Source organism: Melanostigma gelatinosum (assembly GCF_949748355.1).
Source record: "Melanostigma gelatinosum genome assembly, chromosome: 8".
In the NCBI taxonomy this organism is placed as follows: Eukaryota; Metazoa; Chordata; class Actinopteri; order Perciformes; family Zoarcidae; genus Melanostigma; species Melanostigma gelatinosum.
This window is the reverse complement of record NC_136641.1, coordinates 22,677,081-22,821,259: the sequence shown is the minus strand read 5'-3', so window position 1 is coordinate 22,821,259 and position 144,179 is coordinate 22,677,081. Positions and strand designations below refer to the sequence as shown.

Below are 144,179 nucleotides of genomic sequence, written 5' to 3'. Positions count from 1 at the left end.
CCTGTGTGTGTGTGTGTGTGTGTGTTTTGGTGCAGCTGGCCTGACAGCAGCATGATGGCTGTGTGTGATGGAGTGTTCACAGCAGGCCGACCAGAGTAATGAGAAGTGCATGGCTGCAGCTGATACTCCAGGGCCTGGCTCACCTGAAATTGATAAGCACTCATGCACCCACACAGCCTCAGCCTCGCCCTAATACAATAAACTTAAAACGTTTTCGAGGACGCTCGTATCACTTCATTTATCAAGCCTTTTTTTTTTTTACCTCCATGTCCACTGTGAGGAGGATTTATGTGTGATGCTATCAAGGCTTTAATGGCATAAGCCCTTCTTCACTTTGTCAGGGATATTGACCGATGTTTCATAAATGTTGCCGTGGAAAATTGAACAGTTTAAGAGGATTGCACAGCAAGGAGATGAATTCTTCCTCTATTCGTCATGTCTGTTGCTGTGTCGACGCTTGCATGTCGTTCCCGTGGTCACGGACACGGCGGTTCAGACTTCAGGCTGGCCACTTAGGTTTGATCTCACTGTCAGATCAATAAGATGTTCGGAGCTGTCTCCTGAGTGTTGGCCTCGAGAAGCCCTTTGGTACAGAAGGACAGATAGTGAGAGTGGTTAGTGTGGAAGAGTGACCAAGTGGTGGGAGAGTCCGTCCAGTAATTGTTGCTTCATAGTGGCTTGATGGAGCCAGTATGACCGAAAACGGTCAGTTAGTGCGGAGTGTTGCTTCAGGCCCCAGCGAAACCAAGAAATTCTCCCTCACACTCATCAAACACCGACACTTGATCAGTAGCCCTGAGCAACAAAACCACTTCGTTAGATTTAGGAAAAGACGTTAATTAAGTTGAGTAACGACTCACGTGACTACCGAGTCACGTGACTAGCGACTCACCTGACCAACGACTGACATGAGAAGGTGTTTGCTTTTCGTTTCACGCGGGACACGAACAGCAGTTTCCTCCAAAAAAGTCCTGCGTTTGTTTGACCCACCTCTCCAGGCACCCGTCCTGTCTGGACTATCTCGCTCTTTATACTACGCAGTCGCTCTGACCTTCTGGGTAATCTGGTTACTGACCAACCGGCGGTATTTTACAAGTTGGGAGTGAGACCAGGGTTGGCGAAACGTAGAATATGATTCAGGATAAAAGGTGGAGACAGCAGAAGCTGGAGAAATATTTTTGATAGATTTACTGCTCTTTTTGCTCCCACTGCTTTTGTTCATACATCCGTGGCCTTTCCCCTGTCTTGTCCACGAGCACGAATGCCCCCTGTTGCTGATTCGCTGGAACAGTGTTGTCTGGCTTGGTTTCAGCCACTTTATTTGTTTTCCATTTACAGAGTCAGTGCTGTGTAAGAACACCGGATTTCTTTTCAGCGATCACAAAGAACGGACAGCTAGCGGACCGTATTGGATTAAAGTAGCTGCCTGCACCTTTAATGTGTTTAAAGGCGTATCAGCCGCTAAGGCTGCGTTCACATTACCGGGCTTAATGCTCAGTTACGATTTGATTTTTTTCCCCCAAGATCTGATTTTTCTGCACAGACTGTTCACATTGGTGTTTGAAGTGACCCATATCTGACATCAGAGTGAATGGCTCTCTGCCCTGAAACACCTCACATGCAACCAATAACATCACACACACTGGTGAATGAAAATACACACTGGAGTTGCATGGCCAGTTATCAGATATGTATTGGATTTAGGACCACATATGAAAGTGGACCAGATCTGATTTGAAACTTCCGTCATGACAAAGTGCGCCAGGTTATAGTTAGATAGTTGGTATAGGAGTTTGGAACAAAGTGGTGGACCGACATCACCTTCCTGAGAGCCATGTGTGGCTAAAAACTCTTTACATTCACACATTGCAATGCATTGAAAACACACAATTTGTTTTAATTTGATCTTATTGGGTAGTACTGCCAAATGGGCAGATTTTGCCAGTATGGTCTCGGGCTGTGGACTAAACGTGACAGCACAGCCAACATTACAAATAACCATTTTCAGGGTAATGGAGAAGTGACTTGGCAGAGTAGTGAGAGACATCCATATAATTTCCTCATCCAAATATATGAGCTGCAGCTTTAAGATGATGACCAGCACTTTGTGGTACATTTGAGCTGTTGCTTACAACAGGGTGTAATTGTTTGGGTTGTACGAATTCTGTCTCACCTGCAGACGACAACAGTCCGTCTTTACGTCTGTCCACGTACTGATGGATGACGCGATGTGACACACTCAACCAATGATGTCGCTCAACTTTAATGTGCTAAGTGGATGGCTTTCATATCAGGTGCTGCAGCCCCCAGGGGGCTCATGCTGGAGTTTGCTCCAGCATGAGAAAAAAAAATACACACAACCAAAATGACAAATGTCTACACTATGTCTGAGCACCTTCAGAGAGCCGGCGCTGGTTTCCCTGACAACATTAGAGGCAAAATCGATTGTGCTCAGCTCCTCCGAGAGTGGAGATCGTACTCGGTTCAATCACCAAAGCACCTGCTGTACAGTATTTATTCGCGACTTCACGGCATGCGGAAGTTTCTCCCAATCCAAGCATGCCTGCAGGAAATCATTAAGGCTCGTTATGCAGGCCGTAAACGTCTACAAGCATCACACGCTGCAGGCGTGTGGAACGATGCTGCATCGTTTGAGAGCGCTGCCATTTCCTCACCGTGTCCTCGTCCTTTCTGAGTGATCTCGGTGGTTCTTTGTGGTTCATGCTGTTACACTTTTACAATCGGAAAATGTGCTGAAACTTGTTTTGTTAAAAAGATCCAAATGCTTTTCCATCTCTGCTCGTAACCGCCCGCAGTGCTTAGGCTCATCGGTGTGTGTTGCTGCGTCCTGTTCCTTGTACTCCACAGAAGTTGGTGCCATATATTTGTGTTCATGATGTAACTGACCAGCATGATGCCTGTGCAGCGCCTTGATTTTGCTCAGCTGTTTGCAGTCTGCTGTCATGTCCCCCAGTGTCATGTGCCTTGTCATTGCAGTCTCTCTCTCGATCTCTCAGAGAAGATAAGAATCACCTGACTTTGTTGTGCTGACACGGTTAACGTATCTAAATTACAATGAAGAGACTCGAAATGACATTACTGCACACACATGCATGCTCGCATCTGACAAACAAATTGTGCTTTACACCCTGTATACCTATTCTATGGAGATAAAGTCTCGGGAGGACGGTGCCTATTAGTGCATGATTGACATTAGTGGAATTTCTTATGTAACCCGTGGAGGGACAAGGACATTGTTATTGCTCGTTTTCCCCGTCATCTGAGTTTAGCGGCGGCTGTGAGTTTTTTCCCCCTTTTGGTTCAGCTCCCAGGGCCAAATGATTCAGAGATGCTGTCACAGGACACAAGTTAATGAGTAGACCGCACTACTGCAGCATGACAGCATGGAGGTCTGCTCAAATACATTGCGGCAAAGCGCGCCTGAGCATCCAAGGACAAAGCTTTGTGACTTACACCGGATGTATGTATTGTGTGTCATTGTGTGCGTGTGTGAGTGTGTTTGTTGAAGGGGGGATGGGTGCTTGTTTTGACTAATATATACAGTCTGTGTGGTATGTCTGAGTCTGAGAGTGTGTTCAAAGAAAGTACGTCCTGGCCTTCATCCCAAATGCACTTTATTATCCTACCAAGACAGTGCAGCTTCAACTTGACAGTCAGTGTCCTACATGCACATGGAATGCAGGTTGGATGCAAGTTTTGCTGTGTTTGATCCACCGGGCGGCAACCTCCGGTTCTGAATAGTGAAGCTTATGCAGAAGTTCCTTAAACCTGCATTCTTTCTAATAGCCATCATGGGGCGGCTCCTCTGGCTACAAAAATAAGTCTGATTGTCTTTGATGAGAAAATTACCTGGCTTTTCATTACCTCAGTTAACGTTTTAAATATGCGTTTCAGGTCTGTGACTTTTTTCTCAGGTAGGACCCAAATGGGACAGTCAATCATGGCCCTTTTATGAAGACTTCCTGTTTTCAACAGACAAACGAGTCAGAGGAAGGCTTTCATTGATGGAGAGGTAGTTTGATGAAGCAGACAACAGAAGACAGCTGATTCTTAAAGGAGTAACCCAGCGATTGATCACCCCCGTCAAAAAAGGATCAAAATGGATGCCGCAGACCTTAATATATCCTCTTTCTGGACCTACACCTCCCATAATGCAACTCAATAGCCCAGATGTGACATCATAACTCATATAATCACTCTATAAATGTGTGGTCTCCAAGCCTAAACTGCAGACACAAATATACAGGGAAACACATTCTGTTTCTAACGTGGGGAAGGACAACTAAATTGGAATGTAGCACCAACCTTTTTTTGTGTTGTGTTGTAAATCTCAAAAGGTCTTGATGGGTAAATTTCACATACACAGTGCAAACATTTTCAAAATTCATAGAATTTAACTTAAACAGATAAATAGAAGTGTGTATATTACTCTCGTATGAAGAGTTGTGAGATTAGACTCCTGAATGCAGTATTATTTTGCAGTATTATTTTATTCATTTTTGTATTATTTTATTATTACTTACTGATTATTACAAAGCCCCAGACGACAGGCTGAGCATTCCCTGAGACATTAAATTTACTTTAAAGTGAAAAATCGGTGGAGTGCCCCTTTAATTTAGTTCTTCGTCACCTGGGCTTCATTTACAAAGATTTTAAATTGACATTGTCACCATCTAATTTCATGCAGCTCAAGTTATTTTGTATTATGCAACACCCTTTTTAATTTTTAAAATGCCTGCCTATTTTCAGCTCATTACTTTTGGGAAATAATGGCCTAAATATAGCAACAGAAATAATCACAAAACGTACATTGAACTGAGGCTAATATCTACAGTCGAGTAAAGTACTGGCCCGGCAGTACTTTACTCGTCACGGTGTTTTTTTTCTGTCTGTCTTTGCTGACGCTCCACTGAACCTTCAGACAGACTATCGGCCCATGTTCTCATAAATATAATATACATGTCTGTGTTCAGCGTCTCAGTCTTTTTCGCACAGAAAGAGCAGGGAAAAGATCAGTGTGGCCACTCATGTGTATTCAGGCAGAAGGAACAACAGCCGGGTGCATTCTCTATGGTGACTAGAGCGGCTTCTATCTTTCCCTCCCCATTTAGAAAGACCATGCAGAATTAACCTGCCTGCTCCGGAGGAGAACAAATCTTCTGTTCTCTCATTCCCGTGCAAGCACCACCGCTCACATATACAAAGAGTATACACACACACACAAACACACACACGTTGATGGCACATAAATGCACACACACTCATAAGCCCCCATCATGAATATAGATAGTAATGAGCTTTTCCTCTGTATCTGGGTTCATGCTGCTGAGAAGGGATTGTCCCTCATGGCCGCGGTGGCACTGTCACCAAATGAAGATATGCAGTTCATCTAAAATTGAATATCACCCTGGCTGGGATCCATAATTCATTATCTAAGTGAAGACGTGACTCTCATGAAGTGGATGAGATTTAAAGGCTCAGTGGGAGGGGTTGATAGAACAACGGCCCACACCAGGTGCCCTCATTCAGACGGCAGCTGAGATCCCTCCCTGTCGCTCCCGTATCCCTTTGAGAGGTAAAGTTCAAGGCTCGTCATTCCAGGAGGTTATCTCTGTCTTCCAACTGTGGCAGCTCTTTAGCTGCCACAGTCCCTGCCATTCAGTACTTATGCTAATGAGCACGAGGAAGCACTTAAAAGCTTTTAATTTCCGCTGTTTGACACCGTGCCATAGGTGATATGTCTAATATATAAGCAGTCCAGGAGTAAGCAAAAGAGACACGCAGGGGTGTCATAGTTTGCTTTTATTTGCATTTATTAAGGCACTGGATCAAATTAAAGTGTCTCCTCGTGTTTTTCATCGTATTTGTAGTGCTAGTGAATACAAGATAATGTAGATGTATTCTGCCACATTATGTAAGAAGAGTTACATGCTGCAGGCTCTGTGAAGCTGTGCTGAGGCACGCTGGTGCTTTGAGTGGAATTCTAACGTGAGCACACACGCACAGTGGCAATGCTAACATGCTGATAATTAGCAGGTACAATGTTTACCATATTCACCAGCTTAGTTTAGCGTGCTAGCGTGCTAATTAGAGCTAAACACAAAGTAAAGCTGAGGCTGATGGGAATATCATTTCAGGTATTTGGTCATAAACCAATGTATCAGACAGAAATTATGAGCTGATGATGCCGCGAGAGGAAAGTCAGGATCATCAGAGTGCTTACGGTTCAACCCGAGGAGAACGTCTGGAACTAATTTCAGCGCAATCCATTCAATAGTTGTCAAGACATTTCCCTTCAAACCACCAGTGTCCATCTCTTGGTGGCACATCAAGAATACAATCATGAATCCATCCATCCAATCCATCACATAGACGTTGAGACATTTCACTGGATAAGTGAAAACTTTGACCTGTTGTTGGTGCTGGATGAACAGTCAGGAGATCACCAAAGATGGTATAGGATTCTTCCTATAGGGACTATAAATAAATGTGAAATTGAAGGAAAATCCATCCAAAGATATTTCAATCTGGACCAACACACTGAAGAAAAAGTGTTTCAGGATTGCTTTTAACCGTACAAGATTTTGATTTAATATTCTTTCAAACGCCACTGTGGCCCATATATCTGAAAGTCCTTGAGGTGGCAGTATCAAAAATGAATTCACAAATAGCGAGCTTGTCCTTTACAGTTTAGAGTTTTATCGCAATAAATCAGATTCACATTTGCGAATGTGAATCTCCCAGTTGGCTGACAAGAGCGAGAGAGACTGACTGAAGTTCAGATGAGGAACACACGTTCACCCTTGGCGGGTGTCCTGACACACACGTGTCTTGTCAGTAAATTCATGATCTCATGTGCAGACTACTTCTTTCTGCCTCTGTCTGTTGGGAATTAATAGTTGAAGGCTTAACTTCATGACTTTGCTTCTGACAGCACTGGCTGTGAATCTGAAGCTGAATTCCACGGCTTGAGATAGGCTTGAGATGGGCCTCGTATAAGACAGTATGATGTCAGTATGATGACATTGAAGTATATCAGTGTTGTAGGCTGGATAACAATAAAATCTCTGAATACTTTTATAGGACCAAAGATCATTCATTCAATTCTTAAGCACTCTCGATGGCGTAATCTACCCGACTGTAACTGTAACTCAGGAGTTTTCTTTAGCAGCAGCTGCATCCAGTTTGCTCTTACCAGTCATTTAAACGATACACGAGCCCCCCTTTTTAATTTAGATATTCACAGCAGCTATGTTTACTGCGTCATCCCTGCCACTGTCAGCACTTTTTTTTTTCATTTTGTGTTACGCTGTAAGAGCGGGGAGGGATGCGAGGATAACAATGAGATGAAAGAGGAGGAGAACATGAGGAAGCATTTATTCTGCAGCACAGTAGAGAGCACAGTGTGCGAGCGAACCCAGTGAGCATTTTTTGGTTCAAAAGACGTTTAAAAGACGTCTAAAGTGAAAGTTTTTTCACCGACTATTTGTAGACGTTGATTCAACGCTCACGTTTAGACCAGATATCAACGTGATGTCCAATACTGGCTTTCAACTGATAAATGTGGATGTGGTTTCTTAGTAAGCCTCTAAATCATGATATATTAGTATTAGCACAATGTAGAGGACGAACAATTATAGTATTGCAAATCACGTTTAAATCTGGTCTAAGCGTGAACATCTTTTCAACGTCTACAAAAACCTTTCACTTTTGAACCAATTCTGACCTTCTTTTCAGCGTCGGGCGTAGACGTCTTTTAGACGTCTATTCAACCGAAAAATGCTCACTGGGAAGGATGAAGTAAACACAGCGGCCCTTTTTTTTATTGCCTTTTATCCTCAGAGAACGTTTGTAAAAACTGTCCAGTTTGATTTTTCAGCAGGCCTAAAGAAAGCCCAGATGACTCATGTGCAGACTGTTTGCACTTAGAGTAAAAACGTAATGGTCCCGGGCGTACTTTCCCTGTTCTGAATCAGCCCTTTTATCAGGGAATATTTTGGAGTGTCATTATTTTGGGAGACAGAAAGAAAAGCCTGTCCTGTGAATAATTGATAACTAACCAGAGATGGAACCCAGTCTATTTGTTTCAAAGTTCACTTGCTGAATATTTTAGCAGTCAAGTGTTGTCCACGTCAAAGTCATTTTTTCTACAGAACAAAACTGCCACAGGACAGTTTTTGCAGTGGAAAAATACTTTATCACATTTTTCACATCCTGTGTGGGAGTTGAAAGTTTCTCAATGTCTGCCCTCTTTGTGGGGGATCATACATTTCTAAATAAATAAATAAAAAACCCTGTCAGAGCTCTCATCATGACAATTAGTCTTGGCAAAGCCTTTGGCCCCGTAATTAACACCAGTCCAATGAGGAGCCGTCTCCACCAACGACCTGACAGCCCTGTGTCCTTCTTGGCCTCACACATCAGGGCCAGTGTGTCGCAGCAGATCTCCGTTCGCACCCATTTCTGCACTTAAAACTCTCGTCTCTGCTGCCTGCAGACGCTCCCCCGGGTGTTGCCAGACCAACGCTTTCCACCAACCTTCATGAACTGTTAAATCAGTACGGTTACAATCATTGCTTGCACTCCCCCAAAATAGGTTGAAATCATAACATGCATTTATAGGCAGTATTTTCGTTTTCCAAACCAAAAAAAAAGCCACCATGTTGCTGTTAAATCAGCCATGTCCTCCACCATGACAGAGTGCCTCTTTAGTATGGAGGTGGGAATGGACAAAGGGGACATGGGAACTGAGGGCTCAGCAAGATTTGTCACATCTTGACACTCGCTTTGCTCCAGTAACCCGTGTCACACTAGGTCAACGTGATCCACCCCATTTCTGCAGAGAGATATTTCCTGGAGCAGATAGGATGATGGAGGTCGATGTGCAGCTGGTGTCTTTATGTGGGAACCAGAGCTACGCAGGTAACAGGATCTGGCACTCGGGGTGAAGTCACACGGTGTGGACTAGCTCTTACGCGTTAGGAAAAGTCAAAACAGGTGGGTTTGATTCATGCATCGCATCGTATTCAGTGCTATCGCCGAGATAACCCTATCGATCAATGTCTGAACTGGTCGTTTACTCTCACAACTACTCACCTCTCTCATCAGCATCCATTCCTGACTTTACCTTTCACCAGCTCCTACCTCCACACCTGGACCGCAACACACAGTGAGCTGCAAAACCGAAAAAAAACAGTAACTTTGAGAAGCTGACTCAACTGCAAACTCTGTGGCATTATCACCTCCCCTTGGGATGCTCTGATTAACTCTTCCTAACCACAGAGATTTATGTGCTGCTTCTTTTACTTAATTCCTTATCTCCGCTGCCATGAATAATTCATGTGAAACTGGAGAAGTGAGAAGACATTGAGCTCGGGAAGGCTGGGAGATGATCGAGGACATCTTGCCTTGTCTTTGCTGTAAGTGTGTGACCTGAAGTATATACTGGGTTTGTAATTGGAAAAACAACAGAAGTCTGGTTCAGTCTGGAAATATGAAGGTTAGTGACATAACACAACTGTCCTTAAAAAATGGTTTATTCCAAAAAGTTTAAAATGAGTTCAAACTCTCTGAAGCAAAGAGGAAAAACTCAGGACAGCTTGTTGTGTTTTTAAAATGTTCACATGTCAATACAATTTCAGATATATCAATTTTGAAAGTAACATGCAAGTAATGAAGACTTTCCACACATATACCTCCCTCCAAAATATGACATTACACATTAACCAACATCATTTCTATTTAATCAGATTTGAAAAAAACAACTATTAAACTGTTTTATTCAGTATAAGTTACTTTCCGATTGAATTTAGAATGTTTAATGTAATTCTGCGACAACAGAACTGTGACACAGAATTTTGTTCTTCAAAATCACCCAGCAGAAGACTTCCGTGAGCTCTGTTTAGATGTCTGACTATAGAAACATCAGATAATGAAGAAGACACAGCTCAAAGCCATTTTACTGAAAAGACAACCGACGTTATTTTCAATAGAGTGCTGCAGGGATGATGTATTTCTGTAGGCCCAGCCGGAAGCTTCGCACCGGGACCCTCGACAAAAAGCCAATCGGATTTTTCTCTTGGATTTTAGATTATTGCTTAAAGTATAAGCTCTGTGCCAAACAAACATTTATGATACTTGCAAGTTTTCTACAGCAAGATAATCTTCCCAGATGACCACCACTTTTTAAATTATTCATGCCGCCTTCCAGTCTCCTGGTCGATGTTACCGACAGTTGTTGCATGCGGCGTTATACTCTCCCTCAGGTTTGTCCTGTCTTTAAGGAGTTAGTCGTAGATGAGGTGCAGTTGAAAGCACTGGAGAAAGTGAGTAAAATGAGTGAGTGGACCTTGAGTTAGGAATCTTTCGTGTCGTCTAACTGATGGGAATAAATTCCTGTGACAGAGTTGCTTTTGTCTGCTGGGTAAACTAGTAACTGTCACATCAAATTGTTTCACGTCACAGACGCAAGAGGTGGTCCTGTGTCTCCCGAGACATTTTTTCATTTAAATCTGCTTACTTACTTTGTGCAATGTATTCAAAGGAGTTTTGGTGAAGGCTTCTTTTGAATGAATTGAAAATCTCAGCTGTCAGAAAAATAGCCAAATGATTTTGGGTTGGAGCTCAGCCTTTTTTTTATTTTTTTTGCCTTTATGCATTTTCAATCTCAACTTCAAAATCTTTCACACGAACTCCTTTTCTCTCTGTCAGCTTGCCTCACTCTTCTCTGCCTGCTTCATTTTCCTTTTTTATCCATTCTTCTTCTGCCTTGAAAGTTATTGATTCAGCCATCTACCAGAGAAAACGTCTCTGAAAAAAAGACAGGAAGGGCTGGTAGAGACCTTGAGGGCCTATTCGTACATGTACAATGACAGAAGGTTCGCTAAGGTCTCCTGGGTTTAATGTGTTTGTATTTAATCCCCTCAATTTATGCAGACCATGAATAGCTTTCAAAGTAAACTGCTTTTTGTGCCTGTTGTTCGCTATTTGGTTCGCTATTAAAGATGTAAAGTGCTTGCCTCATTCTCCCAGTTTTTACACACGTCAGAAAAACAGTTCAAAAGGAGGTGTTTGTCATTCGCCACACTTGACATTTACTTACTGACGATTTGTCACAGATAAACATTTTTATCAGGTTTAAAGATGTTATGTGCAATCAACTGTTCTGTTTTATATAAAATCCTGGACGAGGACTGATACGTTTAGTAAATGTTGAGCTGTAACTCATTAATTGAAATTCCGTAATCGTTCATTAAGAGACTCTGCCTCATCTGTTGTACGTAAAGAGCCTAAATCTCCAAATAAGAATCAAAGCTGAGCTGAATTGGTTTTAGTTCTGTTTAGGGTTTAGTTTAGGAGGGACAAACGTCTTGGACTGTATCCATCTTAACGTATTCATCAAGCTTTCTGTTTTTTCTTGTATGCATAAGAGATTTTAATATTTGTGATGCAACTTTGATGGCATCTGATTAAAGTTTCACACCCTGTACTGAATTCTAACTAATTTAAATGATTTCATATCAAACAGAATTGCTTTTGTGCAATGAAGTGAGGCCGAGTTTCTGTTGACTGTTCTCTCCTAGAATAGAGGGAATATTATTACACCAAAGTCACACTAGATGTAGATACTCTGCTGAAGCTAAGCTTGTTAGATGTGTACATTATTGGGTCCAGTGTACTCTTCATGTAGTGGTATTAATGTCAAATTTAAATTAGTGCTTAAAGAGGAAGTTAAACATTTTGGTAAATATGCTTATTCACTTTCTGGCTTTGGGGTGTTGTTAGGCAGATTTAGTTCCCTTTGGTTCGAGCCACGCTAGCTGTTTTCAGTCTTTATGCTCAGCTAAGTTAGCCGGCTGCTGGCGGTAGCTTCATACGTAGCATTCAGTCATTTGGTATCAGTCATCTTGACTTCTTTTTATCAGCTCAGAAATGTGTCTGTGTGTTATCTCGAGTAACTGGGACAGAGTATCCAGAAAAACAAATATGTTGTTGTTGATTTTCCACTTGAAACATTTTGTTTTGTTTGTTGTTTAGTTCTACCACTTCATGGATTTCCGCATTTCTGAATACAGATGTCAACATGTTATGAGTAAAGTGAGAGACGTGGTTTTGTTGAATGGTAAAACACAGTTTATATAGAATAACAGATATCAGAAGCATGCGATAAAGTGTGATGAATGAGCTGCTGCATGAGCTCTCCGGATGAGTCCAGATGACACATCTCTGGTGGAGGAGGAACTTTATTTGATGAAGCAAAATCTATAAGAATGTGTTTATGTATTCGTGAATCTATGTGAATAGATAATGGACTGTTAACTGGACATAGTATACTTCCTTCAGTCACATTGTGCACAAATCTCTCTAATTGCTGACGGTTGTCATTCTGTTGTTATTTTTTTGCACTGCCCTCCGTTAAAATCAAGTATAAATAGTGACAAAGCGAGTGCAGGCTTTAATTCGGATGAAATTCATCCCGGGGAGATTAAAGTGAAGGCCGCTATCTCCGGATCTCAGTGTCATCCTAAGTGTGGTGAAAAGACAAAGCAGCGTGACCTTTGACCCATCAACCCAAAGTCACAAATGAGATACAGCTGGAAAAGATGTGACACATCCTGTGGCTATACGTATAAGCTGAGATGTAGGCACCACAGAGGGTTAGAGATCTTACTGATTTAAAAGCTAAACTCCAAAGCCGACATATGGTTTTCCTTGAGCTGATTGGCGGAGAGGCTCGGGGTTGATGGAGCTGTCCAGGGTCCTGACCTTTGGTGCTGGAGCGGAGTGGAGCGTCTCTGAGCTCTCCTCAAAGTCTTTATGAGCTGAGAGGCACAAAGTACACGGCTATTTCAATGATTTAATACAAGTGGATATCCCAAATATTTATTCAATTTATAAGTGGCACAACTCTTCTCCAGAACACCATTTTGTTTTGCTGCCTTGTCCTCATCAAGGTGATGTCTGATGACGTTACAGTGTCCTTATCTGCAGTCAGTTGAGTAGTCTTGTGACTGATACATCACCATAAATGGCAAGCATACAAACAACAGTATTATCATACTTAAAGGGAATCATCAGCCATGTTACACACAATAAGTCTGTTTACAGGTTGTAGGGAGTACTGCTTGGGTTGAAAAAGGTTTTTTAAAGCCCTTTGTGGCTCTCGAGCAGTGATTCTCAACTGGTGGGTCACGGACACCCTTCTCTCAAACATAAACCTGTTGAGTACTTTCGAAGATGACTTCAAGACCCGAGGACATCACGAAAGTGAATCACTTCTTCGTGCTCGAAGCAAGAACATGCACTCCGTGCATCTTACCAGGTGGCACATCGTATTACTAAGTTGAAGAAGCCCCACACCATTGCCGAGGACCTTATCTTTCCTGCAGCCATGGACATGGTGAGAGAGGTGCTGGATCAATCAGCAGGGGATGAACTGAAAAATATACCTCTGCACAAGAGAGCTCCCTACTACGACGACTGCAGAGGACATTTTCAGCTCAGGTTCAAACTGCACCATCTTTTCATGCAATCAATTTGAGAAGTTGAACATTTTCCTCGATTTGGGTCATTAAGGGGTGATGGTGGGTCCTGCAGCCAGACCAGTTGAGAACCACTGAGCTCGAGGGTCAATTTGTCGCTCGAGTCAGCGTCACTTGTGGCAGATTATTACAAGTTTAAAGATGAAAAATATCTGGAGGCGAAGAGTTAGAAAGAGTTTACCAGACCTCTGCGGCCCGCTACTCTGCCTGAGGCTAACGGCTCGAGGCAACATTAGCAGGTGTTGCATTCTGGGTAATGTATGCGCTAGGTTTTGACATGGAAAAAGAATGCCTTGAGAAGAATATAAATGCATGGAATAAATGTTGTAGGAGTACATGGTGAAAATTCTAAAAATCATACCTGCTTAACAATCCATTGTCTTTGTGAGCATGTTAGCATTTTGCTTAGCTTACCTCTGATTCAAAGCCCAGGGGGAATTTTGAGATATGGCTTGAACCCGGCATGATGAGTCTAGGAGCAAAGCAGTGGTCCGTACTCCATACTTGGTTCATACGGCGACTTGAACCGGCATTTCCCAAACGAAGTCCCTACGGCCGAGCTACTGCCGCCCGCAGCGCCATTTTTAAATTTGTGGACAGACAACAAAGAGGGGTATTCCTGCCACAGCAGCAGCGCCACAGATCTCGTAAGAGCGGCCTCTGTGTTGTTGCCTCCTTGGAGCATTGTTCCTATTAATCAGAAAGCCATTTGTGATGCCGCATTAAACCCTCGGATGTCTAAAATGTGACAAATGATGATTACCTGGGGGAAATCGATGATGATCACCACACTATTAATGGTCCCTCTGCAGGAACAGCATCCATCGACGTACAATTCTAGCGAGATTCACCGGCAGAGGAGCTCTAATTTAGAACTAGCATTGTGTCAGGTGATTTAATCACTATGGTAGAGAAAGGGATCCTGGTAAAAAACAAAACAAAAAACAACGAAAAGAAACGCTTGCATCTGCTACCTCTTGCCTCTTTTGATATCAAACAGATGAAACAAAAAGAAAACAAAACCTGCATTGTCTTATCCAGCCAGCGTGAATACAACCGCTCTGTTCTGAGAGCAGCCGGTGAGTCAGACTGTGTGGCATCCAACGAGAGAGAGAGAGAGAAAAAACGGGAGGGGACTAAAATAAAATAGTGTATGGAGGCTGTGTTATAGTTTCTTCATGGTCAAAAGCATACTCACTGAACACTTACTGCCCTCGGCCTCTCTCAGGTCAAGGAGGGACAATGAGCTCGGTGGCATTGACTGCCACGTCTGTGCAGCCATGTGTCACCTCTCTCCAGGGGATAAAATCCATATGTCACCTGCAATTTATGGTCTGCTTCTTGCATGTTCCCACACATGAATAAGTTATCATACGAGTGTGACTAGCGCTTTGAGTTGGTTAGATAAGGGCTTTAATGTTCCTGTGTGTGTGTGTGTGTGTGTGTGTGTGTGTAAGTTCAGGTGTGTACAGCGCACCAGGGCCAGGGGGTGGCCTTTACTTTTGCATGATACAGCGGTTTTCCAGCTGATCACTGACTTGATTTGTCATGTGAGATTGCCCCTGAGAACCGTCTGACTGCAAAGGTCGTGTTTTTTGTTTGTCAAAATGCATTAAATGCAATAAAATGGTCTTTAAAAAAGGTGCAAATTGTGCACCTTTTTTAAAGACCATTTTCAAAAAATGTAGTATTATTGCTGATGACTGTTTGTGTCTTTTCTTTTTGGTTCATTTTGATCGTCACTGATATCTGTGGACATCAACTTCTTCAGTTTATGTTACAGTAGATGTGGAGATGGAAATGCAATGCTGATTGGAAAATCTCTGTGGGTTTGTTACTATGAGAAACCTCTTTCACATCACATCAGCGGTACTCACCAACATGAATTGTATATTGTATGATATGAGGATTGAGTCTACTTTTTTTTTACCATTTTGAAACCTGCATTGTTTACATCCATGTTTTTACTTGTTAGCAATTTTCTCCTTCCTTCTCGTTGCTGCTGCATTGTTGTATTTCTTGATGCATTTCCACCACCTGTACATCAGTGGAATAATATGAAACCACTGCATCACCCACGACCACTAGTGCTGCTTTATAGCACAACTAGTGGTCGAAAATGTTCATGGAAATCATTGTTAGTCGCAAATTGTAGTCCGAATTAAAAAGATGAGTGTGATGGTTAAAATGCAGTCTAAATAGCTTATAGCATCTGTGTGTGTGTGCGTGTGTGTGTGTGTGTCTTTCTTGTTTTGTCGCTGAATAAAACTGACTGGCTGAACACCAATGAGGTGGTGGTGGAGGTGTTAAAGAGGTTAGGAGAGAATCTCATTGTCCTTTCGGAAAGCAATCACAGGGACAGAAGAAGATTGTGTAAATGTGTGTGTGCGTGTGTGTGTGTGTGTGTGTGTGTGTGTGTGTGTGTGTGTGTGTGTGTGTGTGTGTGTGGAGGAGACAGAGAGAGAGGAGAGTGTGTGTGAATTTACAGTATGTTTGTGTGTGTGTGACAAAGCAAAAGAGCTGGAGAGAGGAGGAGATAAAGAGAGAAATATAGGTATAAGAGAGAGGGAGGAGACGAGGGGATGGTGAGAAAGAGGGAAGAAAGGGTGGCAGGCAATAAAGCGCCCCATCAATCTGGTAAATGAGTGTCCTTCCACCAGAGGGTACTCCGTGGAAATGCAGCTTGGTGTTCATCAGTCACAGGTTTAGCACTCGTCCGCGCTATCTCACCCTCCGCTCCAACACTTCCTTATCGAAAGAAAGTAGCAACATGACAAGTGCTTTGTGTACGGGTCACTCTGCTAATTAGACCTCATAAAATGACATAGTATGTACTTGTCCATGTGCCACCTTCAACGAGGGTACCAGCATTCGTTAGTGAGGTGTTTGTTTCAAATATCACCCCATGCAAATTAGACTTTTAGTCAATTATGTCTTTATCTTGCAAATTGTTTTTGTTGCCAGTCTTAAAAACATGGTAGTTGACATTGTTTTTGTGAAAGTATAGGATGTATAAAACTTAGAAGAATATTGGCAATTGTTTTTAAAGTGTCTCTGTCAAATGTTCCTTTATGAGTAACATTAAATCTCTGGTAAAGGTCTTAATCAGATCAAACTGCTGATAATTAACCTGCGTTACTGTAATCAATATTTTTGATTAAAAATGGATTAAATTGCTATGTGTAATGGGAAATGCAGGTCGCTTGCAGTGATGAACCCACGGAGAATTATCGCCTGACTGCACTTCCTCTCAGTTTACACCTATCATCTCATTGTTTTGGTTTCAAAGTCTGAGACTGCTGTTTTGGTTCACTCTTAACCCAAAGTTTGACGAGCCGATGAGCATTTAGCAGCTAAAGACAGATATTTCCCGAAGTAGTTGGCGGAGGAGTTAAAAATGAGCGAATAGAAATCTTAAATTCATCATGTGGCCAGAAACAAGACTCTAAATGAGGGACAGTGTTGCTCTGGACTTGTACTCTTTGCTACATTGGACACTTCCTTTTTTTGCTCTGTTTTTGTTCTCCACCTACTCCTGACAGAAACGTTTGGCTCTTTAGCTGCTAAGTACCTCACTATGTTCACCACCTAGAGTAGACGCGAACTTTTGCTGTGATGTTTGGCGCCGAGCAGGTATACTGTACAGTGAGTTTTTACATTTTTTTTTTCTAAAACCGTTTCCTGTTGTGGTGAGAGTAAATACAAACAGTAAAGTTGAGAGGCAGAAAAACGAAAACATTTTTGAAAGTTGCAATAAAGTTCTGTAGAGTTTGAGAAGAACTGCAGAGTCAGTCTGTAGGTCCGTAAGTACAAGCGACCCCTTTCACATGCATGTAGTCAAGTGATCCATTGTTAATATAAGTACATTGACAACAGCAACTTTAAGGAAATAAATGGTAATGCAGTAGTACTGGGTACTATTTTCCGCCATGATTTTGGTGGACGTCATCATGTAAGCCGTGGATCTTCACCATCCAGCACTCAGACTATGAACTTATCCAGGAAGAGTTTTGATTGTTCTGTGTGTCAACATTAATCAGCTAGGAAGGGAACAGAAGGCACACAAATGTGGCCGCAGATGGACAACTTTCATGAAAACTGAAATCTCTGAGGAGCTTCAGATGCACGTTTGGAGAGATTTTTTGTGTGCATTATTTGCTAAATGAAATGTTATGCATATTTGGAAGCTTTTGTCATTTATTTCTGTTCAGAACTAAAAAGAAGGCTGTTGTCAAGGCTGAGCTTTGATGGTGGAATTGCTTTGTGGTGATCTGATGCTCGGAGCGTAAAGCGAGTCAAGCGTTTGTCATTGTTCTCACGAGTATTGTGACGCGACCACAGAATCCCATGGCTGTTAGTGGTGGTGACAATGTGAGAATCAGTTATACACTTCTGAGAATAATGTTAAGACTCTATTCTGTGCTCACACAATGATGCGAACGTTTGATATCGCTGTCAGCGATGGAGAAAGAAACCATACGCAGATTGGAGTTTGTTGAATGGGGGATGCTGCTATTCAAATCTGCATGTTTTTGTGTTTTAATATCGGCTTTCTGTAAATATTATCTGTTTACTGGAGGTTATTGTTGTGTGGTATTGTTTATTGTGCTCCGTCTCTACAATTTCAACCACAGTGTTTTCTCTTTTTTTCTTTTCCCAATGATTCAGTGTGCTTATCAGTGCACAAAACCCGAATGAATGCTTGAAAAATCTCTTTTCCTGGAATAATGTCTCTTCCTGGAAAAATAGTACACGTCCCTCAGTTTACAGTGAATAATAAGATATTTGTTTACATGATACAGCTTTCTTTCTGTCCAAAAATAAGTTGGAATATTTTAAGTCAGAGAAACATGTTTTCTCTGACATGTTTTCTAATTTGTTTATTGAATTAGACATCTTTAAAAAATAAAACAAATGACATTAACACGAGTAAGCACTTAACAGTAAGCACCTTGAAGAAAAAAATATAACAAGTGAAAAATAAAATCAAACCACCACCAAGAGTTCACTGCTTTTATTTAACACCATATACACACTTATCAAGTCCTATAAACAGACTCTAATCATCAGGATCCATCTTAGTGAACCTCCACCAGCAGCTTTAACTGTAGAGAAACGTGAAACTGCAGCAGCAGCAACTTACTCTGACCTACAAAGGTCACACTAATGCGAGTTCAACGAGGATCAAAGAAAACTTCTTCAGTCATTTGGTGACGTCAGCGCATGCAGATGTCCGGGCTTGTTTGAAGCGTTTCACTGATAACAGTAATTTACTGGATGCTGTGATTGCTTTTAACAATTGCTGTGATCCTGTGACCCACACATCTAACCACAGCCCACAGTGTGTCTGTGTCTGTGCAGTGCAGCAGGCTCATGGAGACATGAGACACCCAGGAGACGGGCCAAGCTCAAAGCTCCGTCCTGAAGCGTTAAAACGTCCCACGGGGATGGACCCTCACTTCCCCTCTGCTTTTCTTTTTAAAGCTGCCGGACCATCTGGCTGCAGATGAAGCAAGAGAAACCTGCCCTCGGCTTTTGTCCCTTCGGCTTCTGTTGTATCTCAAAGTCAGAGTAATGAAATTGCTTTTTTTGCTACAGAACACGTCCCTGTAAATCACCTTTCCTGTGTTCAACTTTAAGGAAAAAATCCAAAATGGATCAAAAGAGAGGGATTCCTATTTGAACAATTTTGGTTTGATGATGGTGCCCCCAATTTTTTGCATTCATTTGCCGGAATACCGTTTTCTGTCTGTCCACGTAGTTGGAGAACTTGTTTCCATACAGCCAATCAAATCTTTGCATAGAGCAGTTAGGTCAGTGTTCTAGCATCGGCAGACGGTCACACTGAGCAACAGCCAGACAGCAGCCTGCTACACAGCACAAGAGATACAGACTTGGCAACAACCACCCATATAAGCCTTTCCTGCTAGTGTCCCGAACTAACTCACAAACATGAAGCGCAGGCTAGATATAGTTAGCTGGTCAGCTGCATGAAAACATACCTCCAAATGGCACTACGGTCCATTTCCATGCAGGTGTGGTCCTTACGCTTCAATAACTCTGCTAACAGTGTCTGCCCACGGCTTGTAAACTACAGCACAAGTTTGTTTTCTTTTTTTCTGCTGCTCAGCCTGCCAGCTGCAATCAAACAGACACCGACTCGCCTCTCCGGACGGCTGAGACGAAAGGAGCATTACTAATATTTCCGCAAAGACTTTTTAAATTTATTTTCTTTTAATAATAATAAAAAAACTATGTACTGTACATTTAAAAAACATGATGACAGCAGGACTCAACAACAAAGATTACCTTGGGCAAGCGGTAAAAATTGAATTAAACACATCGTTATCTGGAGCTGATAATAGAAGTAGCTAAGGAGTGAGCTGTCTTGCTTCCTTCTCATCTACTTGCACTTGGGCAGTACAGATCGGGCATTTCATTGCACCGATACTCAAAGCTCATCTGGGTTTAGCTAGCTCACCAACACTATGTAACTCTTGTCCCTCATGCTGGCCCTGACAGCTTCAGTGAGCTGACCCTCAGTTAATCTGCACTGACGTCTCCCTTTCGAGAACTATTTTCTGTTGTCTTTTTCAATATTAGCCTCGCCACACTCTTTAAATGAATGCTTTTATTTCTTCTATTCTATTCCAAAGCTTTGATCTTAAAAGGCGTCGTTCTTTCATAATGATAGCGCTCTGCCCTTCATCACTGGGGAAGTAAAATATGTAGATGCTCTGCTGTACTATAATCCCAGTGTGTTACACATTTGCAGGCTCATTATTCTGCTGTTCCCAAGTGCCGTGTCTATCCACTGAAATCTACAATGCTGCAGGAAAAACAACGCGACCGTGGGTACATTTATGTGGATATGGTGATATACCTGGTTCTTTCAAGTAGCAGGAAAGAACCAAGAAATGTATAAATAAATAAAAAAAACTCTAGCTGCTTGTAACTCAAAATATAGCATCTAAACCCCCATAAAGATGCTCTATTTTCACTTTGCCTGCTCCATAGGCTTAGCCACTCATCTCAGTTGCAAGATGACAGCACAGTCAAGGATGAATTAGTCTAACGCTGCGGTGGCTAAACGCTGCCCATCATTCCTAGTCTTGGTTGCTGCCGTTGATCCACGTTCCCTCTACTTCGTGTCCCTTGGTGTCAAGCGCACATGCGATCACAGACCAGCTGGAGAGCGCTGACTGATGAGCTTTGTCAGCAGCGAGATGGCAGCAGCAGCAATGGAAGTACTCCCAGCACTCTCCCAAGATGGAGCTACAGTGCGTCATCTGTGAGACATATACTGGCGAGGCAGAGTATTCCGTGTTCACCTCCAGTCCATCATCCCTGCACAAGCTGCCTGCTAACAGGTGTCTACAGGGCCTACTTGATCATATCTGAGAATTTGTAGGAAATGATGGCTGAAGCCAATCCGGGTTCAGCCATCAAGACAAATTCCAAGATTCTACCTTTTGCAACAACACTCCTCCGTCAGATGATGTGCTAGCTACAGACTTGGTGACCAGTAAAGCTCACCACACATTCTGGCCAATGAGTGGGAGCAGGTATATGTTAACCAGATGTTCAGATCTGTACAGATAAATTGACCAAGTCAAAGACCTCAGAGCATCCCTCTTCCTTACCAACACATCATTCCAGCATCTTAAATGAGAGAGAGGTGGAATATGTTCCTTTGAAAGATGCATCTTCCAAACATCTTGCTGGTACAGAAGACAAGGCGTGTTTATGGCTAAAAGGAGGGACACGTGCAGAACCGTGGCCTTGCACATTGTGTCTCGCTCTTGCCCCCAAAACTGTCCTAGCCCCAGTCCAGCTGGCAGAGTCAACTTACCCTGCAGTGACCAATGCTCCCCCATCTGAATCTCCATAGTCCTCCGGGTCTTACTGAATCACCAGCCTGCTCTCACAGCTGGTGAAAAAGAGCTCTTGTGGCAGAAAATAATGTGTTTTGAATGTGCGTGATGCTGAGGAAATGTTCACAGTATTCTCTTACTGAATGTGATACGTGAAATGCTCACATCTGAAGCATCCTCTTGCCCATTGAATGCATCCGAGCGATTTTGTCGCAGAGCACGTGAAGAAGCAATTAACAGTTATTTCATGTATACCACAATTGTCTTTGGAGATGGAAGACTGAAAGGTGAACTGTGATGAGTTCAACCTCCTGATTGATTATGCACCACTTACATTTACTTAACACTAAAATCTCACTGTATAGCCCGCAAAGGTTACACATTTACATTCAGGCTTTTCAGGGCACCTTCAAAGACACATAGATAGAGACATGATTGACCTTAGTGATAGGATATTAACTTACAAATGGACATTAAGAGGTATTGTCAGAGAGAAGTCATTTTCCTTTCGTGACCCCGTCAACATGAAAGATGTGCAGATAATTCGTTTTTTAACAATAACAATTTTGAAATGATGCACATAGGCTGGGGTTTGGAGTACAGATCGACGCTCCTGCTGTGGGGGAGGAGGTGGAGGAATAATTGGTGGGCTGGAAGGTACCTCAGCCTCAGTTGAGAAATGGGGGAACTGTAGCTCGAGGTTGTGCTGGTGGTCAAGGTAAGGCAATGACAAAAAGTTAAGCTTATAGGGCACGTTCTCTTACTTCCATTTTGTTATCTGTGTATCAGTATTAAAAGCAAGTTTATGTTTAAGTTTTACGACTGATGGAGAGCACTGTCTCTACACTATATTACCATGTTAAGACCTGCTGACACTGCTATATATTCAGTTATGAATGTGATTCCGTGGCTTCATTTGGTCCTGTTACTTCCATTGCTGGCTAAACAAGCTTTGATGTTCACTCTAATTAGACCACTTTGCAGCACTTTTGAGAAATAAATAAATAAATCTGTGCATATTTGATGTGACCTTGCTGTAATCCTCTCAACAGCCCCAGCTCCTGTTTAAGTGTGTCCTCTTAATGGACAGATATGCTCGTCCTCCAGCCCTCTGCTCTAACCCCGTCTGACCACGGCTGCCCGGTCCTTTTGCAGTGCACCTAAATCTGGATCCTGTTGGATGCTCTGATCCCTTCACGAGAGCAAAGCGGCATATTCCTTTTATTTCGTTTTGAGTGCTGGGGCCGGTGTGAGCAGCGAGGGAAAGCTTGCTGTGTGGCTGCCCTGATCTTGCGTCCCATGGGATTTACGTGGGAATATCTCTGAGAAATCCGAGACCCCGGGGCTAGAATATGATGTTGCTCAAGCTGTCGTGGTTTATGGTAATGCAACTACAAACCCCCGATGCAGCAATATGTTGCTCTTTATATTTACACAGTAGGTCAATTTCAGGGCCGATTTTTGTAGATTATTGTCCAGATTGGTATTATATTAATTGTCATGAGGAATCCCTGTTCAGTAAGAAATCAATGCAGAACTGAGTGGACACAAGCAATAAAGAAGATTTAAGCTTCTGGTCCAGCTGTATATTAAGTCGAGTCCTACTCTGGGGTCAGCTAGCATTGAAGGAGACAAGTCACACACAATCAAACGGATATATTTAATGCAGCATTCAAAGAGCAACAATAGTGTGAAAATGGGTTAAAAATACAAGATGCTATTAAAGGCCCAGTGTGTGAGATTTAGTGGCATCTAGTGGTGTGTTGCAGATTGCAACCAACTAACTCACCCCTCCCTTTCCAAGCGTGTTGGAGAACTACGGTGGCCTTTGGAGGTATCTTTAGGATGTTAGTACAACTAGGATCTACTGTTGTCAATACTCTGCTTTGCTACATGAGTAAGTAATTGCTATTAAAAATATATAGAGAATTTTTTAAACAAATACATTCTGAAAAGGATCAGAATATATATTTAAAATATATCTAAATATTACTTATAGAGGAGCAACAGTTATGTTTACACATGTTTAACAACAAAGTCATGATATAAAGTCATTAATATCTCACTGGAAACGAATGGGAAATGTTTTAATTCAATAAATAACACTTTTGAGTGAAGTTTATAAAGAATGAAGGACATAGACATCCGTCATTTTCAGTCATTCCTCCTGTCCTCTGTCCTCCTGACTTCGTAACGTCGTGGCTTATCAATACTCCGGTCATTTCGCACAGGGCCCGTTTAATACCGGGTTTCGGAACGCATCCCTACCTTCAGATAACGTAGAACCGTGAATGAGCCAGTGTCCGTTCACGGCTGCTGTGGAAACATGGCGGTGCAAGATGGCGGACTCCGTGGAAGACGACCCGCTCCCTATGTAGATGTTAATGGCTTTTTCTAAGCTAACGAAAATACTACAACTCTTAGTTTCAGGTGATTATAAACTGATTAAAACATAGTTATGAATATTATATTCCATTGCTGCCAATTAATCCCCCTAAATTTTGCATTCTCTTAAAATATATTTGCGCAGAGCATAATGCCAGACAGCAGAAAACTCAAACAAAGTTCAAACAAAGCAATTGTGCTACATCCTATGGCATAGTTTAGCCTGTTTTGCTTTTTCTGTTTCCAGAGTAGACTGAAGCGTTTCCTCTCTAAACCCTTCTGAACCCTTTTGTCTTTTATTCTATTCATAGTAAGTCTTACTAGCCAGCAACAGCTCTACATTCACGTTAATGCGTAGCTGTGCAAAAAGACAATATTAGGATTACAGACAGTTTTTTAAATTAAACCCATAAATGTTAACCCTTCTATTCGGCACTATACCATGCGTTCTCTTCTTGCAGAGTCACTGAAGTGGATCTCTGTGGCCAGGCAGTGCTGAGGTGTTGGCACAAGATGTTACCAGCTGAAAACATACAGAAAGGAACCAGCAGCAGTACAGTAAATGGTAATTGTCCCAAGAGAAATGTGCAACCTCTCGCTCTCTCTCTAATTACACTTCAGCGCGTGCAGTGGTGAAGGAGGGAGAGCGGTGCGTTGGGAACGCTTCAATGGGCAAAGCACTGATGAGAATCCTATGAGCGCCAAATGCTCCTAGCTCTGAATATTTCAGCAGGCTTTTGAGAGTAACATCCCCCATGTACAACAATCTGAAAAAAAGAAGTGCGCTTAAGTACAAGTACAGTTACGTGTACTTTACTATTTCCATTTCTTACTACTTTATACTTCTACTCCATTACATTTCAGAGGGAAATGTTGTATTTTTTATTTCAGTACCTTTAGCTGACAGCAATAGTTCATGCAAAACCCAACCCTACCTAGACAGCATTAAAATGCTGTGTATGCAAATCCATTAATAATACATTTTCTATAGCAAGAACATATAATATGTATAGATATATATTGTATATTATTTGTTATATATATGGAGTGTTTTTACTTTTGCTACTTTAATTACATTTTGATGCAAATATTTCTGTACTTTTACTTGATTTTAAATGCAGGACTTGTAATCGTGTTTTCATACTGTGGTATTACTACTTCTGCTTCTTGCACCACTGCTCAAAACACTCTAAAGTCCCACATTAAGAGTCTGGTCTTCAGGGCATATCTATAACATCTGCTCAATGCTAAAATGTGCAATCAACTTCAAAATGACAGTGTTTTATTGATTTCCAAAATGCTAACGCTTTATACACCTTAAATAATATCGTGCTAATCTTAAACTAAAATGACTGCCTGTTGGTTGTATGCCTCCGCCAAACAGTCAAGTTGCAGTTGACATCCGTGTCTGTCCAGAATGTCATCACTTTATCATTTAATTCTGTTAGACCTTCATGTTAAATTATCATAATTAGTGACCTTTGACCACTAAAATCAAATCAGTTCATCCTTGAGTCCAGGTGGATGTTTATACCAAATTTCCAAAATTTAGCTCAAAGCGTTCCTGAGATATCGCATTCAAAAAGAGATCTGCAGGCCGACTGTCGACAAAAGGAATAAATAGAAACGAAGTCTCGCTACATGTTCTATTAAGAAGTACAATGTCTCTGATTGTAGTTGATTCTGTCTTCTAACCATTGTAACAAATGTTGCCTCTTCTTTTAATGTGACTGACCAACATTTGGCAGCTACATCCCTTCTGCAGAGAAAGATGTCTTTGTGATACAGCGTCTCGGGCGTATGAATGCTGTTTGAATGAATGGCTTGTTGGACGTATGCAGCTACGCTGTCGGAATCACTCCATTGTATCTTCGTATCTTTGGCCTCCAGCTTATTGGACACTCAATTGTTCTCATAATCCTTGATTAGCAAAAAGCATTTTGCAATCAAAACAGAAAGAAAGTCTTATTGTGTGACTCATATCCCTCCTGGTTATAGACTTGGCCTTTTCAGCTACACAGAAACAGAAGAGAGGGAGGAGGTTGTTTTTATGCCTCGACGTTCGAGGCCGGAGGCGTTCTTTTTTTTGGGTTGTCCGTTCGTACAAACGTCCGGTCCATTCTCGTAAACGTGCTATTTAAGAAACGCCTCGAGTGAATTTCTTCAAATTTGGCACCAACTTCCACTTGTACTCAAGGTGAACTGATTAGATTTTGATGTTTAAAGGTCAAAGGTCACAAAACACGTTTTTTGGCCGTAACTCAAGAATTGACATGCTAAGTGTGACAATTGACAATTGGACAAACATGGATGTAAACTTCAACTTGACGGGTTGGTGGAGGTATACAACCATGAAGTAGTAATTCTGGTTTCAGGATTTCCCCCCCCCACATAAAACAACAGATTGTCATTTTTAAACTACGTAAGCGTAATATAACGGGTTTTAGAGATGCTGTTAGCTGGATTTCTTTACCTTTGGACAGAGCTGTTTCCAGCCTTTGTGGTAAGCTAAGCTAAGCTAAGCTAAGCTAACTGGCTGCTTTCTGTAACCTTATATTGAACAGACAGATTTGAGAGTGGTAGTCCTAAAAAATGTGTTATGTGATCCGTCATTAAAAGGCTTCTGGACGTTCTTTAATCTGTGGAGGGAAACAAATCTAATTCTAGAAACAACAAATAGAAACGGATTGTTCTGTTTCTCCACAAGACATATATCGAAAAGTATCACATTTTTGAGGTGATTAGCCCTGCTGTCTACAGAAATGAGACTTGTTGCTTGCTTTCCCCCAGGCAGTAGAGAACAACACTTGCAACAGTAAAGAACAACACTTGCTGTATCCACAGGAAGCCCCGATGACATAACTCTGTGACTGAAAGGCGCTATTTGTATATTCTCACCAGTTCAGTGGGGATGGCGGATGGCGCTGGCTCATCGAAAGTGTTAATGCTGTAAACGCGGACCTTTTACTTGTAGTAGCTTGGCGGAAGAGAGATACATTTTCACTGCAACATTTCATTAGATGAATCTGAAATAAGTCTTCGTGAAACCTCTATGTTTTTGTATCAGAATGAGCAATATCATAAGCTGCAGGAGACATTTATTACCGGCCTGCTTGGTGGCTCTGTGGGACACAGCCCAGGAACTCTTGGTTCTGCTTGTTAGCAGGCCTCGTGTAGATGTAACAGGGGCTTTATGTCATTGGACTACATGACATCACCTCCCAATGGAGTGGTTTTTGACAAAGTAGCAGCGATTTCACCGGCCCTGTGAGGATGATTGTTTCATCAAAGTGCATTTATGTTCAGAGTTCTGTCCTCATTTGTTTGAGTTTAAAAAGGATCTGAAAATATTTCTTTCTTTCTTTTGAAGAGACTTGCAAGGAAATAGATTTTCTTTCACAATTTGCCCTCCTCTCTTCAACTTGACTGAATGAACTTGGTGCTTGAATGGAGACACTACGAGTGCTGCAGGGATGACATGCTTTTGATGGCCAAACCAGGAAGTTATCATCACACTGGTGCTGTCGACAAATATCGAATGGGATTGTTTCATTGGATTATTTTAAAAAAATAAGCTCTGTGGCAAACAAACATTTGATACTTACATTTTTGTTCAGCAAGATAATCTTTACAAATGAAAACCACTTTTATGAATTTTGAAGAGTTGAAGCAATCTGCAAAAGTAAAAAGCTTATGTTATGCTATAAACCAACCACACCACGCGCTCATGAGCGCGAGTATAACGAGGCTCGGTAGGACCAGTGGGTGTGATCATGTGTTGTGGTCTCATTTAGCAACTCAGCAATTTAGCAACTGCTTTTTTTAAGACATGTAAAAGCCTGAAAATTGACATGTGGAGCATTGACTGACATGTTTTATATTGTTTTACAGACTAAGTAAAAGACAATTTCGTAATGGATTAATGCTCTGTGGCTTGTGTTTAATTGATTTCAGCTGTTTTATTATCAACAGAATGTAGCTTTTTAATTTGTTTTAATCTCTGAATCAGGACACCAAACCACATTCATCTATCTCCAGATGCCACTTTTCACGGAGTGTTTGGGAGAGGGTGTTAAGAGAGAGTTGATAATGACCACATTTACAAAATAACAACTGTGTGTTGGGCTGTAATATCTGAAATGGGCATACTCTCAATGTTACTGTGTTAAATTAGATTAAAGTTGCAACCAACTAGACGCCCCCCTGAGTCCTATGGTGGGACAGTTTGAGGACAGAGAAGGTGAAGTGAAAACCAGAATTATCGGAGAAAAATAAACAGATCTAGAGTCAGTTGATCGTCACTTAGCATTCAGCAGCTAGAGAGCCAGATATAAAAGGAGCATGAATATTTGACTCGGTGGCCAGAAACAGGACTCAAAAAGCAACTCTATGCTAACAAGTTTGGCATATTCTCATAAACGAGTATATCATGTCAACAATTCATTTCTGTCTTGTTGCGCAGCGCTTTCTCGTTGATATGTTTTACAGCTTAACATGCAAAATAAGGTGTTGAAGTCAGATGTGTTTTGTAATGTGCTCCATAAATACTCACGGTAGAGACGCTGTAAAGGCCAACTCTCACCATCCATAATGTTTGATGGTGATTGTGGTTATAGATCACCTCCATACAACAATCAACCAATTGCATGCATGACTTATTACCCTCCAAAGGACCCTTACATGACCAGAATACACAAGCAACTGTAAGATCACTCTCCACCATTACATAAGCGCACCACAACCGCAACCAATATTGCCCTTACGTATGAGATCCTTTGAGGTTTGATGATGCATGTGCTGCACATGTAGCTGCTGGTGAGAGAGACGAAACGCTGCTGTCACTCAGTAAATGTGCACGATTCTCCGAGATAATTCCCACAGCCAGTTATTGCTTCCCTAAGGTGCGTGTGAGTGTGAAGCAGAGACATATTTGCAGCCCAAGGATTCATTCACCTTGTAATTATGCAAGAGCCTGCTGGCCACACCATCACACAGACAGACAGACGGACAGACGCACTGAACCTGTGACAGAAATACACGAACTGCGAACGTTATTTCTTTCTCATCTTTTCTTTCTCATCTTGCCCCTGGGATGCTCAGCACTTGACAGGGTTTTCAGTGGTGGGTGGGCGGTTTAGCACGTTTATGCATGTGTCAGCGTGTGTTGGCGTGTCAGTGTGTAGGTGTGTGTCAGTTTGTCAGCAGTGGCGCCTACAGGACGTGAACACGTGGGGCTACAGTCAGCTCGGGTGGATGAATTACAGCGTTGTAAAACGCTGGTTGTGTTTGCCAGCGCACCGCTGTGGCCGTCCAGGAGCTCTGACTCAGATAAGTGGCTGCTCTCGCACTGTAGAGGGTGTATGGGAGGTCAGAGAGACGGAAGAAGTGGCACAACCAACACAGTGGAATGAAAATGTGTGCCGTTAACATTCCACATTCAGCTCCCAGGCAAGATTTCATGCTTGCTGTGGGAGAGGGCTCTTACCATTGACTGATCAGTGAGTCACTCCACTGTGATACAGACAGCATCTGTTGGAGTGAATTTAATGCAGCATGGATTTCTGCTGTGTGAATTATGAGTTTCCATAACCTTGATGCAATATGACTGTCTGTTCATAGTGAGCTTTGAGAATGAGTAGGCCTGTGATAGAAGAAGATGACTTAAAAAAAGATGCCTTAAAATATCTCTGTTTCCCTCATTCGCTCAGCGTTGTGTTTTTTTTACTGTCCGAGCCACTTAGCCCGGTCTACCATGTTTCTTTCTTATGGCAGAGATGTACAGTGGATGACCAGAACAAATGAAGGGCTATGTTAAGATAAATTGTAGTGGTTGCATTGGAAACTGTAAGTCATACTGACTAAGAGATTTAGCTTCATTACAGGCAAGTGAGGAATGACCATGGCAGCTATTTTCAAAACCTTACCCAGAACAATGAGATCGGAAATATGAGAGGAAAATATTCATCGTTAGTAAATAATAACAGGACAATTAAGCGAGTTTTTTTCAGATTGAATTCAGCATTTATTTATCTCTGCTCGTATCTCGATGCCGCTGAAGTACGTCTATGAAATATTTGCTCTTGGCCCAGAATTCTTCAATTTTTCATGGGCATTAGGGGAGATTTATTGTTCCCCGTGGTTAGAAAGGAAAGATCACAGTTCATCCCACCGTTAGTGCATTCGAGAGGATGGCGAAGAACCAAAAAAAAGGATTTGTTAAAATGATCATTTCGTGCTTTGAGACAAATAGAGCCCCTTAAATATAACGCTCATTTACATACGTGAGTCACAAAATCGCTCTCCTATGCATTGTCAGCGCAGTATAGCTGCAGGCCGTGCATCACTGTGGTGCTTTATATCGGGCCTCAGGTTGTCTGGTCGCCTGCTGTGGTGGAACAGTTCATGCATGAAACCGAATCGCTCGTCCTTTTCAGTGAGAATCGTCTGTGATTTTGTCTGTTTGTCTTTTCCTTTTCATCATGTCTCCATTGTGCTTATGTGTTCAGTGGCAGCGTGATAGAGACAGTAAATCAAAGAAAAACTGTCGAAGCATATTGTTCATTGTTTGCTTTTAATATCAAATCATAATTTCTATCATGCAGTGGGATTGTTTTAATGCACATATATTTGATTTATTAAAACTAGACATATTAATTTGGAAATGCAATTTAAGACAATACAATGTGTATGTGTGTGTTTTCCCCCACAAACCCAAATAGTGTCCTTTGTGCACTGGTGCTCCACCTGGTGGCTTTCTGTGTAAAGCAACTTACATGAGAACTTACTGTAGGGGACAATGGCTCTGTTCTCCACATTAACTGGCTGTTATGCTGCCTTTGTGAAATGCGCCACACAGAGGAGACAGTCTATAAAAGTTGTTTTAGCTCAATTACTGTATACTGATATTTCAAGGATGCAGAGAAAAACATCTCTGAATGGGCTCTGGCTCTAATGTTTTCATTAGCTTTAAATATTGATGTGGAGAACTCCCCCTCTCAGCCTCTATTGTACGCAAATGGCTGTTTAACTGTTAACTGTAATCTCAATAAAGGGATGAACTGGCTAGTCTTTAAACATTTAAACATTCCTGAGAGAATCTGCCAATAAACTAGAATGAAAACTGTTTGAGTAGAGAACATAGCGTTAAAGTGTTGTGAATTTAAAAGTAGTATTTTAATGTACTTCCACACAACTAGCAGAATGCATGACTAAATAGCATTACCAATCAGAGCAATCAGAGCTATTTCTCAATAATAACTTCCATGTTTAACAGATCGTTTCTGTGTCTCTTCACATTGCAGGATGAGCCCTTCAGGTCCGTAGACCCGTACTGATTGGAGACATGTTCTAACGACGACATCTCAGCCACCATGAAAGGGTTAGGAGCCAACCGCAGTCGTCACATGTCTGACTCGTGTGAACCAGCGAGATGCCCACAGAAGCAGCTCTATCCTTTGACCTCTGACCCCCACAGCTCCTTTCTGTTGAGCCCCACCATAAACCACTATAGCACACTGGACCCCCATCTCCACCTGTGCACTCCCACCAGCCCCACCAACCTGACCCCTGACTGCCTGCTGCCTTTCAGCCAGTTGTCCAACAGCAGCACTTTCCCTCGTCTGCACTTCACCTCCCAGACTGAGCAGGTTGACTGCTCCCAGGCCTGCATGGCTGGTGGTGGCGGACTCGGGCAGGGTGGCAGAACAGGTGCACTGTCCAACTCCTTGTCTATGGGCATGGGCTTAGGTCTGGGCCTAACTGGTGCTCCGATGATCACCAGTGGATCAGCCACTATCTCCTCTGCAGCAGCTGCCAAGATGAACCGGTTACCCTCCAACCTTTTGGATCAGCTAGAGAGGCACCTGCCCCTGCAGCGCGACGGCTTCAGCACGCTGCAGTTTCATAGGGGACGTATGTCGAAGCAACGCAGTGAGAGCCCAGGACGCATACGCCACCTGATGCACTCTGTGCAGAAACTATTTGCCAAGTCCCAGTCCCTGGAAAACTCTGCAATCAAAGACAACATGAACGGGCGCTCTGCTGGAGGAACGGCCGGCACCACGGGTGCTGGTGAGGATGGAGGTAGACCAACACACAGGAGCAAGAGTAAAGACAGGGCGAAAACTGAGGGGCCAAAGCAGAGACCTAGGCCCAATGCACTCGGCTTCTGGAGCTCAGATGATGCCCTGGACACTGACACAACCAAAGCTGGCACTATTGCTGTAGGTTACCGCAACCCTCTGACCATGATGTCTCTCGGCAGAGCGGTGTCAGACAGCCAGGCCGCTCCCAGGCATATCCCACAGGGCTACCACACCATTTCTGCACATACTCTCAAGACCTCGAAAAGCAGCAGTGACCTCAAGTTTCTGGCATGCCAGGCGACACAGGTAGTATCCAAGGACGAGGAGGGAAGAATCAGGGGAAGCAAGGATGATATACTGGTGAAAAGGGGCTCCTGGTCCACTCTCACCCTCAGCCAGGCCAGGCAAGTGTTGCAGAAGGGCTCTGCTACAGTTAACAGGACCCTGCTTAAATCCAAGTCATGCCACCATGACCTGGCACAACAGTTCCTTCAGGTAGGAGGGCCAGTGAGTATTCATCTTCATCTTCATCATCATTCTTTGTAAGTTTGCATGGATATTTATATAATTTTTCTCAGGTTTGTTGATTTGTTGTTTATCATACATAAGATAAGTCACATTTATAGATTTTTCACGACATTCATCACAGACATATTACCTTTTTCAAGTACCATTGCTGCACAACCCCAGAATCAAACTGTGAACATGTATTTAAAGAGAAAGACACAAACCTTGAAATACATACAGTGTCTAAGGGTCACACCTGAGATGACTGCAATGCATGGTTTGAGAGTCTCACCACAGTATGTATGTCTCTCCATGATCCAGGTCCCACTGGGGGACTGGGCAGGAACTCTGGGTGGCGGCCGGGGCAGAGGAACTGAGATCCCCTGTCGAAGGATGCGCAGTGGCAGCTACGTTAAAGCTATGGGAGACTTAGAGGACAGCGAGGACTCAGAGGGAAGCCCCAAACCTTCCCCCAAAGCCACCGCCCGACGCCAGAGCTACCTGAGGGCCACCCAGCACTCCCTGAGTGAGCAGCAGCCACCTCCACCACCTCAACGCAAGTGAGTCCCACGGCGGAGAGTATCAAATTCATCATATTGAACTTATAACATTGATGATCATGCTCACTGTTTTTGCCATAGTTGTGTTTGTGCTCTTTTACCTTACATTCATTCAAATAGAAATAAGCACGGAAGGTGTGTTTGTTGTGAACATTCTTCTCACGTCCCCAAAGGTAGTCAGCAGGTGGCAGCATCCTGTCACAAATAATTGTCTGGATGTGCAGCAGCACTGAGTCAAAAAGAAGCTGATAGAAGCTGTTCATGGAGGTAGAGACGTGTATCAACGAAGGGGGATAAGAAATGACAAATAGGATCACCTTGTACAAATGCAGTGCAGGAGATGAAATTTTTTGCCATGTGTTTTACCCCTACATCCACACCGACAGGCCTCGTTGCTACGCTCTCATGCGGGAGGATTATCTGTGGTCTCCACTACAGAGTGCATGCTCTATGCAGCATCTGAGGTCAGTGTCATCCACAGGCAGGCAGTGTGGCCCTCCACCCACCCTCACTTGCCCTACCACCACTACCCACCACCTCGTTTTGGCTAACCTCTCCCAGTGCTTTCCCTCTCTGCCCCCTGTTCCATCACTTACCTTGCAGGTGCCCTGAGTGGTGTGTTAGTACTGTACTCTTGCCTGCTTCCTCGAGCCCTGATGTCATAACATGCAAATTTCCCATGGAAATCACTCAACCGCACCCTGCTGCTAATGCACACACATTCTCACTAACACCAGGTGCCAAAAGGGCCAGAACAGAGGAAACTTTGCACTTCCTAGATCAATCATAAAGGCAATTTCATATTCATCAGTTTTACTCATGAATCATTGTTTCCCATGCGCCGCTATTTTAAAACCGAGCACATCAATTTCCACACATCCCAATAGTATTTCATTCTAAAATACCCAGGGAACTTTTCGGAGTGTGATTTAAAGTTTCTCCTGGATATCATCAATTAAACACAGCCCTCACTTATTCCGCTCTCTGACTTCTGAGCGGCTGATGATTACATTCACTTCCACAGCTCCCTGCCATCCTTGAACGAGCTGTCGACTAATCGGAGCCTCGATAACTTAGATTGCCTGGTGAGCCCGCTGGAGGCCCCTCCACGCTACAGGAACAATGATTTCAGCCAATGCTCTGCCACACTGGGCAGAGGCTCGGCCGCTCAGGTATGTCTCTTATCTTATCAAATGTGTTGCTATTACTGTAGTCCCTCGCATGATTATTACTTGGCTGGCAAAGACTATTTCCTCCTGTGTGTCTGCAACATTGAATGTATTTTTCCAGGGTATAACATATTCACACCTTATGATATTTCAGATCTCTTACAATCAGCTAATTAGATCATTTTAGATCATCGACTCCAGTGACCCATTAAAATAAGAAGAAAATTATCAGTGAATGAGCAAAAAATACATTTTCACACCTCTCCAATTTTGAATCTGCTGCAAGAGAATATTTAAGTGAATGTAATATTTATTGAGACGTTCTATGAACGAGCCAGCCGGGAATAATCTGGTGGAAAAGAAGAGATGCTTGAGAGTGTTTCCAGAATGTCAAAGTGGGACATATGCTTCTGCGTAGCGCTGAGGGAACTTGTTGTATGTCTTCATCAGCAGGATTGGCGTGGGGGGCAGAAATCCCTCACCAGACTAATGCACACATCTTCTTTTTTTTTTTTACCAAGAAGCAAAGGCACCAGACTACCTGTACATGGGAGCTTTTACATTAATGCAATAATCATCAGGCTCATATTACTGATATTTTCACTGTCTTACAAGATGACAGTGAAGTTAATCAGGGTAAATAATTTGTGGATGCTAAACTACAACATTTCTAGTGCCTTGATTTTGAGGGATTGTTCATCATGTTTATGCACCACGCACAACACGTTCACATTTGCTACCGAAAATGCCAAGCGTAAAAATACTTTTACTGGCTGTTTCTATTTCTTTTGATGTCGCTTGATCAAACATTTCAGATGGTGCTGGCTGTCATCACTTATTCCCATGATGCAATGACGAATCCTTGCAGCAGAGACATACTGAAACAGAGCTATTTTGAGTACAATGCAGACAAATATTCATACTGTCCCTGCACCAAGAACAAAATAGAGTCATACTGATATTAGCTTTTAACTGAAAAGCAAAAAAGTCATCACAGTTCTGGTTTGCGTTTATAGTCTGAGTAGTATTGACCAATCACGGTTGTGCAGGCTTTGGTTGCATGCAGGGAGAGCAAACGAGGCAAAAATGCATTATGGGAACCCACCTGGTCTTTTTATTGGTTTATAATTAGTTTGTAAACTTCATAGCTACTTGGGAAACAGCCTGGTCGTACATGTCGTCCCTCAACTCTAACTCCAGTCTTGCATCTGAAGTTGCTAATCAGACTGTTAACAATGAGCAGCGAACAGAAAGGGAAGTCTTGGCCCGGATATCTGCTGGCTACACCGGAACCCTAGAAATACAGCCATTTGCCTCCACAGGCGTATCATTGTCATAATTGTAAATGAGTATTTTTTTTGCACTGTTGTATTGGCCCTTTTACTCAGGTGAAATACGTGAATACTTCTTCCACTCCCGGTAAATGCATGTTTCTCAGTCTGCCCTCTGCCCTCATGCAGCGCGTGAGTCTGCACACGTTCTTTCAGGTATACGGGCAGGGCTGCGGGCACTCACTTCCGTACTGTGAGGGGGGATCGCAGGCCTTGGAGGCTCTGGATCTGCCTGCGCCCACGTGCTTCAGGTCGCGCAGCCACAGCTACCTGCGTGCCATCCAGGCGGGCTGCTCCCAGGATGAAGACACCTCTGTGGACTCGGACTCACCGCCTCCCACCACTACTGCAGGCTACAGTTACAGCTCCAACACCAGTGAGTACCAGTGAGGACAAGGTGGGACAAAGCAGCTGAGGATAGTCAGTGATTTAAACAAAAATAAATAAAAAGTATAAGCAGAAAGGGAAGACTTATTTGCCATTAAATATAAAAAGCAGCTGAGGATAGTCATTGATTTAAACAAAAATAAATAAAAAGTATAAGCAGAAAGGGAAGACTTATTTGCCATTAAATATAATCCACTCATCTACTGCTTCATAATAGCTAAATGTACATTTTGGAGGAATTTTTAAATTGTCCCCTGAAGGAAGGACAATTCATGGATTTCAATGAAATCCAACAAATATACAAACCAGAATTTAAAACATTTTCTTTTACTTTTCTTCTCTGGGTTTAAAGAAAGCTGTGGAAAACATGAGATGTAGAGAGTAGCAGAACATGTTTTTGTGCAATGTTGGTATTAAAACAATTATGTGATCATATTTATTGTGAACAGTAGTTAAAAGTTTGACTGCACAACGTTTGTGTATCGTTTTTCATTGTACGTTTAATTTATTTCAAACCATCCGTCCTTTTCAAATGATAAGCGTTCGCTTTCCAACACTCGGTCTGCAATAATGTCTCCAATGAGCATCTCTATGTTGTAGATTACATAAAATGCTGTGTTTGTCGAAAAGAATGATGTGAACAGTCACACAAATGATACAACATGAAATTAATCATATTTTCATTGTTTTGGGTTCAAAAGAAACTTAAGGGACTTCCCTTATTATTTTTGGTCTAGAGTCAATGTACAATGATCACTCAAAGCAGCGCCAAGCCGAGCTGCCCTCCTAAAGTTATATTTATTGTTTTTTGTGTTGAAGTGAAGTGCCAATCATTTGGACTTGGAAGTATCTACTGTGGAGGTAGTGAATGATTGAAGTAAATTACGGTATTTTATATGAAATACAAAAACATGTTGAATATTCTTCTTCAGCTCTTTTTTTCTGACAGAAAATGAATTAATAACATGGCCTGAAACTTAAGGATTTATCTAAAAATAAAACAAAACATTTTGTCCGATCATCATAAGCACATTAAACATTAATAATATGGACAATAGTAATCCTTAATGGGTACCTATATGATAAATAACAACTCTAGTAGTGTCTAAATGCATTGCAAATTCATATTTAAAAAAGCGTTGGACTTATGCCTCACGAAATGCACATTCACAGTTACCACAATCTATTAACCATTATTTTCAGTTATTTGCTACAAAGGCTTTATGTACTGGTTCCGTATTCAATTTATTTTTTAATTATTGATAATATGACTAATTTGAAGGAAGTATGTCAATGTTATGGGCTTATCCGATTTATAATTATGTTTATCTGATTTTGTTTCACACAGGAGGTATTTGTTTTTGTCTTGATTGTCAAAAATACCGTTTTTAATATGTTCGCTTTTACAAAAAGAGGGGAGGAAAAAAAAAAAGGAAACGCCTTAATTTACATATATCCCATTGTTTAGGAGAAGGGCAGTCACAGCGGATCTAATATGTATGAGCGTTATGTTGAAGACTATAGAGTACTTTCCCGCGCCGCCGGGGACCAAAATGAAACGTACCAATCAGCGAAGACAGTCAAAATTAACGTCACACAGAGATGTCAACCAATCACGTTTGTGTCCGGTTACATCGAGGACCAGATCTGACCAATCGATCACAGAGAACCGTTACGGAGGAAACGTGGACTCCAATCATCGCCGTCAAGGGCGTGTACTACAAATCTTTTCTTCTGTGTGTCTTACGGGCAGGACACCGTATAGCCTCGACTGCATTTCATGAATGACCAGAAAATAAGGATTTTACCAGTCTACCACCATACAGTAAGATTTTGTCGCTTTTTTCTCCTGACTGAGCGTCAATCTTAAAACTGTCCATTGTTTCTCGGTACGCTATAGCATCGGCAAGCTAACGTGAGCTAACGTTGATGGTGTGGTAGGCTTAGCTATAAAGCTAACTTGGATGAAGAAAGAGGATGAAACACTATAATGCGAGTCGTTAATAGCAAGCAGGCGAGGCAGGTAGGTAGACTGTGATGTGGTCGGTGTTGTTTAACGAGGTAGCAGCTGCTCTTTGTTGGCTCTCTTCCATCATGCTAATGCCTCCGGCTAACGTTAAATGTGTGATATCCCACGGTTACGAGCGTCAACTGGCTAGTAGCAGGAGCTAACAGTAGCGGAGGCGTAAACTGCTAGTTAGGCTAACCAAACCGTCCACGTCTGTTATAGCGGATAGCATTGGCTAATGCAGTGTGTAATGAAAGCGATGATACTCTACTAAATGATGTGAGTTTGATGTTTTAAGTTGTAACCTAATGATCATTCATTTAACCCATATCACATCCTGTGAAATCACGTTGCTTTAACTTGGACAGATGGAGCATTTAGTTTATTTTACAGGTGATCTTTTTGGATTAACATTAGCTGTCAAATGAGGTCATCTTAAACGATACTTCTCTTATATCCCAGACTCAACATGTGACAGTGATCTGAGCTCAGAGGCATGGAGTATCAATGAATCACGTTTCGCTTTATCAGTCCATCTACAAGTCAAATCTCTCTCTCTCTCTCTCTCTCTCTCTCTCTCTCTCTCTCTCTCTCTCTCTCTCTCTCTCTCTCTCTCTCTCTCTCTCTCTCGTGTGTTTAGTTTAGTCAATATGGAAACGCTGGCTTTGAGGTTTCATTGTGCCAACAAGGTGTGTTCATTGTCTCCAAGCCCTAGTGTGTCTGTGTATTACCGTGGATAGACAGCGAGTCATCCATCACAGCGTTACACACTCTTTCTCTCACTCATTGATGAGGTAATCTCTTGACTGAATGGGCGAAGCCACTGTAGTTTCACAGTATGGTCAACAGCAGACCGGCTCTTAGTTAACATGGTTAGAGAGCGTAGTCCAGGCCTGTCCGTTTCCTGCACAAATGACATGCACTGATTAGAGAGCAGATTTATCAAACATCTATTTTGCACCTGGTAATGGTTTTGGCAGGCTTTTCAGTGGGGCGCTGTACTTATTTAGAGCAGTGTGCTATTAAATGTCACAATGGTGAAAGACAAACTCTTGCCAATAGACATTTCTGATCTTTTTTTTGAGCAGCATAGTCTCAAAATGTAAGTAAAAGTTGCTCGGGTACAATACTCTATAGAAAGCTCCCAGTGTCACAGTTTGACCTCGGAGGCACATGCCACGTGTCTTTTCATCAGCTGATTAGGCTGAAACCCAGACTGTTGCTGCCTCAGTCCAGCAGATCAGATTAAGGACCAACTGAGGATAAGGATATCGGACTATACAGCACATACGATTACGAATGCACAAACCAAGTCTCCAGAAGTGTAAAGTGTGGACTACATTCTTCGGTTTTTGTCTCAATTTGAATGGTTGTTCTCAAGCCAAGGTGTTCTTATCTAATTTTTTTGGAATACTAGCCAGGGTGGCATGTAAAATGGTCGTACTTTAAATTGAATCGTATGCGTTTGTCTTCCTGTTTTTGGTACTGCGTTGTCTGCTGACTGGCAGCCTGCCTGTCTTGTCTGTCTCAACAGATAGCCTTCTCTGTCATGAAGTCTGTCCGCTGTGACACTGATTTGCTGCCTCTCTACTCATAACTTGGTCCTCTTATTCATTGAGGTCTTGTGGAAAATTCAATATACAGATATATTCAATATACGATTCATTTAGATTTTCACGATGACTCAAATTTGAATGAAAACCCAGATGCAGTCCTGGTGCGCAGGAGGAGATCTCCTGTCATTCACTGGCTTCATAGGAATTGGCCTTCGTTAGGCGTACAGTCATTTGTTATGATATCACGGTTCCTCTATGTACTCTGACTATATTTGTAATGTCAGCAGTTTTTTCATGCATAAAGCACATATATGGTTTCCCCAGCTGACATGTGATTCCTGGGCTAAGGCTAAAATAGATATATTTAGCACAGGCCATCCTTCTGATTAGAAGTACAGTATTTAGCTGAATAGTGCGCCTTGTGTGCTTAATCTGTTAGTCAAAAGTCATGCTCAGCCATGTGTCCTGGTTTAATCTTTCAGTCTACGGCTCCCACGGCCTGTCAGCCTGCCATATTCCCTTACAATGAAACTAATCCTGGACGGCGCTTCTGCTACCTCTCTTTTCATGATACTTGGCTCATATCCAGAGTTTTACAAAGGTTCATCGGCAATAAGCCACAACATTGTTAACAAGGCTGTGTTTGGAATTAGCTTTTGTGTGTACTGAGCAACTCATGTTGAACTGCACTGTCTCCGCTCTCAAAGAAGTTCAGTCTGCAGCCTAGTTAACACGCGTTGAAAATAGTCAACCGTGTACACTTTAATTTTATCGTGCCATGGAGAGCCCATTAGCGGTCATCTGATAGCAGACAGACCTGCTGATGGAGGCGGAACATATCCCGGCTGCATGGCTTTCATGAGTGATGCCGTGAACATTTGATGTTGACAGGGTTGTAATTAACCTAATTGTCAAAGTGGGAGGAAGCATTACATAAAGAGTGATTCACTGACACCTGCTGTCCATATAACACGTCAACTTGAAGATGTAACGCAATGGGAGCTTTCTTTTGTTAGCGTAGCTGGCATGTTTGCGATTAGCAGGAAATAACCAACTTCATAGCGCAGTGTGAGTAAGAGGCACATTGCAGCCTTATAAACACAGCAAATGTGACAGAGGCATGTGTTGAGGCTTGGGGTTTAGCTGGACACGATAATTAACTTTAGGAATGTCATGCATCTGGGCTATGAGTGCCAAAAGAAGTGTCTCATTCTTTGGGAATAAAAGCTCCGTTGTTGGTTGGGTATGTGCTCTTGAGACGAGAGGTCAGGGCTGCTAGACTCATGAACTACACGGAGCGGCTTCCACAGCAGTGTTTGCGTACGTTGGTGGGATTTAATGACGGCCTAAGTGGTGCTGTGAGTCACCGGCAGATGACGGAAGTGCGGTGCCCTCACAATTACAGGGTGTCAGGTTGTTGTTTACATTGAAACCACTACCGGAGAGAATAAACACTACATTTTCGTTGTTGATTCAAAGCGGTGAGCCTTAAATTACTTAATCGGTCAGCTTATTTCAAAGAAATATTCCGTCCATCATGTGTGTCAGTGAAGGTTGTAATAGGGCAGACTGTTGACAGTCAGCCAGCTGTTTAAATATCATCTACACGACCGCCTCAACATCCCCTGAAAACCTGTGGTTTATCATGTTTTATTGTACTGAACTCTGCGTCGTCCACCACAACCCTGCAGTCAGACTGATGACAGAAAAGGAGGCAACCAGTCCCATTCCTTCTCCCTGAGTCAGATTGTCTTTGGCCTCGTTTCAGTTTCTGCTGAAAGAATTTGTGAAGCCGAGGTTTTCTTCGCTTCCCTAGAGTCAGCAAGCGGATAGTCTACAGCAGGGATTCCCAAAGTGTGGTGCCTCTAGGGGGTGCGCGAGAGGAAAAATGTAATGGTGGTCTAATGGTGCAGTCCTGTCTCCTAAAAATTACGTTCCCCCAAAACTAAAATGCATTCTCAATTACGTTTGACTAAAAACGTGTATTCTCCCTGATTACGTTTGTGTTTGACGTATTATGCATTTTAGTTTTGGGGGAACGTCATTTTTAGGAGACAGTCGGTGCAGTGAGGTTCTGGCTAACAGCTGTCTGAAGCCCTCTAATTTACGTCGATCGTCACCTGAACACCAAGCATGCCAGTGCAAGTCAAAAGCCCCTTACATTTTTTACATCGAAATCGGAGGAGTTACAAAACAGCCCGAAACAACTGCAGTCTCATTCATGTGTTTGGTCTACAAAACACGCACTACGGGCTTCATATCTGGTCTTTTTTATCTTGTAAACAAACGCCACGCGTGAGCAAACTGTTCTCTCATTGGTCCAATTTTAGGCTCTGTTGCTTTTTATTTTTTAAGGTGTGTGTGTGTGGGGGGGATTGGGGGTGCGTGAACCCGGTCGGGATGTAGATGGGGGTGCGTGGCCTAAAAAGTTTGGGAACCGCTGGTCTACAGGAACAGCATCACTCTGCCATTGCAGCTCAAATATACTGATCATGGCCCCATAAACTCCGCCGTAACTCCTACGACAAATCCAGTCCTTGTGAATGTACGAATGGGGTAGATCACTGGCGAGATGTACACTTATCATTTATGTAATCCTGTGCAGGAAGTTGGAGTTTGCAGCGCTGAATGTCACTGATTGGTCAAACACAAGTGAACGAGTTGAGAGCACAAGCGAATGAGAGAGAGAGAGGTGTTTGAGAGAGCCGGTGAATGAACGAGAGAGAGAGAGAGAGGGAGCAGTGATGAAGAGAAATAAAACTCTTTGCTAATATTTCATCAGTGTTACGTTCTAAAGCAGAAATAGACAATCAAGCATTCAGCAGATGATGTCCTTTGGAGACGGGCATTGTGGAGTTTTCAATCTCCATCTCACCTCTGCAAGTCTCCTTTTTATCGATTCATAACATCCACTTAGAGCCGCTCCATAAATGTCGATGATTCTAATAATCAGTCGAGACGCCCGGTGGTGAATCTCATTTTCTCCATCAAATCATTGCACTTTTCTTTTTTTGTTTGTTTTGAAAATACAAACGGGAAAGTTCCATAGTTCCTGGAACTGTTTGGTCTAAAAGGGTGATCAAAAGGCAGAGTTGTCTTGTCTGAGAGTCCCCAGAGCAGAAGGACTGAAGGTGTGGCATGCAAAGGTCCCCAGAGACAGACTGACGTCAATGGAACACAACCACCAGCGTGTTTCCAGAAAGCATGAAGGTAGATGTAGGTACAGTCTGATAGAGGCAGCAATAAGGGCAAAGTGCAGGGTTTTTTACAGATAGGCCATGTTTATGGCAACACCTTTATTTTACCTTTGCTTTCTCGCTGATGTCTGAAGTGACGAAGAGCAGGTTTTCTCATCCGAAGCTCTCTCGTCTCTTTCTCCATCTTCCGTCCGCAGTCGGCAGTAGGAAGGCTCCTCCCCCGGTCCCCCCCCGCACCACGTCCAAGCCCCTCATCTCCGTGACGCTGCAGAGCAGCACCGAGTCGGCCCAAGACGTATACATTGACCAGCAGGACTGTGGCAGTGAGGCCAACAGCCAGTCGGGACGCAGCAACTCCTCTGACAGTCTCTGTAGCATCCGCACGGGCAGTCTGGCTAAGAGGCCCCGACCTCTACCGGTCCCAGTCTTAGTCCCTGTTCTAATCCTGGGACCCGCTGCAGGCTCTGTGCATCCTGTTCCAGCCCCTCGTGACCTCCCTCCTCCCACCACCACCACCACCGCTGTCGCCACTACCACCACTTCCACATCTACCCAGTCCCAACATGACACCCTGAGCTGTGGTTTCACCCAAGAGCCGGCCCCGACTGCAGCCAAGAGGAAACTCTCCTCCATCGGAATCCAGGTAAGAATTGAGTACTTTTTAGTTTGATACAATCGTAGAGGGAGGAAACTAAAGCCAAAGTATTTGACTGGTTTTCTGGTTGTCCATGATTTGTTTCAGGTGGATTGCATTCTGCCAGTCCTGAGAGAGGAACCACTACCCCTGCCTGCACCCCTCCAGTTTCAGTCCATCGGAGTTCAAGTGGAGAACGGCAGGCCGTAAGTGTACACTCGCATTCGATGGAACAGTGAATGGAAGCCACATGTGATCTGATGCTTTACGTGTTTAATAGAGATGCTGTGAAGACGGGATGTTAACCGATACATATGAGGATATTGCCCTTCATGGAATCATGATATGAAAGAGTATTGCGATATAATCGGCTGAGTTCACATGGCATCTTAAAATGTTTTCATTCTCTATTCCTCATACAGTATCTGTGTTTGTACACATATTGCCATGCTGAGCTAAACGGCTACATAGTATAAACATAAAAACGGTGTAACAAAAAATACACAGTTTCTGTTCTGCTGCCAGTTTCACGCTGTTGTGATGATCAACAGTTGGTGGCGGTAATGTGCCAGTAACATAGCAATGTGCTAACAAACATGTTAAAGGAGACTATAAGCAGGGAAACGATGCGTTATGTGAACGATGCATTCTTTTTGAAAGCTCCACATGGTGCCTTTTTATTGTTGTCTCAATGTTTTCAACCCTATTCAGACCTCCCATCTGACTGCACTGTAGCTCCTTACCTGCTTTTCCACTCTGTAACGGCACACACTCACATTGCCGTTTGTCTTTCTTTGGCCCATGTGGCTGGTGAATCTGCTGTCTCGGGTCACTCAGCAGGCAGCCTGGCCGCAGGGCTCTGCTCGAGGTCCTTTTACTCTTGTGTTGACTGTAGTGAGCTGAAAACGGTGCAGAACAGTGTGCTGTAATTTCCCCTAATGCCATTGGTTTGACGGCCTGCTTCCTTTTCTCCTGTTCATTATCTCTGTAGCAGCAGTCCACTCAGGTTTGATGTTGTAAACCTGATTTGTTACCAATTTCCTCCTGCTTACCATTCTCGACACCGTGCCGTTTCTATTTCTTTGTGCTCCTTTTGCAACATATCATACTGCACCGTCAATGTCCCGCCAGCTCACTGACCCCAACCTGCTACTGCGGAACGTGTTTGACGCGTCGCTTCATTATCTTGTTTATTTAACTGTCTGTCAGAAGCTGATGTTTATGCATGTCTCGGCAGTCTCAGCCGGGAAAGCAGCATGGCCTCCAGACAAAACACGGAGACTGAGCCTCAGGAGCCCCAGGATGCCGCACCCACAGAAAACAACACGGCCAACTGCACAAACAGTCAAACATCGAATGCCACCGCACCCAACGGACAGGACAAAGCCATGGAACAGCAGCCCCTTAAACACACCTCAGCCGCCTCCAGGATATCCAGCCCGCCCCAGGTGACTCTGGACCCGGCTTTGGATCCCTCCTCGCTGCCACCGCCAGATCCCAGCCTGGAGTCCGGAAACTGCAGCGCCCACGGAGATGCTGTTCAGCCCGGCACGCCAGCTTGCCTCCGAGACGGTAACTGGTTTATGAAGCTGCTGCAGGCTGAGACCGGGCGCATGGAGGGCTGGTGTCAACAGATGGAGCAGGAGACCAAAGACAACAAGCTGTCAGAGGAGGGTAAGTGATGTGATTGCATGAAATGGCAATCAAAACATTAAGGCCCCATTCAAACATGTCGTGTAAGGAGTCTTGTACCTGGATAACATTTAGGACACTTATGCACATCCAGTATAATCAGCTCTCCCGGGTCTCATGCGAATCAGGGTTGCTTTGTTACTTTGGGTCTTCGTGTTCCTGCAACCTGATTATTTATAAAGCACTGTTCTAGATCAGACGTCACAAAGTGCTTCACAATACAATACAAGAGAAAGAAGTACCGTTAATGGCTTGTCAAGTCAGTAACATAAAGAATTTAATTGATGTCCCGGTTCCAAAGACGTGGATTAGGTCGGGCCTTGTCCTTGTTGACCGAGGACAATGAGACAAAGCATGACGCGGTCATCACTCTCATTCACTCACAGCGACGCTGCTCATTGGAGGGAGAGTACTCTTTGCTTTAGCTGTAACAGAGCAACTGCGGAGTTATTTCACTTCTTCATCTCCCAGAATACCACTCAGGCTGTTGGGCAGATTCATCTCTGCAGTGTCTTAAATATGAATGAGCGAGGAGCAGGCGAGAAGTAGAGGCTCCATCAGATCATCGCTCCCTGTGGACCTGAATTATGAATTTCCATTTACATGTAAATATTAAAGGGAGGAAAATAGCTGAATAAAGAGTAATTTGTTATCCTCTCTAAGATTGCGTCAATATATTCCCCCTAAGAAAATCATTTACTGTCAAAGTATGTTAATTGTTAAATGTAAAGTTATGTCATTGTTGGACAACATCAATAAACTCTACATACGTTAGTCACTCCGTCCTGTGTCTTGAAGCAGCGCTCTCACCTTTTATACACTCTGGATCTCAAAGGACCTGCCTTTTCATGTCCTTTTTGTCTCATTGCATATCTATTTTTTCAGCTGTTTCAATGACTTCTCCACAACTCGTTGATGATTTATCATAATCTTCTCTTTTGTAGTGTTGGGCACGATCCGCAGTGCAGTAGGCAGCGCTCAGCTCCTCATGACAAAGAAGTTTGAGCAGTTCAGAGGGCTCTGTAATGAGAACTTGGTGAGTGGCTTCATTACGTCCTATTGAATCTCTCTTGATGCGCTCCTTGCTGCATGTTTTTGTTGGCCTCTCAAACTTACTTACCGACCCAGTTTTCGTTCATCTTTCTCTCTCCAACATCATTTATCTTCCCATTGCTTTATATTTGGAGAGAAAACGATCTTTTCAGGCAGAAATGTGGAATCCTTGCGTTTATCTCATCAGATTTACCGTACTGTGATGGATTTGGGTTCTCTTCTCTTACTTGTCCCGCTGTCCCTTCCTGCCAGATTCTCTCTGTTACTGGTCCAATAGTGTTGAAATGTAATAATCTCTGAAAGTTTATTGGTGTCAAATGTATTTCTCTTCATCAATTTGCTTAAAAGGGAGGCTGCCCAGGAGATGTGTGTGTGGAGGAGGAATGTGATTAATTCTCTCTGATTTGACTTGAGCCATTCATCCAACACTTCTCTGCACGGTCTCGTTTTCCTCTCACTAGGACATCAATGCCGACCCACGACCAACAGCACAGGACCTCGCAGGATTCTGGGATCTGCTACAACTCTCAATAGAAGACATCAGCATGAAGTTTGACGAGCTCTACCAACTGAAAGCCAACAAATGGCAACTTCCTGAGAAATCAGAGACGGTGATGTTTGCTGACAGTTTTTTAGAGTAGAGCAGCAGCTTGAGTTATTTTTATTATCTTTGTTATTAATCGTTCAACCGAAAGTAAAACTGTTTAAGTCATTTTTTTTTTTTTTAGCAAAAAATAATTCTCTCGATGTAAATTGTCATTTTAAGCTTTAACTTTGGCTGTTGGAGATTAAAATGAATAAATTAAATTGACAAAGCGAGTAATCGCTTAATTGAGAAAATAATCAGCAGATTTATAAGTTCCGTAATAAACATTAAAAAAACATTTTGCGTTAACTTAATAAATGCCTAATGGCTTACAAATAAGCAGTTAATTAACAACAATGGAGGTTGTGTTTTCAACTGCACCTTATTCCTTTTCCTCCTCGACTTCATTTCCTCAGGTTGAAAACAAGCAGCTTCCCTCTGTGCCAAAGAAGCAGACTAAGCCCAGGCTGTCGGCGGGGAAGGACAGGAGCGTGGACTCCGTCGTGGACAAACAGCGGCAGGAAGCCAGGAAGCGCTTGATGGCGGCAAAGCGCGCGGCGTCAGTGCGGCAGAACTCCGCAACGGAAAGCGCCGACAGCATCGAAATCTACGTCCCCGAGGCCCAAACCCGCCTCTGATGAGAGTGAACCAGCAACCGATCATCGAGACAAATCCGGACTCCCTTCAGACATTCATCAACACAAACGCACAGACAGATATGAGACGAACACGCAAATGTACGACGGATGCACAGAGGCCGACCCCCTCATAGCGGCACAGCGGAGGACAGGAGGAACGTGGGGATCACAATCCAGAATAACGCAGATCATCACGGCTGCCATTGGACAGAAATATCCTTGACATTTGTTTAATACTATTGTTATTATAATAATTATTATCTCCTGAAGTATAGCAGGACTGTCTTAAATGTGCAAGTATCTTGGATAAGGACATCCTGTACCTTGTGAGCTGAAGAATCTTGGTGTCCCAGAAGTTTACTCTCTTAAAAACTCCCCTCACCGCTGAGTCTACCGGCAGGTTGTGGCTGCCTGGTTTACGAGCTGAGCTACCATCCACACACACACACACACACACACACTCAGGACACACATGCAGGTGCACTCGCTGTCCAGAGTCTTCCTGTTCTCTATTTGTATTAGGCTGCCACTCGTCGGGCGCGGCGTGTACGCTTCACTGCGTACAAACTCCCAAGATTGTGTCGATGTACTCGGCGGTTTCAAAAATGCAGAGAACCAGAGGAAGGCAGTAGCATATATATTATAAATATCACACTATTGCGATGTTCATTTTGTAAATGTTGTATACTAGATTATTTGTTAGAAAGAGGTCAGTGTTCAGTACCAAGGTAGTTTTTTTTTATAGATCGAGTACATGTACTGTCATGATGTATTAGCACTTGATGCAATCATTCACGCCGCCTCTTTCTCTTCCTCTCCTTTTCACAAGCGCACACGACACGGTCTGTGTCTGTGGGCATCCATTGTTAAAGTCTTACCGTTTTGTTTTTGTGACGGGATGTGAGGATCGACTGCCCTGCCAGTGAGCTACAGAGGAATGTATGAAGTTGTATGCATTTTACAGCTCGTGTCGACTTGATCACTGCACTTTCCATTCACCTCAGATCAAGTTTGCTCATCTTCGTTTGCCCGATCATCCTGACTTTCACTGCATCCTTCAGTGACGTAGGGGGACCAAGACACTCGCCACTCGGAATGGTATTCCCAATCAACCAGACCACGTGTGATGGGGTGGGGGTTTACGTGCCACTTGAAATGGAATAGCATAGCAATAATAAAAATCGTATTAGAGCGAGCAGAGCAGTAGGTACCAAGTCTTCAATTAGACTTTCTTAGTGTGATGAAGGATGAATGTTTATTTCTTTTATTGACCGACTGCCCTTGAAATGATTAAAATCTCAGGTTGGGCATGAACTCGACAGTAAAAACCACTATGGATGGATTATTTATTACGTAACTACAAATTAACTGGCCGAATGCTTCAGAGCCATTGACTGATATTTTAAATCCGGACCTACTCTGTGCTCTGCGGTGACATGCAGGCCTAATAAGACTGCTGATATCAGCGGTCCCTTTCGCTGACCTTTCTAGCAGCTTGAACTCCCACCCCTGCTTGTTGAGAATGAACTGTGGTACATTTCTTCTTTTTTATTTAAATTTGAATGTCATTTGACACGTTTTGTGACCGTCATCCGAAGCGAGGTCGACCTAAACGTCTTGATTTCTGTAATTATAAGTAATGGTGCTGCGAGAGGCTTCATATTGTGCCAAGACTGCAATGATCATCAACATTTCAGCTTCATTTGATAAAGCTATTTCATTTTTTGTAATTGAATCTGCTTATGAGTTCTACCTGTCTGTACGTGTGCATTCTCGGCCAACTTTGTTTGCGTTTGCATCGGCTCACTCCACATCCGCTTTGCCTCGTCTCTGACTCAACTCATGAGTACAGGACTGGAATATTTTCCATGTTTCAGTTTTCTCAAATGGAAACAAGTGCCAAAGGGTTCATGAGTGGAACTGGGCATCGCATACTCCTGCACAAGTGCAGGTTGTGACTATCGTTGTTTTTTATTTAAGAGCTGGCTCTCCCCCTACTGGTCAGTCCTTGCGTGACACTCCAGACATCTTGTTCTGCTCCATTTTGAATCTTTTAGTTGACATCACACAAGAAATGACGTTGAGCTGGGAATGCTGACACAACACCGAGTTGTTGATTTTCTTATTCTCTTGTTTGTATTACATCAACAATGGACATGTGCATTTCATTGTCCAAAGAAACCATTAAACATCCCTTTGCTACATGTCCTGGTCATCATTCTTGCTGTTTCTTTTCTTTTTTTTGAAGCACTCATCCATAATGCAATGGTAATATTAGCTGCTGAGTTAATATTACACACAAATACATCATACGCATTAGGTTAGACATTCTATTGTTGCTGTATAATCTCTAAAAGCATGGCCTTCTTACATATAGAAATATACAAAGATCCTTGCCAATGAATTTTCAGCACTCCTTTAAAAGGGTCTTGCAAATGATCTGAAACTATTCAATCTGTGTAAGGCATTCAGGGTATGTACTGTACGTAGGAGGTTATAACTGGCTGACTGGAAAGTCCTCTCCTTTTTCATATCATTTGAGAGCCGGATCCCTTTATTTGCCCACATTACTGAACTTTAAGAGAGTATGACCTGATCAGGGATCTTCAGACAGTTTGTTTACCACTACTTCCTGAGTTTCAAAGGGCTACAAAACGGACAAACGATGACCAGAAGTTGCAATTCTTGAGGCAGATTATGTGGATGTGCTGTTCAACCTTGTGGAAGAGGCAATATTCTCTGGTTAAGTGATTTCTAGGATTCATCTAGAAATATCTTTGTGTTTGCTTGATGGACAGAAACACGCTGAGAATTATAACCCCATTCTGACTTCAGCACCCTCTATCTCTTTCTCTCTCTCTCTCTCTCGCTCGGCATCTGTCCTCTCAGAGATCCAGCTAGGAAAATAAGCAAAAACTATGTAGATCCAGATTATCTTGTACTGACGAACATTATTTTACAAAACAAGCACATATCTTACAGGCGAGGGGTTGTTTGATGTTATGGTGTATTAGTTAGACACTGTGAGGATAGTTTCTTTTCAGAGAATAAAGATTTGTGATTGCAATGAGTTACGTGGCATATTTTCTGTATGAAATAATCTGTACAATTAAAGAAGAATGCCACTTAATTTTGGAATGCATGTATGTTTTTCCTCTTATATGTTTAAACTAATCACCTCAATTCTATAAATTGTTGTTCTTGGATCTGGAGCACAGAAATCGTGTCCAGAAAACCTCTCGTTGTGATCCCAAAGCCGTGCCATTGTTTTATAACTTAAAATAAAACAAGGGTCAGCAAAACACCTTCATTTGGTCCACCTTAGTAAGAGGTCATACACCGTTATACTCTTCGTAGTAATGACAGCAATATAACTACATAGATATATGCACCATGTGACCAAAGGTATGTGGACACTGTACTTTTAGTTTGGCATGTTTGTCTAGATATCTTAGCTTTAATTAAGTGAGAGCTTAAAGGTGCAAGATCCGAGATTGGGAGCATATTTGGCACAATGCAACCCACTGCTCCTACCTACAGTAGGATGGGTTAAATGAAGAGGTCAAATTTAATGTATTTATCTGAATGTACCTGACTGTGTATGACGATTGAAATTATGTTTTAAAAACGTGCTCAATACTTCTTCAGACTATAAGGTGTTAAAACTATGTACTAATTCTATATGCTACATTTATTTGTGTTATTCAAAATTTCCAAAGTATTCAAGGGGAGCTGTCTTTTCAATATTTTATTTTGGAAAGCCCAACCGGAAGCTTCTCGGGTGACAGCATGTTTGACATCTGTGAACTTCCGGTAGACACCGAGGAAGGGGAGCTTAAAACATCCGAGAAGAAGAAGAAGAAGGAGCCGTCCGGTGACGGTGGAAGCCAACTAACAGCAGCATTGTAACAAAAGAAAAATAAGCAAATATAACTCGGCAGGTCGTTTGTGGTAAGTTTAAACATTTAGAGTTGTCGTCCCCTTTTCGCTGCAACGTTTTGTTTTGTCTTTTTAAGCAACGTAAAAACGGAGGTGATGAAGTTGACCGCAGTGTACGTTAGGTACAGCGTGAAGACCGCTCTGCTGTAACTTATGTGATGTCACGTCGAACTATTTACCAAATTATACCCAGCTTGTACACGAACCACTTTACTCATCATACTTCTGATAGTGTCAGGGCAGGAGGAGAGTACATGCATGTAGGTGTTACAACTACCAGAATAGCTTAATTAAATAACAACAATGACAACTCGATTCCCACGTGAGCTACAGCTTACAATGCAAACAATGTCAATAATTCACTATCTCGACTTCTTCTATTCTGGATATTTGTTTGGGCTTTCAGGGAATTGTGATTTTCCTGCATTTTATGGATCAGATAGTTTTACAAAATAACAGATAAGTCGTTCAGGAAAATGATGTTGCAGCACTTAATCCAGAGAGCAGGCAGTTCTCCACATTTGCAAAGCTGTCGCCAGCTAATTCTTTGCTCGAGTATGAAAATTGGAAGAGGTGGTCTTGTCTCTTGATCAACTACCGTAATTTAATAATAGACTAGTGATTGGAGCGCTGGTGAGTTCCTCTTCAGCATCCTTTTAACATATGACAGCATTATCACCCAACACTGTCGTCAGGCAGCGTTTGATACGATACAGCAAAGTCCTGTCCTCAACAGAGAGATGCTGACCTCATCTGAACAGTGACCAGAGCTCGCCGTAACCAGACCTCGCCGTCCCCAGACCAGCCGAGACAGGACCGCAGGACACCGACCAGACCAGACCGATCATGGCCGGCAGGCAGCGGAGACCTGCGGCTGCTCCCGACGGCTCAGCAGAGGCCAAAAGGACGGACCTCAGAGCCAATGAGAAGAAGTGCTGTGAGTGGTCTGTTTCTGCTGACGCATTACCTGAGGCCTGTTCTGTATTAATGCACCTTACAGTATTCAATGTAACGTACTCTCAGCGGGCTGTGTAAATTGTGAACCAAATCACGTTTCCTGCTCTGTTGGCCACGAGTAAAGAGAGGTGATAAGGTCTCAGCAGGCACTGATTGTTAAATGTCAACTTCGACGCACCTTTTGACATTATTGTATGTATACAGTGTGTGGGTGTATTCATACTGTTCCTTTTGAAGCACAGCAACACTGCAATGAGCAAAGTCAACATTCAGATTCAGCTGGTAAAAATGTCACTAAGCTCGGCTTCATTTTAACTTCAGACTTTGATGAATCTTTAACCAGGGAAGTGAAATCTTTCCATATAGATATATATAATACAGAACTATTCTGCCTGCTCCACACTTGAAGACATCTGTTCGTACAATCTAGAGGCAAGTCTAGTCTCGCCACGTCTTTGTTTTGATAGATTTGTTTCCCCTGAGCTGAGGATGTTCTGTTCTGTGTTCACTGAAAGAAAACAATCTGTTAGAAGTATTTTCCATTTCGTGTCCCAGTCCTCAAGGTTACACTGGATTACTAAACCGGGTCACTAAGCAGCCGGACTTTGAGAAACATTAACCAGCAGTCAAGAGACGACGATGGTATGACGGAAATGTTAAACTTGGCAGGTAGATGAACACGGCAGGGGTGACATTGGATTATTTCACAACCTTCCCTCTCCTTGCTGCCAGTGTGTACTGCACACCAGTGTGTATACAATATGCATATCGGCCCTATTATTGTTATGAATGGGACATTTCAGGGGCAAGTTTAAAGTAACGATGAGGGCCAATGTTAAACAGTTCATACCCTTGAATGCTGAATAACTAATAACGTGTGTGTGTGTGTGTGTGTGTGTGTGTTGCAGCTTGGGCCTCCTACATGACCAACTCGCCAACTGTGATAGTGATGATTGGGTTGCCCGCTCGAGGGAAAACCTACATGTCCAAGAAGCTGACACGCTACCTCAACTGGATTGGAGTGCCAACGAAGGGTCAGTATGGAAGCAATACCGCATGTTTTAGTTTTATGAATGTTGTGACGTTTGATCCGTCCACAGGAAATGCAAACAGTTAGGATTGGATTCAGAGCCTCAGTGAGCCCTGTGAAATACCAGAGTGACTGTAAAGTTATTTTTGGAAGGTGCAGTGCAGACGTGCATCTAACTGGAATCAGGGTGGCACCATGATGCACTGCTTTCTATTTTGATCCGCCCGGGACGATACCTTTTAAAGTTCTTGTACAAACAGCCCTGAAGGAAACATGACTCAGGTGGATGTCGCTGGCAGGGCCTGTGTGCATCTCCTCTTTTGCCGTTTCGCTTGTGTTTATTTTTGTATTGTTTGTGTCCTAACATGTGGAGTTGTTTTCTATTTAAAACTGCTGCCGTCTTGACCAGGAAGAAGAGATCTTGTGTCTTGGTTTGACTTTCCTGTCTAAATATAGCATACATAAAATAAAAAAACGATTACTTAATGTTATGCTTAAGGCAATGCTTTGTTCATTTCTTGTTCAGTACATGTCACCACCCCCTTTCAGCTGGCCCAGTCTGCAGTTGTAGGATTGTGGCGTCACCTGAATGGAATGCGGGAGAACTGGTTTGGCGGACTCTGTTGATATGAAAGCCACCGCCTCGACGGAGCCATAAAGTAATCCTTGTCACTGACTTTGCATTCTCTCTCTCTCGCTCGCTCTCGCTCGCTCTCGCTCTGCAGTATTTAACCTCGGCGTCTATAGGAGAGAGGCAGTGCAGTCGTACAAGTCCTACGACTTCTTCAGACATGACAATAAAGAAGCAATGCAAATTAGAAAGTGAGTAAGAAAGCTCTTCGCGTTGACTCAATTTGGTGTCGTAGATTGACTCCTGTCCCTTTGACTTCCTGATCAATGTACTGATTGTGTTTCCTCAGGCAGTGTGCTCTGGTGGCCCTGGAGGATGTCAAGGCCTATCTCAATGAGGAGGGAGGCCAGATCGCTGTAAGGACACGAAACACTCAATCTGTTGTTTATGAATTGATTTGGGCTGAACATCTTGTGTTGTCTGTCAGGTTTTTGACGCCACCAACACCACCAGAGAGAGGAGGGAGCTCATCCTCAGTTTTGCTCAGGATAATTCATACAAGGTCGGAGTTACGTTCATGATTTCACCATTTAGGGTCAGTGTGTCTTCACATGAATTCTGAATTTCTAATGATTAACGCCTTTCGTTAGGTGTTTTTTGTCGAATCAATATGTGACGATCCCGACGTCATCGCGACAAATATCCTGGTAAATGATGCTTTTCTGATTTTTTTTTTTTTTTAAAGTTCTAAGCACAGTTTTGTCCTCGTTGGATGTCATGGTGCATCATCTCTACACATGTTTCTCTCACAAAAGGACGTGAAGGTGTCCAGCCCAGATTACCCTGAGCGGGACAGGGAAAGCATCATGGAGGATTTTCTGAAGCGAATCGAATGTTATAAAGTGACCTACAAACCTTTGGATCCGGATGAACACGACAAGTAAGAAAGCTTCACGCTGTAAGTCTTTTATGGCTAACTGTCCTCAGTCGTTTCCTTGTGTTGGCCTTGTAGATGATTTGTCTTTATGGGGGTAAGAGCAGAACAGAACAGAACAAACTGTCCACCAGGTGGAAACAGGAGCTACTTTATTATCTTGTTGGTTATCGTCTATGATTTAATGGGTTGTGATTGGAGGAGCTGGTATATGTATTAAAATGAATAAAGTAACCAAACTTAAATTAGGCCCACATACTTGATCTTAGTTTGTGGAGAAGAAAATAGAAGATAGCCTTGAACCTCGTCCTCTTTTTCTCTCTGACACACAGGAACCTCTCCTTCATCCAGGTCATCAATGTCGGCCGTCGTTTCTTGGTCAACAAGGTGCAGGACTACATCCAAAGTAAAATAGTGTACTACCTCATGAACATCCACGTGCACTCCCACTCCATCTACCTCTGTCGGCACGGAGAGAGCCATCACAACGTGGAGGGACTCATCGGGGGAGACTCTGAGCTGTCAGAGAGAGGGAGACAGGTGCTCTAACTATTCATCCCAGCAGCATCTCCAAAAGTCTTAAAGGAAGTGTTTGCATATTTGGAAGTGCACTTAATTAATTATGATACGATTCTAACGTGCTTTTTAAAATATGAAGCAGCAGGTTTTATTAGTAAAGACAGGAAACGGCTGTTCTAGTTAGTTAGTTAGCTAGCTGTTTCCCCCTGTTTCCAGTCATTGTGCTAAGCTAAGCTAACTGGCTGCTGGCTGTAGCTTCATATTTATTGGACAGTTATGAGACCGGTGTCACTCTTCTCATATACAGGGTTCGTACGGTCATGGAAAACCTGGAAAAGTCATGGAATTTTAAAATGGTTATTTCCAGGCCTGGAAAAGTCATGGAAAAAAATTAAATCTGTATGCTTTGGAATTCTCATTGTTAGTTTAAATACTACATTTTCTCACTTTTTCATGTATACACCGAGATTTCACAAAATGTTTGGTCATGGAAATTTGGTTTAAAGTCATGGAAAAGTCATGGAAATCCATTGGTCAAAATGTGTATGAACCCTGCATATAACTCTGAGCAAGAGAGATAATTAGCGTTTGTGCCAAAATGTCAAGCTAGTCCTTTAATGTAACATCCAGAACAACTTGAGAAGCTTTTGAAAGTTATAAAATCAAGCAACACATTGTAAACAATTTGTTTTAGCATAAAACCAGGAAGACTAAGAGAATATTTGTAACTTCCGTTTTGTGTTTGGGTGTCTCTTCTCCAGCATAAACGTCTCTTTCGTATGTCCTCCTGTCAGTTTTCAGCAGCACTGAAGGGTTTTGTTCAAGAGCACCACCTGTCAGACCTGAAGGTTTGGACGAGCCAGCTGAGGCGCACCATTCAGACGGCAGAGGAGCTGAGAGTTCCCTACGAGCAGTGGAAGATCCTCAATGAAATAGATGCTGTAGGTGCTCTCGTGTACAACTGAAGAGACAGGCGTTCACTGTGTGTTTCATTAGCACCTGCTTTGTGTTTCAGGGAGTGTGTGAAGAAATGTCCTATGAGATTATTGAGGAAACGTACCCAGAGGAGTACGCCATGAGGAGCCAGGACAAGTACCATTACCGCTATCAAGGAGGAGAGGTAACAGCCTGACAGATTAGAGTCTGTAATGCTTCTATTTCTTTGTGCTTCTGCACCGGCGACGGCCGTGGCCGGAGGCATTATGTCTTCGGTTTGGTCCTCGTTCTCGTGAGTGCGTTATCTCAGGAACGCCTGGAGAGTTCTGCAAATTTGGCACTAACCTCCACCTGGACTCAAGGAATGAATATTAGATTTCAGTGGTCAAAGGTCGTTGGCCACAACTCAAGAATTTATGGGCTAAATATGCAGAGGATACAATTATGACATTTTGGACAGACATGGACGTAAACGTTGTAATTGATTGATTTTTGATCATTTAATAAGGTTTCGCTTTAGAGACCTCAATTTTTTTTTTAGATTTTATTATAAATATAGTTGTCAGTGGAGGAAGTGAAACCTATGAGCAGAACAGTCACTGTTATGACTCTTACTCACGCCTTGTGGTCGGCTGAGACACACGACCACAAGCGTAAATCTTGTTTAATAATAAACTGGAGAATGATCTTCAATAAAAGCTGAATTTAACTTTTGGCTCTAGTCCTACCAGGACCTGGTTCAGCGGCTGGAGCCGGTCATCATGGAGCTGGAGCGGCAGGGCAACGTGCTGGTCATCTGTCACCAGGCCGTCATGCGCTGCTTGCTCGCCTATTTCCTGGACAAGAGCGCCGGTAACAAACAGAAACACGACACGTGCCTCGACAAAGCCTCACATTAGAGAAACATATTTACAGTAAACTGCTGAGTCTCTGCGAACGGCTGTTTTTATCATTTATCTAAATCTTGTATGATCATTCCACTCAATCCCTCTTTAACAAAAGGGCTTATTGAAGAAATTGAAGATGATATTGTTCCCCTGAGAACATATTCAACAATGAATATTGCCGATCTGACAGTGTATTCTCTGATGTCACCACAAGAGGACGCCACAGTCGGGGTTTTTCAAATGCAGTACAAAAATGACTCGACGCATTTGGCTTGACCCAAACAAAGAACGGTTACCGTAAACGGTTACAGACTCGTCTTGTTTATGGGTTCATCAAACTTTGGACTTATCCTGCGCTACATCATCAGCTACACATTTATGGATAGTCTATTATATTCAGACTCCACTCTTGCTTAAAGTTGTGTGGAGATGATTCATTTTCAAGCAAGACAATGCTATTAATCAGGCGCTGAATCATGACCTCAAACATACACTTCGACCGTGTGTCAAAAGACTCCGTGACGCTCTAAAAGAGAGAGTCAGAAATGACGACGACTCTAATTTTGCAGATGTCCAGGCAGTTTTGTACATTATGTTTATTCATTTTTTCCCCCAATTAAACAGTATTAATACTAAAAAATGACAAAGAAAATAAATGCAGAATGCAGATTCTCCACATATTCATTCAAGAGATTTCTGATTTTGTTCCTCTTTTCAAGTGATCCACTTAAAGTGAATCTCAGTTTCTCTATTTGAAGACACATTAAGATCTCATTGTATGAACGAGGGAGGGCAGGTAGCCTCCCACCTAATGAGGATCACTCGTCAAGCTCACAATGCTGTTGCGTTCCACGACGGCAGAAATCCTGACCGGATCATAAACACTAACATCTATTTTGCTTTGTTTAAAACAAAACGAGTGAAGTTACAGGGTTGCACTCTAGAGAGTTCTTGATAGTGGACTCTGGCTTTTGGATGGCATTGTTCTTATATTGTACTTTCATGAAATAAAGCACATGTAAACATGTGTGGAAGCACTCCGTGACAAATAACAGCCCTGAGTAATAACTGGGTGGGTCGAGTGGAAAATGCTGCTCAAAATCCAGTCCGTAATTAGGCATGAGGTTTTGTCAGTCAGCAGAGGAAGTGGCTGCAGCATCTCCACCACAGTGTGATGACTGCAGGGACCAAACCGTGTGGGTGCAGCTCTGACTGGCATCTCATCCCGCTGCACCCCCGTAAGGGACAAGTAGCACTGCGGTCTGAATACAGCGCCGTGCATCCCAAACACGAGGGGGAAACACAAACATGACTGCACATTTTGTTTCTTTTGTTGGCACAGATGATCTGCCCTACTTGAAGTGTCCCCTGCACACTGTCCTAAAACTCACCCCCGTTGCTTACGGTAAGTCACGTCACTGTTCACAAGTTGACTGAACCTCCTCCTCTGTTGGGTTGTGACGTGTTCTTCTCCTGTCTCCCTCTTCCAGGTTGTACGGTGGACATGTTTGACCTGAAGGTTGAGGCTGTCAACACACACAGGGACAGACCATTAGTAAGCTCGCAGCCTTTTTTAAATTAAGTTCTGTCGTAAACACACTGTGACGTTTGTCTGAAGTTGTCAGTCGAGTTCGGTAGTGCACGTTTCTAGTGCGTGCAGATGTGCTGGATGTTCATTAGTGATCTGTGTTCATTCCAGAATCCCAACGACACATTCGGAGGCTTTTTGTCTTTATTTCCTAATCCGCCCGCTTCATATCTGCTCCCCGGTTGTAGAGTTTGTTTCTGATGAGTGACGACTGTTGAAACCAAGAGTCCTAGACAGAGTGGGTGTTAACACATAAACACGTTAAATGGGCTGAGAAATATCCGGTCTGCTGAGACCAAAATAGCAACGGTCTTTATATTTATGTCTGTTTGTCTCAGTGGTTGTTTTTCTCTCCTGGCTCTCCAGCACTCACTTACACAGAACACAGTGGCTTCAGAGCTTCAGCAGGAGAGGTATAATTAGTACAACACACACAGAAAAACACACGCGTGTTAATCAGCCCACCACTGTCTGCTCTTCACTACCCAGAATGCTGTGCCGCCAGCGTTCATCCGACGAAACAGCTTCACCCCGTTGTCCAGCCAAGACCAGATCAAACGGCCGCGCATGTACAGCGTGGGCAACCCTTCGCATGCTCGCATGTCCCAGCCTCCTACTTTACCCAGCATGCAGTTCTCTGAGGCGTCCGAGGCGGCAGAGATGCTACAAAGCGAGGTCAGTGCAGTGAGTATTGCTGGATGTAATTCATCATTTTAAAGATGTTGTAAATGGAGGAAAAAGTAAATAAATAAAGAGGAAAACTAAGGAGCTATGAAACGGCAGCAAGGGAAAGATGAATAGTAAAATACATTTTAGTTTTAGATTTATGTTATCAACAGAGAAGTGTAACGCTTTATGTTTAGTTGTATTGAATAACAAAGTGGCCTTCACACACATCTTGGATGTGATTTGCCTCATAAAGTGACCTCTCTTAAATGTTCTGTAGCTCATAAACTGAAAAGAGGGCAGAAAGGGAGTGTTTCACTCCGGCTGGTGACCTCAGATTTTACTGTTAGCTCAAGTTCAGTCTGTGCCAGTCAAAACAAACGCCTCAGTCGTCTCCTGGTTTGGTGTTTTTCTTAACGCTTTCTGCCTTCCCCCCCCTTTTTCTGTCCTGCAGGACTCTGTGAACGGTTTCGGTGCAGCACACACAGGCGAGCGGAGTTAAAGAACCACAGAAAGAGGTATCTTCAGCCTCTTCCTCTTGTTGATCATGTGGAACATCTGTGATCTCCACTTCCAATATCTCACATCTTTGTTATGCCATTTACTCCAGGCTTTTCTCCACATGGATGCATCACCAGTTCTGAAGACCAGCAGTAAAATGCCCCCCCCCCCCCCCACTGTATCTGATATATAAGAATGTAGAAACCCCTTGTACACTCCACACACTGTAGTCTACAGTCATATTATGCTGTATTAGATGTAGAACATGGTGATTGTGAATTTGACACCTCTTTTTAGTTTTATTGTAAGAGAGTGCCTCTCTTTAAGGAAGCCATGTACACCCTCAGTTTCCTTTAAGTTACCTATTCAACATTCCCAGGTGATGTGCGTCCTTCCTCGGGCGGTCTCATAAGATGTAGTAATAATTTAATTTTGAAGTGTAATTCAAAGCTTATCAAGCTTGCAGTAGGCAGACACGGGCTGTAAAAAGTAATGAAATATTTCGTCTTGCCTTGTAAAAGACATTGAAGCAGCTACTGTGCTTATTTCCTCTGTGACAATTATTCTGCTCTTCTCTTCATTTGTGTTTTGCCTTCCACTCACATGCCAGCTTTAATATATTCTGTGAAACTGATGCAAATATTTGAAACGCAAAGTGTTCCTGAATTATAATGCAATTCAATTCTTCATAGCTAAAAGTAAATCAATCGAATATACTGTATGATAATGACTAGCTTCATAGTAACCACGTGGACAACATATATTCACATGACTTTGATTAGAATCTCAGCAGTAAATCAACATTTTGGAAAAAAGTGCCTTTATTGAAAGGACTACAAGGCTGTGACAATAGGATTGAATGTCTTAAAACGAGCTGCTCGTTGAACACTGTACCGTACATGTTTCCCTTTAATAAAGTTCATGTTATCGCAGTGTTTACGTTGACGTCTCTTTATTTTGGACCTCAGAAAAGTCTTTTAGTTTGGTGAAGAAGTGTGTGTGAGCTCACTGGGAGTCGCCTTTCTGTTCGCTAAACTTCATGTCCCCAAAGTAACATCACCAGAGCTCAAAGGACAAGAGGGAATTCTCAGTACAAGTACGTATACATCCTCCAAATCTAGATTTCTGAATTATGTGTTTATGGTGAAATGGGGCTGTTAAATGGAATTGTTGTAATGAGCACGTAATATTTCTCTATTTTCTCAAAGTGGATGAGACAGAACTTGTATCGTCCCTTTTTTTTTGTAACAAAAACAATGATGCAACTCTCATTTCTATGTCCTTTAGGTTTTAAATGATGATGCTCATGATTTACAAAATATTTGTGATCCAACACTGACAAATGGTTCAGTCGTTACAAACATTATCACTGAGTCACTCCTGAGTTCTGTACAACATACAGACCAACACTCCTGTGTGTGGCATGACAAGTTCTGACTTGGAAATTATTATTCTTGCTCTGCTCACTGAGTGTTTAAAATGATGTAAGAAGCTTTAAATGAATGTGATTTACTTTATACGCTGCAGGGTGAGTCATCAGGGAAACGTCCCAATCAGTCGTATTTCAGAGAATTTAATCTGCAAGTTGCTTTGACGCCTGAAATGATCCTTGAATGTGTGGATTCCACACTGATTTAAGATATTCAACAAAAAGAAAATAGATCACGGTCACTTGAACCAAAACTACATAACACATGAATATATACTAAATAATAAACTACAGAAACACAGAAACATACATGAATAAACAAAGGAAAGAAGCAGACTAAACAACGCCAATCATTGAACTGTCCAGATGCCCATCAGGCATGACGGTTGGGGTCAGAGGCCTGTAGCTGACTTTTGGTTTTAATGTTCTCAGGCCCTCATTAGTGTGAGGGATCAAAACATCGTCATGTGTCAGAGGCAGAGGGACTGTAATGAGATGACACCGTTTCTATTTAGAGCAACATTATGTTCATGCTGCATAATGCTCCCTTTGGATGAAAGTGCTCCTCTGATGGCTGTATATAGGGACCAGACTCTGTGTGGATGTTTACATTCAACATGTGTGAAGATCTCATAAAACACGACTGAACCTTTTTGGCTTTTGGCCCTTAAACCAAAGCGATGTCTTCTTGTCTGGTCGCAGGTTACATTTGTCTACGAGTTCAGTTCAACCAAAGAATGATGTTCCCCTCTGAGATGGTTTCATTTGAACAGTTTCTCGTGACTCAAAGGATAAAATGATCCAGTATGTTACAAAAGAGAGAAAAGTCTGCTTGTTTCTATTCCATTGTCTTGTTTTTCTTTTGTTCTGTTGCTGCTGCTCACTGGAGGTTACAGACTATAATTCTGCTGTATGACAATAAAGTATCTTGAATAACATACTAAACTATAGATCTATTCAGAATTTTAATGCCATACTGTGATTTGTTTTATGACTTTAAAAGGCGTAAATATAAAGGATCTGTCTGCTGTTTCCACCATTACGGCCAGGGTGTACAATGAGAGTCACAGTGACTCAAAACCATGCTGGCAAAGCTCTGTTGTGACTTTGCAGGAACCAGCACAAGGAAACCAAGCAGTGGTCTGTGTTAAAAATAACCAGAGACAGAGAGGCTGAAAACTCTGCGACCGGGTCAAGAGTCTCATACTTCAATTAGTGTACAACTAGTGAAAGACAAGTTTAAAATGAGTGGAAATGCAAATATACAAATACGTTTCGAAATAAACTTCGTGAAACTTTGTTCAGTTTTTTTATTAAATTGTTTTAGAGAGGTGTCCATTCAACTGTGATCATTTATAGCGACTGCAGTTTGAAATGCTGTTGAATTGTATTGTGTCATATTCCCTTTCGTGCCCTGACTGATCTAAATTAGGTTTACAAAATGTTTAAAAAATACCTAAATTTAATATTTATTAGACTGGGTTTAGACAAACAATACTAAAGGACGAAATTAACATTAATTTACTTGATTTTTGTGGCCTATTTGGTTTTTATTATAGGTGCAGTGGGGTTGAAATCCAATGGGGGTTCTGTTCCCTTAATGTCTCTAAAAAGCTCCTAAGGCTTTCTTTCCCCTCAGGTAGAAACACGTTGACTTTCTTTCATCTATAAACGTCTAACTTGTTAAACTGAATTCTTAGAAGATCATGTGAATGTTTTGGAAAACGTTTGCACCCCAAATAGCTTATCTGCTTGTTTGGCATTAAATTGAATTGGTTTAGCCCTTAAAGTTATTGCAGATCACCATATGGCACCCATCGGTTATGTTGGACATATATTGATTGTTGGAATAAGGTGGCAGTACGTGTGTCCCTGTGTTTGTTTCCGTAATGTCGATCAGCTGGTCTGCTCCGGGTGAGCCACCCCTCTTCTATAAATTGCCTGATCCGAGCCTGCTGCTGGCATTTGATTTAATCTGTCTCAGAGGATTTATTTACTGCATTCAGCCTCGCGGACTAACCAACATGAGGAACGTCTCGTGGATTGTTCTGGTTTCATCCTTTGTCTTTCTTGCTTCAGGTAAATTAAAGTAAAATCCACATTTCGCACATTTGAGATTCTTATTTATTTATATTTTAACTCTTTGATCTTCCAAAAAAAACAAAACAGCTCAAGTACCAAAGACATGTTCGGCACCACCGGAGTACCCGAACTCCATCCTAGTGAAGAAATATGCGACCATGCAGAAGTTCTTGAGCGGGGAGAAGGTTTATTATGAATGCGCAGAGGACTTCAGTCCGTACAGAGGAAGCCGAGCTGCGCAGTGTGATGGTGGGAAATGGACCCAGCTGACTCTAAAATGCGAAAGTAAGTGAAGCCGAAAAAAAAGTACTAGAAATACAACAAAAAGAAAATAAGTATTACTCCCCGTCGGGGAATCGAACCCCGGTCTTCCGCGTGACAGGCGGAGATACTGTCCACTATACTAACGAGGAGCGTAAAAAAACCATGTGACCTCATCCAGCCAATCAATGGGCTGACATGGAGTGGTTAATGAATACTAATTAGGTGTGAAGTGTCTTTGAAATTAAAAAAGTATTATTTGTAAAACGCTGCTTCACTGTGATGACAAAAAGTCCAGTTGTGCAACATAGAATTCCTGCTTAGTGCAAACTTGCTTCATTCTCTGTTGAGCTGAATGAAAATAAGGAAGCATGGATCCCATCAAAGGGAGATGTCCCCATCGGGGAATCGAACCCCAGTCTTCCGCGTGACAGGCGGAGTTATTATTATAATTATTTAGGGGGGTAGACTTGTTTTTTTCTCTTTACTTCAAAATTTGGAAATGAGTTTAGCTTTCATGTAATTTCATATTTAGTGTTTGGTAACAAGAGCAACCTATTTGAAAATACTACTGTAAAGCGCATCTCTGTAGACTCCAATCAGACACATCTGTGTGTGTGTGTGTGGAGTTGAGAACCTCAGGAGCACCGACACAGACCGCATCTTATACAACGCATCTAAAAACTCCACCTTGATCTGTCTGGCAAAACTCACCGAGGCTGGCATGCAGACGTTCCAGCAGCTTATATGGTTTGTTTTGCAACATGGTGAAATAAAGGCGTCTGACTTGTTTTTGTTCCATCTGACGAATCACATTTAACCCTCCTGTCCATGTTGTGATCGGTCATTTACAATCTAATTCTTCCGACAGAGAAATCATGTGGTAATGCCGGGGATCTACCTAACGGAGAGTTTGAGTATGAAGGGAATTCATTCGTCGGGGCGAAAGTTTATGCTAAATGCAAAGAGGGGTAAGTTGACGCTCAAAGGAAATCTTTAAAACTCTGTTAGAAAAAGCCTCTGACTTTGTGACGTGTTCATGTCGACAGATACACTGTGAAGGGATTAGACTACATGATATGCAAGAAGTCTGGCTGGACCAATGAATTCCCGTCCTGTGTAGGTGAGCAACCGAGCATTAGAGCATCATCACAGGCAAACCCATTGATACTCTTTACACAATGTGGTCGCTGCACCTTAAGAGGTGCGGACGGTGTCGCGTTAACGTTGAGTAACACTGTCTGAATGTGACGCACAATTAAGGCGTTTCTGTTTAATCCCTTAAGGCGAGACACTGTAGTCTCTAGATTTCTCCTAAATTCACCAAAAGTTATATAATGCCTCAATTGCATGTTTAAACAAACATTTTCAGAAAACGTGTCAAACACAAAATAATTGCTTCGTGTAAGTAATCAACTTGGGACGTTTTGTGGCAATATCTAGTTCAAATGTTCAGAATTGTCAAAATGTATGGAATATTACAATGCACATCTTTACGTGCTGATTTCTTTGAGTGAGAAATATCCACTTCAGTAGCCAAACTTCCCGGTTTAATTCTAATTAGTTAAATTCTCTTTAATTCATCTTTATTCTGAAGGTTTGTTCAGATGTCATTCACAGCCTGATTTATTGAACTTTTATTCCTAATATTTGATTGAGAATAATAGTATTTATGGACTAATACAAAGATATCCCAAATTCCCACTGTTACAACTTTTGACTCTATGTCAACAAAAGAGGGTTGTCTGGTAACCGGAGGGTTGACGGTTCGATCCTTGGCTGGGACGTGTCCTGAGTCTAAGTGTCCTTGAGCAAGACACTGACCCCCCCAGCTATAATAATTGTAATTTCTTCAGAGGGAGAGGCAACCTGCTCCACCCCTGCAGTGGCCAACTCTGTGAACAGTACCGGAGGTGTTTTTGTATACCGAGTGGGCGACTACGTCACCTTCACCTGCAGCCGGGGTTTCCAGCTGGATGGAGCTCAGCAGATCACTTGTGGACCCGGCGGCCTGTGGCAACCTCAGCCCCCTCGATGCCTGCCTTCACCCGATAAAGAAAGTGAGTACTTTGTTTTTTAGCCACTTGTGTGGTTTATTAAAGAAAGAAGTGGTGACACGTTTGTTCATCCAGACTGACCCTTTGGTCTGTTCAGCAGGAGGATGCGATGTGCCAGTCACCACCCGCGACTCCAACGCCAACCTCGCCGACCGGTACTTCACGATGACCTCTTTCGCTCGTGGCGACAAAGTCCATTACGTGTGTGACCTCGGATACGGTGCCTCAGGCGGCAGCAGGTATCGCAGGTGTGTCGGAGCAAAGTGGACACCACTGCGGCTAAAATGTGACCGTAAGAACTTTTTTATGATCCTTCTCAGTCCTAGTTTAGAGATGTATTAATGTGTTTCTGTGTTACTGTATTACCCGTTTAACTTGACCTTTCTCACGTTCCAAAGGAAAGTCATGTGGCTCTGCAGGAGAGATTCTGAACGGACTGTTTACCTATACTGGAGTACAGTTTGGAGACACTGCTACAGCGGTCTGCAATGAGGGGTAAGGAACATCCGTATACTGCACTGCTGTCCGACCATATAGATGGAATCAGAGTAGAACAGACTTTGAGCTCTTTGCTGGTCATTTGACTTGTTCAAAAGCGCTCAGCACTGCGCAGTGACCATAGAAACATGAGTTAGCCCGCTTCAACGGTCACAGTACACATGCAAATGGCCGTTGGTCTATCCTGCCTTTCTGCGTTGACATGTTGTACTATACTAATACTATAATGTGACTTTTTCAATCTACTGTCATTATTTAGGAATCTTTCTGACACACTGTACTAATAATTTTTATGACATACTTTTTTATGACTTTTTGCGACATGCTATACTATTTGTTTATTTCGACATGCTATACTATGACTTTTATTTCGACATGCTATACTATGACTTTTATTTCGACATGCTATACTATGACTTTTATTTCGACATGCTATACTATGACTTTTTTTCGACATGCTATACTATGACTTTTTTTCGACATGCTATACTATGACTTTTTTTCGACATGCTATACTATGACTTTTATTTCGACATGCTATACTATGACTTTTTTTCGACATGCTATACTATGACTTTTTTTCGACATGCTATACTATGACTTTTATTTCGACATGCTATACTATGACTTTTATTTCGACATGCTTTACTATGACTTTTATTTCGACATGCTATACTATGACTTTTATTTCGACATGCTATACTATGACTTTTTTTCGACATGCTATACTATTACTTCTATTTCGACATGCTATACTATGACTTTTTTTTCGACATGCTATACTATGACTTTTATTTGGACATGCTATACTATGACTTTTTTTCGACATGCTATACTATGACTTTTTTTCGACATGCTATACTATGACTTTTATTTCGACATCCTATACTATGACTTTTTTTCGACATGCTATACTATTACTTCTATTTCGACATGCTATACTATGACTTTTTTTTCGACATGCTATACTATGACTTTTATTTGGACATGCTATACTATGACTTTTTTTCGACATGCTATACTATGACTTTTTTTCGACATGCTATACTATGACTTTTTTTCGACATGCTATACTATGACTTTTTTTTCGACATGCTATACTATGACTTTTTTTCCGACATGCTATACTATGACTTTTATTTGGACATGCTATACTATGACTTTTTTCGACATGCTATACTATGACTTTTTTTCGACATGCTATACTATGACTTTTATTTCGACATGCTATACTATGACTTTTATTTTACATGCTATACTATGACTTTTTTTCGACATGCTATACTATGACTTTTTTTTGACATGCTATACTATGACTTTTTTTCGACATGCTATACTATGACTTTTTTTTGACATGCTATACTATGACTTTTTTTCGACATGCTATACTATGACTTTTTTTTCGACATGCTATACTATGACTTTTTTTTGACATGCTATACTATGACTTTTTTTCGACATGCTATACTATGACTTTTTTTTCGACATGCTATACTATGACTTTTTTTCGACATGCTATACTATGACTTTTATTTCGACATGCTATACTATGACTTTTTTTTCGACATGCTATACTATGACTTTTTTTTCGACATGCTATACTATGATTTTTATTTGGACATGCTATACTATGACTTTTTTTCGACATGCTATACTATGACTTTTTTTCGACATGCTATACTATGACTTTTATTTCGACATGCTATACTATGACTTTTATTTCGACATGCTATACTATGACTTTTTTTCGACATGCTATACTATGACTTTTATTTCGACATGCTATACTATGACTTTTATTTCGACATGCTATACTATGACTTTTATTTCGACATGCTATACTATGACTTTTTTTTCGACATGCTATACTATGACTTTTTTTTCGACATGCTATACTATGACTTTTATTTTGACATGCTATACTATGACTTTTTTTCGACATGCTATACTATGACTTTTATTTCGACATGCTATACTATGACTTTTATTTCGACATGCTATACTATGACTTTTATTTCGACATGCTATACTATGACTTTTTTTTCGACATGCTATACTATGACTTTTTTTTTCGACATGCTATACTATGATTTTTATTTGGACATGCTATACTATGACTTTTTTTCGACATGCTATACTATGACTTTTTTTTCGACATGCTATACTATGATTTTTATTTGGACATGCTATACTATGACTTTTTTTCGACATGCTATACTATGACTTTTTTTCGACATGCTATACTATGACTTTTTTTCGACATGCTATACTATGACTTTTTTTCGACATGCTATACTATGACTTTTTTTTCGACATGCTATACTATGACTTTTTTTTCGACATGCTATACTATGACTTTTTTTCGACATGCTATACTATGACTTTTTTTCGACATGCTATACTATGACTTTTTTTCGACATGCTATACTATGACTTTTTTTCGACATGCTATACTATGACTTTTTTTTCGACATGCTATACTATGACTTTTTTTCGACATGCTATACTATGACTTTTTTTTCGACATGCTATACTATGATTTTTATTTGGACATGCTATACTATGACTTTTTTTCGACATGCTATACTATGACTTTTTTTTCGACATGCTATACTATGATTTTTATTTGGACATGCTATACTATGACTTTTTTTCGACATGCTATACTATGACTTTTTTTCGACATGCTATACTATGACTTTTTTTCGACATGCTATACTATGACTTTTTTTCGACATGCTATACTATGACTTTTTTTTCGACATGCTATACTATGACTTTTTTTTCGACATGCTATACTATGACTTTTTTTCGACATGCTATACTATGACTTTTTTTCGACATGCTATACTATGACTTTTTTTCGACATGCTATACTATGACTTTTTTTTCGACATGCTATACTATGACTTTTTTTTCGACATGCTATACTATGACTTTTTTTTCGACATGCTATACTATGACTTTTTTTCGACATGCGATACTATGACTTTTATTTCGACATGCTATACTATGACTTTATTTTTGACATGCTATACTATGACTTTATTTTCGACATGCTATACTATGACTTTTATTTCGACATGCTATACTATGACTTTATTTTCGACATGCTATACTATGACTTTTATTTCGACATGCTATACTATGACTTTTATTTCGACATGCTATACTATGACTTTTTTTCGACATGCTATACTATGACTTTTATTTCGACATGCTATACTATGACTTTTTTTCGACATGCTATACTATGACTTTTATTTCGACATGCTATACTATGACTTTTATTTCGACATGCTATACTATGACTTTTTTTCGACATGCTATACTATGACTTTTATTTCGACATGCTATACTATGACTTTATTTTCGACATGCTATACTATGACTTTATTTTCGACATGCTATACTATGACTTTTATTTCGACATGCTATACTATGACTTTATTTTCGACATGCTATACTATGACTTTTATTTCGACATGCTATACTATGACTTTTATTTCGACATGCTATACTATGACTTTTTTTCGACATGCTATACTATGACTTTTATTTCGACATGCTATACTATGACTTTTATTTCGACATGCTATACTATGACTTTTATTTCGACATGCTATACTATGACTTTTTGTCGACATGCTATACTATGACTTTTATTTCGACATGCTATACTATGACTTTTATTTCGACATGCTATACTATGACTTTTATTTCGACATGCTATACTATGACTTTTTTTTCGACATGCTATACTATGACTTTTTTTTCGACATGCTATACTATGACTTTTATTTTGACATGCTATACTATGACTTTTTTTCGACATGCTATACTATGACTTTTATTTCGACATGCTATACTATGACTTTTATTTCGACATGCTATACTATGACTTTTATTTCGACATGCTATACTATGACTTTTTTTTCGACATGCTATACTATGACTTTTTTTTCGACATGCTATACTATGATTTTTATTTGGACATGCTATACTATGACTTTTTTTCGACATGCTATACTATGACTTTTTTTCGACATGCTATACTATGACTTTTATTTCGACATGCTATACTATGACTTTTTTTCGACATGCTATACTATGACTTTTTTTTCGACATGCTATACTATGACTTTTATTTCGACATGCTATACTATGACTTTTTTTCCGACATGCTATACTATGACTTTTTTTTCGACATGCTATACTATGACTTTTTTTTGACACGCTATACTATGACTTTTTTTCGACATGCTATACTATGACTTTTTTTTCGACATGCTATACTATGACTTTTTTTCGACATGCTATACTATGACTTTTTTTCGACATGCTATACTATGACTTTTATTTCGACATGCTATACTATGACTTTTTTTCGACATGCTATACTATGACTTTTATTTCGACATGCTATACTATGACTTTTATTTCGACATGCTATACTATGACTTTTATTTCGACATGCTATACTATGACTTTTTTTTCGACATGCTATACTATGACTTTTTTTTCGACATGCTATACTATGATTTTTATTTGGACATGCTATACTATGACTTTTTTTCGACATGCTATACTATGACTTTTTTTCGACATGCTATACTATGACTTTTATTTCGACATGCTATACTATGACTTTTATTTCGACATGCTATACTATGACTTTTTTTCGACATGCTATACTATGACTTTTATTTCGACATGCTATACTATGACTTTTATTTCGACATGCTATACTATGACTTTTATTTCGACATGCTATACTATGACTTTTATTTCGACATGCTATACTATGACTTTTATTTCGACATGCTATACTATGACTTTTATTTCGACATGCTATACTATGACTTTTTTTCGACATGCTATACTATGACTTTTATTTCGACATGCTATACTATGACTTTTATTTCGACATGCTATACTATGACTTTTATTTCGACATGCTATACTATGACTTTTTTTCGACATGCTATACTATGACTTTTATTTCGACATGCTATACTATGACTTTTTTTCGACATGCTATACTATGACTTTTTTTTCGACATGCTATACTATGACTTTTTTTTCGACATGCTATACTATGACTTTTATTTTGACATGCTATACTATGACTTTTTTTCGACATGCTATACTATGACTTTTATTTCGACATGCTATACTATGACTTTTATTTCGACATGCTATACTATGACTTTTATTTCGACATGCTATACTATGACTTTTTTTCGACATGCTATACTATGACTTTTTTTCGACATGCTATACTATGACTTTTATTTCGACATGCTATACTATGACTTTTTTTCGACATGCTATACTATGACTTTTTTTTCGACATGCTATACTATGACTTTTTTTTCGACATGCTATACTATGACTTTTATTCCGACATGCTATACTATGACTTTTTTTTCGACATGCTATACTATGACTTTTTTTTCGACATGCTATACTATGATTTTTATTTGGACATGCTATACTATGACTTTTTTTCGACATGCTATACTATGACTTTTTTTCGACATGCTATACTATGACTTTTTTTCGACATGCTATACTATGACTTTTTTTCGACATGCTATACTATGACTTTTTTTTCGACATGCTATACTATGACTTTTTTTTCGACATGCTATACTATGACTTTTTTTTCGACATGCTATACTATGACTTTTTTTCGACATGCTATACTATGACTTTTATTTCGACATGCTATACTATGACTTTATTTTCGACATGCTATACTATGACTTTATTTTCGACATGCTATACTATGACTTTTATTTCGACATGCTATACTATGACTTTATTTTCGACATGCTATACTATGACTTTTATTTCGACATGCTATACTATGACTTTTATTTCGACATGCTATACTATGACTTTTTTTCGACATGCTATACTATGACTTTTATTTCGACATGCTATACTATGACTTTTATTTCGACATGCTATACTATGACTTTTTTTCGACATGCTATACTATGACTTTTATTTCGACATGCTATACTATGACTTTTATTTCGACATGCTATACTATGACTTTTTTTCGACATGCTATACTATGACTTTTATTTCGACATGCTATACTATGACTTTATTTTCGACATGCTATACTATGACTTTATTTTCGACATGCTATACTATGACTTTTATTTCGACATGCTATACTATGACTTTATTTTCGACATGCTATACTATGACTTTTATTTCGACATGCTATACTATGACTTTTATTTCGACATGCTATACTATGACTTTTTTTCGACATGCTATACTATGACTTTTATTTCGACATGCTATACTATGACTTTTATTTCGACATGCTATACTATGACTTTTTTTTCGACATGCTATACTATGACTTTTATTTCGACATGCTATACTATGACTTTTATTTCGACATGCTATACTATGACTTTTATTTCGACATGCTATACTATGACTTTTTTTCGACATGCTATACTATGACTTTTTTTCGACATGCTATACTATGACTTTTATTTCGACATGCTATACTATGACTTTTTTCGACATGCTATACTATGACTTTTTTTCGACATGCTATACTATGACTTTTATTTCGACATGCTATACTATGACTTTTTTTCGACATGCTATACTATGACTTTTTTTTCGACATGCTATACTATGACTTTTTTTTCGACATGCTATACTATGACTTTTATTTGGACATGCTATACTATGACTTTTTTTTCGACATGCTATACTATGACTTTTTTTTCGACATGCTATACTATGACTTTTTTTTCGACATGCTATACTATGACTTTTTTTTCGACATGCTATACTATGACTTTTATTTCGACATGCTATACTATGACTTTTATTTCGACATGCTATACTATGACTTTTTTTCGACATGCTATACTATGACTTTTTTTCGACATGCTATACTATGACTTTTATTTCGACATGCTATACTATGACTTTTATTTCGACATGCTATACTATGCCTTTTTTTCGACATGCTATACTATGACTTTTATTTCGACATGCTATACTATGACTTTTTTTCGACATGCTATACTATGACTTTTATTTCGACATGCTATACTGTGACTTTTTTTCGACATGCTATACTATGACTTTTTTTCGACATGCTATACTATGACCTTTTTTTCGACATGCTATACTATGACCTTTTTTTCGACATGCTATACTATGACTTTTTTTTCGACATGCTATACTATGACTTTTATTTGGACATGCTATACTATGACTTTTTTTTCGACATGCTATACTATGACTTTTTTTTCGACATGCTATACTATGACTTTTTTTGACATGCTTGTCATAGCCGGTCTTATAGTACAGAAAAGGACACAATGGAAGGTGGTAAATTAAAAGTTTTTATTACAATGGAGCAAATAAATGACAACAATTGCGAAGGTGTCAGTCAGTAACATCAGTAATGTGAATGTGTGAGCATGATTATGTGAGGGTGTTGTCAGCCAAATCAAAAGAAGACCAAACCAAGGCATGAGCGGACGTACGCTGGCAGGGATGAGTCCATGTGAGCAGGAGAGACCTCGGGCTTTTATTCCCGAGGAGCTCCAGCACCAGGTGCTCTGCATCCAGTACTCTGCCACAACCGCGGTTCTGTTCCTGCCACCTTCAGAGACACGAGGACAAAAAACTGGCAAAACCACACTTGTGAGAGGCAGGGGCCGTCACATGCTATCCTATGACTTTTTTATGACATTTTTGTGATATTTTTTTTACTTTAAAGTTCATTCCACATATAAATCATTTATATATATGTCATGGTATACATCTTTGTATGTATACCATGACTATTTTTTTTTTACAGACTATAGCTGACCTTTTTAACATTTTTCATTTTTTTGTAATTCTTTTTTTGTTTTACATACGATACCGAGGATTAACTACCATACCTAAATACGTTTTTACATACTATATTATATATTTTTATGATATACTGACTTTTTATGATGTACCATGTTACACTATATTTTTATGGCACACTCGTAGAAATAGAGTACGGACATTGAACTATTTGCTGTGGCTCATGAGTTCAAAAGTACGGTGCTCAGTTCATTGACCATAGAAACACAATAAGTTAGCCTGCTTTTACATACATAGAAATGGCCGCCGCTGAGACTTGACATGTATGAAACATTGACCATCCAGCTGTTGATTTGAATGGGAGGTCCGTTCTACTGATGTTGTTCTTTTTAACTCAAAGATTTTGCGTTCTCCATCTCTGAAACTCGCTGAAAAATGTATTTCTTTCACTAGGCATCATCTTGTAGGACGGGCAACCAGAAACTGCCTGAACAAAGGCTGGGACGGACGTGTTCCTGCCTGTGAAGGTGTGGTGACCTCGCATCATTTCTTATGTGGCCTTTAAGCTTCCGTCCTCTTTAGCTGTGCCGACACTACTGTATCTCTTCCAGCGGTTGTCTGTGCGGAGCCTCCAGGAGAGACGAATGCAGAGATGACTGGCCCTCACGAGCCATCTCACACATACAGGACTGAGATTCGCTATCATTGCCATGTGGGAACTCTTATTGGACAAAGGAACATTTGGTGCACCGAGGATGGGACGTGGAGTGATCCTCCTCCTACATGCAAAGGTCCTTGACACTTATAAAGTTGTTAAAAAGATTCATTGTCTTTTAAAAAGAGCTGTCACTATCTTCTTTGATACGACTAGAATATAAATTGAGTTTTGTTTTCTCACAGAAATAACATGTCCAGATCCAAATGTGCCAAACGCCTACTGGACGGGAGCTCAATCCAAGCGGTATCAAGACAGGGACACGATATCAATAGAGTGCATCCCGGGCTACACAAAGACCGGCCCGAGCACCGTTACCTGTGGCGGCGATGGCCGATGGTCACCTGGCCTCCCTACATGTACACGTAAGTAATCAATCGTTTTGTGTACGCGGTGCATCATGTTCTTAGTTTTACAGCACTTTTGATTAACTATGATCACATTTTTATTTCAGGACGTCGTTCCAACCGGAGGGGCTAACGAGTCAGCTAAAACGTGAAACTACAGTTTTCAAGCCGACCTGGTTAAACCGTTGACCAGCATTCTCCTAAGCGTCACGTCTTCCTTCTACAAGTCCATAATAATACACTAATAGTGATATTTTCTTACTCGCTCATGAGACTTGTATAAACTCATCACACAGACATTAAAATGTTTGACATGAAGCTGAAGTACAGTATGTTTATTTCAATAAGTGTCTTGGCTAAGTGACAAGTACAAACCTGTTTCATTCACCTCTGTACATAGCTTGTTCTTTTCTTAACAGCTGATAATGTTATGTATCATCTCTACAGACTAAACGGTGAGTGAGCATTTCATGAACAAACAAGCTACAAGAAAATAAGAACACCAAATCCATTCATTTAAAAAGACAATACAAAATCCAGACATTTCTTTACATGAGCAATAACAATTCAAGTGCAAATATCATTATCAACTCTATGATACATCATAGCAAACTCTCGTTAAAAGGCAACAATTAACAAAAAAAAAACGTATCAGGTTGCAGGAAAGAAGCTGATTCTGGTGGGAGGGGGGAGTTTTGGGGCATGTGGGCCGAGGGAGCGCACTGGGATGCTGCCCGTTGGCCTGTAGTACGCGGACGCATTGCCCTGTAGAGGCATTTCAACCTGACGTGAGTTCTTCGTGGCTTGGCCCAGCATCAAAATCCCTTTGTCATCCTGAAGTTTGGGTAGCCTACTTAATAGAGTTTGAGACGGTACACTTCACATCCTGTACCACTTGTTTTTATTTACACAAATGGGCCCCCCCCCGAACCGTTGACTCCATTAAATTTGACACTGTGATGGGATCATCATAAATCACCGTGCAGTCGGCGATACCAATTTGACTGAAGCGGTGGTGCTAAGGATTTAGGAATGGTGGGACTAAAGACTCGTCCCGACATCGTGAGAAATATTTATTCCCTTTCTTGCCGAGCGTCCGAGTTCAAACACTCCAGTAATGTCCTAGCCATAAAACAATGCAACACATAGCCCCCACCCCACTGACTAAAACGTTCCAACTATTTCGTAATTGGTGAGCTTTAGCTTTGTGCTAAGCCATCTGTCCAGACGAGAGTTGTTTCAATCTCATACGATTCTTGGCAAGAAAAGCGTATTTCCCAAAAATGTCAAGCGATTCCTTGATCTACTTGGAAGATCCTAATGTGTTCGATTTTAAAATAATTTGACTCTTTTGGTCGCCGTTTTTGAAATCACTTATTTTCTTTTTACCAAATGTTTCCGTTTTTATTACATTTCTTGACAGATTTTACAATGCTTTTGTATTTCTCTTACTAAGAGCAGTTGCAACTTGAAACATCGTCTGCCCATAGTGACTGATAAATATTTAATAAAATGAGTCAACAAGAATGCAGCCTAAATCACATTTCACACGCTTTGTTGTGGCGTCACAAAAGGGTGTAACAAAAAATGTACGACGTGTTTTCAGTCATTGCACTTTGTACTTTAAAAAGTAGAATGACGGGCTCTAAATTTAGTGCACGAGACAAAGTGACCCGTCCTTTTTGGCCGGTCTTTGGAAGAGCTGTCTTCATTGGGACAGAAGAAAATGCAAGTGGGGGTGTTTCAAAGGGAGTACTGGGTGTCTTTGGATTTGAGACGTGAAGGGCAGAAAGTAATTTCGGGGGTCCTGCGTACGGAATTTAGGATCAAAGAATTCAACCCTCTAATTTATTTTCATTATTTACAAGATTGAAATAAAAACACAATAAAACTGGTCGTCCACAGACAGGCAATGTGACATTATCAACTGACTGTGTAAGAACTAAGCGTTTCAGACACGGAGCTTCCTTAGTTTTAAACCTAGAGACTATTGGTGTGTAGAGTACATCAGAAAGACAATATGAGATTGAAGAATTAAAGTGACCTTTTCAAAGCAGCAGCAAACATAATGTCCCTCAAAGACATTTCTCTCTCTCTCGCTCTCTGAGACATGTTCCACTAGACGTCACGCTATCTCATCGCTGTGGCTCTCAAGTATTAGTTTGTTATTCATCTCCAAAATGTCCACTATGCTCCTGGACTGATAAACCACCCGTTTGTGTGTTTGCTTTAATTTGGCTTAAAAAGCAACAGAAATGATCCGATGGTTAGAAAACACTGGTACAGTCGAGACGGACGGAACAAAACAGTGACTGTTTTAACAGTAAAACCCTTGAAACTGCTCTAAGAGCTGAAATATAGTAAGGCTTTGAATGACCCGGAACGCAGCTGCGACACAAAATTGAACAGCCGCTCCTCCTCGAGGACAGCACACAGACACTGGAGATGGAACTAGGGGTTACACAACACTTGCACAACACTTAAAGTCATACGTAATGGTAGGCGTTGGAGCTCAGACCACTCATTTAAGCGAATACAACAACTAGCTCTATCAAGCTCAAACCGCGCTCACAAAACGTCACTCCTACTGTCTGACATGGGCGTTCTATTGTTTTCTTTTCGTGGTTTCATTGCACAACACAAATCAAACCCACTCACATACTCTACGTACCCACTAAATGCTTGAGCTCGGGATTGCAGACCTGTGCTGAGTGGAGATTGACAAAAAAACCCCTAAAAACACATTTTCATTATTTCTCAGGTCTGCATAGTGTTTATTGTCACAAGCCTATGGAAAATAAGAGGGTAAACATACTGGTATGTTTGTGTTTAAGTCCTGTAAGAGTTGCGGGATGGCGGGGGGGGGGGGGGGGGGGGGGTCACAATCCCGTGCTTCGGCAGCTGTGTGGGCTTTACTTGTATGGTCGCAGGAAAGCGGACACTTTGCTGCTTATGAGGCGTATGAAGGAGCGAGGAAGCATCTCGTTGGACTCCCGAGTGGTGTACTTGAAGTAGTTGTTTGGGTGAGCCAGCACATCAAAAAGAGTCTTAATCAGTTTTTTATCCTGTAGGGACAAACGCACATTTTCATCCTTAATAATCCTTTGAACAACATTTGAAGCTGTTGCACAATGCTGAGAAACAAATAACACACCTACTATATGAAAAGATTAGCAAATCATTTCAGTATTTTCTGACTCATGCGAGCACGAATATGTTTGTTAGGTACAGCTTATTGTTTTACGAGTCACCTTTCACAGGTGCTCTTGTGTATAGTCAAGAAAAGAAGCCGGACAAACAAGTAAATCTGCTCACCTTGAGGATTTCTTGATGGTTTTCGGAGGCATACAGTCTTCCATCTCGCACTATGTCCTCTACGAGCTGTTCATAGTCCTCTGGATTTATAGAAACACGAGACACAATTACTTCTAGTCACAACATGACATTCTGAGAAACACTTTTGAAATGAAATAAGTCCCGGAAGTGAAGTTATAAAGTACGGAGTAACATATTTCCCCTCTCACCTCGTGGTATGTGTAACAATGTAGATGATTTTGGCCCATTTTTGCTAAATTATTCCTTATTTTGGTTATTTGTAGTTAACACTTTACATGTCAAAGTCACTATATGTTACGTCATCGCTAGAATTACCAATCTGCCAACGAGTCGGGTTGTATTTTACGTCCATGCCTGTCCAAAATGTCATCACTTCATCATATCATCCTATGAGACATTTGTATGAAATTGTCAAAATTAGCACATCACTTCTTGAGGTTCAATTGATTAGAATTTGGGAGACAAATGTCACTGTGACCTCACAAAGCACGTTGTTGGCCATAACTCGAGTCCAAGTGGACGTTTGTGCCAAATTTAAAGAAATTCCCTCCATCGCGTTCGTGAAAATGAGACGTGCAGACAGACGTCTGTCGCCAGCGTTATGCATGAAAAGCAGCCAGAGGCAGAGAGAGATGGCAAGCAATGAGAACGCTACGTACCATCATAAGTAACATAGGGGATCTGAAAGCCTCTGGCGCTGTTCGCCTCATTGGACTTGAAGTTAATCCAGAGACGTCTGGAGCGAGCTGTGAAGGCAATGGGCCGCTCGTACGTCTGGCACGTCTCGTAGGTGGTGATGGATGTAGCCGACCCTTGTAGGGGCACATACACAAGACAATGGTGACTAATCGGGTTTGAATGGTGCAAATGATATGCAGTATAAATACTAACTTGGACTTCGATTGAAACTGTAACGAGAGACACTTACAGTTCTTCCTCATAACCAGCACATCTCCGCACTCATCCTCCGAGGGCAGGAAAATCTCCGGCACCACAATTAGGATTTTGCGCTTGCTGGGCGGATTGATGTTCCAAATACACTCGACGTTAGCGGGGTAATTACCGGGATAGTTGGGTGACTCAATGTAACCCATGAATTCGCCCATCTCGCCGCCACATTGCCTGTCTAGACGAACACAAAACAAAACAAGTTAGACTCCAGCTCACGTCTGAGAAACCTAACAAAAACAAAACAGTCATTTTCATACTCACTCTTGCACTGCGAGACACTTGTGGCACCATCAAAATCAGTGGTGGTGTTCCCAGGGCAGGTAATACAGTAGTTCTGTCTAAACTCTGTCTGATACGTCCCCACTGGGCAGCGGATACACCGGTGTACTGTGGTGTTGTAGTAATGACCTGGAGAACACTGAACTGCAGGGCAGAAATGAATACAGATGTTAATTGGGGAAGGTTTTGCAAAATGATTCGAGTGTATTTTCTTCTTTGACTGCATTAAAAAAACGGCACAAGCTGACCTTTGACTTCACAATCATGGAAGGAGCTGGCACCCTCCCGCTTGGTGCCCAGTCCTCCCCCACAGGGGAAGCACAGGGTCCGCCCCAAATCTGGTTGGTAGGAGCCCTGAGGGCACGCCTGACAAGGTTTGAACCCATCGCTGGAGAAGGACCCCGTTGAACACTGGCCTGGATTTGATGAGCAGAGCATGGAGAGACGCTTTACTAAGTAGGAATACATAACGATCAGAAGTACATGTTTGATATTGAAAACAAGAACTAGGCTACCTGCGCAGGAGGAGATGTTTCGTGCCCCGACAGGCCCGTGGCCGTCACTGCCGGGACAGAGGTCACATCCCAGCTGCCCCTCCTTCTCCTGGAAAGTGCCAGGTGGACACTGGACACAGCGCTCCTGCTCGCCATGGTAGTAAGACCCCGACAAGCATCTGACTGAGAGAATATCCACAACGGCTCCGGTCAGAGAGGACTCGCGTCAGTTTAATCAGTAAAAAAAAAAGTGCAAACCTGGAACACGGTTTTTTTTTGGTTGATGCGCTTGTTCCCAACATGAAACTTGAAATTATTATTATTATTATTATTATTATTATTATTATAGGCATTGTAATAGCAGCCTTCATGGCTGAACGCTTGTATTTGCCTTCATTACAGTGTGAAGGTGTACCTAATAAATTGAACACGGAGTGTTTACTTCACCTCACAAGACCACGTATTGCAGGTTATGACGGCATATGTCTCGAGACGACGTCAACATGACATCACAGTAAATGAGCTCATCCAAGGCTCCCGAGTCCAGCTCTCCGGTCTTACCACATCGCCCGCTGTCCCTCTCCCAGCCCGGCCCACAGTTCTCCTGACTGGGAGTAGCCTGGGGAAGCTTCTGGGCCACCTCATATTCCAAACCAGCCACTCGGATCAGGAAGCGCTCCTGGTTGATGGACTTCTTCAGAGCCTTGATATACGTCTTCACCTGCTTCTCCATGCGCTGTCTCAGGCAGCTGAGATTGCAACTCGCTGTTTATGGTCCAATAAGACAACGTTTGTTTGAGTCACAAGCACACAGCAGCTCCTGATCGTATTGGACTAATGATCACGTTAAACTAGATGACTGACCTGTAGTGTCTCCCGGTTTGACCTCAGCTTCCAGCTCCAGCGTAATACGCGTCACCTCTTTGTTTGCGGGGTTGCGAGCGCGTCGCCCTTTAGCTTTCTTAGAGGAGTCACATTTGAGGTTGACAAATGTCACCAGGCAGTTGCTGCAGGGCTGCCCCCCTCCTGTGAACAACAGGATAGCAACAAAGCCCCATCGCACATCAATAAATCATAATTCATGTTGATTCATGCTTGAGAATCAAAGGCAGCAGATACAGCATTAGCAGTTACATAAGTGCTACAACTTATTTATATGTATATCCTTTTTTGAAAGATGCTAATTATTTTCTCCATCAATCGACTGATTGTTTTGTCTGTAAAATGTCAGAAAATTGTGAAAAATGCGCTTTGTGATTTGCCAGAGCCAAATTGCTTCTTTTATCCAACAAGTGTATATAATAATAATAATTGTTTGTGACAAAAAAATACAACAAAATCTTACTGGCACCAGTGAATGTTGAAAAATGATTAAAACAATGAATTAATTTTACATTTTAAATATTCAGTTCATTGTTTCAGCTCTTAATTATACCTGATACCCATTCACGTGGCCATGAATAATAGCAGATCTACACAGCAGCACTGACCTGGTCCAAGTGTCCGTCCTCTGTCCTCCGTCTTGCCGGTCAGCTTCGGGTGCAGGTGACATTTGGCGTTTTTAATCTTGAAAGAAGCCGTCTGCTTCACCGGAGGGGCCAAAGTCTCTACAGACAAAACACAGCACAGTGGGTAGGGGGCCGCACACGGCAACGTCACACTGCTGCCACAGCAAAGACAGACCGCCTGTGATTGACAGGTCGTTAAAAAGGGTTCGATTATAGGAATCTGGAGGGCAGCGAACCTATGCAGCCCTGACTACTGCTGGAGTTGAGCCTGGCAGTGGACTTCCCTCTGAAGATGGGGATACCACAACTGACAGAGTAGCTGTTATCAGACTCTGCAAAAGGTCACACGCAAACAAATGAAGTCTGGAGAACGTTTAATTCAAAATGACATCGGTTCTGTGATTGCACGCTCACTGTGGGTGACATACCTGCCAGATAGTGAGCCTTCGAGGCACAGGTGAGAGAGCAGCTCTCTTTCTTGCCCGTCTTGCTACAGGTCAGAGTGGCCTTTGGTGCCACCAGTCCAACAGCACATTTCATCAACTCTGAGGGGAAAATAAGACTCAGAGAATCACACACTGTAGGCAAAGAAAGCGGAGACAGTGCGAGAAACATATGCAGGCACTGGTACGAGGAAAGTGCTTTGAGTGCGAGTCAGTGAATGCACCACAGGGGGGCAGTGCTGCTACATACCAACACAGTCTTTCCTGTTCCAGTGCAGCTTGTACCCTGGTGGACAGGTACACTCGTAGCTCCCCAGAGTGTTGACGCAGCCAAATTTACAACCTCCATGGTTTATGCTGCACTCATCGATATCTGTGAATGAATACGTTGACATGAAGACTTTTAGTGGACACACGCAAGTGTCACCGGGACGAACTGTACACACCTACTTTAAAAAGGAGGAAAAAGGTTCTTCGTTATCAAATCAGAAACCCTGCGAAACAATGTGGCCAGTTAAAAAAAAAGATCTGGAGTCAATGTGGTTGAGGAAAGCAAAAGCGAAACTGACCAATCAAGATCCAGCACAGCTGGTCAGGTCACTTCATCCCGTCAGAGAGTCACATTCTAGGAAGATGAATGTGTTTGCGTGTAAACAGAAGTCCTTCTTCGTTTCCCTGTTGCCACATTCAATTTCATGTTCAAAAACTTCTTTCCTCTCGAGCGTGGAAGAATTGTGGTGAGCAGTAAATTGCAATCAGCTCTTCAAAACACACGCCGAGCTAAAAACCACTCAAAGCATCCGGGATGCAGATGCAGGCTGGCTGCCATTGACAGAAAATGAGTCAAATGAGGCAGAGCGGAGGCTGAGGACAAGCGTCGGAGACACCAGGAAAGAGACGGAGATGATGGCAGTGATTGAAGATCGGGCCTGCTGACATATCAATGCTCTTTCTTTTGTTATTCAACAGTCAGCCTGAATAAAAACAGTCCGCGTGCCACGGCACTCCCTGAAGAGGATGATGACTTCATCAACAGCAATGTGTTTGTTGCCAGAGCTGCTTGGAAACGCAGTGAGAGGTGAGCTGCCTGTCCTCTGCATCAAAACACTCAATTTAAAAAGACGAAGAGCTCGAATGAATATCTGATGGAAGCGCAACTCATCTGCCAGCAACAGTCATTTTCGACTTCTCTGTTCTTCCCATCGTTGAAACGTAACCGAATACATGTACTCTGACCTTTCTCCAAAGTATTTTTCTTTGCGTGCTCTTACAGAAGATGAGATGAGCGGGGAAGGAAAACAAAAAAGACAAACTGACAGTTAGACTCAACAATGGCTTTGTGGAATTTGAGAGGAATTTCGTGACGGTTTGTTCATGGAAATCTTGCCGTCCTCAAATTTGAATCACTTTTGTGTGCTGAATCATCAACATCAGAAACTCGCAGTCCAAACATCACAGTGTGAGTATTTAAGAGGGGTTTTCCTAAACACAATCTGGACAGCTAGATAAGATATCAACTTAAACTGTGAGGTTTAGGGGGGATTACATTCATGCTTTCTCTTAGATCCATGTAAAACACACATTTTGTCAGCACCAGAAGAAAGCCTTCTGTTGAGGTCAATGCTGGTTGGATCAAATGAGGTAAATTAAAAAAAGAACGACAAAGTATTTCGTCCCAACTGCTTCCAGTCAAACTATTTTCCTCCCAGTTCAGCAAAAATGAGCGGGTTTGTTTTGCTAGCCGAGAGGGAGAATGGCTGGATATACGCTCACTCGGGAGGAATGTTGACAGGCCTCGGCACAATGCTCGACAGCAGGTCACTGACCTAATTGGGTTTGTTTAGGGTGAGTCTATTGTTGAACACTGAGCACCGCTTTCTGGATTGTTGGCAGTTATACGTCGGCTGATAAACCACATGTGGAACAACATAACCTTGGTTATGGTCAGGAGTGAAAAAGTACAACAGGGAGCGCCATCAATCTCTGGGGTTATCAAACAGTTCTGACAGCGCCGATGAAAAGCGAGAGGAAATCATTCATCACCTTCTCTCTCTCTCGCTCAATGGAATAGGGAGTCACTTACGCCGTCTTCTCTCCTTTCAGCAGCTCACTGTGGCCTGATCACAGTCCATCATGCGAGCAAAAGCCCGACAAATCCAGTTCTGGTACTTTCATTACCTGCATTGTCAGCCAATAGAGCTGCCCGTGTGTGCAGTTCAACCATATATACAGGGGTGAGATGAGATAAAAGCAACCTCTTACGACAGAACACGACATCTCAGCACAGCAGCATGACGACAATCTCTCCGACTTGCCCGAGCTTCAGCTGAGCTTCAAAAAGCAGGTATTTAATACAGATGTTCCACTTCCAGCATGTGAGACGGCTACTATTATTATTCGTCATATTTCTATTATTATTACTGCTACTATTATCATTCTATGATATGCACAGCTGCTTTTATTATGAGTAATTACTTGTACATTATTGCTGATATTACTACTCTCATCATAAATGTATATAATTTCTGTCATATGGATTTGCTGTGTTGTAAATCTATTTCGTTGTTTATTCTGCCCACATGACATCTCTTGCACTTTCTGTCTGTCCTGGGAGATGCATCCCTCATCTGTTGCTCTTATTAAACCCCTTATCCGATGGGAGGGTCCAAGGGCAGAGGATGTCCTTCGTTGTACAGATTGCAAAGCCGTCGGAGGCAAATTTGTGAAATTGGGCAACATAAATAAAACTATATTGAATGTGGCTCTTGCGTTGTAAGAAACCAACTTTTTTTACGGCCTTTTTACCTTTATTAGTCAAAATATAGACAGGAAACATGGGGAGAAATAGCGGTAAAACATGCACTGGTCCTCAATTCGGCACGCTGCATTAAGACGGTCCCATTTCGTACTCTTTGAGGGTGTAACTGACTACACTGTTGTGTTTGTGCAGACCTCATGATATCACACATCTACACGTTAATGCTCTCTGGTCTCATTGCTTACTCTACATTCTGTTGCAACATTCCTGATCAGTCGACCTGTCAAACTACAGACACACGCGCGCACAAAGAAGAAGAACAAATCACTGCAAAGCTATGTATTTCAAGTGCATATGCCGTCTCTCCGTCTCTCCCAGAACTACTGTGAGGCCCTGAGGCGCTGGAGACAGCAGCAGATTCTTACTGGTGATACACACTCCATCAAAGGGCCGCCGCAACACCCCGATGTGCTCTGGCGGGCTTCTTGCTGCCTGCAAGGCAGATCTGATGTGCCCCCGCACACCTCCTTCTGACACCAAAGGCTGTTTCTGCTATCTGTTCCACACCAGAGTACTGTAGGTACCCGCTAATGTTTAATGAACACAGTCGTACTCCACCTCCACCTTCATGCAACTACAGCACAAACCGCCAAGACGTCACGCGACTGCCAAGTGCGGCAAAAGTTCTTCGATTAATTTCACCGCCACCTGTTTGCGTTCATTTTAATCAATTTAAAAATCTACATTCAGACATCTCAATGGTTCTATTTTGAAGGAAGCTGTGACATGCAGAGTCACAGGGTGAAAAGATGAACAATACAAATAAACAGAATCTTTGAAACCCATAATGCTGTTTGGAAGGCAACTCAACATTGTCAGATGTTGGAATAACCTTTATTTAAAAAAGGGGGAAAAAAGAAAGAGAGACCAAATGTTCTCGAGTTGATCAATGACGTTGACTTTCACACATTATGTAACAAGAATAAGAACCTACAGCCAGGCTAAAGGCTCTGTGACTGTACTTAGGCCCAACAGTGCTTTGAGCTACATGTCTTCAGGATTCATCCTCTGGTGACCATGAATCTCTGTATAACGTTTCCTGGCAATCTATCCTTTAGTTGTTGAGATATTTCAGTCTCGACCAAAGACCATCTGAGCCAAGTTGTTAACGTGGCTGAAAAAAAAACAATGGCTGAAAAGTAGGATACCAAATTAAAGGAGTATGCTTTGGAAGTAAATCAGCAGTTGTCTAAAAGTGCATTCATTTATCAGCAACAACTATCTGTTATGGTCTTTAATGATACACAGGATGCTGCAGGGAGTGTTAAACTGTCCGTCAAACGTTTAAATGAACAGTCTATTTAAAGTGTGTTTTTTTCCTGCCAATCAGAGCAACTAATGGAGGGTTAGCAAAGAGATGGATAGCAGAGATTTACATCAAGAGACAAGGCGTGCTGGCTCACCCCCACAGTGCGCCAGGCCGTAGAGGACGTGGCCTTTATGACAGAGGCACTGGAAACTGCCGGCAGAGTTGATGCAGAAGTGGTCACAGGTGCGATCAAAAGAGCACTCGTCGATGTCTGCATAGATAGAAAGACATACTGTTAGAAACCTCTCAAAAGAAAATCACATAAAAGACTTTCAAACAGAACTTTTTTCTTTTGTCGTGAATTGTAATGGGTCAAAACACATGTTGCAACAACAAAAAAAGCATCCTTTGAAAGCAAGACATCTTGTGTTTGGTGCCAGGTAAAGTGGTTGACCTGCTGTCATTCAGCTTTCCATTTTGATGTTCTGAAATGGACTTTTCGAAGTGTGTTTGAAATAACAAGCGAACGTCTGCTCTCTGCTTGATAATACGAGCTGAAGTGACGTATTCTCCGCTCATAAAACCTGCCAATCACTTTCTCCTCTTAACCATACCATAAATCACCCAGTGTTGTTAGAATCCACATAATGTGACGTCTCTTTCGTCGGTTCTGAGGACATATGGATCTCATGTGTTTAAAATCATTTACAAAAAAAAAAACAGTGGTCATTGCAGTATTTAAATAAATATGTCAGATGCAGACAGGAAGATGTCTGCTTTTACCATCTTTGGTCCTTCTGACCCAGACAGCCTCGTCAAACCTGCAAATACACGCAGCAACATCTCCTTCCTTCCTCCCAGTCCTATCTTTTTGAGATGCTCTGCTCTCTTTACACATGCATCCTGATAAGTCGCTTAAAATGTCGTGGGCTCAAAGACCAGACAGATTGACGCATGAAGCTACAGGAGACGGATGAGATTTGGTTTCTTTTAATGCCAGCAAAAATCTAAGTCAAGCCCAGGCAGCACATGGCGGGAGACAATGCGGGATGTGCTACAACTTCGCTGGATGTCTACTGTAATTGACTAATTTAACAAAAGGTTCCCAGGATTTTCCCAAGAAGAACTCGCTTTCATCCACATTATCTGAACCTCCTCCGAGTTATGAGGCAGCGCCAGCCGCCATTAAACAGTCTACGCAGGTATTTCACAGCAATTACAGGAGTTCGGTTAAATGATGGGTTCCCTTGAAGAAACCAAAAAGACACAGACGGATAAATGTCTGCACGAATCGTGCATGGAATTGCACAAAATATTCACGCCGGGCATATTCCTTCATGTATACAGCTAAAGTCGGTGCAGACCAGTGAAGACAGTCATCGAGGTTAATAGTATATGCCAAGCATGCTGTGAGAGCAGCTTTGTAAGGAGATCCGCAGGTTGAAAAAGTTATTAATAATTGATGACTCATTAAAAACCACTTTTGCAGAAAAAAAAAAATGTTTAGGTTGAACATCGAAATGATCTTTCAGAACCTGATGCACTGGTTCTATATGTGAGAGTCAACAGCTGAATAACGTTTCTCGTCAGTCCCCTCTGGTTGCCCCCGGAGACTCATGACAGCAGTGGTAGATGAGAGCAGCATGGGTTTGCACGCGCTGTATGAGGCATTGCAAAAGTCATCGTTTTTGGCACATTGAGCGTAAACTTTGCGCAGCACACTTTTTAAGTGAAGAGTCAAAAAAAAAACCCTCTGGGCGCGGTGACTCAAGTTTACCCTCAAACAAATGTTGCAGTAAGTGACGCCAGCAGTCGATCTGCAACTTATCATTATATGGTCTTGTGTTGTGCTGCGCCACAGAGGAGATGGTGTGAAGACATCTGGGACTCCGACAGTACAACCCTTATTTATCCGGCAGCTACAGCGAAGTATGCAGCGGGTTGGCGAGACTGCATCACGAGGTGATGTGCATGTACGTGCAGGGCAACATAGAGAGATGTGAACAGAAATAACATGAATTATTTCTTCTCTTTGCCCTGCAGAGCACCAATCTGTGTGTCAGGACTCAGCGCCTCACTTTAACCTCCACCCTTCCACCTGCTCAATACTACATTCTGAGGAGGCAAATGAGGTTGACTGGAACTAAGAGAAGGTCACTGTTGTTTATGCGGAACAGATAAGAGCTCGATCAAAATGTTCCTTGTGGAGAAAACATGGCATCCGATGAGCATCTCCCCGAGCGCCCTCATGGGGATTAGGAGCGAGCAGGAGATTGTCGAGGGAGGAGGAATGCTGACAGAGGCTCAGCAGACATGCCCCATCCTGATTCACGGGCCATGGTCGACTGACAGCAGGGAAACACCATGACTGTTTAAACCAAGATAAACCCAGAGTTCAGTTTACACATCTCAACACCTCGCGGAGACAGCAAACATCTATTTAAGTGTCGCAGAAAGCCACGACACACCACCGAGACCGGATTAAGCAAAACTGCAGGACCGTACCATCTGCTGCAGGCCACCCTTCGTTTCCTTAATCTGCCAGTTTATGCTCATAATAGATGCATGATGGGGTTATTTTATGTGTATGAAAGGGAGATTGTGGCTCTGGAGGAGTTTTGTCAACGATGAGAAAAGGGTCGTCTTGAATTGAGCTTCCATTTTTGTTTTTTAAATCCTGCGTTATAAACTGGGAGGGATGGTCTTATAAAAGACACGAAAAGACGGTTGAATTAAAGGTTAGTACAGCCGGGCTGTATCAATTTGTACAGTTTTACACATCTCTGCTTGTCTTTGTGGATGTTTTATTCATACTTTTCAGGGATTTACAATACAACTGTAAATTATTGTAGAAAGTATTAAAAGTGAGTGAGTCGATTTTCGTTTTCCAACTCACATGTCAAGATCCTTTCATACCATCATCGTCCTTGTTTGTAAAGCTTTCCACAATAAGGACTAAATGTCAGGATAGCTCGGCCCCTGCTGCTCTGATTTAGACTTTTCTTTTTTCCAATCCGTCTCCTGTGAATCCCCCGACTTTATGGACGTGCAATACTAAATCCACGGAGTGCCCCTTTAATCACATAGTCTAATACCTGTTGGGCAAACCCCCCAGAATCAGGGGAGAAATCAATAAGATGAAGTCCTGTTGAGAGGCACTCTGTTTTTATTTTGCCGGTCTCTCCTTCCAGGGGTGAGAAAAATGAAAGGAATGAGTGGAGAGGACAAGAGGCAGACAGTAGTGTGGAGTGTGTGTGAGCCTGGCAACACCTCACTCAACAAGAGGTGAGCTTTATCACAACCCTTCACTCCAGACAAAACACACAGCAGCAAACAAGGACAAACACTGTTCCCGAGTTGCCCGTGTGCACCCAAACAGCACATGACGGAGTGGGTTAAGGCATGGTGCCACGGAAAACAAACTGATTTACATTCCTTCATGCACACACACACACACACACCACATTTTCTCAGTCATCTGCGCTATCATGGCAAAATAAACTTTGCATTGTTCTGCTCTGAATACTGAGAGCAAGGCGTCCCGCCAAAAATAGATTTGAAGTGACAAGAAAGTGGCCGCAAAGCCCAGTGACACAGTGTCTTCTTTTCATTGAACACATAAGATGTTTGTGTACTGGGAAATGAGTGGTGTGATGCAGTGCAGCAATTCTAGACCCATGGCATGACATTGATGTGTACCAGGCGGGATATTGATCGACCACATCAATAAAGAAAAGAGAATCAAAAAAAAAAAATCGCGTGTCATCTGTTTTTCCACTCGGAGAGAGGCTGAGCTCGGCACCACAGTCCTAGCCGGCCTGTCTTCTCTCGCCAGATGTTTCTGTCGCGGCTTGATTCATCCAAGAACCAGAGGTTTAAGAGTTGGAGCACTAATTCCCCACACCTGTGTTCAGAACAAACTCTTTATTAGTTCTGCAGCTCGTCCTCCCAGCTCCTGCTGAGCGATGGCTACCACCAAAATATAACAGACAAACAAGTCAGAGAGGCCTGGTTTGGCTTCTCTGCATGCTGGAGGGAGCATGTTTCTGTGCTATTTGGTGGACATTTCTTGGTTTACCATTCCTGGTTGTCGATACAAAATTCACTTTGTTTAAGACAGAAAGTGTTGAGGTTGGTTTCGAGTATGCGTCTACAGAAGTCCGTGTTGGTAAAAAGCGGTTCAAAAAGGGCGACCTACCTTGACAAGTTCTCTCATTGGTCAGCAGCTTGTAGCCTTTCTTGCAGCTGCACTCAAAGCTGCCCACTGTGTTTCGGCACACGTGATCACACCCCCCATTGTTGAGACGGCACTCATCGATGTCTGTGAACAGGAAATCACCAACAGTGGAGACATCAAATCACACATCACAAAAGACAAGCTGTAAACACAACACGGACATATTTTTCTTTTTAGCAAACCACTAACGACCCATCTACACATCCAGCAGTTACAAAGCAACAACATCATTCATTTGAAGCTGTGTTTCTGTCCACCTGATGAACTTAAGGCCAATATTTACTTTATTTTAGGACTGTTTTTAATCTCCACCAACTCCTGAGAAAATGATCTGCTAAATGCTCCACAATGTTGAGCATAGGATGAAACTGGAAATAAGCTTCAGGGATTTCCTTACTGGCGCCCATGAAGGGCTAAAACCAGTTTGTCTGTGGCTGCAACGGTGACTCAGCAAAGCCTCGGGGCAGAGACCTCTAAATCATCGTTGTCCGTCTCCCTCCGGTTACTCTGCTCTTCATTTCTGGAGCCAATACCCAATCAATTCATCATGCGTTCACCCTCGCTTTTCATGGTGCTCTGCCTTGGCAAGTTTGGCAGCGCCACCGATTAATTCCGAACCATCGTCACAAATGAGGCGTCCGTCTCTTGAGGGACTCTTCCTCATCTGGTTGAAATAAATGCATCTGAAAAGGAATAAAATAATCCCTTCCTTGCTCCATCTTTGTCTCTGTTCTACTGACGTCCCTGTTTTCTTGTGCCAGAGCTGCCTCGGTTTGTTTTCTTCTTATTGCGTCTAAAACCAAACTAATATAATATGTACTTTGATTCAACTCTCTGACAGTCAATAGTTTCATAGTCTCCTAATATAATTCTTAATTCTACCCTTAAATTTGGAGTCAATTCTATTATACATTGTATCAAAAGAATTTTGCAACAGCATGCAAGATGCTTGAGTTGCGGATTTGTGGCATCACAAAATGTAACTCAAAATATGCAGCTGAAAAGCAAAAAAGAGGTGAAAGTTTGGTGGCACCAGTAAGGATACAGACGTTGAACAGAGCACCTGTGGGTGCAAAACAGTGATAATGTCGTTTATAAAGAGAAACTCCAACTAGCGGGTCGGAAAAGTAAGTGAATTGATAATTCCTGTGAGCTTCAGGTGGACAAAGAAGCTCCGACGTGGCAACACGACAAGCGGGAGAATAGGTTGGCGACAGCTGAACAGGTGTGGTGAGACACGGTGATGCTTTACCTTTGCAGCTCTTGCGGTCCGGCTGCAGAGTGAAGCCAACAGGACAGCTGCAGCGGACTCCCGTCACTGAATCGTGACACGTGCTATCACAGCCACCATTGTTCACTGCGCAGGTCTCTGCAGGGAAACAACTCGCAGTCAGACAAACCCCCCATCGAGAAATACACCGTAGATGCTATCTTGACCTACTTATTTCTCCCCATCAGAACAGCAAAACAGCAAATATGCATCATGGTATTATAGCAACAATTTGAAGGCACGCTATTGTACTCGGCATTATTTTTTTTAGTGTCCAACAGGAGCCAAAACAATGAGAAGCAGAGCAGACGGTCAGTAGAAAACAGGAGGGAAGAAGGAAAAGAGAAAAGAGATGCAGCAGCTGGAGGAGATTAAGAGTAAAGGAACTGAGAAGATGCGTGTGAATAATGAAAGGGGACAGTCATTAGGAAACATGAGATCAAACACAGCCAAATAAAGGGTCTCACATTTTCTCTATGTGTAAAGTGTGTGTGTGTGTGTGTGTGTGTCTTCTCACATAAAGGAGGCCGGTGTGTGCCTTAATAGTTTCTGGCAGCTTCATAGAAAGCCTCACACGCTTCAGAACAAAAAAAACAAAAACAAATTTAAAAAAGCCTTTAGCGACTTGGAACATGACTTTAACTTGCTGTAAGGCAACTGGTCATCCACACAGGACATCTCATCTCTCTAATGGGTTGTAGGATGCTGGCTGGCAGCGCTTTTAAAAGAAGTGGCCAGCCGTCTCACGAGCAGGGAGATGGCAGCTCTCACACGTGGCACTAAATAGGGAATGCAGCTGCACTGGTTTACTTTTTTTATAGGGAACGAGGATCCCTTTGGGGAACACCTAATCCGCTTCACTTAAATCTAAAACTGCCTACAGCAGGCATCATAAAACTTTGCAAAAAGCTCTTTCTCTAAATTAAAAAAAACTAAACCGTGGACTGGAATTATGCATCAAAGCAAAACAGGTGCTTACAGTGATGTCATTTTAAGTTGTATAGTTGTTTCATAGACAACAGTTGAAAACAGTTAAGTGGACGTCGTTGCTGAAGGCGGAACACGATGCATTAATGTACTGTAACCAGGGTAAGTAAATATTAAATGAAGTATTTAACAGTAAATGAAGTTCATGATCACTTCATGAAAAATGACTTCAACCTGGAACAGACGAAGTGAACATCGCAAACAATGTGAGAGGCGGGTCGTCCGAGCTTACATGGCCATTAGCTGCATTTGTCACACTGTTCTTAAACCTTCTGTGTGCGTTTTCATTTGGTTTCAACTCCAGGCCGGCGCTTCCCTCTGTCGATGCCGTTTGAACGCATTTGGTAAGTGTCGTCATGATTCATACGAGACATAACTATCAACGAACTTTCTAGATTCAACACATTCAGCAGTTTCACAGTCTGACTTGGTCTGGTAGCCCGAGTACGACCAGTAGCTTTTGCAGGCCAATGTCAGCAAACATTACAGAGATATGGCCGTGTGACTGGCATTGCTGCTTCCAGTCAATACCTCCGTCCCGAGCCAGGCTTGATAGCACTGTGGGTTCACATAATTGCAAAGTGTGAGCGGAGACAGTTGGCAGACGAGACGATAAGACGGTGTCGGGACATGCCTCCGAAACGCTGAGTCAGCCAGCCATTCTCACCAAACTGTAATGACCATGTGTTAAGAGAGCAAAGAAATATTCCTGACATTATGGTTTTGTGAAGACAGGGGAGAGACGCACGCTCTGGTATGTGCGTGGGTTTGTGTGTTTTGGATTCACACCAGCCACGTCTACAGTGCACCGGGTTGGGACCCGCAATTACAGTAACAGTGGGCAGACTTCTGTAAATATTCGGCAATATGACGTGTTGGGTGTTTGGTCTGATGCTGAGCCCCCACAGTGTGTGTTTCATGCAGACGGGTTCAGACAGTGTACATAATCTCTGAACAGGAAGCCACAAGATTTCTTGCTGCAGCACTTACAGGACTGTTTACAAACAACTTGTCATCAGTCATTATGACGGCCGCACACAACATAAGTCAACGGGTGAGTGGACAGCATTTGCAAAGAGACACAAGGCAGAGGTTCTCCGGGTGTTGATCCCCGGGAATATATGGCTTTGGTGGAAAAACGCTGTTTTCTTGACCAAACAGCAGACATGCAGTTAGAGTGACGTTTCTCAGAAGGTGCAGTTGTTATCAGACAAAAAGCCGTCTGAAGTTCTGAGGTGAATGCTCCCTCAAAAACATGAAGCACACAATAAGAAAACAAGCCGCTGAGAGCAGTTTGTTGGTGTTCTCTAGGGGTGCAACTGTGAAAGCAAAACACAGAGCTGGTCTCAGTAAGAAACTAATAAAGGAAGACGCAAAATATGTCTCTTGCTCCTCATGTTTCTATTTCTGAGAGAGGAAAAAAAACCCAGAAACTAGGACACAATATGTTGAAATAGGTCAGACTGTTATATTGTGGCATTAAGGGAAACTCAGTGTACACAGTAGTAACAACGAGTAACTTAAAACGCTTGTTTTGCATCTTACCTTGAGCAGGCTACTCCTCTGAGAACAAGCCTCCTCCCTCAGTCTCTTACATTGTATAATTAAATCGTAAATCTCTTTGAAGTGTCGAGGTTTGATACATCGTCGTAGATGCAGGAGTTTATTTCTCTTGGCATCTTTGCCATAGCTGTTAAAACACAGCTCATTTGTGATATTATCAAAATGCAGAAGGTTTCGAGACCATTTCTCTTCTTTCTTTTGCCCAAAACTCGCTCCATTGTTCATTTCTCTGCAATCGTTGTGAAACAAATTACTGTTGAAAACAAAACAGAAGAAGAACCTGGACTGAAATATCACACAGTCCCTGCAATAGACTGTTTTAGGAGACAAGATTACGTGTGTATGAAAAGGCAAGTTTAGAGCGATTCCGTGTTTTATCTCTTCTATGAAGCAATCATGAACACATTATTGGCTCCCTCACAAAAGCTAATATGCCGTGATGATGGAGTTCAGGAACACCACGGCTGAGTGTTTAGAACCGTGCGTGCTCAATTTCGCTCATTTCAGTCGTATCAAAACACAAATAACACTAAAGTCTTTGGTCTGCCTCTTAATAGCCAATCACATTTAAATTGATTTGGACTTCTGGCAGAGGCTACGTGCACTTGTAAACATATTCTCATCCTCTACTTAGGGTAAATGTACCAGTGCATAAATAGTCCAGCATTCAAAGTCCTACCAAGGTACAGAAGAAGTATTACAAGCCAAATATTCTAAAAAGTAAAAGTACTCATTCTGCAGAAAAATATTTGCTTGATGTATTTTCTTAAATGACATAATTGTCTATACTGATGTATCAACGTGCAAGCTGCAGTTTACTGTTGCTCGAGGTGGAGCTACTAGTTTTAAATATTTTATAGACTGATGGGTGGTTTAGTGGTTCCAAACCTAGGGGCCGGGCCCCTCCAAAGGGCCACAACATAAAACACTTAATTGTAGTGGAGTAGATAAAGTGTCATGAAATGGAAACACTTAAAGCACCTCAAAACTGTGCTGAAGTACAATACTTGAGTAACTGTACCAATGTAGGAAGATGCATTTGTCATATCTCTCTGTTTGCTACAGTGAATCTGTCCCTTTGTAGAACGTTCACACTGCTGCTCAGAGACTCCCGTTTGCAGCTGTGTTTTGAAAAGGTGCGGTTTGACACGGGCAGCGGCTGTTATTGAGAGGGCATTCACAGAAGGAAGAGGAAGGGTAGGGGAGTGGGGGTCAGAGGTTAAGGGTCAGGAGGATGATGCCCCTGTGGGGAGGGGCCTGATCAGTGCCTGCTAGCTTGGCTTCCTCTACTCCCCACACCCACAGACCCCCAGAGAGAGGAGTCAGAGGAACACATATTTACCATTGGGGAACAGCTGTGGGGCTGCCTGGGACTGGACACTCCTCTCCCCTGCATGCACGCGCACACCCACACACACGCACACATTGTAAAAACACCACTTTAGTTCTCTGTACACTTGAACCACGCAGCATCGGTGCATTACGTAAATCATGAGCATGTGACAAGAACTAATCCGATGTCATTTACAGTACATCCACCTTTTTCCCGTGATGAATTATGAGCGCAACTTCCATTTGTTCCCGTCATTGAAGAGGCGGCAGCGAGAGTTAGCGCTATGCTGCAGGTGTCTTTCCTCTTTTATTTTTGTGGAGATTTTAGGGAAATACATGAGGTGAGAACTCAACCTGCCACACCTTAAATGGGATAATGTGATTATGCCTCTGCCTTGTACTGCAGAGGGATGTGGGGAGGCCCTGAAGAAGTAGTGTTGATAATGTAAAGTAGCATACTGCTTAGCTTTTGTATTTATTATGCTGCTACAGACGGGGAATCGATGAACAGTCGGAATAGCTCTGAGGCGTATCAGTACCTCCACAGCAATAAAGTCAGGGCCGTTTTATTCAACGTGTGTCTTTAAAAGCAGACTTATTCATCATAACAGCAGCAGACAAGTGTTTTGGATTTGTCTTCTTTTCAAACTGATCAGCATACCACGTTAGCTTAAGCTAAGCTAACTTACTTAGGTAAAGGTATTGTCACATTATCCCGTTTGACAGGTTGTTCCCACATTATTTATTTCTTTAAAAGTTCCAACAAAAAAGAAGATACACACAAAATTCATGCACGATATCGTAGGGGTAGGAAAAAGGTGGATAGCATGGGTGAGAGGGGATCATCTCTCCTGAATTAAACAAAAGTTAACGGCCATTTACATCCACAGGAGGCGATAATGAGAGAATGACATTATGTTGTTGAAAAAAAATGAAATAAAGAAAAGACAACTGAGCAAACAGCAGTGATTCTTTTCCGACCAACAAATAGTTTATGACAGATCCTCGTCTAAAATGAAGAGGGTGACATCTCAAGGAAAAAAGTCTTACCTCGCCACATGCAATCGTGCAAATAACATATTCCACACAGTGCAGGCACAGTGCAGTTCTGCTGTCTGCGTGTGAGACGGGGCTTTTGCTAGTTAGTATGAGCCTTGCGAGCCTCGGACAGACAGAGCGAGTGCTGGTTAGTGCTGCAAGCTGAAAGACGGGGACAGTCAGAATCATGCCTGCGCTTTATGGTGTCTTTTATGGACAGATCATTTCAGAATGAATGTTGTTCGGCTTTCATATCGAATCACTAAGCACTGGCAGTGGGCCCAGCCTTACGATTTATGTGTTGTCATTAAAAAGCTATTTGTGTTCGTCATTTATGTCATATTACGACTTTTAATTGATTGGCTTTTAATTTGAAAAAAAATTCAAGTGAATCCCATTTCTACAGTCCACTGGCTGTATATTTAGCTTCACACTTTTATGCTAGACTACACGGCACACGTTCAGTATGCAGACCACGCACACTCTCCCTCCGTACAGCTGGGATGACGGATTGGGCCTTTAAGCACATCAACAAATTGGAAAAAGGTAAAAGACCTTTTGAGGGTCTTATCTCGAACTGCAGTAAGAGCTACCAACTATATCCCTGCACTATTTAAATTATGTTATCAATTATGAACATTATTTCAGAATAAATCAATCCCTGTAATTAAAGCATGTTCTTCTGCCCCTTCGGATGTCAGGATGGCCAATTCAGAGCTCTTTTTAGGTGCCGGATGAGGAAGCAGATGCTCAGCCCTTGAGAGTAACAGGTCAACACCACAAAGCATGAACAGTTCACGTCAACTGCCACAGATGGACCAACATGCAGCATCCAGACACAACAATTATAAGCAGTTAAGAGGACAGAGCACTGTGAGGTACATCTGAACACACCAGCGTGAACGCACAGACCACCCGAAATGAGAGCACAGTGTGTTTATGTTCCGGGCATATGCGTGTAGACTACATGTGTTTACACGCATGTGATGCATGCATGCTGGATATGTACCGTGTGTGTGGTTGTTTGTACAGCTTTCTGTTTGTATTATAAAATGCATCTCTTGCTCTCTTTCTTCGTGTGTGTGTGTGTGTGTGTGTGTTTGGCATCGTGTGGCCAACTCTTCAGATGATTGAACTCCTGAGCATGTCTGCATCTGCCTGCTATTTGTGAGTGTTTATGATTTGCTGCGCTAACAGCGTAAATGCTTCCACATGATGGTCGCTCCTTTTATGACACTACCTGAACTTACGTGATGCACAAACAACTAAACCTGACTTTGTTACATTTTGTTGATTTCAGGCAAATAATCGGACTTCATAGATTGAGTAGGCGAGTTGAACAAATACCTCTGAGAGTGCGTGTGCTTGTGTGTATGAATGAAAGAGAACAACGTGCCCTCCACAAAGGCCCAGCTGACATAAAACTGCCACCAACAGGATGCAAGGTATGAACAAAGGTGAGAGAGGAAGGATCAAGAACCAACACTTCCAAACAGAGCAGCATGTGGTGTTTCATTACAAAATGCATGTCCAAGCCTGGGTGAGGAGAAACACCCCAAACATGAATACAAATGTGTCATAAATGATATTAAACATCCCACAAGATGGATTGAAGGGTGAAGCTACAGCATACTGAAAGAGCCCACCAGACTAACAACAAAGCCGCTGGCAAGAGCTGTTCTGTAATCGGGCCATGTTTCTTTCGGATGAAGTATTCATCATAAATGTTACTAAATCTAAATCAAAAACAGGAGTGTATTTTCTTTTTGTGTGGTTGCTATTGATACCCTCGACGCATAATTTACTTTTTAAGAATGCGGTGGCTGGGAGGTCATTATCACTACGTGCCATGAAGACGGCACGTAAAAATGAAACAACCCCAGCAGGCTATTTATTATCGTATTTGTGACATTCAAGACGATTTGAAACTTAATTCACGATGAGAATTAGATTTCTTTGTTCCAAGAGAAAACCATTTGTTTTAAGCTTTGAACGAATTCAAAATGAAATGTCCTCCTGCAAAGCAGAGGTAGCTGTCATATCTTTTTGCCAGAGGTACAAGGTTATTGCATTCAAACCTAGCACACCAACTTGAACTATTAGTGTACACAGTGCACGATGGTGCTGCCTTGCTGAAGGTCTTCCGACGCTCGTGTCACACTCTCTCTCTCTCTCTCTCCCCGTCAGTGGTTCATTTGGCAGATTGTTTGTTTTATTTAGGTTTTTATTAACTGATAGAGTGTCTGGGAGATGGAGCGCCCCGGTGTCGACCGCAGAGCAGCCCTCCCTCCACCTCTGTAACCCCAGACTCTGAGAGGGGAAATCAGAGATTTTAACTGGCCGACTGCTTCCTAATCTGGCACACCAAATGCACATTTGCTCTGCCTTGGGAATAAGACAAGCTAAGACATATAATTTGGTTGCGGTCAACTTTGTGGCGTGGCGTCCCCCCCCCCCCCCCCCCCGCCTGGCCTAGCAGGGTACAGCAATAATGACAGGATGGCTGACCAGACCTTGACATAGGTCTGGCTCTCATCAGGGCTGCGGTAATAAAAGGGAATCCAGCAGCATTGAGCTAATCAGCCGCTACCCAAACCGAGCTCCCAAACTTAACAGCCACGGAAACCGAGCAACCGCCTCACCAGTCCGCTCTGCAGGCGGAGCCGCTCATTCTATCACTGCGTTTGTCTTCCCGACAATGAAAACATGTCCTGTCCAACTCACTGAAGCTTCCATGACAAACCCAGGGTACCAACACTGCAAGGTACTCACAGAACTGACTGGGTTTGTACTGTATACAGAAGCTATTGATGACACTCTGGTTAAATTAAAGACATGTCTGCAGTAATGGTCGGTCTTAAATTTAGACCTGACGAACTTCATTGTTCATTAATGTTCCACGGTTGTCGATGACTTGTCGGTGCAACTCTGCATGATCCGTACATGTGTATTAGAACTGTGCTTTGACTCTACAGGCCCCATCTGATAGGAAACCGCCCTTCAAAGCGGTTCAATGTGCCCGCGAGGCTGAATGATTTTTACTCAACTTAAGTCAACCCGAAGGCAAACACTGATAAACAATGCCAGTGGAAGGTTCGGTCAGATGTGCGAGTTAATTCCCAACGGGAAGCGGTGGAGGTACTGACCCAAGGGGCTGATAGAAGGTGTGCGTCTGACTGCATGGCTGAGAAACAGAGAGGAATAGGGAGAGCTGTTGTGTCCAGCGAAGAAGAGGAGGATGAGGAGGAAGAAGAGAAGCCAAAGCAGATGCGGGGACTGAGAGGTTACTGGAGCAGCAGCAGCGGAGGGGAAAGCACAGTGGCTGGTAGCCTTTTGTCCTTGCATGTCACAGATCAAGAGCTACTGTAACAAGCCCAGTCTCTCAACTTGCATTTTATCACAACAAACCTCATTTCAAACGTGAATTCAATTTGCTGTCGGGATATTGGGTGCCGAGTTAATCAGTTGTGGCTCAAAATGTTCCCGTTCAAAAGCCATTACTTCTTGCCCTCGGTAGTTGTATCGGGATGAGGTGACTCACCTACACAAGTCTTTCCATCGCTGTGCAGGACAAACTTCATGTGGCACAAACACTTGGGGCTGTGGTCCGTCTCCTCGCAGATGTGCTGGCAACCCCCGTTACCGTAGTTACATGTCACTATCAAAGAGCACAAGTCGTTAACATAAACGGCACATACACACACTTTTGACAGTAAGAGAGGTGACGAGAAATGAAGGAACAGAGACAAGCAACAACCGGCCATATGCTCTGTAACATGATGGCTGCGAGCTCAGACTGCATTCAGTCCTTCAGAGGGCCTCAAGGAGACTTCATGTAAAGCTTCCCATTGTTTCTCAGGATGATTGGGCAAACACAGTCACAACTTAGTCACAACATTTTAACAATATGGAAAAGACAAACGCTCTGAAAAGCAAGAGCAAAATTATTTATTAACATTTTCTTATTCTTATTAAAAACTGAAAGATTAAAGGGTAACTTTGATTATTTTTCTATTCGGACCCTATTTTTCCACGTTTTTGTGTCTAAATGACTAATGGGGGGGGAACTTTTGTGATATTCTTCCAGTATTCGGTGACAGACAGCATTGCAGCCGCGAAACGGGCTTCAATGAAATCACTCAAGGCAACTCCTCACCGTCAATTTACAGTCACTAAAAGTGCTTGTTTTTGCCAATGACAAGCTCAGATTGTGATCTTCGCCAGGAGAATTATGATATTGACCGTGTGTGTGTGTGTGTGCACCTCTGTGTCTGTTACTGGTAACGTAGCTCACTGCTCTCTGAGTGACTCTACTGAGTGCACCTTTCTTGTTATTAAGGGTCTGACAACATTAAGGAAAGTACCCCAGAGTCAAATAAAATGCTTTTCTTTTTCTTTTTCTCTGGATCCACTCTATTTGTTATCGAGTCTAACCAAGTCTCGCTCAGAGAAGTCTCGTTCTGAAATCTTGCATCAGTGTTGCCAAAATCCCCTAAATACCCCGCCATGACATATAAAGTATTTTATCACAAAGCTACACTTTCTACACTCCAACACAACAAACTCTGACACAAATCGAAGCTCGTTAGTGGCAAAAACAAGCACTTATAATCGACGTACATTGTCAGTGCGGAATCGCCCCGAGCGACGACATTGCAGCCCGTTTAACGACTGCCGGCTGAAGCGTTCTCCCTCGATACTGAACCAATTTGAAATAAATGTTGACTCCGTTAAAAAATTACCTACGGTCAAAAAAAACCTGTGTATCTTAATGTGAAGAAAGGCCTTTCTTGCTTTGCATATTCACAACTTCAACTGGTGAACTATGTTAATAACATTTACCACTGTCGTGGTTTTATTCATTCATTACTCCCCAGACTTCAATCGACTCCCACTCAGAATTTGGCATTGCAACTCGATGCCGTGGCCTCGTGCAAGGGCCTCACTCCCTCATTGTAAGTCAGCCTCCGCGCGACTGAGACCGCCGTCATTTTAATGCACGCAATAAATTCTGCAGAACAAGCAAACACTTTGAAGTGAACACATTTTTTTTATATTTCTTACAAACGCAGTACAGGCGTAAGATTTCTGGTTGAAGTATGCGTGTGCAAATACATTTATCTAGTGCCGGGCGAGGGGAGCATTAACCGTGGCACCTCTAACACACCTGTGATGACAGAGTGAAAGAGAGCACGACCGAGCAGAGGCTTCCACCGCCATCCTGTCTGCGCCCTACCATCCCAGCGCCTTTTGCCCTTTTCCTGGGCTGTCAGAGGGAGAGAAAAAACTATAGAATAACACTTCTCCAATCCTTATCCAAACACAGACAAATCCCCCCCATCAGCCGTGGCCCCAGCTCTGACAGGATGATCTCCGTTGCACAGCAACAGGAAGTGTGCGCTGTCCATCAGAGCAGTCCCCTTCCAGTAACCTCCACACTTGCCCTGGTTGTGTAAATGATCGCTCCTCATTTGATAAACATGTTTTTTTGTTTTTACGAGGACTATTCAGGAGATTAGTCACTGCTCGGTAATGTAACTTAAATGTCAGTAGGCTACTTTAAATCTGTTGGAAGGCATTTGTGGAATGAGTACAATTATCCATCATCGGCAGGTCTCCAACCCCAATTACCTTTTCATAAGGAGCCTATAAATCCTCCTTCTGGCGCGTTTCCCTGTGTGTGTGTGTGTGTGTGTGTGTGTGTGTGTGTGTGTGTGTGTGTGTGTGTGTGTGGAGAGGGGAACTGTGCTTCAGGTCAACATGACTTACATTTGCAGTCCTTCGTGTTACGCGTGAGCTGGAATCCAGGTCGACACTCACAGGCGATGCCACCCTTCTGTGTTTCCCTACAGATGTGTGCACAGCCGTGATTCTTGTCCATGCAAGTGGGTCCCTCCTTTGCGCCGTCCGCTTGCGCTGCGAAAGGAAAAAACGGCAAGGAGAGAGTGAGAGAGAGAGAGTGAGAGAGAGAGAGTTTGTCTTTTAACTGTCAAACAGAACACAAACAGTTTTTAAAGCCAAAGACCATTCAGTAAACTGAGAGTTTGGTTTGAAATTAGATGTCACAACGCTTATTTGAGGAGTGAAAATGCTCAAATTCCTGTCAGGCTTCCTGACCCTGAGTCACATATATGCCTACTGCTGGTGACTGACATGCCCAGGACCCCTTCACAAAGATTCAAGCACTTGTTGGAACACGCTCACTCGGTTCAGGCTATAAAGAGGAGGGGCTGCCTACTGAAAGGATAAACCTCCCAGCAGGAGCTGATCCCGTAGACCTGTAATTTTATTGAGGTAATCCCCCCCATAAAGAAAAGAAAGGAGGAACACACTGGAAAAAATAACTCCTCGGTTAAATTCTCTCTGCAGCAGAGACTGGGATCAAAAGAGGATTGCACTACAATAAAGGGTCAGCGCGCATTTTCATCAAGGCTGAAGCACTTCAGCAAGAATGTGTCAAACCTCTAAAAGCACAGAAGGAGACATTGCAGAAAAGAAGAAAAGGCTTTCATAATTCAAAGCTTTACTGACTAACATACGATGCATCATTTCCGCGTGCTGTATGAATGCGTCACGAAGAGGTACAAAAGACACCAATCATGCATGTCCGTGACTTAAGACCCTCACGTCATGAATTATTACACAAACGGACGCAGCGCTCCCTCTGCTTTGCTCTGGACTGTGACAACACGGCTGCCTCTCGCGGGGAGAAGACTGATTTAGTTGTGAAACCTTTGCCGCCGCTACGGATGCAGCGACAAACCCCAGTTCATTAAAAACCAACCAGATCTCTCTCCGTTTCCTTCTCTTCTGGCGAACACGGAGTCAGTGAGCAAGAAGACATCTCCATTAATGTCTCATTAAATCTGATGTCTGATGAAGGGTGTTTGGAGGTCTAGCTTTCTTAATTGGCCAACTTTTCTTTTTGCTATAAATTATGTGGACGTCCAATCAGTGTTGATGGTAGATGTAGTCAATTGAAGCAATACATTCCTAAGTGAGAGCTGCTGGAACCGCGTCGGCCTTGCCTACATGTACCGAGATGCATTGCGCTCAAACTACTGACGCCCAGCCAAAACATAGTAGCTGAGGGTTATGAGCGATGCCTGTACTTATGCCGGTAATAAAACAACACAGAGGCTCCGTAGTCCGAACCAGCGCGAACCAAGAAGGCAACAACTTTAATTTCTTTTTTTTAAATGTATTTCTTATTGTCCACATTGTCGACAGCAGCGCATTACAGCTTCACTCCCTCCGTTTTTACCTGAACATCCGGGTCAACACCGTAAAACGTATCCTCGCCCATAACATCTAATGCACTCGTGTTTTGTGTTGCCATTTTCGCCGTTGAAAATGTAGCTATGGTTTGCGACACGTGCTAGGAGAACAAGGAAATTCAGTTTTTGAGCGGCATCCTGAGCACTCGGCTACCGAAGAAGTACAAACTGAAACAGCCTTCGGTTCTTCCCCGCCTCCAGCTACTTCACTGTCAAATCAAATGACGGCACCGGATGCAGTTTGCAGCTGCGAACTGCAGCTTTCTTGGTCAACACAGCACACACTGAGGAATTCATTGCTTCAATCAACTACATTTACCATCAACACTGATTGCACATCCATATATATATATATATAAAAAAGGTGTCAAATGTTCCCTTTAATTACTTATTGATGTACTATTACTCCTGCCACCATGACCTCCTTTAATTATGCCTTCTTGTTTTCCACATCTTTTGCCCAGAACTCAACCTGCCCTTGTGTGTTTTTCCACTTGCAGCTGAAATCTACTCTAATCTTTCTCTATTTCAAGTAGCTGACGATGTTCGGGTTTGATGACCCCCCCCCCCCCCCCCTTGGTTAAATACTTTCCATCACTTTAAGTCTGTCAACAAGTGTCACCAGGTCCTACAATCCTCTCACACGTTGCTGCCTGAGCTCCCGTCGTCATTGCAGACACTGCAGCGACAGCCATCCCTGCTCAACAAAGACTCAGCACTGAACAAACACGGGGCCAGCGTTTCAGCTCTGAAGGCAAGAAAAAGAAGGAAAAAAAACATGGCAGGACTGAGTGAAGTGACCGTGAATGAGCGTCAACAGAGCAGCTGCTGTAAAGTGCTGCAAATTTCACAGCGAGGCGTATGGATATTTAAGTAGGATGTGGAATTCAGTGGTCCCCCAGAGCAAGAGACAGACATCTATGAACTCAACAGAGGATTGAATTTCCAGCTAAGTAACCCCCAAAAGACCAAAGATTACGAACTAAGGTTGTATTGTGCATCCCAAAACTCACTTCACTCCCCCTTTATTTCGATGTAGCCCCTTTCCCTCAAATGCTACAGAGCCATCCATCATTAACGGACTGGGGCCAGAACCTGGGCCTTCATCTCTCTGAAGACCAATAAAAGCCAACGTGTTGACACAATGGCCCTTTTCTCCAGGCCAGGCCCAGCTATCGTCCACCGTGTGCAGTTCCCTCTAACTGGCTGCCAAAGGCCTCCAGTTTTTACCATTACTAAATGACGGGAAGCAGAAAGAAAAACATCCTTTCATAAGGAGGTGGATGGGAAAGTTAAGGAGATGGGGGGGGGGGGGGGGGGAGATCATATGCGCCCCAATCCACTAAAACTATCTGCTGACCCATAAAACATAACTACATGTAGGAACTAATAAAAGCGATCACAGCTTTATAGGCACAGACCTGGACAGTCCAAAGTCTTGGAATTGAGAGGGAGCCTTTTCAAATAGCTAGCTACCAGACTGGATGTGAGTTTTCACACAGCTCAACGCAGACGGGCGTCATCAAAACGACTGCGCTTGTGGTAAAAAAAAAAAAGGGAACACTGCAATTAACCAAGAAAACAAGTGGGAGTGTTTCCTCTGCAAAGCAGCCACAACTTTATCCTCACCAAGAGAGGCCGTGACCTCTGCACCCAACACGAAGAGCTCATGTTGTTGCCAGAAGCCAATAAATCCCTTTGTTGTTCTGCTCGCTCAATAATAACCTGCATGTTGAAGAAAAGGTTTGGCATTTTGGGAAACATGTTCAACTGCTTTCTTGCTGAGAGTTCGATGAAAAGATTGATACCACGCTCATAGCTCATTTATATGAGTATAAAGATTGTTTGTTTATTTTATAAAACACTTGCAATAAAACCGTGTTGTTTTTACACGTCTGTTTTTGTACAGACTGTTTCCATTCTCTGTTCTAATTATTTTAATGTGACCCACTGAGGTCATGTTGAGCATTTCGAGCGCTCACTTTTCTATTCTTACCTGAAGAGAACAGCAGCATGAGCCATAAAGTGGCCACCGTAAATTATTCTTCGATCTCTTGAAGCAAAATCAATTTCTGTCATTAAGCCGGTGGAACTTCAACTTAGTATGTGAGATCTGCTGCGGCACCTCCAGGACATTGCATTAAGTGCAGGGTCACAACACACAGCCACCTTTTTGAAAACCAGCAGGTCAGGACAACAGAGAAGGTGAAAGTAAATAAAGATTTACTGATGATGGCGACTCCTGAGGGTGTGGAGAGAGATTGATTGGAGCTCAAATCACTATTTCAGCCAGTGGCATTAAAATGTAAACTCTATCGCTTGTCAAGTCAAGTCAATTTATATATATATATATATATATATATGAAAAGTACTGCTATATGAACAAAAGGGCAATACCATTTGGTTCACGAGATGCAGGTAGCATGTTTCATACTTAATCTGAATATAATTCATACTTTGTTGGCATCTTATTCTGAAAACCGGATGTTCGTCTGAAGAAACCGGATGTTGTCTCACGTTAATCTTTCCGCTAACTTTCAAAGTCCGTCGCTCGCTCCCGATCTGCGCCGTTTACATGCGTTTACCGTGAATTTCAGCATATAGGTGCACTACAATTACTGACTATAGGATGTTTGCTGGCTTTTATCACACTGTTCTTGTCATCCTCTTGTTGTTATGTATATGTATTGTCTCTTGTCTTTCAATTAACAAAAAAATAAAAATTATAATAAATTTAAAAAATGTGTTCCCGACCAAGAAAAGAAGCAACAGTAAACGTTCAACAGCAGGACGTTTTTACATCACAGGTGGAACTGCGCAAATGAAGTTAATGAAGGTGCTCCAGCTAAAATGCAGACGTACAAGATCCTGGAACAAAAGATCCAAGGAGGCCACAAGTTCTTCACCGCAGAGCCGCAAGCTCTCTTAAACCTGAGAACCATGTAGTGGAGAGACTGAAACAATGGGGCTGAAGTAGTGGAAGGCATGCCAAGGGTTTACGGTCTGCTCTGAGTGCTTAGGGCAGAGAAAAGAGGGCTCACGGTCCACGCCGAGACGCTGTCATACGTCTCAGAGGGGAGACGGTCCCCTCTGTACTCGACGCTGGCTGGAGAACATTAAGAAGCTAGTGTTGGTTGGTTACAAATTGAAAAGAAGGGGCCTAAGCATGGAGCCACCACACTATTAAAGCAGCATTCCTTCCTCTTAGATAATGGGCCCTTAAAAGTTTTAATAGGAGGATAAAAATGTCAGCGCATGAAAAGGAGAACGGCAAAGGAGCTGAACCGGATCGAGTCGAGCTGTTGCTGCGACGCAGATGGTCAGAGAGAGAGCGACGGGGCAGTCGGTCTGTCAAGGGGGAGTAACTCTTCCCCAACGACTCCGTTCATGGAGAGCAGAGAGAATCCACCCAAGTGCTACTGTTTGGTCTGTTGTGCAAGCGCTGATTTTCTCCAGCTCCCCAAGGCCTTGTTGAGGCTGCTCATTTCACTGCCTTTCCTCAGAGAGGAGCCACCGAAAGCGCCGAAAGCGAAGGATGGAAAGAGACGGCAGAGGGCATTGTGGACGGAGAGACGTCGCTGCCAAAGCGCTCAATGTTCAACTGTATTAGTGTGCTGTGCTCCTGAGAACACAGCACACGCTATGTAGGTACTATATGCTCCAAAAACCATCGTTTTCTAATCGGTATGTACAGTTGAGAGCGATATAAATCAGGATATGCGTTTGCGTTGACACACGGGTGTATTTGCATAATGCATGCAGGTTGTGTGCGTCTGCCCATCTGTGTCACAGACAGTTGTGCAGCACCTGCTGGTGGCCGTGCCACTCTCGCCTTCACTCCTCCTCTCATCCTATCAAGGTCAGCTCCCTGTGCAGTCCCTAAGGAGCCATGCGTCCTCCCAGCAGGACAGACAACACGGCAGCACAGCACAGCACAGCTCTCTTTAGAAAGACGAAAGATATGAGGTGCGGTGTGTTATTACAGAATCACATTCTTTCCAAAAGTCAAAAAAAGGGAGAGGCAGCTGAAGAAGGCATCTGTCTCTGCAGGGCTCAGTCTGGCCCTCTGGTTAAAGCCATGACAGCCAAGCGTTAGTGGAAAAACCCCCACTGGCACTCAGGCAGTCCGCAGCATCGTGCTGGGCCGGCCAGCTTAGTGACGGCCTTCAACAAACCCACCAGCAAAAAAAAGGGATGCCCGTCTCAGATGAGGTATGGGGGAATTCAGTGGCAAGGCAGCCAACATTTGCTCCAGCCCGAGCCACTGATGTATATTTGTTCAAGGGTGGGCGAGAGGCGGGTGGGGAGGACATGGTAGAGTCAAAGAGGGAAGATAATGTAGGAAAGAGACGGAGGGAAAGTAAGAACAGAACATATGAGGGGTGGACAGAGAAAGACAAGCGGGACAGTGAAGTGTCCCGGGTGTCTTCATCCCCGCTGCTGGGCTAACGGGAGAGGCTTAATAGGCAGCAATGGGAGCACCAGGCGTTCCCTTCGCTCCACTTCCCCAGAAAAGGAAAAGAGCCTGGTTACACGGTTGGGCTGCAGAGCAATGGAGCAGCGACTTCTGCACTTGTAAAAACAGTTCTGTGGCCAATGCACAGACAGGCAGGCCTGCTGAGAACCAACATGGGGAACATGTAAGAACCTTGTCAGCTTAACATCAATACATCAATAAAACAGGGTTCGATGACGCCATGTCTGATTTCATACAGGAGGAATGTGACAGCCGACGAGCAAAGCCAACTGAGAATATGATGCAAACATTTATTATGGATTTGATCATATTCATTGGAAAATTCCTTGTGCTGCTGCAGTTCTGGCTCAGCACAGAAAAAAACCCATATCCTGAAGTGGACATGCCACGGTCGGCATCAAAATGGCATTTCCAAAAATGCGTCCGAATGAGCCTCCAGCCGGATTAAATGAAAATGAGAGAGCAGAGAGGGACGCTGAGGAAAGTTGTAAACACAGGAAGAGGTTTTCTTTGACGAAGTAAACATTTCCTGGAAAGACGAGGCCTACTGTAGAGAAAAAGAGCAACGCTTGTATCCACAGTCAGGTGACTGATGAAAAAAAAATAAAAACATTGGCGGAAAGCCTTCTATTATTCTTTCCAATGTGGTAAAATGAGTAAATGTTTTGGCAAGAATGATTTGAACATGAAGTGGCCCACACTGCACTACACAGTTATGGATTTTTCTTTAAACGTCACTTTTCTGTTTAAAAAACGTTACACGAGACATGGACGTTATCCTTCCTTCCACACAAACCCACTCAGGCCGTAGTGATCGGCAGCGTGACAGGAAGTCTGATCCAGAGCACTCAACCTCTTTTCATACTATTCTGCAGAGCTGAAGATTCTAATTTCAAATCACATAATCATATTTGGTGTATTTTTGAGCTGAAGACAATCTGACTGAATACAAAAGTTACAATATGTGACTTGCATAACAGCCCATAAGTGCACACTTAAGGTAATTCCCAACCGGATGATGCACAGGACTAAAATGATGGACGCGTGGGTTGACTGAGCTTGAATTTCCAGAATTCCAATGTGCTGGATCCCGTCTCACGCACACATAGTACGTCCCTGTTATCCTCCTGTATAAAAAGAGACGATAAATCAAAACGCACAGCAGCGGAACCCTTCTTGACCTAAACGGCATTCCTATCAACCACTGAGCACCTTGGCTGGCCTTTCACAGGCTTTCGCTCTTGACGGGGAGAAATGTTTGGGGAGAATAAATGAACTGTTACATTTTGGCCGGCTAGACGATGGAGCCTTCATTTGTCCGGAGTTATTCCTGCTCTGGGGGGGGGGGGGGGCAGGTCTAATAAGAGACAGGCCAGCAGCAGCCTTCTCGTTAGCTGAGAGGCTGGCAGACCCCTGCTGCCTAATTGGCACAGGCTCACTGCTTAACAAGGGCTTTCCTACCAGCACTACCCTGCACTGACCGTGCGCTCCACTGTCCCCAGAAAGACTTGCAGAAGTTGCCCAAGGAACACTTGAACCATTAATGACAGAAATGGAAAGCTGATGTCTTTTTAATGAGCACAATAATGCTCATGAGCAAACTGCACTCCAGGCGTTGCTCTTTAAGAGCGGCCTTTGCAGAATGGATGGAGGGTTGCATTTGAAGCGACTTGGCTGGAAGATTAAATCAGTTTTAATTTTTTCAATCATTTGTCCCCCCCCCCCCTCCTCCTCTGAGCCACTTGTACATATATTTTTTTTCAGTAAGCAAGGAAAGTGAGATTTGCAGCAATCCTGCAGGGTTGTTGTCCAATAACTCGGCGAGTCTCTTCCTCACTACCTCCATGTTCCCTCAGACACACACTGCTGTCATAAGAGCAGTAATAATAAGCAGATGAGTAGTTGTTCTGGCCGTTACTCTTTCAAAAAAAATAATGAAACAATGACAGAGCGGCGGAGTGAAGGAAGTTTGAAGATTCATGGCAGCTTTAATCTCTTGCTCCAAATGGGCCTCATCTGGAGGCAATAAAGACAAATTTAATATGGAAATGGAAGATTAACAGGAACTGAGGGCATTTATCAAGAAAGAAAAGACAGAGGAAGTGAAAGAGAGACGACGGGGGGGGGGGGTGCTCACAGTCTGCCTCTGATAGATATAGCAGCAGTGCAGAAGAACACAAGAACCAGCTTTTCACTCCACTCCAATAACACTGCGTTTATGAAATGTAAACATTGACAGTTCAAGGCCAGGCTGATCTCATGAAGCAGACTTCCAAGATCCTCGGTTCCCCATCCAGGGGACTTCGGACCATCACAGTCTAATGACTCCCAGCATCGAGCAGTCATCATACAAAAGAGAGGAGGGCAGAGGCGGAGAGAGACACTCGGAGTCCGATGAACATGCCGTCAGCAGGGCTTCGTGAATGACAAGTGCTGCAAACCCCAGGAAGCAAGAGATCTGCAACACAGTCCCAGAGCCGAGGAGTCTGTGGACAGCTGAATAATTGCCCCTTGAATAAATGCGTTTCTGTGATAGTGGTAACAGCTGTTTATTTCCTCTGATGTTGCTGTTCTGATCTGTGGATAAACCTGCCAAACGAAGAACAGCAGCAGGCAACGCTGTGCCACAGGGACAGCGAAACAAACAAGAAGAAAAGCAACAGCACGACACAGAGCAGCACAGGGAACACAATCTATTCGATTTGTATTTAAACTCCCAATTATCTAAATCTCCAGCAACAAAATATCTCTGCTTTTAAAGTCTGTATAATCATGAGTACGGCTGTCGCGATTCTCCAAATCCACAGATTGATTGGCTGTTTTTATCAGCACTCACAGCCATTGTTAGTCTATGACGTAGCCATATGGTCAAACTGAAATAAGGATTTTAATATGTTATAACAATATATTCTACCAGTCTATTGGGAACAAAAGAGGATCCGCTTTCAGTCCACGTCGGGCTTTCGGTGCACTGCAACATTATTCCAGACTATTAGGGTTTCAGAATAATGGGCTGTCGGAAAAAAATGGGCAGTCCCCGTTCAAAAAAGGGGGAAATAACGTTTAGTGTCATCGTTTCATCGATACTAACGCGCTCCAGACAGCAGCTCGCCGCAGAAATTCGACAGTCCGTCTCCTAGCAATGCCGGCTCTCAGCTGCCAGTCAACGGCCTGACTTTCAGACATGGGAGAAGTACACTGTAGTGTTATCATTGTTTGAAAGCATTGTAGGTCGGCTTTTAGTTTGTATGTATGATGATAATAAGATTCAATCGGGGAAAATAACTCTGAAGTGATTCACCAAAAATGTCTTTGGCACCCCGGATGGAAAGGACTCCGAATTAAACTCCGTACATCAACAGGTTTTGTGAAAAATGCTCGACACGATTTAGCGATACGTACAGCGACAGCCGAGCAGTCTCTAATCAGACATCTTCCAGCCCCGAAGTGTCCTCGGGCAAGATACTGAACGCCATCTGTAACAGACGACAACCTCTGTGCTGTTGTTTCACAGACTTTTCAAATTCTACATTGTCTGAGACAAGACAATATGCATAATGGAGATATTATCCTTTGCTTTGCTGTACATACAGCTGTGACGTTGTGAACGTCTGCATACCCACAGTGCGCCTTGCTGTCTGTTGAGTAAGCCTCAGAGCAGGTTGGCTCTGCACCGTCTCCTGTCACGTCTCCATCCCACAGGAATGCTCCATAAACAAGAGGTGTGTCTGCCCCAGGCTACACCTTTAATTGTGTTCTCTGCTCACAGTCCCCCGAAGGCCACTCTCATACCGCCGCTACCTTAAAATGCTGCCAAGCACTAGATTGGCTCAATTTGAAAGGATGGGAGAAAAACAAAACGAGATTTATTCCCGTTCTTCTTCTTTTCCCCCCTCAGACTGGAGACACCTACCATTGAACAACATATGTGTCCTGCTATTTCCCATCATGTGTGTGTGTGTGTGTGAGATTAACCTTTCGGCCTTTGGATACAGGTATGCTGGTTGTCACTCAGGAGGAATCCTTCTCTGCAGCGGCACTCGTAGCTGCCCATCATGTTGACACAAATCTGCTGGCATCCACCGTTGCCTTCTGAGCACTCGTCCACATCTGCCGGGAGACAGACGCACAAAACAAAGTTAACGAGACAGAACAAATACTCCGCAGATTACGTTTGTCGGAAGGTCGTCTGGGATCAAATCAAAACCCATTAAATGGACGAGTAACTCGGAATGACAAGCGGAGACGGTCGGAACAAACATACGCGATACATAGAGCAAAGGTAATTGTTTATGAAAGATCTTCTCTGAACCAACAGTGCTTCTGAAAGAGCAGAAAGTGCTCTGGATTTTAAGGCAGTACAAGAATACTCTGTTACAAGTTAAAGGCATTGAAATGTCCCTTAAGAGGACGTATGTATTGTCAACAAAATGTACTCAAAGTACTCAAAATGTACTCAAAGTATCAAGTAAAAGTACAAGAAAATGGCCCTTGAATGAGTATTGTACTATTATATTATTTGATTATTATAAGTGGTGCATTAATGTGTTAAGCAGAATTCTACGGTTGCAGTTGGTTAAGGAAGAGCAAGTTTTTACTACATGTTGGGTAGTTTGATCTGTAAAAGTGCAGAATATTTTATTTCATATGTTCATTTTATGTTTCGTATGTTAAATCCTAATCTTTCAAATAATTTGAAAGCAAATCTCTCAGGTAAATGTAGTAGAGTAAAATATATATTATATATTTCTGTCTGAAATGTAGTGTCGAAGAATACGCACAGTATAATAGGAAAGGAATACTCAAATACCTCACGACCTTCAATGTTGTAATACTTGAGTCAATGTACTTGGTAACAATCGATCTCTGAATATGATACAATTTATCAAACCCGACTGTGTTTGATAAAGAAAAATCAATGCTGTATTACAATTTGACTGAAAACATTCAAGTAAAAAACAAAAGCGCTTCTTCTTCCCACCTAGAAGACATTTATTTTTCAGTTAAAGTGTTTGAAATCATGATTGAGAAATGACTCACTTCCAAAATCAAACACAACAACCAGAGAGGTTTGTGCTCTGAGTGAGATGTCGTACAAAAGGAAAACACAAGGCACAACAAGACGTGTTTGGATATTTTGAAAAGCCAGAGGAGCTTGTCTTAAGCTGTTTGAGGAGGCCGTGTCTATCTTAATGGTTATCTGACATGGCGGCACACTGAGTTGCACTGAAAACCTCCAACTGTGCAGCACTAAGCCGTAAAAAATGCACATGCAGCATAATCTCCAGGGAAGTGGGAAACCTGATCCACCTGGGCCAGAGTACCTGCTGATGACGAGTGTCTGTCAGCCCCATGACGGGAGGAATGCAGGGAGAGGGAGGAAGGAGGGGGGGGGGGGGGGGGGGGAGAGGAAAAGTGGACATGGAAAGAGGAGAGAGTATGAGACACGAGGGGGGAGGGGGGGGAGCAGGAGGGTAACAAGCAACCATGTGAACCCTCCACAAGTGCATACAAAGGCAGAGCATTCACAAAGGTGTCGCCTGAGGCCTCGTCCTGCCTCAGGGCAAGAAATGGGAAACTGACCACCAACGAGAGTTGCTGACTTCATTTCCACCGATAATGAATTGTGCACATCCAGCTGTTCTCTCCTAATGGCACGAAACTAGTGTCCCCCCCCCCTCCCCCCCAACTCATTGTGTGACTCAACTCAAAACAAACAAATGAACAGCGCTGGAACATCTAGAAATCTTTTGCTATATTTGTTTATTTTCAACATGAAAGATCTTGCACGATGTCATCTTCTGTTCATGCTTTTGTTTGCCTGCCGTGCTGCAGAGCTTAGCGGCCCCGGCCCCCCCCCCCTGTGCGTGACTGTACTCTGGCTCTGGAGGTGACTCTTCCCCCGGAGACCCGGGCTCTGTCCCTCACTACCCACCACACTGGAACATTATCCATCCCTCTGCTCGATGCATCAATAGCCTGCTGTATACGCAAGCTTTTATTTTAATAAACCGTCATGCGAAACTAATTTACTGTCTATTTGTCCAGTCTGAGAAGGCGTCTAGATTAAGTTTCCTTTCTGGGGAATTCTCAGCCCGGCAGAGATTGAAATTAAACTTCACTCTGTCCTCTTCTTTCTTTCTTTTTTCCCCCCACATAGAAGCGAAGGGACATGTGCATAAACACACAGACTGTGCTCACAAAGTGGCACCTGGCGAGGCAGACATCTTTGGGGTTGTTAAGTAGGTCAGAGGCAGGTAGCACTCATGACCTTCGCCGACTTGCGAAGTCTGCTGTCCTGCTCTCACATTCCATCAGCAACACTGTCTCCTTCCTCTGAAAACGATGTGTCGTGTCAGCTGAGGTTGTTGGGGAAAATCATCACTCTGCAGCCAGCTGAAGCAGTGCACTCACAGAAAAATAAAATAAAATCAGTAACGCTAGACTTCATATCAGAGTAAAAGGAGGACAGTTTAGAAAATAGTTGGACGGGCTTTCATTCAAACTGTGTGGCTGCCTTGGTGTTGACCGCATGGTCTCATCTCCCCATCATGAAAGTGGCAGCAACAGAGAGAAGACCTTTGAGCTGACGAAAGCTGCCAACCACCCACAGCTGCACCTTTACAGATAAACTGTAGCAGGCACCAAAAAAAGCCAAACTCCACGAGAAAACATCCTAACACACACATAAAGTCTCTCACTGACACACACACACACGCCAAAAATGTAAAAAGACTACACAAATACAACAGAACTCGGCACATGCATAAAAATGCCCATGAGAAATGCAGCCAGCCTCAGAGGGCCGGGGGGAATTCTCTTTCCATACCTACAGCGCATCAATGAAGGTTTCATTTCCTGATTCCTTCATCCCTCCAAATGAGGCGTCGCCTGTCAGAAGATCTCTCCTGTTTAAATAGCTCCCATAATTGCCTATGTTGTGTGCTGGGCGAGGCTGGCGTCCAAAGCAAATATTTCCAAGCGGAAAGGGGTTCTGGCATGGCCAGGAGAAGTGCTCATGTTATTTGGTCTTAGGTTGTTTTTTTTGTTTTTTTATTCTCCTGAGAGAACGGAAAAAAAACCCGTCTTAATCAAGTTAAAAGGGCTGCCTCACTTCTGAAAAATGACTCCTCTCGGCTCTATCTCTGCTTCAGCCGAGGAGGCGAAGGGAAAAGGAAGGTTCAAACGGAGAGAGATTAAGAGATTGGTTGTGTTTGCGGAGGCCATGTCCGCTGGTTCCTCAGATAGCCTTGACTGTATATATAACATTTGGCCTTGCGCAAAGCTTCAGAGTCATGTAAACATGGTGGTTGCCTTACAGAAACTCCTGAACCCTTATTTTGGAGAAACACTCAACTCCTTTGCTCACATATTTTTTAAGATTCAGCGACTTTGGGGGCATTTATTGCTGACCCAGAGTGGTTTTTTTTGCCACTGTGACAGTGTTTTTTTTTTTTTACCACTATCTGTCATCAAAGCTGTCCATGCATCCATCCCACTGCTCGGCTTCTGCCTGGATCAGACAGAACTGTCTCTGTGGTCCAGACAGACCAGAGACGAGGAGGTGAGTGGACGGACACTGGCCTCTTTGGGCATTTCGTTTACAGGCGCACACTCTTTAATAAGGCCAGAAAATCGGAGCCATGTGCAGCGACAGGCAAGCAAAACAGCTGGCGGACTGCAGGAGGCGACCATGTTGCTCTGGTAGATGAACAGGCACCGGCGTGGCTTGACTCGGTGCGGAAGGAGAGTGGCACATACACGGCCAGCTCCAATTAAAACAAGATCCTCTCTTATTTTAAAACAGGATTACAGGATTTCCTCTTTTTCCTCGGTCGCCTCTGAGAGTTCAATGACACGGCGCATTTCTTCAACCCGACTTGCATGAGCAGCGAGCAAAGGCGCCAGGTTTGACCCCGGCCTGGGGGGGGGGGGGGGGGGGCAACTGAGTTCACAGACGCTGGAACTGGCTTTGTGTTAACAAACACCCAGCCTCACTCTGTCACACGTCTGCTGAGGTTGCATAAATTGATGTGATCTTTCATCTGCAGAACACACGATCGCTAAAATCAAAGAAGAGCATTTGAAACTGGGGGTTGATTGATTAGGACACTCGCAGCATTTAGCTTTGAGCAATTTATTAGTTCCAGCTCTCTCTGTCTGACCCAGTGTTGTTCAATATAAACATGATTTAAATCTCTGTTTACTGGAGTATTTGATTCTTGAATCAGCAGGTAGGGTTCACTTTTATGCCAATATATAAACAAAACTCATTCAGCTTTGATTGAACTTTTTGGACTTTGGGCCTGTCTCCCAGGTAACCATTTTGGTAAATAAAGCACACGCTTAGATTCCACGTCCAATCTCTCACTGAGTTCTTTCCTAAATGAAAAAAATAAGATCACGCTAAAAAGGCATTTCTACGTTCCTCCAAAACAAGTCTGGAAGTATTTTAAAAACAAAACCCCAGGATAAGTGTTTGGGTGGACAGCTTTATGCCAAGGAGACGAGAGGCCCTGCGCTGACGGCTGCCAGTCTGCAACATCCCTAAACCCAATCTCAGGCTTGAGTTTCCCCCAAAGCCCTGCCAGTGGGCTCTGCTGGAATTGTTCATTTCATGGTGGATGGGACGGAACAATCCTGAGAGAGAGAGAGAGTGTGTGTGTGTGTGTTGATACACTCTTCAGGAGCAGGCTAATGCACCAATCTCAAATCCGTCCTTTAACTCATCACTCCAGCTCCTCTCCTCTGAACTGTGGAGAGGCTCTCTTGTCCGAACTCGATCCGTGCGTGTCACAACAATCAAAGTGACTGCTAACTGGGGAGACAGCGGGGAAGTGAGCAGGTTTAGTGCTCAGCCCAAGAAGTGTCTCTACTATCCTGAACCCCTCTGGGTATGATGGGAGCGGGGGGGTTAACCAGATCCATCACTTCCCTGACTCAATCCCACGTGTCCGGGAGTTAACGGTGGCGGTTAAAAAGCGACTAGGATGAAACGTTTGGGTGAGGACGTTCTCGTCACCGCCTCGGAAGAGTGGCCAACGCAGTTCAAAAGGAATGCATTTAAGAGCGCAGCAAACGGGGCAAAGCAGCGTGACGCTCTTTGATGACTACTTTTTCCCCATCAGGAGCTGGTCAATAATCCATCACGCTGAAACCTCCTGTTTGATTAGTCAACCTTGCGACGTGATCCCAAAGGATGACATGAGCAGGGGTACGGGCTCGGCCAGGCGGGGAGACTTCGTGGTGGGTGACAGATGACAGATTAAGCTTTTCTGTCAGAAAGATTGAGGGACATTTCTCAAAAGGAATCTTTTAAAAAACAATGTCACGATGCAATTAGCAAGCCAATTAGCAAAACACCAAACAGTGTTAATTGACACGACCGCTAACCGCCATTCTTCAAAAGCCCATCGCAAAGCCGTAACCACTTTCGAGTTATAGATCATGTCACGTCTTTGGGGAAGGTTAAAGTAAAAGGGCGTTCATTTGCCTGTAGATTGCACAGGGAATTGAGCGCTACTGAATCAATACAAACCAAATCAGTGTTGGTCAATAGAAATCAGAGACCCCCCCCCCCCCAAAAAAGAAATCTACATCCACGACGTATGATGAATACGAGTAAACATGCGATGATGAAAGCGTTTCCTTTACGGCACGGCGGCTCTCTGTCAAACATCTGTCCATTTCATTCATCCTGCTTGTATTCCTCCCAGCGAGTCACACTCAGGCTGCATGCCATTGTGGCATTTCCACTTTATGGCTGAAGCGTAAGAAAACATCTTCACTTGTGTCTTTTAGTTCCACCTCGGGGCGAAACATTGTGATTTGTGGTTGTGGAGAGCCGGAGTATTTGCGCAGACGCTTGCGATATTAAGCTACTTGAGAGAGTTTCAAGAAATAGCAAGGATAAGAGGGTATTTGGGTTTCTGTAGGACCTCACCCAAAACGCACAGGTCATAAATGTGGGGACGGTGGTGCTACAGTGGGGAGCTAACAGCCTTCCTGCATCTGGTTTTCATTCTACAGAGGATGTGTGTTTTGGATTAAATTGACATTGATTCCTCTGTTTTTCCTAAGACTCTGAAGATCCTTTACAGCCTCGCCATGAAGGAGGTGTGGTGATTAAATACCATCCCTCTCTTACCGCTGCGAGATAATAGTCGTGACATTCATAAAAGATGTAATCAAGTTCTCATACGCTTCACTTCCTCTCCAGTGTGATTTGAGAGGGTACAATGGCTCCCTGTGAGGTAAATTATACAGTGAGTGACATCTCACTCCGCGCAGACAGGAGCAGTGTGCTGTGATATTGCATTGCTTCCACCTTGCTGACTCCCTGACATCTTTGTGGGATTCAGGGCAGTCGGTGGAGACCTCGGGGGGGGGGGGGGAACAGCATCCCCGGTGAGGCGCACCAGGCAGCGTTCTGCTTCACGCGCCGCCGCCTCCTGCCACCGCCCAATGTCATGCTGCTGCCAACACATCCAATTACAAGCGGCCGTGTGGCACGCGCCGCAGCCAGCAAACAAAGACGACATCGACAGGGATGAGCGTGCATTGGCCTATCTCGAGTGCCTGAGCTGACAGTCTCACACACACACACACACACACTGGTGCTGTACTGGCTAATGAAAAGCTGAGAGCAAGCCGTTATGGACACCACCGAGAGTTTATGCGGCGTAACCATGAAAAGCAGCCGAAATAAAACAAAATCACTTGAGCTTTTTGGAGAAACAACATGGGAGAAGCACCTGAAAGATCTGTAAACTGAACTTCTGAGGATCAGGTGAATGTCGCCTCCTCTGCAGCCTCTTCGGGCACATCTGGTCTATCAGGGTTCTGAGGGTCCTGAGGGTCTGACCTCGTCTGGGAACCAGCTGCTGAGGCTCTCCTCTCCAGGGCCAAGGGAACTAATCTTTTCTCAGGGGCCGAAAGGAGCTTAAACCTGGAAGAGGAAGCCGGGGCCTTAAACATGAAACCTCGGCTATACCTCTTCCTCTCCTCTCTTGTGTTTGTGCAGAGGATTATTTCCTTGAGCAGAGCAGAGCGGAGGCATTAGAAAGAGTTAGATTCTTGAGAAAAGATGTCTCTAGAGCCCTTTCAGGTCTCAAGGCAAGAGTTGGATTTGTACTTGACAGCTAAGCCATGCGTCGATTTAAAACATCCACTCATTTAATAATTCATTTGATAGATATCTTCACAGAATTATGAGGGAATTTCTGAGTCAGATCTCAACTAGGAAGTCGCTGCGCTTTGTGTACAGGTCTGCAGGGAAAAATAAATTTCACTCTGAAAATGTATATCAAAGTTATCAATGGATGCAACTCTGTTGCAGCCACACATCGCAATCACACAGCTGCACGCGAGGCAGGAGCTGATCCACGGCACAGCAAATGATCCACGCACAACTCGACGCCGTTGCTAAATGGCTTGGAAAATAGCCCTGCTTTACCCCGAGATACCAGCACACGAGGGAGGAAGACGCACAGAGAGACAAAGAGACAGATACAGTAAGAGGTTTATTATCGATCTAAAAGACGTGACTTTTTGTTCCATTCCACTTTAATCCCGGCATTGAATGCAGTCCATCCAGTAAACTGATACGAGTCCGTCGCCTCGTGTGCCCACATGTAAAAGCGCCTTCCCAGTGAATCACTGTTAAGTGCCGAGACGTTTTCCTGTCATCACTTCACCTCGATGCGAAATCCGCTGTAGCAGGTCGCCTGGTTGCTTTCTTCTTCTTCAAAAAAAAAAAAAACACAGCTCACAGCAACTACGAGGGTTAGACGGCTTTCAATATCAAGTTTCAGCGAAAGGTTGTTACCGAGAGAGGTGAGGTCTGAGGAGCAGCGGGGTCTGACCTCCACAACAAAACAAAGGAATGTAGGGTGGGTGAATGGGGGAGAAGCAACAAGACAGAAAGATAGCATGGGGAGGGGAGGGGGGGTCTATGTTTAGCAGCTCCCAGCAGCAGGAGGATGAGTTCCCCCCCCCCCCTTCAGTTCATAACCTGTTAAGCGTAATACGTTCTCTGAGAGGTTAATATGAATGACACACTGGTGAAATATTAAACCATGGGAAATGGCTCACTCGGAGCGCTCAGCTCAGGGTCAAGCTCTTCATGAATTCACCACTTTTCGTCAGACTTGTTAAAAAAAAAAGAAAAGAAAAAAAAAACTCAGCTTTTTTCTTTTGTGAAAACACATTTGGAAACTACCTGCTGTGTGAAATGAGGAAATATGTCACGCAGCCGTCTAATAAGAGCTCAATTCAGCACAGAAACATATATTACCATCCACGACGTGACATTACACACGCAGAGAAAAGAATTGCAACCACATGGGTTCCGTCAGGCCGAGTTTGAAATATGACATTCCCAGTTTAATGCATGCGTTTTCCTGACAAAAGCCCCTTATACAACGCCATTTTCCTGCATAATTAAGTCAGCTGCGGAAAATGTATGTAAAACAATTAGTTCAGCACACACTGTGTTAAGGGCACACACACTCCCACACACTCACACTCACCGAGACAATTGTGGCCATCGTGTGCCAAGCGGAAGCCATCATAGCATGTGCACCTGTAATTTCCTGGGATGTTGATGCACTCGTGGACGCAGCCGCCGTTGTATTCGGTCGCACACTCGTCGACATCTGCAGAGAGAAGATACACGAGGATGTGAGAGCAGTTCCTTCAAAACAATCAGGATCCAGTTAGGATGAAGGAGCAGCAGACAGTTTTTTTGGGAAATACTCGATTTACTTTCTTGCAGAGAGTTAGACGAGAAGATCAATACCACTCTCCTATATGTCTGTTTAATATAAAGCTGCAGCCAGTTAGCTTAGCATTCAGATATTAAGTTATTCATATGCGCATTAATCTCTGCAAGAAAGATAATGAGCATGTTTATCACAATGTTAGATATAGTCTTATAAAATCTGAGTGCAATCGAGTGGCCATTTGGTAGAATACAGACTGTTAAAATGATCTCTTTTGTTCCATCTCTACTTTCACAAGAGCTCTTATGAGGTAAACAGAGATGAAGCAACAGCTGTGGCAATTAGTTGGTTCACCTGTTACTGATGAACTGGGTCTATGCCAGAGCTTCGCTGATATTATGTTTTTGAACTCTTTACACAGATTGCCAAGATTTAATGCCATATTTAATATGTTAAAATGTCACCGGTTTTATGCCAAGACATTACTTTTTCTCTTTGGAATTGTATAGTTGGCAGGACGCAAAAGCCTTTGAAACTGCTTTTGTTTTTAGCAGAATTGGGCACTAAAAGCTTTCTACTGAGACGCAGAGAATGAAGTCAATCTGCAGCTATTCATAAGGAAATGTCAGTTTATACATATATTAAAAAAAAAAAAAAAAAGAGTTGCCAATGTACATCATCAGAAAATCTCCTTTACGTGAGTAATTACATTATTGACAATACAGCCTGACTGGTAGCCAACACTTAATAAAAGGCCAATATTCACCATCAGGCTGATGCATTGATCGAACCCGAAAGTTCATCAGTCCTGAAGAAATGTGACACATAAACAAGAGCAGAGGCCGGAAGATGACGAGAGACTGGAGATTGGCATGACAGCCTGAGAGGAGTTGTCTGTCACGGTTATGATGATGGTTGAGGGGCCCGTATACTGAGGAGAGCCAGACAAGGTGGGCCGAGAAACACAACGCACTTCCAGTCAGCACTCTCTGGCCCGTTTAGGGCCGATGAGCCCGGTCGTTCAGCTCCTCTTTGAGGCCGTCTCACTCTGGGCTTAATTGGACTCGACAGCGGAGGGACGGCCCTGAAACAAGGAAACACTCTCCTGCTCCCTGCTTCTCCACTTCCCACACGTCGCTGTCGTTCTCCGATCACAGCACTCAATCAACCATCACTTCCATACGCCTCTCTGAACCTGGAACACCCACCGCATGTAAACAATGGGATTTTGCTCCAATTGCCCCGGTCAATGGCACAGTAAACACAAAGGAGGCTGAATCGCTCTTTTCGTGTCCATCCCTCTGTCGCTCAACAAGAAAATACTATCCAGAGAAACACAAACAGGGAAAATTGGAAGATGCCGACATCAGTGTCACTGAGAGCACATTAGGAAGGAGTCTTAAACTGGCCAGTATGAACAGGAGGAACAATTACAGCTTACAAAACCTGCTTAGATGTCCACATTGGCACCGGCCGATTGTTTTAAGACATTTGAACACATTGTTAAACCTGTCCTCTAACAGCATCAGCGTGGCCCCTGAAGATAAAAACTTGTGCTTCAACTCATGCTCATAAAACGCAGCTGTTGCTACGGGTTACATTGAAGCTAAAAATCAAAGACGAACCCTTGACGTTGATTTCTGCTGCTCTCTTCCAACACAAATAGGCTCGGCTCCAATTCAACAGGCGGTCAGACGCCACGCTCCTCAAATGCTACCGCCAGTTTCTGAGATATTTCCTCATTTTTATGGACGTTGCTTTTGAGTTGTACGGCGCAAGTATATATCGGCCGACCTTTAGCTCAGTGGAAACCCAACCTCGCACGTATTTTTACAACAGATTCAATAAAGCAAACTTTTATGTCCCACAGGCAGGAGGCCATGAAAAACACTCGGTCAAGTAAATGAAAGAATAATAATAGTAAGCAAAACAAATGACATTGTGAAATATGGTTTTGTAATAATACTAATATAAATTGTGGAATATAATGATCCGGAGGCTTTGGGTACATTGGAAAAGGCTAGAAAAACAGACTTGTGTCTTGACAGTCTGCGAGGCCTGACTCTGGCTCTGGAAATATCCTCTGACTGCCGTTTCAGCCACTATCTTAATTCTCTCCCTCCAACATGTGAAGGAAATGTACTGCTTCATTTCATCTTGTCACAAAGGAGCACTCTGCACCTGGCTTTCCCCCTTCCTCCGTCCGCCGCTCCCTCCCTCCCTCGTCTCTCTCCTCCCTCTTCAGGGAGAGTCTTAAAGCTAATGAGTTCTGTTGAGTGAGACAGAAGGTCTTATCAAGCCTGTCACTGGCCCAGGGGGCTTACGTTCAGATGGATGAGGCAAATCAACATGAGGAAAGTTCCCTCTTTAACGTCAACGTGCAGTCAAAGTTCTCCCTGTGCTCTGACAGAGGGGAGCAGGAGTTTGTGCCTCCAACCGCAGCTGGAAATGAGCAGATTAATCCGTTAAAACGGTTACCTTCACAATGTTTGCCGTCCCCTTTATAGCCCGACTTGCAGATACATTTGTATGACTTCAGGGTGTTCTGGCAGATGGCGTCGATGCTGCAGTTGTCAAGCGCCTCTGCACACTCGTCCACATCTAGGAAGGAGGAAAGAGGGGGGGGGGGCGGTTAGTGGATGAAGAGGAAACATTCTCGTTGATGGCGACATAGTTATACGACAAAATACAGATTTTTGGAATTTCAAACTCCATGTAGTTGATTGTACTATATTTCACCACTCAAGAGTAAAAGACAAAAACGGGGATCGTTAATACAAATCGTATCCCCATGATCGCGAGGCTAAGCCTGGTTAAATTGGTGTCATTTGTTCCAAAACTAGGAAGTCAAAGACTTGATTTTGCTGCAGTGACCTTTAACAGACCAACTGGACCTCTGCCTTTGATAAAAGCCTCATGACATTTTGAAAAAAGAAACATCTAATAAAAGCCTGAATAAGAAAAATAAATGCTTAAAACAATACAGTCTCGAGGCCCATGACGATGCCGACTATGAACCGCAACATCCTAATAATAATAATAATAATAATAATAATGTTACGATTTTTATCATCATTATTATATTTATAATTATATAGCAATAAAGTCTTGTACAATGCATTTTGGCAATCTCATTTTGCAGGTATTTGATCAAAAATCCATCCAATACTTGTTCAGATATTTCAGTCTGGACGAACCGACAGACCAACAGTGCCATCTCTTTAAAACAAGCAGACCAAGAGGTGATGAAAACACACATTTGAAATATAGAAATGTAACGCACAACATTAACTTCAATCAATGTTCAAGCCCAGACTAATGAATCACATTTATGATCGACCGGTTCTCATAACCCTGACTAACAGATATGGGCAGACATAAAAATAGCTCTCTATAAAAAGGTAACTCTTGTATAACTGCTGGATTGAGTTTGAATTCTAAAAGGAGAGAATGTGAAAAGATAAGAATGGAAATGGATTTAACCAGAAGCATGATCAGGTTTGCCTCATGGAGCCCCTAATCCCACCAAACCCCAGTTAACTAGCCCAGGTGTTTAGGATTACCCCCTGCACACAGGGGAAGGGCAGCTTACCAAGGTTTACATAGCTTCCAATATCCACTCTTATCACAAGCCCTGTGCAGGAGCCGGCTGATCCCACTGGGAAATGACCATATCTAAACCCCTGAGCTCAGCATATTGCCCATATCTGCCTATTCCTGGAGGTCACGAAGTCTGCTGTGGAAGATGGGACGGTGACGGCGCAGAATGCACAAAAGTCCGTTGAAAATCTGTGTCACAATGTAAAATAGCCATTACAAGGGGTCTCAACACCTTCAGGCCAAAACAGTGGAACCATCACAACGGCACCGCGTTAACGCTGGTATCGCTACAGGACGGAGACACAGCTGCCAGGTCAGAGTCACACTTATCCTACTGTGACATTTCACTCAGTTTGCCGAGGTTTCAGGGAAACGAAGGCCGTCGTTACACTCGTCTTTTCAATGCGACTTTTGGGATTGGAACTCAGCTGTCTCCGCACACGTGTCCATGCTCCAATGAGAGCCGCGTGATCGTGTATTGATCGGCTATAATCGGCAGATATACACATTTCATTTCCTAAGAGCTTTTCCTTTTTTTATTGAAGAATATACCTGCTAACAAAGCTCTGCTAATTCAGGGATAAACGTATTTTCCTTTAAATTCTTCACAAAATAAAAGTCCCATTATTTTGTTAGCTTTTATTTTGAAGCGGAAACATTAGAAATTGTTGGGTTTTCGTGAGCAGCAACTGAACTCAGTTCAGACAGCAGGTCTCGGCTGTGCTACAGCCCCCGTTTTTTTTTTCTCTTCTCGCGTGAGACCCTGTAGATGATGCGAGACCTGCCTTTGATACAGTGTCCGGATTGTGCCCACATGTGGCCCACGACTCACTGAGATCCGAACTCGATGCGAGCCAGGCCACCTCGAGCATGTAGTTTGGCCGATCGGATCCCAATGAGAGCAAGATGCGACCTCAAAGTGTACAGACTCAACAGTTAATGCGTCCTGGCACGATCGGATGACAAAGGTCACACTGGAAGGACAAGTGTAACCGCAGCCACAGTCAACATGCTCACATGTTGGTGGATTTGAAACTGTAACTTCCTGATTTAATTCCAGAGGTAAGAAAACCTCATTCTAAAGCATACTGAAATTTGTAATGAGGTGAAAATCACTACAAATCCAGCCTGGTACAGAGCCCTACTCAACAGCATATGTCTAGTCTTTTTTTCCTGAAGGATCTATTAATGTTGCTTATTTCATATGAAAGGTTACGGGATCACCAAAGTGCCCACAATTCAACCTGAGGGCCACATAAATATGCATCACAATCCATCCAGTAGTTGTTGGAACATTTCACTAAAAAACAAAAAATGTCAACTTGGGATCAGCAAAATCAGTAGGATTTATCACCCTGGAGGCAATATGTACAGAAAATTTCATCTTAATCCAACTATTCAATAATTTAGTCTGGACCAGAGCGGTGGAAAGCCTGACAGCCACGCTACATTTTCCTCAATATTATTAAATGTCTGAGTCAAAATGGAGATGTCAAAATGACATGTTAAACATCTGCTTTTCGTCAGCTGATACAAAGGCTGAGCATGAGCACTGAAGCTGTCCAAATAAAGTGATACCAGCTGAGGGGTTTTTTTCATACATTTGTAACGTTCGTTGTAAAGATTTGTCAGATGTCGTGCGTTTGTGTAGTGTTTACATTTCTGTGCAACACTCGGTAAAGAATATAGCACCTGAGACAGTTGTGGCTCCTCTCTTGCCAAGTTCCCACAAAGCCATTTGGTGACGCAAGAGCTCCCCGAGCCCTGCATCGATTTATATTATGCGACAACAATATAGATTCTCCTTAAGGAGCAGCCTGGGTCTTCTGTCTTCCCGGATAAGATCAGGAGAGGCCGTGTGAGGAAGCATTAATCACAACAAAATATCTGTCTTATTGTCAGGTTTCTTGGTGCCAAGCCTCTGTTGTAATTAATTTTCATTATGACAGAATCTCAAAGAATCTCTCTTTTCATCTTGTTGTTAATGTTCCCATCTGGAGCATCAGTGCTCTTTATCTCACCAGTCTGCAAGGTTTGCCGAAAATCACTCACCTTGAGAAGCGCGCGTGCGCACGCACACACACACGCACGCACACACGCGCACACGCACACGCACACGCACACGCACACGCACACACACACACACACACACACGAGGTCGAAAACTGCGAGTACGATTCAAAGATTGACAGCTGAACACATCAGCTAAAGGGTCAAGGGTGAAATTAAAACACAAATGTACAAAGAGTGCAGAAAAACAGTCAATTATGTCGGTTTTCGGCAAAGCTCAGATTTTTTTCTTCCTCAAATTTGCATCAAACAGTTTTATTGTGTTATCATCTCCGCCAGGAGATCATGTATTTGGTCATGTGTGCATTGGTGAGTGTGTGTGCATCTCTGTGTCTGTCTGTCTACTGTGTATCTCGCATTCTGCTCATCAGTCTAATAGCTTTAGTGCTCATTCATGACGATGCTCAAGGACCTCTTGTGGTTGCAGTGATTCACACTTTTGGAAACATTTGAATAATTTACTATTTTACACTATTTTTCATAGATTGCTGGCCTCTTATTGCTCACAACTGGCCGGTAGCGGCCGAAAGTGTTCAACAACTGCTTCAGTTTGGACTCTTGTTTGTTACTTGTAACTTATTACTTTAAACTTTGGTGGCATGGTACAGTTACAGCACCAGCTAACACTCCACTAACAGTGACTGTGAACCTGAGAGAAACAACAGCCAGTGAAGCTGTTCCGTCTACAGTGAGAAGCCCATTTACCAAGATCTGGAAATCAACCGGGACACAATGAGACAAGCAATTTGTGACTCCCACATTCCCATTTCCTTTGGTGTGAGCTGTACAACATGTAATGAAGAAACCCTTGACCGCAAACTACAATAGCCCATGTCTGTCAAAGCATTGTCTAAAAAATAATACACCCATAAGAGTTACTGGGAGTGTTCCAGGACGACAAAAGATAATTGAGCTGGTGTTGTTGGAAACCTAACATGTCTTTTCCATGGAAATAAAGATGTGAGAATCAATACATTCTTTGTCTTCAGTTCAGTCCAGAGGAGGCTCCTCTGAATGCTTGAGGAAAGAACATCCAGCGTGCTCAGTAACGCTGCCTTGGTAATTGACTCATGCCCAAGATGAAAAGATTCATTCTTTTGTGTTGAGGAATTAAAGTTGTTGGGAACAAGTTAAGGCAGCGGAGGATGAAGCCGGCGCTTCGAGACAAGGATGAATAAACAAAGTCAAAACAAGAAAACCAGAGAAGAAAGAGATGTTGGGCAATGCGTGATTATGAATATTGCTGCTCTCCTCTGGTTCATGCACTTGGACACATTAAAGCAACAAATAGCTGGAGTCTGTTTAAACCCACTGACACGCTCACAGTTCTGAATTCTATGATTTTGTTGGATGAAAACAAGTCGAGCAACAATGAAGCGTGTGAACCGATTCGCTTCATGCTCTATTGTATGCTCAATGAAACTTTGCCGCGTGTCGAACTCCCAAATCCCCTAAATGCATCGTCACATGCCCTTGACTCAGCAAAGCAGACTTTACATTTTTCGGAGGTGACGGTACATAAACAGGATTTATTAGAATTGTATCACATTTGCTGGACACAACATCCAAATGTCCTCGGAGAGGGTTATTAAGAACGTTACTCTGAAAGGCCATGAGTCCGTTTCTTCTAAAGGAGTCCCTACGTGTATGTCAGAGCTGCTGGCCGTGGAGGTGAGACCCTGTCCGAGGTGCTTTTCCTCCCTGATTTATGAGAAGGAGCACGGGATAAGCAGCGCATTTAGCTGGGCTGGCTCGAGGGGGTGTTAGCAGCCCATCACCTTTCCTTCAGATACAGAAATAGACCGAGTGGAGCTGGGACACCCATAGGTGTAGCTGTACTCACGCCGACACCAGCAAACTTAAATGACAGCCAAAAAATACGGACCAAGTGATGCATTCAGTCAGCCAGAGCGGTTTGGTGCAACGTTTGAACAGCTGCGGGTTTCGCATCGGAGACAAAACATTCCTGCTTGACAAAAGTATAGTTTCAGATGAAATCATTTCTCCGAGCTCCTCTCGCGGCAGAGGAGGAGGGGTGCCGGGTTCAAGTCCATAAAAAAGGTGTTCCTCGGATCACAGCGTTTGTCGTACTGCGCATAATTGCAAAGTAACAAGTATTGTAATTATCCGTCTTAGAACCACACTTACACTATACTTAGGGTTGTGGTTGTGCAGGATGGGGTTAAGGTCGGGATAATTACTTCAGGCGCAGAGCAGCAGAGAGAACACTTCAAAATCCCCTCCAGACATGTTTTAAAACAAATAAAAAGACTCAATCGGCAACTATTTAATTGTGATGTTTTAAGCTAAAATCTTGGCTGGGTCCAGCTGTCAATGAATTACGGGGTTAAAAGTTCTTAAAATGACTTCTACTCCCTCACCCACATCAGAAGATCCAGAATCTATGAATATGCAAATATTGTTTTGTTCGTTTCCAAAGTTGAACTGCTGGGTACAAGATGTCTCCTTCACTGAAGAGTTGATCTTCGACTGGCTTCCAAATGAGTTGAGATTGACCAAAGTTATGTTTGTATGTTCTCATCTTAAACTCCCATTGAAGTGAGCGCAGAGAAACGATTCCCCTTCAGCGGATGAATATGAACTCTGCACACACGACTGCACAGCTCAAACATCAAAGTAAACGACAAGCTGAACCAAAATCTGATGAACAAAATCAAAACTGCTAATTTCTTTCAATCAATGTAGCACGTGCACAGCACATCACATTAATAAGAGCATACTGAATGTGGCTACATGCTATATACATGCTATATACGTTACTCACTGATGAGCGGAAGTGAGGACAAGGTTGGGGAGAGGACAGGAACTATGGCTGGCTGTTGCGGATTTTCAAAATGCGCAGAGCAGCAGAAAAAAAAAGGGTTTTGATGAAATGCAGATGTCAACATTAACACAAAATTTAGCATCCCCCCCCCCCTTCTTGCCCAGATCCCCCTCGGCTAATGAAGGGACACACTGTTGGCTCTCCAGCAAGCCTCTAACAACTTGCGAATAAAAATATCAACTGCTTCCATTCGGGATATTTACACTCATCCTTCACACACTCTAAATGTTTAGGAATCACGACCACTGACTGATCCTGTGCTTTCAGAAACTGCCCCTCCCTGCTTGTGTCCACCAACCGTGAAGCCTCAGATGAATCTGAGGCCGGAGGGAAAATGAACAAGAACATGCGAGTGGAGTTTAAGGTCAATTTCATGTTCACATGCTGAAAGACTTTCTGTGCCTTCACCTTGTTTGTACCCAGGACTTTTAGTCCTTAGATCTACCGATTGTCTGTCATTTAAATTTCATTAGTTGTGTATTTTCCTTAAAGGGGATACTTCACCAATTTTACACATGAAGTTCAGATTACTGACGAGAGACTACTCAAACAGCAGTATGAAGTCCTGAAGGGAGATGGATGTACTGAATGAAATAAGTTTTTCTAAAAACGTTTAAGGAATACTTGAGGCTTAATTAACGTCCAGATATCTCGACCTCTGCTGCAAATATTTTCTCAATTCTTTTGTAATATGCTTCTTGTGAGTCTCGTACAAGTGCAATGGCTGGAGTGCCTCTTTACTCATATTAGGGCATAAATTGAAGATTATGTCCGTAATCGAATAATCTGCGGATTATTTTCTCGACGAGTGAATCGACCATTCAAGGTTCGCATGCCGATCGCTTGGCTCCCCGAACTGCTGCTTGCAGACTTGTTCTGGAGAACCGCTCGTTACTCAGTGACTCCGGGGGCAATGAGGAGTTTGGTTGCGTTTGTGCGTCCAAATTGAACCAACTCTGACACTGCACATGCCCGGCAATACACCCGCCAAGTGTGAAGCAGACTCTCGAGAAACATGAGAGTCTGCAAACATGACATGCACCCTTACATACAGACAGACAGCGATTCCTATGTTTAAAGTTTAGTATTGGTCTACAAACATCACTTCATTCATTCAACCATAATGTAAGACCAAGAAAATCAGCAAATTATAACATTTGAAGACGTAGAGCTTTAACATTTTGGGGCATCTAATTTATATTTCCACGTGTATACCGTAGTCTTTGTGAAATAAATTCCTTAAGATTGTATTTGTTCATTCATTAATCACTCATTTCACACATTTTAATCAAAACCAGTGCCAGTCTATTCCAGCACATTTGTATACTTGAATGCACAGTCACAGCTCCCTCTATCAAAGGAACTAGTTTCCCCTCTAGAGATGAATGCAGTTTTCTAATCCAACCTAATATATATTATGCAGTAGTGGAAATAGTGACCCTTTAATATTCTACGATGTTTCATGAAGCAATATGTTCAAGATCGCTCAGCTTCTGAGTATTGCTGAATTGCTGAAATCCTACAACTGTCCGATTCTGTAATATGCCAACACTGACATGTAACGGATGCGTATTTGGGTTGTTCAACACGTTCAAGGTCTTCATATCTGCTTCCTCAGCCTGTTGATGCCTTTATAAGCGCGCGTGTGTTCTTCCCAAGGAAACAGACGGCAACAAAGACGAGCCTGGAGTCTGCAGAGTAAAGAGCAAGCGGACTCACCTTGCTTCATTTCTAAAAAGAAAAAGAAAAAAGGCTCAAACTCTCTAATTAATGGGGATTTCTTGTGATTTTGATCACAGACCCAGCAGCTGGGGCTGTGCCTTTCCTATCGCATGTGTGGCCATAATAGACTGTGACTCACAGACCTCCAGACCACCTCCAGAAGAAAAACACATATTACAGTAATTCAGTGAATCATAGAGTAACACTGAGAGAGCGCAGAGAGAGGCAGTCTTGACACACTCTCAGTGTCAGAGGTCTAATGCATACCACACTGAATAATTGCGCATAACTTGTAAGCATTTCCCATAAGGAGCCAAAGTGACAAGAAATTCATTTGTACCTTTCAAGTGATTTTTCACCCTTCTTGGCATGCGTCGTCCACCGTTAATGACTTCTTGGCCTCGTGCAGCATATTTTATATACGGAAAGGGCGGCACTGAGTCCAGCTGTGTACCTTATATTTATACAACCAGAGCTAACTGACATGACACTCTGCCCTCTGCACACAGCAATTACATTCATTGGCGGTTGCTTTAACCAGATACAGTACCAACTCTAAAGATGGCAATGTAGCAATTACAGCAGAAGTGTGATATTTTTAGTTGTTTCCTGTCAAACTGAGGTATAAAGTGAATGGTTCTCTGTGTAAACTGGGAAGCAGACATTAACTACAAAAGCTCAGAAATGGGGAGTTCAGCGGGCTGGAACTGACTGGATACATGCTTCGTTTAAATGCTGCGAGGCAGCGTAATCACGCGAACATTTCACTCACACAGACATCACTGCGCCGAGGGTGTTTCAATCAGACTGCGTGAGGGGACGTCTTCACATGAGGGGAAAATGTGAGGGGAAAGTCTGGGGCAACACTTTTCTTTCAGATTTTCCTGGGATATATTTGCCACTGAAAACACATAAAAATCAAGCTGTAATGACAAGAATCAGTTTTAATCTTTCCGATTGTTGGATGTAGGGCTGCAACCAATTGTTATTTTCTGTATCAAATTATCGATTCATCAAATTTTGTCAGAGCCCACGTGAACATCTTTTATGTCTTGCTTTGTCCAAACAGTCCAAAACCCAAAGGTATGAAGTTTGCTGTGATGACAAATAGAAGCCTCAAGTCAAGACGCCTCTGAAAAGCTGGAACCAGCAAACGTCGCAATTTAATCGTTGCCGATTAAATTATAATAATTATTATTAAAAACGAAAACAAATGTTGAGAGAGATTTCAACCTTGACAAATGCCTTTTTCCTCCATGTAGACGTCTCAAATAGTCTTCCTGCTGCGTAGTTTCCCTAAAAATGTGTTACTGGCTAAATTCAAACTGTACCCTGTGATTAATCAGTGAAGCACAATGTCATGTCTGACAACTCTAAATATGTTTATATAATTATAAAAATATTTGTGTTGACAGTTTTTATCATTTAAAAAAATCTCTTCCACTTATCGAGACTGATAGTTGACGCAAAGCATGTCCCCATCCGTATACAGCAATATGAAACAATACACACTGCTTTATACATAGTATTAGCTTTCTGTTGTTTTTGGATATACATTTTAATTACTTGGACACCTGGCCAATGGAAGTACATGTGAACGACACACGTAACCATGTAATAACCACGTAATAACCATGTAATACCACAGTATGTCAGGTACTGTGATCATTGGAGAAGATTAAGCTAAAAGGGACTGAATGCCTGCAGAGCTACAATCAGTCGTTGATGAATTGTTTAGTTTATCAAGAGAAAATGAATCGGCAACAATTTTGTTGATCAATTAACAAAACAAAAAGATCTGATTGCAGCAATTTGAATATTTTCTTGTTTTCTTAGTTCTGTGCCAGTAAACTGAAAAACGTTGTTGGCCGGACAAAAGTAATCTTAGAACATTACGATGTGCTCTGGGAACTTGTGATGGGCACTTTTTTGCAATTTGCTGACATTTTATAGACCAAATGATTAATCGAGAAAATAATCGGGAGATTAATTGATTATAAAAGTAACCCTTAGTTGCAGCCCACATGCCTGCATGATGGACGGTGTAATGATTTAAAACACAAAGCCATGAACAACAAGTGCTTGCCAGTAATCAACAGTATAAACTATTACAGGCTGCAATAAATATCTAGCTGGTGTTTAGCGGGGGTGATTAAATACTGCAGAGGGTCATTTGTTTTTTCCCCATGCCGTTGTCCATTGAGGAAGTCTCATATTCATCAGTGAAGTCATCCCCCTTTCTACCCAGAATGCATTGGCCAGAACCCACCAAATAAATAACTCGGCTTTTTTTTTCCCATCTGGATTCCTTGATGTACTGGGTTGGATTTTTCCATTACTAAGCAGAATAAGAGCATTTTCTTTCACTTCCAGCAGTCTCTAAAGCTGGCGCTCACCATCAGGAATGTAAACACACACACAGTCTGTAAACAAGGCTCTCTCTGACCCCCAACCCCCCTCCAACAACGCTGACCACCGCAGACCGGCCTAATGACGTCCCTCGCTGACCCCCCCCCGAACGCTCAAAGAGACGCAGCCCCATTATTCAGCCGAGAGGTCACAGAGGGGAGCGGGGACGAGGGCGAAAGAGGAGGATGGTGGAGCGACAGCCGTAGACCCAGGAAAAGTACAGAGACCGATATGACAGTCCCACTGATATCTTCTCCCGAGTCACAGTATCCCCAATCAGTGAGTAATGGAACAGAAACAACAAAACGTGGGCTGTGCGGTGGGGTGGGGGTAGAGGATTAATGATGAAGACGAGACGACGCAGCTGGCCGAGGGACGGCACTGAGGCTCCTCAGCGAGCCATCAGCGGCTTGTGAGGAGGGCTCTGGAGGTGAGTTTAAGACTGTGGGGTCAGAGTGCCGTCAACGCTGACGCCATCCTCCCCCGAAACCAACAGGGATGTTGTCAGCAGAGTGCCGCATCTGCACAGAGAACAAAGGCCACTGACAGGGTGAGGGGGAAAGAGAGGAAGAGATGGGAGCTGGAGAGAAGCGGTTTCTAATTTTAACCACAATGCCGCAGTTGAGAGAAGCATCACAGGACTCATTTGGAACATATTGTTCAGATTAAAGCCTCGCTAAATAAACAAGCTCTCTGCACTCCGTACTCCTCAGTGTGAGGGTTCGAATGTTTTTCACCACTGGACACTGGTGTTGCACACAAAGCGGTTGTTCTCGGGGAACGTTTGGGTGATTCAACTACTTCTCCTCCATTGCACAGCAAATCTGCAGCCCTGCAAGCATCCTGAATGAGGTGACGGGCAATGTTCCCTCTAAGCTGCGCGCTTGAGCAATCGCGCACTGCTCGCACATTCTCAGCGCACAAGAAAATCTATGCAGCGCATAAAATAAAATTCAACATAAACGTATTAATTAATATCTAATATTAGTCCTAATCTTATCTAATCAATTAAACCAATAATAATAATAATAATAATAATTTTGTTTTCTGTACTATTTTGCAACGTAACTCAGTGAGTGACAGGTGTCCAGCCAATGATACGATTCGGTTCACTTACGCTACGCAGCCAATCATAGCATTGACACTATTGCCCTGCCCATTCGCGCCGTGCAGGTTAGCTAGCTAACAACAGTGCGGCGGAGTTACGAGACGCAAATGCTAACCCCTTATCATGGCGAAACGAACGGGCAGCGACACATCCACTCACCAAGCCATTGGAAAAAAGAAATGTGGTTCTTTTAAGATGGAATGGCTGTCGGAGTATGTTCAAATAGAAGAACAAGCGGTGAAACTGGGTGAGATTTCTTCTTTTTCGAGGGGGAAGGGTCTACTCTGCAAAACATGCAGCGAAGCTAAAGTAGCAAATGAGTTTTCCGAGGGAAAAATGTGGACTGAATGGAAGTTGGACTACCTCAAGCGTCACATTCAGCAGAAAAAACTAAAAATAAAATCAAAACAGCATCCAGAAATCGTCTTGAAGTGGCACATTTGGACCAGCTGATGCGCATAAAGTCAAAGCAAGAAGCAGACGAATCCATCAACCTGGACAAAGTGTACAACCATTGGAGAAGTGAGAAGGACAGACGTGAAAAATAAGGTAAAATTTAAGTCAGATTTGTGCATATTCTCGTGACATTTATTAAGATTTTTTACTTATGGATATTAATCATTAAATTATGTTACTACTAGATCATTTATGGGTAGTAGAAATGATAATAAAAAACTGAGTAATTACATATTTTACAGACAGAGTTACAGGAATTTACACTGTATCACAAGCTACAGCACACGTCATTGTGCAAAATGTGAATGTTTTAATGTGAACAAAATGTTATGTCTGAAAGGTGTATATGTATCATTTCTTCCAGAACAGGACCCTCACACAGGCCACAACAGGACCTCACACAGGCCAAAGCAGGACTCTTCCCATGGCCAAGCAAGACTCTCACATAAAACATACTACACATCTCATGAACAACAAGATTTTTGTCTTTTTCCTTTAAAGTTTGTCAAATCACTTATATTAAAAGTAAACTAGTGAAAATTGCTGCTGTAATTTGATTATTTTAATAAGCCATGTAACTTGCTATGATCCAAGGTTTTGAACAGGTGTGATACTGGTGTGTGGCCACAGCGTGCACATCTGATGTTGCTCACAGTGGTCCTCAGTGTGCTCAGGGAGCTTGTGTGTATGCCCAGACACATGAAAAATTAGAGGGAACATTGGTGACGGGTAAACAGTGGTCGCAGGGGCCTCGCCATAGCTGCTGATACGGTGATTTTCTGCGAGAGAAAGGGAGAAAAGGTACCACGACAGAGCAATCTCAACAGCTGGTGGGTTCCCCCGGGGGGCAACATTGACTGGTTAGGTTCCGTCTGGCTGTGACCCATGATTGGTACAGCATACAGAATTTGTTAATTCAGTGTATGCATGCAGATGATGAGAAGAGGCAGTTATTTAATATAATTTTAAGCAAACTGAAGGAAAAGCCCACCGGATGCTAGTAACCAAAGACTGTATGTAAGAAGTGCACTTAGTCATCGTGACATCACCCATTGATTTGTGGACTGCCGTTATGAAGCCTTGAGTTTGGCGACTACGCTGTCGCCATCTTGGATTACAGCTCTCGCTATGTTGTTGTTTTCCCGCAACCAATAAACAAACAAACAAACCATATTTGGAATGCGAAGGAGGAACGTAGAGATGCCGTATACGGCTCTGGTATCAGCAGACCTGTCAATCACAGTGCGCCCGCCCTAAAGCATACTACGCTTAATGGTCTATTGTACTCTAAATGGACCACGATTTACGAAATGAACATCATGCTGTATTGAAGACGACTTGAAACTAGAGGTTGAGAAGATTAACTCATGTTTATAATCTTTACTGAGGTAATAAATCAAGAGAGAAGTAGAGATATTTTCTCATAGACTTCTATACAATCGGGTTTCTTTTTGTAACCGGAGGAGTCGCCCCCTGCTGGTCAGTAGAGAGAATGCAAGTTGTAAGACACTTCCGCATTGGCTTCTCTCGGCAGAACCGGAGGTTGCCGCCTGCTAGTAACGTGTCGTGTGCCTGTGCAACCACAACCCCCTGGCCAGTGAACGAGGTGGGAGGCGGGACTACACTACAAACATGCACAACGCTACAGTTATTCTCAGCTGCATGCACAAGCGTGTAGGTGGAGTACTGCGGCCGATCAATAGGGGCATCCTAGCTGGAATCAATCTCGTCATCTAACTCCAATAAGTGGATATCTTACAATGGTGTGCTATATTTAAATGAATGCTGGAAGCCCTGCATGTGATGGTGATACATTCTTAATGTCATGAATAGAAAGGCAGTATAGAACTTTAGCCCTGCAACAGAGTGGAATAAAAACCATATTTCTCATTTTAACAAAGGAAGTCAGTCTATCGAATATGCAGCTGTATTACAAAAACTATTTCCAGGAGAAACGGATGGATTAAATACTTATCATTTGGAAAGTGCACTTATTGAGATTGTAGTTTGGAGACCTTGAGTGGGGAAGTCACATTTCTTCAGGCCAGAATCTTTGACAGTCTGTTGCAGAGAGGAAAATGTCTCGGTTTTACATTCCAGTGGCGAGGACGAAAGTGAGCAACTGTCCAGAACGAGGGCCCGCTGAATCGCCGTGGGTCACAGGTCGCCCCAGACAGCTTCCACTTTACATGTGCCTGTAAACACGGTGCTAGATTTGTATGTAGCTGCCGCCTGCCTGCCCTAAAACTAAACTAAAATATGTGTATCAAGCTGCAGCTTGGCCATGGAACTAAAGAAAATAAATAGGCACAAAAAAAACTTGAACCATAATGGGTTTTTTTAAGAATTCTCTGTCTATCATAGAGCCTCAGTTTGAGAAGCGAAAACACTTCTGCCTGCTAAGTGCAATCATTAATATCCAGTCCAAAATCACTCATCGCAGTCAGACACATGCACTTGTACTCGCAACACACCGACAGATCAAAGCCGTTTTTTTGGTGATTCATACCGCATTGCTCTTGGACAGAATTGTTATCAAGTGTTTCACCACTCAAGTAATGCCAAGATAATAATCTCTCGGCTGCTCTGTAACGACATGTACAGCGGTGTTGGAGCACCACTTGTCAGGCAGATGCTTTCTGAGCCGAGTGGCAAAGTGAGTCCGGATTGATCCCGTCCACCCGCTCATCAGCGAGTGGCCGAGGGCTCCCCCGAGGCTCACCCGGCCTCAGACACTCCGATCATCAGGAGAACACAACAGTCTTGGATGATTTCGAATTTCTCTTTGTGTGAAAACAATGAAATTGTGCTGGAGTTTAGCAGTCTGGTGTCTTTTTGTTGATACATTTATTTTGAGTTTTCCGAATTGTGTACATAGGTCAGTTTTTTTTGTGGAGAAAAACTGTAAAACAGCATTTCTTTTCCCAGGAATGTCACTAAAGACACCCAGCTTGTACGACTGCAAATACTGCAATACTCTCATCAGTGGGCCACAGCCTCAATCACCACTGTGTTACCTCCTTCAGCGATAGTCACTTAACAGACACTTATTGAAATGAAAATCTTCAAGATTGCCACTTAAACTTTGACATTTTTTTCCCTGGCTGACCTGAAAGCATCTTCCATTTGCCGGCTGTTAAAAATGACACTGCCAAAAAGTTGTGCTCCGGTACCTTTGGCAGGCAAATGGAGACTTTTGCATCTGCTTGTTATAAAGTCACATCCAGTCTGTGAGGGGATAACAGCAACAGCTCGACAAACACCACCGCGGGAGCTCGTCAGGAGTACGCACCGCAGAAACCGTACAGCCTGACAAACGAGTGAAGGTGATGAAAGAGGAGCACCAAAGGACAGACACCAACTTAAAACGAGTTGACTGGCCGTGGTTAAAGAAGACAGTGCTGCAGTCCATGTCCACCAGTCTGTCTTTTCCTGTCTTGCTGCTAAACAGCGAACCTTCAGAGAAGTTCAAGGCCATAGGCAGAAGTAAAAGCCCCATTAAAACCTGTTATGCGGCTCCACATACAGTTTCAAAGAGCGGTCCAAATGACCACAGACACAGCCTACACACTCTCTCACTGTCCCAATTACACACACACACACGCAGACACTTCCATGCTGACACAGACCTGCAGCATATCCAGCTTTCTGTCAAGTAACACATAATGGGCCGGACAGGACTGGGGAAAGCGACGATGGGGACAGAGGAGAGCTGTGCACCGTGACTGCTTTTTATTTATTTTTTTGTTGCAAAAATATAAATAGCGCACGGGCTGACAGCGAGCTTTCTGACACACTGGCTGTAATGCAGCCGTTGCTTATGGCTGACAGAGAAAAAGCACAGCTACTTCATTAAGTGCAAAGGAAAAGAAAGCGGAGGACAAAGCAAACAAAGCAAGAGTTGGGTGAAAAAGGAAAGGGGTGAGTGAGTGAGTGTTGGGGGTGGGTGGGTGATGGAGGGGTGGGGTGGGGGGGGGGGGGGTTCTTCTTCTTCCTTTCCTTCTCGCTCACAGTGGAGACTCGGGCAGCATCTCTATAGGTAAGCTTCCCCGTCACTTGGGCCTCACATTGCCAAGGCTGCTCGGTTCCCACAGTGTGTCCGGGCCTGGATCTGGATCTTCCTACGCGCTCAGGCAGCCCCGCGTCTTTAGACCCCCAGGCCCCGGAGCAGAGGTTACACCAACACAACCAGCCCCAGCAGCATGTCAGCCCCACACCAACCGTTGCCTTGGTGCCGCCGCATTAACGAAGAGCTCCCGACTCCGTTCGAGGGAAAGTGATTTGCCATGACGTGCATGGCTCCCCTCTCTCCTTTCCTTCTCTTTCCTGGCTTGTTGCTGCTCGCTCACTGAGAAACCTGCTCGCTCTCTCTCTCACTGTCTGTCTCTGCACCCTTAATCTCTCCTGTTTTCAGCCGGTCTCATTTTTCCCTTCTTTGTCATTCTCTCCACCACATCCTCAAATCTGCCCTCCCTCATTCCACTGCTCCCTCGCTCCCTTTTTTCCTCCTAGAGTAATGACCGAGGCCTGAACCACTGTGCCGTGATTAGACTGACTGATGAAAGACTCTTGTCGGCAACATCTGCATTGAATAAATATTGAGATGACAAATTGTGCATTTCTTTCTTTCTTTCTTTTAAGTCTTCATCGCTCATCCCTCCAGTTTTTCCAAAATGGTTCCCAGCTTGAAGACGTGTCAGTGCCACAGAGTTGCCACCAAACATCAAACGCAATATTTATTTTCAGTCGGGCACAAAATATGCTCACAAATAACTCCGGAGCCAAACACAGAGAGCACGTCGCTGCCGAGCTGCTCGCCTTGCACCGACAAAACGGGAACCGGAGGACAAGCCGCTTGGCGACCGAGAAACAGGTGCACGCCACGGCCTGACCCTCGACACTCACGCAGCTGCATTCCACGCCACAGGGACGTGTGTCATCGATGTTGTGGAAAATAAAGTGAGAAAAAAGTAGTTCTAATTGCAAAATGTAAATATTGAGTTTTCCCACAAGTGGGGGCAGACCACCCAGGATGCAAAATAGTCACCCACCCCCTTTCCCCTTGTCGACCGCCTGAGAGATGTCTTTTTGTGTGTGCGAAACATCACCGGCCACAATCGACACTCACACAGAAAAAAAAAACAAATAAAAAACCCTGGCGTTTCTTTTGCATATACTCCTGGCAGCTTTGGCTTGGCATTTGCATTGTGGGAAAATGAAGGAGAAAGGCTGAGGGGATCACAAATTGAGTGTGTAACACCGTGTCTTTCTTGCTCCTGTAAGGTGGGGGGGGGGGGGGGGGGGTTAAATTCAGGCTGCCCTTGTCTGGTCTGAATATTTTCTCACAAGAGAGGAGAGAGAGCAAGAGGGCAGCCAGCTGAGCAGGCCGGCACTGTAGCTGCAGTGTCTGACAGACAGAGACTCCTCCGTGTGCGTCTTACAGGCCGGTGTCAAATACTTGTCTGGACCGTGGCAAATACCTCCCGGTAGTCTCACTACAATCACCTGCAGGATCAGATATGAAACATAACTGTTCACACCGATGATGCTGTGTGAAGATCAAAGGCAACAGAGAACTCAGTCAAACTCAATTCAAGCCTTTTTTTTCCTCGCATAAATACAAACAACTGAGTGCACAGAAAACAAAAAAAGAAATGAAGTGATTGCAAAATGAGTCGTTGGATGAACAGAAGGAGACTGCTTGAATCAAACAGAGTCATCGTTTGATCCAAAACTTCGCTTTAAACCTCTAATATCCCAAATACTCTTCTTTTTCTACTTGTTTTAATAAGCCTAAATTAAAGTCCCATTCGTTTAGACAGCTGATCACGTGTCATCACTGCCTGCTTTCCAAAAAGCATCCAACAAACCTATCAATTAGGCACCAAACCGATCATTCCCAGCCATCAGGAGTAAAGAAAAATTAGCTTTTTGTTGGACGTGAAAACTTACCTTGACTGGTTTTACTTCCTGAAGCGGACTGTTGGACAAAGGCGACCAAGCAGAAACCTACAAATCCAAGGCTCGCGCGTATCAAAGCGTGCATATACATCTTTAACTTAACAGCTACAGTCGGAACACGAGCACTTTCTGAGAGCTACGATGCGCGCGAGAGCACATGCAGAGGGTGTGTGTGTGTGCGTGCGGTATAAAGGTCTCGTGTTATTCCCTCTGAGCACCCGCTGGTAGGACACCGCGCGATCCTGTTTCCTCTTTGCGCCTCGCTTATACGAGTTTCAAGTGATCGGGGTTGAGGACAGCCCGGCGGCGCGGAGCGGAGGAAGGCTTTTCTGTTATCATGTTTCGAGCCAGACCGATGTCAATTTAAGAAAGGGGGAGAGGGAGAGAGAGAGAGGAAAAGAGAGCGAGAGAGGGAGATGGAGCGACGGGGTCTGAAGGGGGAGGAGAGAAGAAGAAGAAGCGTCCGCGCTGCGCTCCGGACTCCTCTGCTGCTCCTTCTCTTCTCTGACTGGCCCTCGCCGTTTCCTTTTTTTCCCTTCTTTTTTTGTTCTGCATTCATTTATTACACGCACGCACGCACTCAGGTGCTGGTCGGCGAGAAGGTGGACCGGGGTTGCGTCTACCACGTGGTCGGGCTGGCGTGGTCACCTGGCCGGTGTCACCTGCACAACAAACAAACAAAAAGTCCCCCCCCCCCCCTCACGTCGGCAGGGTGGGAAGCAATGGCTGAAAGGGGGGAGGGCAGGGAGGGCAGGGAGGGCAAGAGGGCGGATGGATTTATAAAGCACTCAGATGGGAAAAGTAAAAGCCTGGAGATTGCATTTTGTTCTTAGCTCGTGAGAAGCTGCAGCTCATCCAGTCCGACGATCAAACCAATAAGCGCCCGTTTTCAACGGGTCGCGGGGTGCAGCGTTGACGTGTGGAAGAGGCACGTGTTCGTTAGTTTTAACAAATGTTGACATTTAGAAAAAAAGGTCTATGAGTGATCCAAATACGAGTAGATGTTCGATGGCATTCTTAAAACTATTTAATTTAGGAGGGGGAGGGGGGGGGATTACTTTATATCCTCAATATCTACTGAATGGAGTTAAAAGCTCAACTGAGAAAAGCACTAACTTGCATATTTGAAAATGGGAAATGAAAACCTACAGTTCTTCATTTTGTAGCTCCACTGATTCCCCTGCATCATTATTCCAGGTTAAGTGAATCTCCCTGTTTTAGCTGGTGCTGGACCTGCATGAAGAACTGAAATCCAAGTGAACCAGCAACTTGTATAAAAAACAAAAATATGCACATGATGAAAATATTTTTTCTGAATAAAATTCCCTGTGGACACTATACGTTGAATGAATAAACTACACCAGCTGCTCACAATACACTCGGGTGAATGAGTTCCTCAGGTACGATGGCTAACAATCACGAATTGTTTACAGGGACGTTGAATAAAGCGTTGGAGTCATCTGGTTTAGGGACCAAAAACAAAGCATACTACATTGTTTTTGTGTCATCTGCTTCCAAAACCACAACCAACGCCACATTATCCGCTCGTCAGTTTTGCGTTTTTTCACTGCAGGAGATTCAGCTTGACTGCCACGTTGATTTCTTTTCTTTTTTTAAGGGCTTGAGGAGCTCCATGAATCAAAACAGACCTCTCGCATTACCCGGGAGCACAGCCCACTGAGCTACTGTGCCACATTTCACCCGCAATCACATATGAAGCATTGGTTTTCAGGAAGGGCCCCCGCGGAGGCAACGCATCTGTAATCCCCACACCTGCTGGCTCCTCCCGCACTATCACCTCAATGAATCAGCTGTGTTGATGCGTTTGTGTTTGCATTTCAACGTATACCGGCAGATTCCACACGATAATTATCGCGCCGGCTGTGTCATTTTGTTCTCCTCTCAATCAAAATCTAATTCAGGCCTCACAATGAGGCTGATTGGAGATAACGACTCTGTCTTCCGAGGATGCAGAGAATCTGAAAACAGTGTCGTGGGAGGATAAGGGAGGATTATCATCAGCCATCTTATCAGAATTTTGTCATTAATTTAAAGTTTATGTGTCAAATTGTACCTTAGATTCGAAGAGATATCACACAAACAGGGGCATTTAATATGGTTTCCCGTGCTACTCCGAGTTTTGCCAGAGACCAGGGGCTCAATAAATAAGAGATTCAGTACAACAATCCTGATTCGCATCCGCACAAGAAGCAAAAAAAGAAACATGTAAATCCACGGCACAAAGTCGAGCAGTTCAGTGTAATTACAATAGCATCCGTGAGGGATATGGAAATATCCCACGTCCCTGTGTCTAAACCTCTGGGTAGTTGTGAGCACTTGTACAACCAAATGAGCTCAGAGGCACTCGGGGAGTTGGAGAAAGTCAGCGCACGGATGCCACCAGTCACACTGGAGGTTCCGTGCACTTTTCTTTTCCCCGTGGAGCACTTCATTAAAGACAGAGGGGCTGCGCGCGGGCATCCCACTGTGCACCAAACCGAGCTATTTTTACACCAACAGACACACACACACACAAGGGGAAGCCGAGGCAATGTTTGATTTATGCCGCTCGTCGTGAAAAGGACTCGTGCTCCACACTGGGTGAAGAGCGAGTGTGGGAGGTGTCGAGAGAGCAGCGAGGATCTTTCACAGATCAGGACTCAAATCAGGCGGCATCAAATGTGTGATTGTCAGAGATGTACCACATGTAACAACCATTTAATGGTTAGACGTCGTTGTTATAAACTACTTTAATCTTTTACATTTTGAGTCAGACAATGCTGTAACAGCTGTTGCAGGAAGATAAATGCAAGATGGATGCATGTTGGGAGGCGTCTGTGAGAGCCAGCGCCTGCACTATACTGCACGCTAATGAAGTGAGGAGTTAGAAGTCCTGCAGAGAGCCTAATGCTCTCTTCCAGATGGTCATACACAGGGGCACATCACCTCAGCTCCTCATTTACTTCCTTCCACTTCCACTTCCGATTGTCTGAACGATGTATGTGTGAAAATGCCAAGGCTCGCGTGGCTCAGGAG

General features: G+C 43.0%; 4 protein-coding genes across 8 annotated transcripts; 3 read left to right on the top strand and 1 right to left on the bottom strand.

The window, feature by feature from the left end:
* Positions 1 to 31,191: 31,191 nt before the first annotated feature.
* Positions 31,192 to 49,419, top strand: dlgap4a (discs, large homolog-associated protein 4a; the record flags this gene model as incomplete). Its single annotated transcript, XM_079274474.1, has 11 exons — positions 31,192 to 32,400; positions 32,734 to 32,972; positions 33,359 to 33,436; positions 33,997 to 34,144; positions 35,602 to 35,848; positions 42,818 to 43,263; positions 43,363 to 43,460; positions 44,492 to 44,928; positions 45,891 to 45,982; positions 46,461 to 46,610; positions 47,002 to 49,419. The coding sequence occupies 11 exons, from the start codon at positions 31,192 to 31,194 to the stop codon at positions 47,221 to 47,223; spliced, it is 3,366 nt and encodes a 1,121-aa protein (XP_079130600.1). The 3' UTR covers positions 47,224 to 49,419.
* Positions 49,420 to 51,058: 1,639 nt separating this feature from the next.
* On the top strand, positions 51,059 to 60,674 carry LOC306780743 (6-phosphofructo-2-kinase/fructose-2,6-bisphosphatase 2-like). Of its 2 annotated transcripts, none has more exons than XM_079273195.1 (17): positions 51,059 to 51,174; positions 51,899 to 52,099; positions 53,028 to 53,153; positions 53,875 to 53,971; positions 54,070 to 54,136; positions 54,208 to 54,282; positions 54,371 to 54,427; positions 54,536 to 54,660; positions 54,987 to 55,194; positions 55,968 to 56,114; positions 56,189 to 56,293; positions 56,832 to 56,961; positions 58,339 to 58,401; positions 58,487 to 58,551; positions 59,074 to 59,259; positions 59,705 to 59,768; positions 59,861 to 60,674. In XM_079273195.1, the coding sequence occupies exons 2-16, from the start codon at positions 52,009 to 52,011 to the stop codon at positions 59,750 to 59,752; spliced, it is 1,590 nt and encodes a 529-aa protein (XP_079129321.1). In that variant the 5' UTR covers positions 51,059 to 51,174; positions 51,899 to 52,008; the 3' UTR covers positions 59,753 to 59,768; positions 59,861 to 60,674. The 2 variants fall into 2 exon arrangements, with proteins under 2 accessions (XP_079129321.1, XP_079129320.1); XM_079273194.1 differs by having other exon boundaries at positions 59,074 to 59,268.
* A 2,484-nt stretch (positions 60,675 to 63,158) lies between these two features.
* On the top strand, positions 63,159 to 75,290 carry LOC306781239 (complement receptor type 1-like). Of its 3 annotated transcripts, none has more exons than XM_079273993.1 (11): positions 63,159 to 63,259; positions 63,350 to 63,547; positions 64,395 to 64,494; positions 64,573 to 64,646; positions 65,380 to 65,583; positions 65,681 to 65,872; positions 65,979 to 66,075; positions 74,383 to 74,456; positions 74,541 to 74,720; positions 74,830 to 75,009; positions 75,099 to 75,290. In XM_079273993.1, exons 1-11 carry the CDS (start codon positions 63,205 to 63,207, stop codon positions 75,122 to 75,124), a joined length of 1,380 nt encoding a protein of 459 aa, XP_079130119.1. In that variant the 5' UTR covers positions 63,159 to 63,204; the 3' UTR covers positions 75,125 to 75,290. The 3 variants fall into 3 exon arrangements, with proteins under 3 accessions (XP_079130119.1, XP_079130118.1, XP_079130120.1); XM_079273992.1 differs by having other exon boundaries at positions 65,678 to 65,872; positions 75,099 to 75,288; XM_079273994.1 differs by lacking the exons at positions 64,395 to 64,494; positions 64,573 to 64,646 and having other exon boundaries at positions 65,678 to 65,872.
* A 1,138-nt stretch (positions 75,291 to 76,428) lies between these two features.
* scube3 (signal peptide, CUB domain, EGF-like 3) lies at positions 76,429 to 141,489 on the bottom strand. Of its 2 annotated transcripts, XM_079273990.1 has the most exons (23): positions 141,135 to 141,489; positions 123,451 to 123,573; positions 120,781 to 120,906; positions 112,226 to 112,360; positions 102,266 to 102,412; positions 100,038 to 100,154; positions 95,469 to 95,516; positions 91,559 to 91,675; positions 90,268 to 90,390; positions 86,224 to 86,340; positions 82,253 to 82,375; positions 81,988 to 82,104; positions 81,796 to 81,891; positions 81,542 to 81,658; positions 80,916 to 81,077; positions 80,613 to 80,816; positions 80,073 to 80,234; positions 79,806 to 79,973; positions 79,540 to 79,701; positions 79,256 to 79,453; positions 78,987 to 79,139; positions 78,307 to 78,386; positions 76,429 to 78,056 (listed from the first exon to the last, which is right to left on the bottom strand). In XM_079273990.1, the coding sequence occupies exons 1-23, from the start codon at positions 141,232 to 141,234 to the stop codon at positions 77,904 to 77,906; spliced, it is 3,048 nt and encodes a 1,015-aa protein (XP_079130116.1). In that variant the 5' UTR covers positions 141,235 to 141,489; the 3' UTR covers positions 76,429 to 77,903. The 2 variants fall into 2 exon arrangements, with proteins under 2 accessions (XP_079130116.1, XP_079130117.1); XM_079273991.1 differs by lacking the exon at positions 95,469 to 95,516.
* Positions 141,490 to 144,179: the final 2,690 nt, after the last annotated feature.

Bases quoted from the DNA above. Each gene is read 5' to 3' on its own strand.
- LOC306780743 (XM_079273194.1), top strand. From the start codon at position 52,009: ATGGCCGGCAGGCAGCGGAGACCTGCGGCTGCTCCCGACGGCTCAGCA. The intron at 56,294-56,831 runs GTAACAGCCTGA...TTTTGGCTCTAG, and splicing joins ACCGCTATCAAGGAGGAGAG to TCCTACCAGGACCTGGTTCA. The intron at 58,552-59,073 runs GTAAGCTCGCAG...TTCACTACCCAG, and splicing joins CACACAGGGACAGACCATTA to AATGCTGTGCCGCCAGCGTT.
- LOC306781239 (XM_079273992.1), top strand. From the start codon at position 63,205: ATGAGGAACGTCTCGTGGATTGTTCTGGTTTCATCCTTTGTCTTTCTT. The intron at 63,260-63,349 runs GTAAATTAAAGT...AAAACAAAACAG, and splicing joins CTTTGTCTTTCTTGCTTCAG to CTCAAGTACCAAAGACATGT. The intron at 63,548-64,394 runs GTAAGTGAAGCC...TTCTTCCGACAG, and splicing joins GCTGACTCTAAAATGCGAAA to AGAAATCATGTGGTAATGCC.
- scube3 (XM_079273990.1), bottom strand. From the start codon at position 141,234: ATGTATATGCACGCTTTGATACGCGCGAGCCTTGGATTTGTAGGTTTC. The intron at 82,376-86,223 runs GTGAGCCAGCAC...ATTCATTCACAG, and splicing joins CGGCCTGGCGCACTGTGGGG to ATATCGATGAGTGCAGCATA. The intron at 81,892-81,987 runs GTATGTCACCCA...GACCTTTTGCAG, and splicing joins GAAGGCTCACTATCTGGCAG to AGTCTGATAACAGCTACTCT.